This window comes from Glycine soja, chromosome 2 (genome assembly GCF_004193775.1).
Source record: "Glycine soja cultivar W05 chromosome 2, ASM419377v2, whole genome shotgun sequence".
NCBI classification, from domain to species: domain Eukaryota; kingdom Viridiplantae; phylum Streptophyta; class Magnoliopsida; order Fabales; family Fabaceae; genus Glycine; species Glycine soja.
Genome location: NC_041003.1, coordinates 5,441,847 through 5,563,742, shown reverse-complemented (window position 1 = coordinate 5,563,742; position 121,896 = coordinate 5,441,847). Strand labels below are relative to the sequence as shown.

The window sequence follows — 121,896 nt, the reverse complement described above, 5'->3', positions numbered from 1 at the left end:
AGAATCCCATGTTTTATTTAAGGGACTTGGATTCAAGGAATTGAACTTTACCTCAATTTGATAATATATTGACATTTCAATATTTATGGTGCGCTTGTGCCGAATGGCGTTTAATTACTTTTCGAGCCCTAGTCACTTCCATGATTTGATCACTATTCAATTCAAAAAATCAAGTTGATATTAGTTAGACTCAGTTGATGCTTTTATTTCCAAGTTCTATTAAACAGTGGTTAAACTAAAACATTAATTAACAAATTGTGTGAGCGAGCAATTGAATATCACTCCTGATTAAGAATGGCATCTTATTTCTCTATTTTATTACCAGTATACACTTTATAATAAATTTAATATAATAAAATGTGCAATGAAACTCCTTTGAAGAGAAAGAATTATGTTATACTTATTATTTTTTTTAAATGTACACCCATTTTACAAAGAAAATTTACAGTTTAGATATTCTCTAAATATTTTCTATCATATTTTTCCTTATTCCATATTTCTCCCTCCTTTGTATCTATTTTTTACTAATTGTAAAATAATTATAGAAAACAATTGTACGGAAAATTTCCAAACAAAATCTGAACTTGAACATATTTTTCAGTTTTATAATTACAGTTTCATTTTAAGTTTAATATCTAATTTTTTTTTCCATTGCTTTCCTTTCTTACAAAATTTAATATTTTAAAAAGTTCTAATATTTATCACCCCTTAACAGCAGCGTATCATATATTCAGTGTTGCCAATCTAAACATGTAAACATGACATACTCACAAAAGGAAATAAAAAAATAAATGAAACGATATTGACGAAGATTAAAAAAATATTTTATACAGCAAACAGAGTTCGGTGGGTTATTTTTTTCCTTCCCCATGCTACTATCTAGCCGTTCTTCCAGGCACCGAGACAAAATTAGAATTGAAGGAACAAGTTTCTCAAAAATAGAACAGAATCAACTTTAGCAGAGTCCTATCGTAGAAATAAAACAAAACAATGAGTACCAGACAATCCGAAAACCAAGAGATCTTTCAACCAAACTGCACTGGCCCAAAAATCAAATACCCCCCGCAAAGTTACATTCTCACTACCCTTCCCTTCAGAGGCTTCGTCCTCCTTTCAACACCCCCAAATAACACAAGAACGAATTCAATTAATTAAGCTTTTATTATTATATTATTTTCCTCTAAAGTCTACAAACAGCATAGAACAAACACTAGGCTAGAAATTCCTACTTTTCTTTCTCTATTTTACACAATAAAGTATTATTTAACAGTATAATTTGTTCTCTTATATTATAAGTGTAGCCATGGCCACACTGTCTTTGCTGGAATCCTAATCCAATTTTATGCATGGTTAAAAAATTCAGAGAAAAACAACACATTCATAACCTCATCAGTCACGAATATATGAATCACACAGCTTAATCACAAAATAACAGTAAGCCAGTAAACATCCCCAGAACTAGTAAAATTAAACAAAAAAGAAAAAGAAAAAGTCCTAGTTGTGCTTCAAATTTCACAGATGATTATACCCTGCAAATAGTAAAACCCTAAACTTAAACCATAAACACACCTTCCATTGCACCCAGAGTCCCAAACCAGAAAAAGTAAAAAAGAAAAAAAAAAAAAAAAGATGCGTTTCATTTGAGACCATTTCCCGGTGTTGAAATCGCAAGCCCAGGCCAAGCGAAGCAATCTCCGCTAACGAACCCTCCTTCGCCACTCTCTAACTACCACGTGTTTAGGCCAGAAGACGCGACGGCGCCGCCAATGTTGCCACCGTCGACCATTCCTGGGAAGGCCCAGCCCGATCTCCCAATGCCAAAACCCATGTCGTCATACCCGTGTCCAAGCCCAAAGCCACCCAGGGCGAGAAACCCGGAGCCATGGGTGTTGTTCAGCAACGAAGTGAAGCTCCCGCACACGTTACCGTTGCCGTTGCTAGTCTGTTTAACATCGCCGTCAAGTACTCCGTAGTGCGTGGAGGCGACGGGGGCCAATAAAGTGTGTGCGTGGTGTTCCTGTGCTGACGTCATGGTGGACGAGGTGGAGGAGGATGATGTGGCGGCGACGTGGTGGGTGCGGGAGCGCTTGGCGTTCTTGCGGCTGCCGCCGCCGACGGGAATGTCGCGGAGAGTGCCGCCGTGGGTCCAGTAGCGGCGGCAGGACTTGCAGAAGTGGCGGGGCTGGGAGTAGTTGTAGTTGTTGTAGTAGCAGAACTTGGTGTTGGTGGAGTCGCATCGCGGGCACGGCAGGTTTTCCTGCTCCGGCGGCGGCGGCGCCGCTCCGCCCGAGCTCTGCGGCTTGCTCGCTCGGCGACTCTCGCCGGAATTCGACGACGGCATGTGTGAAACAAAAAAAAAAACCGAAAAGAGTAAAATGTTTAGGTTTTGTTTTGGAGTGAGGGGCTTGAGTGTGAATGTTGGGTGGGTGAGGGGGGGGTTTTATGGGAGAACAGAGTGAGAGAGAGAGAGAGAGAGAGAAAGCAAAGAGAGTCAGAGAGAATATAAACAGAGACATCTTCTGAGGCTTATATCAGTTATATGAGACAGAGTGGGATCAGCTTTACAGTGTTCTGTTAAGCACGACATTTCAGTCGGCTCCAGACACATCCCCTCTCTCTATTTGGGTCGGCTAATAGGGCTGCGCCTTCTGCACTCACACACCCCCACCAACCACTCTCTTCCCCAATCCAATCAATTTCAAATTATAAATAAATAAATACAGCCTACTACACTTCATAAAATAGTGGAAGCAACCATTCATGCAGGAGATCATTTGACTTCACTTTATTAATCTCAAGTTTTGAATTTGAATTTGTAAAAAAAGTTTTAAGACTATAATAATTTTATTTGGTTCAGATATTATTTGTCGATGGATCGTGTCCGGTATTTTAGTGCTTGCACGGCCACTTAGATGCATGCATAATATAATGCATTCTTCCATTTAGATAATAATAACTATAGTTATGGGATGCAAATGCAAAACTACCCAACTGTTTATATTAAAAATAAATAATTAACATAGATTGTGTTAACGATAACTAACATGGTCCATGTTGTAATTTTATATGCATATATTCGTTTCTCCTGTCTTTTCCCCATTCAATCCGCTTAGACGTAGAGCTCCTAGGCCGTAGGGTGATTAGCTACCCCATCTATGCCATCTACATGCATCGAAGTTCGGTTTTTTTGTTGTTATTAAGAACTACTACTATGGATAATGTCACAATCCAGCATACAAAATATTCCCTCTAATTAGGCAAATCACAAACACAATCATACTCATTTCTAGAAATATGATGATTAGGCACATGCGAAAATGCATCAACAATAATTTTATTTTCCAAGGGTTGTTATTAGTTGATGTTTCCAAACCTAACTTTGATTATGCCATGGTGTCTGTAGGTCGTAGATTGAGTGGGGGCCACGAAAACTTGAGAGTAGAATAGTACAAAAAATGAAGGTGGGTAAATTGTAATTGTACACTACACGTGATAGCATAGCAAGATAGCATAGTATAGCATGAGATTGAGACAGTAAGAGAGAGGAGTTGGTAGGGACAGAAGCGACAGAATAATGAGTGTCGGGCAGCGTGGGGAGCAATAATTGGGTTTCCCCTCTGATTTCGGACGCGTCATGTCCGCATCAGATTTCTCCTCCGTACTCCCATTCTTTCTATCTTCCACCGGATTTTCCGCTTCAATGTAGCCATTACCAAACACCCCCACCCCATCTGCACAGGCACCACTCTGCTCACCGCTTGATAGTGATCACACGGTCCTGTTTCATGTCCGGTCCACCGACACCTGTCAGCGACACACCGGTTGTTGTCGGTGACAAGCATCGGCACGCGCCATTCAAATTGGTCTTCGAGAATGAATCATGGGTCGCTTTCAACAGCGGAAACAAAACTTGGAAACTTGGAAAGTGGAGAGACCCCTTGTTTCTTTCTCTTTCTCGGACCCCAAAACACAATCGCTATCTCCTCGCTTCGCTTCTCTTCTATACAGTGCTTCTATTTGTATTTATCCGTAAAATATATAATAATCAATCACTCAATGAACAAGGTCTAACACAAATTGATTTTCTTAAACATGCTGCTATTTTCAATTCCTTAGCTCTTTGGAAAAAAATTTGTTGAAAAAAAGTAAATCTCATTTCGATTATTTTTAAGCTTTGAGAGTTTGTCTCATAATTTTTCAGGATAGGAGAAAAAAAAAATCAATCACTGACAATTTTTTGATTATTTATTTTTCATCCTGATCTTGCGTTGCGTCTCGCTAGCTGGTCATGGGTTCAGACCTGTAAAATGTAATCAGTAATGACCTCTTTTTGGCCTTTTCTGCACGCACATGATTCCCTTTCCCTTGTTTTTTCCACTCTATCATCGAAATGAATTGCAACTTCGCACGCCTTATTCTCCTCTTCGACTGGGCTATTATTGCCACTACACCCAGAATTATTATCAATCATTCCTTTTACAATTTAATGCCAACATGCCTGAACACAGGTGTTTGTAAACTTTGGACTTTCAAGCCTCTACATTTGTTATTTTCTTTTCAAGGTTTTTAACTAAAAAGAAATATATTGTTCCCCAAGAAATTTCACTTGCGTAAAAATGGTTAAGAAACACCCACGCAGACAAAATAAGTAGTAGTATATGGTATGATATGCATAGCTTTTATTTTGGTTTTTTTTTTAAATACACTCTCTCTCCCTTACTTTTTTTTAATCTACACTATTTTACAAATTTAATTTTCAATATATAATATTTGAGACTTTCTCTCTCCTTTTTATTTTTTTAATTAAAAATATTATAAAATATAAATATTATATTATATAATTTTTTAATTGGTTTTAAAATTATTTAATTATTATATTAAATTTTATAATTTTTTAAAAAATATATATATATATATATATACAGATAAAGAAAAATAAAAAAATTGAATAAAATTATAGTATAATTTTTTAGTTATTTTGTATGTACTTTTATAGTTAAATTTACATGTTGTTGATAATTTTTTTTGTTATGTTCATTAATTAAAAAAATAAGAAAATTAGTAAATAGTATTAAAATAAACTAAAAAATACAATAAAAAAATAATTGATACATCTATTTTATATAACAGACATAAAATTTCAAAAAGTAGTAACTGCTATGTTGAAAATATCTTTAAAAATATTTATTGAAAATATATTTAAAAATATTTATTTAGTAGTTATTTTTTGCTTAAGTGATAAGAATTGATATTTTTATTATTTATAGCGTCCAAATATGAAAAGAAAAGATTAAAATATCCAAAAGATACTAATAATTGTTAAATATGAGCTATTTTTTATAATAAAAATATATTAAAAATATCTTTAAAGATATTTAATTAGGAATTTTTTTTCTGCCACCTGAGACCTAATGAGAAAGAGATTCCTACTGAGATGGACGAAGAAGAAAATGAACAAAAAAGTAGAAAAAATGTTACATTTGCCGACAACATGATCATAACAAAAACAATTGTACTACCATATCTCCATCTTAAGTTTTTCCTTAGTCAAGTGTAATTTTTTTAAGTATTTTATTGATAATACAATATAATGTTCTTGTATAAATAAATTGTTAAATTTATATGTATTTTTATAGTTAAATTTAGTAGTATAATTTTTTAGTTACTTTGTATGTATTTTTATAGTTAAATTTATATGTTGTTGATAATTTTTTTTGTTATGTTCATTAATTAAAAAAATAAGAAAATTAATAAATAGTATTAAAATAAACTAAAAAACACAATAAAAAATAATTAATACATCTATTTTATACAATAAAAAATTAAAAAATAGTAACTGTTATGTTAAAAATATCTATAAAAATAGGTTGTAACTTATAAGTAATAACAGTTTTATGGTATTTAGTATTCTGCCCTAAGGAATTGTTATTTTTAATTTGGGTAACATTTCTTTTACATGACAGCTCTTTAGCACCTCCACCTACCTCCACGCCTACCTCTTACTTCATAGGTTAAACTAATTATAAACATAGGTCTAACTGCAATTTTTTTCATAACGTGTACAATGTAACTTGTTTAATAGGTTAGCATCACAAATCTCAACCACATTAATTTTATAATTAAATCAATGACAATTATTGGTCGGACCATGCATGGATCAACTGAACTTGTGACCACTATATCAAATTCCAAAAAAGGAAATAGATTCATAATCATGCGAGACATGAGGTTGGTTTGGATAGACTTTTTTAAACTACCAAGGCGCGGAAGTTGTGAAAAATATAAGCTATATAAGTTTCGGATATTATTTAGACTCTTTGCTAACCTTATTTTGACATTTTGTTTAGATGAATACTTTTAATAGAGGAATTTATTTTAAATGAGATATTAAATATTTATCCTTTTAAATATAGTATTTGAATAATAATTTAAAGAAAACTAAATATCTATTATTTTAACAGAGAATTTTAATCTTTGTTAAAATTGAAAATTTGAAATTCCACTCAAAGAGGTAGAATTTCTAAAATTATTCATTTGCGAATAGAAGAGTATCTCGAACTCGATGATATTTTTCTCTTGTATGTGTATTTTCTTTCCTATCCCTCCTAATTGTTCATCCGTTATTGTCTGACGAACCTTTGTCACTGGAATCCCAATCCGCCAATGGTCATCTCTACTAGATTCCAACTTGTCGATGATCATTTTCGCACTCTCCACCATGGAATCCAAATCAACGGCAAAAAGAGTTGAACCAAACCACCAATAAAGAGAAAAGATTACCAACGAACCTCCCTTTATCATCTTCTTGAGCTTAAAGACCACCACCAACCAAAAATCACTATGGTGAAATTTTTTGTAATACAATGGTGCTGGTGTAACATTGGAACTGCAGCACTGCTGAATGTTTGAGCATGTTGTGTTGCAGAGAAAAAAACTTATTTAAAATCAGTAATTAATAATAATTTTGAATTTATGTGAAAATAGGTTCAAAACTAAAATAATCAAAACAAGTTATTTTGTAATTGAATGAAATTTAATTGCTTTCAATTGAATTAATTACTTGCATTTCAAACTTTTTGACATTTTAAAAATTCTCTATCCAAACACATGGATAGGGTATATTGGTTAAGAAATTTAAAAAAAAAATTTATGAAAATTATAGAAAAACATCGGTTAATTTTTCAAAAAAAATTATTTATTATAAAAATTATAGGAAAATATAAGAAATTATAAATAATATAATTTTGTGTACTCTAATAAAAAATTATTTTAATTTTTTAACCAATAATCCAAGAACACCCGTATTTGCCTATTATCAATTACAAAATGGTCACCATCGAGAGGGACAAGAAAATGAAATTCTCCCCACGTCTAAGTGAGACTAGCTAGCAAGGTACAACAACGCCATGGTCAATTGTTATTCACTTATTTGTTAACATGCATATCAACATAATTAAAAACTCAGAATCATAATATAATAATAAAATATAACTCATTAAGCAAATCACGCTCGTAAATTACGTTTATGTTAATTGCAGTAAATGAAGGAGGCAGCCACAGCAAAAGGTGTTCGTCGTTGAAAGCTACAGTTTGATAATTTGAGAGACAATAACTGAATTGAGGAGAAAAAAGAAAAACTTAAATGGGTGTGTGATGTGTGTAATACAAATTGAAGTACGGAAAGAACAATAGTAATAAAAGAAGAAATTAAAATTAAGATCATAGATCCCTGAGTTGCCTAAGATTAACAGGAGATATGTATCTCTTGTCTCCGTCAAGTAGCTGCTTGGCGAGGATTAGGTTTGCAGCCTCACTTGGGTGATAAGGATCCCAGAACACATGCTTGTACCTATCTCTGCACATACTTGATGTTGGCCCACACGGAATTATCCCTGCGAATTGCCCTCCATTTCCGCAGCAAGCTCTACTTGCCGTTGTGAATCCTGCATAAGAAACATACTCCAATATCAACAAATTCACAACAACTCACCTATATATATTATTTTAGACTCTCTTGGTAATCAAAATTTTATGGTATGTATATACTTTTCAAGAGTCTTGAACTGAACCCATTATTTAACATGTGTTTAATTTATCAAAAAATAAGTTATGTAATCATAGTTTTACATTTTCATATAATCATAACTCATATACCTCCAAGCACACTCTTAATTTACTTGAAGAGTTAAGTTAGACAATGATTATTAATATCAAGATTATAAGGGACCATATAAAATAATTAAAATGAAAGGGATTGCTTACCGTATTTATCAAAATTTTTTATGAGTTCCAACACTAGATCATAAACATTGGCAAGGACGAAGGTGGCTCCAGGGAGGTTGTCGTTAAGCTCAGCAACCAAATCCTTCAATCGAGCATTGTATTGAAGCGCAAGCTTGTTAGCCAAATCCACACACTCGTCTTCGTTCAGCTGATTAATAGTCTTCTGGTAAGGTATGCAGCCTATTGGCCCAACATTGCCTATAACAAACTTTCGAGCATCCATTTGGTAAAGTCTCTGACATTCAAATCAAACATGCCAAGTTACACATGACAAAAATTAAAAATAAAATAGAGTACAATGCAGTAGAATTTTGTTTCCATAATTTTCTTTAATAAACATTTATAGGAGAAAACAAAAAAGTAAAATGAAATAAACTTGTCTTATCAGTTAAAATTAGTTTTATGTATAAGTTAATTTATAGAAATTGTTTCATTTAGTTTCTCCAAAAGATTAATTTTACCTTTTTTTAAGCAAGATTAATTTTAACTTGTAGGAGAAATTTAACCCATTTACCTTTCTGACTTTGAGATAAGAAAACATGAAGGCAAAATAAAATTATTTTATTTTATAAATTAAAATTAATTTCTGCATAAATTCATAATTTTTTTCGTTTAATTTCTCCAAAAGTTAATTTTAACTTTGTTTAAGTTAATTTTAACTTAGGAAACAAACGTAACTATTTTACTTTTTTTCATGAGAACTACATTAAGTGAAACCGATTTTGATGAAAATAATTTTTTAATTGATTTCAGTCGCAGATTTTAGAATGCTAGTAATGGTACGGGTACTGGATATTGATTATGATTTATGAAGTTTTGGCAAATAGCACTACAAATCTACAATGACTAAGGGTATTTCATTTAGTGGTCTAGTTTGTTTTGGTGTTAAATTTAGATCAAGGTGTATACCGTAAGTTGGGCCCTGAAATGAGTAATCATGTCATCAATGAAAGAATCTGGACTTTGAGAAATTCTTGCTCCAATAGAGAGAACTGGGAGAAGGTAATTGTTGAGAAAGTCATTGGCCCCAACCGTGATGGAGAAAATTGATTTCTTCATTATATACTCTTTGGCTTTTGATTCACCCAGCAGTTTGTCAATTTGTTTTCTTGTTATGCTGAAGTAATCTATTTGAACATCCATTCCTACCCTATTCACCTGAAAACAAATTTATGTACGTGACATGCAACTGTTATGTTCCTTATTACATAGATTGAATAAGATTAAGTAAGAAATAGATAAGGGAGATAAAATACTGACAAATATTCTTCCAGTAGCATTCAGTATCCCTCCCCCTCCTGAAGCATAATTCACTCCACTGAGTATGATTTTCCCTGTTGCATTTGGAGCTAAAAATGGTACAGCATAGTTTGGTTGTCCCAATTCCTCTCCTGAAAAATTAAAATACAAAAACTAAAACATCATATTAAGTAAAGAAAAAAGTGTTTTTTCACACTGATTTCATTTATGGACAGCATTCCTCCCACTTTATTGTGGGGGAAATAGATATCGTGAATTTTATTATTAATTTATAAAGAAAGTGGCATAAAATTGATAAAACAAAGTTAAGAAATTACATTCGTATTCCTGATATTTAATATAATTATTTTCAATCTCTCTCTTTTTTAACAATAGACTGACTTTCCTAAAAATATTTATAATATCATAAGAAATCAAAGAGGTATATGCTAAAATAAATAGTGTATATATTTACAATGCAAAAAAAAGTTTTATACTGCCCCGTCTAATAACAAATTATTATGTAAAATAAATTTGTTTATTTTTATAGTAATTACTTCAAAAAATCATATGAACAAATCATTTTAAATTGATTAATATAATGTAAAAAAAATTAAACTGACAATATATAAAAATTAAACTCTATATGTTTACTCTAGTTTTATTAAATTTCATATAAATACACTATGCATGTAACATTGATGTTTGGAAAAAGATAATGTGAGATAATTGATAGATAACATTATCTCATAAACATGTGATCAATAATCTAACTTTTAATCTGTGTATATGAAAACATATTTATTAGAAAACCTCAAAAGATTAATTGTTGGTTCTCACTTGAGGAATGTTTGATGTTCATTCAGAAAAAAGGAAAAAAACTTTGTTTAAAAAATCAAAATGTTAATTGTTTGCTAACAAAAAAAATAAAAATAGGCTCACCCAAACACCTTGGATGTGTGAGAAAGAAGACAAAATTACCTACTAAATCACCAATGGTTCTTCCATTGGTATAGCGGCCTGTGGGGTTTCCTCCAGAGGCCTTGAAATCAATTCCATTGGGAGGGATGTTTGCCTTAGAAAGAGTTGACAAGTAGTTATTGTTCCCTGCATCCACCAAGGAATCTCCAAAGATGAAAGAGGCTCCTAAGCCATTTTTCTGAGCATCAACATTTCCGTAAAAGCTCACATTCAAGAGCAAAATCAGAAGGACCAACATGTCATTAGAATTCAACAAGGCCATGGCTTTTGTTCTTCACAAGACTTCACCAAAAGAAGCACTAAAGCACCACCACTCATTGCAAGTAGAAAATCCAGCTAAGAGGTTTATAAGGGGCATTTTTTTTCCTTCACGTGAGAAAACTTGTGATCATGTTTTAATGAAGTTGAATTTGGTTTGACCTTTTTTTTATTATTAAAAATAAGATTCCAAAGGAGTGCACAAGTTGAAAACAGATTTTCATGTGGTTGGTCATCAACATATGTGCAGATTTCTCAACCTGCTGTGGAATTAATCTATTGGAGATTTTGCTTTTGCAATTCAAAGTCACAGCGTGTCTAGTTTCATCCACGATGACCAACTCAACATGGCACAATTAATTAAAGAAGAAAGTTTTGAGGGACTTTGGTGTTGCTTGATGGTCTTAATTAAAAGACATTAAAAGCAGCGCTTAACTCCTAATTTCACATTGTTATTGGACACATAGGTATATCACTTCTTTTGAATAATTAATAGGACAGTCCATCTGCACTCAACAACTCAGGAAAACCAAGTTTTGCCCTTTTCTGTTTCCTTCCAATTGGTCAAAAAGTCCAAACGTAATCTTTTATTGTTTATTTTATTCTTTGAAGTTTGTGAACAATTTTTTTTTCGTGCACACCATTCAAATATTGGCAATTACTTCTTGCACCAAAGAAATTATACATAATTCTAGAAAAGCTTTTTCGGAACTATGTTAACATAATTTTAGAAAGGCTTTTTTAGAATGTCAGCTTGAGTTTTTTGAGGTGCAAAAAGCAAAAGGAAGGTACAGAAAGTAATAGCCTCAAATCTGTAATGGGTAATTTCATGAGCCCAACCAAAAAAAGCATGAGAGTTGATGGAGTTAAACAGGGTTAATTAAGGCTTAAGATCACAAATAGACCAAGCAAAATAATAAAAAAACGAAAAAAGAAACTAAATTTTAAAGTTTTACCAAATTTAAATGTATTAATAATTCATAATTGATCAGATGCAAAAACTTGGTCCCTCATTCTATTTGTTTGGCATTGCTTCCATTAAACATGTAAGATTGTAAGTGAAAATATGAAATAAAAATAATTTATAATGCTGCCGAAAAAGAAAGTTATTCTAATCATATTATTAATATTTTCTCCCAGTCTCATGTTACTGTGACCGAATCAATTAGTATGAAATTATTTCAATTTAACCAATTATATATTTTGAATTTGAATGTTGAATATGTAGATGCATTAAATATTTTGAGAAAAGGTTTGTTACCAACAATAGTTCTACAATGCTTAAATAGGATTATCACATGTTGTATAGAAAGAAAGAAAAAAAAAGTATTTTTTTCTTCTATTAAAACATACCGTAAGGTTGAGTGTTTGGGAATATTATGAACCAACCCTATAGCCGAAAGTGATGAAGATGAAAAATCAACGAAGAGATCATTGCTTTTTCAGACGTTCAACATCAACTTTTACCATGAAGCTACTTTCTTCTTCCTCCAATACTTGCTCAGACATTTAAGCTTATGCCCAAAAGGCATATGAGAATACTTTTTTTATCTCATGATTTTTTGCCGTGGAATGTGATAAAATATCTGCTTATCACTTGGATATTTGATATGATATGAAAATCTCTTGTGTAAATGTACAACTCTAGTTTTTTGAATCAAGAGGGAGAGCATTATTCGTGTGTTTCTCTTTCAATCCTTGTCATGTTTGTTGAATCACATGAGGATAAATAGACAAAATGTGGCAATTCACTTTCAATAGAATTAAACTACATGGTATGTTTGCAGTCTAAATATCCCTTCAACATATTATTATATCTGTCTTCTTTTACCGATATTAAGTACAAGTGAACAATATTTTAAAAATTAAGAAACTAAATGTCTCTTCTAATATCAAAAATTAAATAACTAATGCTTACAATCTTAAAAATTAAAATTAAAATTTATTTTTGGGGTTGGTTTCATCACAACAAAGTGATTGATCGGATAAAGACACTATATCCTATTTATAATTCAAAAATTACCTTATACTATTTTTGTCCATTGCAATTGCATGCATTCTTAAATTTCAATATTTTCCTGTCCCACCTACTTTTATTATCCAACAAGTGATAAAAAAAACCTAATAATGTCAGATTGCCATTTGTAGTGATCTCTCTTTTTACAATTTTTTTGTTTGTTCAACTTAAAGGGTAAGATAATAAAAAATAGTAGATAGGAGAAACGACAGGTGAATATAGAAATGTGAAAAATATCTTGTTAAAATGATACTTTTGAAATCACAAATGATTAAGAGCCTTATTAGATATTACCTGTAAAGCAACAACAACAAAATTGTGGATACTAAAAAAATTAGATTTAAATTCCTTAAATAAACTATTGATTCTTTTAAATAAAAATTGATTAAATAAATTTTACTAAGATAATGAGTCGAATTTTATAATAAAATGATGATCGTGAAACAAATAAATATTACATATCAATAATATGATAATCCAAAAAATTATATCACCTACATAGTAGTTTTAATCATAAAATCCATTTTTTGTAACAAAATCAGAAATATACTCTAAATAATCCATTGGAATCTAATGATGGAGTTTGAATAATTTGTACTAAGTCTTTAATTCAAATTTCATTGCGAACATGGTAAAAAAAAGAAAAAGAAAAGACGAAACTCTAAATCAGAAGTGATTTGTGTGTAATTTACTGCGTTTCCCACTTCTTTAAAACAAACGAAATGTTATTTATGGAAAAGCTGTGTAATTATTCATGCATGCGTGTTTTAAAATGAATGTAAATTTATATTAAGAAAAATATTCAATTATATGACACCACCAAAAACAGAAAAAATCAAGCATATGATAGAAATTGATTAAACAAAAAAGTGTTTGGCATGGATAAGAAATGAATAGATTAATAACAATAAACTTATATTATATTATCGTAAAAAACAGTATTATTTTAAAAGAAATATTCATTTTCTATTTTATTGCCCTTCAAATTCCTGCAAGACATACTACCCGCTAAAGAAACTATCTCTTCATCATTGAAGAATCATTGCAAACAAAACGAGTTTTTCTCTTTGGATCCATTCAAAACACATACGTTAGAAACAGGAAATATATCAATGTTATTGATGTTATATTATATGATCCAAATGAGAAGGGCCCAATAATGTAAATAATCTATAAGGTATGAGGACTAGTTATTAGCTTCCAAAACATAGAATGGAGACACACGTGTGACCAAAAAGAAAGTATACAGGCCCGTTTCCGACTTTAACAAATAACCTAATCTTGGACCTGGGTCCATTATCCCATCAATAAATAGAACCAAGCTTCCACTTTAAATGTGGAAAACCCCAACAACAAATTATTATTATTTTACTAATTTATCATAAATTTTCTTGACGCTAAAGGACTTTTAGATTAAAAAGTGATTATCATAAATTACAATACTTAATTATTATTTTAAAAAGTAGAAATTAATTTGTCTGTTTATTATAATCTAAAAAAACCTTTTTTTTTAATAAAAAGTTGTTTTCTTTAAAGCTATTCAAAATAAATTTTGATTTTAATCATATTTTAATTTTTTAAAACTTTTATTTATTTTAAAAAATTGAAAATGCATAAAAAAATAATTTTTTTTAATAAAAAAACTGTAACAAACAACCCAACTAGTATAGTATTCAAGCATCCATTAACAAGAAATACTATTTTTTTTATAATTATGGCATGGTACAAAATATTTACTAGTTTTACTGTGACTAATTTTTAGGGAATAGACGGATTATCTTTAGTAATATCTTTCTTCTTAAGTAATTTTTTTATTTATCTCAAATTTTGTTTAATAAAATTAAGTTTAATACCACTTGAATCAACAATTTGATGGTTATTATGGTTTGTTTGTAACAATGAACTTTAAGATGATTGAACATTATACAAAAGTCAAAATGAAAAAGAGAGGGGATAAGAAACACAGCCACACCATGAAAATTGAAAAAGTCATGTCACAGCAAGATAAGCAACATCCTCTCTACTGATTATTTTCAATTGTCAATGAAGTTCCCCTAATCCCTCCTTTGGGAAAAAGTTAGGATCCTGGTCTAAAGCACTTGATTATACCTTGGTGTACATGGAGGCCACACTAATACAAGTTTAGCTAAGTGAGGCCCCATCACCCCCACTCAACCAAGTCCTTTTCTATCCCTTCTTTCATTTGAAGCCTCGGAGACATGCAAAGGTTTCTCTTTCTTTTCTTTTTTTCATTTTTCAGAAGTGGGGTTGGCTATGTCGGATGGAGTGGTTGTGTTGTTGAGTGCATGTGTTGTTGTATATATGCTACATGCCGAGGGCAATTTGGTAAGTCACAAACCACAAACCACAATCGGTTTGTCTTTGCTTTGATTGGTTCTATCTGTTCTAACCATTTGATGAAGAAAAGATTCTCGTTTCCATCAAAGATTGAATGATGCATCATGCACACCAACCTCTTTTGATCTCTGATAATTGATACAGTCCACTTTCTCCCTCGAGGTTTTGACCAAGGGCAATTTTGTGCACTTGGTTGACTAGTAACGAGATTATGATGATCATACTCTCCCATTCCAAACTGGCCACCAAATAATACCAATTATTGTCTGTAGTAATGCACGTGATGTCCATATCCATTAAAGGTGATTACACCACTGTAATTTCATCATGGTTTTGTATTCCTTTTTTGGTACAGGGTTTCATATTAATTACCTCTTTTCGGCTCCTATGAAGTTAAGAAAAAAATTATTTATTATCATTTTATAAATCTCATATTAATTGCATTGTTGGGTTAATTTTATTTTGAAGTATTTTTAATGTTTTTTTTTTATCATAAAACAGACACACGATATGATTTTATAAAATAATCAATATATACTACAAAATATAGAGTTCAAACAAAATTTAGACATCGAAATGAATTTGCAATGAAAAATTTAATACTATACCATAAAGCTTTCCAAATTTATACGAAATATCTAACAAGGGCATCAACTTGACGAAGATGCACTCAAAACATGAAATCAAACAAAAAAACTGTTATGATATATATCATTACAAGCATATCATTGGAAAATAATTAAGTAATGAAATATTGTTATTATTTATTTATCATTAGGGGGTTTTATACAAGAATTAAAAGAGTTAATAAATAAATTCAATTATACGAAAGAAACGAATTATAAGTTTATTTGATTGAATTATTTTTATTGAAATATTCAAATTATTTTGTATCACTACATTAATATTTTCACATAACTAGAAGATTCATTAAATATTGCCTCATAAAATAATGAATAGCGGCACCAAATATATTACATTGTCTAGAGGACCACATTAGGGGTACCTTGGCTCAAGAATAGTTAAGAAGGATAATTATTATAAAATTGACCTACCCTGAAACTTGCCCTTTTTTCATCACTCGTTTGACAAGGAAAATAACAACGCTTTATTCTTGAACGATACAGCTGCTAACTCATTGGTCAATTTGTTCTTCAAATCCAATAAAAATAGAAAGTAAATATGATGTCGTCAAGAGTCCCCCCTTTTTCTTTATCAGTTTAACTTCTAGGGTTTTGTGCATTATTATCATTGATAATGGAATCCAAGAGAGGAAGAGAAGTGGTTTGTTTACACCTTTTCAAGTAAATTGAGGTTATTTTATATTTGGTTTAGAGAGTATAGAATTCAAAATAAAAAGGCTTAATAGTAAAATGTTTTTTATTTTGTTTATTTCATTAAATTAGTTTTCTTATTTTTAAATTTATTATTTGAGTCTTCTTATTTTTAATTTATTATTTGAATCTTTCTATATTTTAATTTTTTAAAAAAATTTATTATATTTTTATAATCTTATATATTATCTTTTAAAATATAATATATAAAATTAAATTCTATTTTCACATAAATTAGAATATATATATTTATATAAATTTATTTTATTTTATATATTATATTTATCTTTTAAAATAATGCTTGTAATTTAATGATAATATTTTTTATCTATATTAAAATATTCATGTTATTTATAGGTAAAATAAAAGGATAAATTTTATAATTACGCCAAATAAAAAAAATGTTTCGTGAGATTTTTTTATTCCTTAAACGAATAAACACAGTGAAACACAAGTACATGCAAAATATAATTTGATAGGATAACATTTTTTATCTCTATAAATCAAAAACAGATAAAAAAAAATGTTTATAACAATTTATATATCAGTCTCAATTAATTCAACTAGATTTTCTTGATGATAGAATAACATTTGACTTAGATATCATGCTCAAATATAATTTACAAGATTCAAATGCCAAAAAAATTAAGTTGTTGCGTTAAAAAAAATAAGTTTAAACCACTAATAATTATTTTTATCTTTTGAAACATTTAAACAATTTATAGCTGTTTAAAACTATCAGAAATTTCTATAAATATGTAAAAAAAAACCCATTTTAAACTTTCTCTTTTCCTTCTCTCCTGTCTTCATTCATTCTCTTTTTGTTGTGTCTTTGGCACATGTTATTGTAAGTCTTCAAAAGATAATAAAATAGCAAATTTACCATTTATTTTGCCACAAATTCAAACAAGAAGCGAATGATGTTGTTTATAGTTGAGACCACAAAAAATCTAATCGAATTTCAATCCTCCACAAATCATCACGTCCCTTGAATCGCCAAGACACAAAATAAACCACCAACGAACTCCGTCAAAAGCCAAACCCCAGTGTCGAGGCCAAAACATGAAACTTCTTCATGTAACACCCCACTATTTATTTTCTTATATGTATATGTGAATAATTATTGTGAAAATATTTTTAATTAATTAATTAATTAATTAATAATTTAGAAATATGAGTATGGATATTAAAATTGGATTCTCATAATTAAAAATGTTAAAAGCATATAATTACATTTTATGAAACATTGTAGTTGAGTTCCTTTCAAATTGTCTCTTGCCATTAATTTCTTTTACAAATATCTTTAAATACAGATAGAGAAAAAAATATATGATAATTTTAAGGATAAATTATAAAAATAATATAAATATTAATATTTTTTATGATATTATATTATGAGTATAAAATATTCATCTACTTTATTAATGATTAATTTTATCAAAAAAATTATTTGATTAATTTTAATAAATTTTGTTTTTAAATAATATTTTTCATTTATAAAACTCAAACTCAACGCATTTATTAAGATATTCTAATTTAATTCTACTCAAATCATCATGATTAATAAATTGAATGTCAATAGATAAATTAACTTAAATCTTTAATTATTGTAAAATGATTAAAAAATTCTATATATAACCTATATATAAGTGAAATAAAATATTTTGCATTATATACATCCACTCAAGCACGTTCAAGTACGTATCCTAGCAACATGCCAACATCCCATTAGCATTACAGATATTTCACCCAATCCCATAATACAAATGATATCTCATCTTACATGCATGCCGTGTGGTTGTGCTGCCTTTACAATGCTACAGGCAAAAGGTAATCACAAACGCAATGTAAAGTGCCCCAACTTTTACATTCTGTTGTTAAAATATTTATATTTTATTTAAATAATATTTTGGTTCTTATAAAATAAAATATTTTTTATTTCAGTCTTTTATTTTTTATTTTATGCTAGTTCTTGTAAAATTTTAAAAAAATTGGTTTAGTTTATATATCATCTTTTTTTATACAATTTTTTTTAAAAAATTCATCAACTAATGTAATATTATCAACAATTTTAAACATATAAGAATTTAAAAATATAGTTTATAAAAAAATTATAAATGATTAAGATATCAAACTTTTTTATTATATAGTTTGTCAATGAATTATCAACGTTATTATTACATTATCTATTAATGTTGTTACTTGACACTAAAAAAATAAAACAAAAAATAGAAAGAATAAAATTAAAACAAAAATATTTTAAGGATAAAAAAATATCTTATTTGATATAACAAAAACAAATGTTTTAGGCTTCTTTTCTTATAGAAATAGTTGCATTTATAGTAAAAACATTCGGTCTCTCTAGCCTGTCTCCATGGGTTACATGAGGAAAAAACACTTAATTCTTTGGTGGTTGCATTTTTTTTTTTTTCTGTCGTAAACCTTCACCAAAACAATTGCATTGCAAATACTTTTTGAGGGAAAGGACCTCCACCTAACCTCTTAAATATGGTTGTCCTAACTCAAGATTGTATGGATAATTAATTGGTTGTGCACCTGTGCTTCAATGTAAAAGCTTCTCTTTTTTTTCCTTCCATTTTCTGAATAAATAATGTCGTACTTAAAAGTTAAACAATAATGGGTGTGATATAGAATAAATTGATTGTAGGTTGTAACGTGTAATCGTATACACAAGACATGAAATTTTTTAAGGCAAATATTAATGTCTTGAAATATTAGTTAAGGAATTAAAATAATAATTTTTTATTCAAATACATAAAATTATATTATTTTTGACTTTTTTATGTACTCCTATGATTTTTACAATAAATATTTTTAAACATTTTACTTTTGATCTTTGAAGTAGTTATAATTAATATTTAATGTGTAACAAAAAAATTAACATTTAATAACGGCTATAAACTAGAACAAATTACACTCTGAGAACTAAATGTAGAGTATTTTCAAATTAGAGGGATGAAAATAAGTAAAAAAAAATATTGGAGAAAAAAAACTGAATTTGAAAAACTTTTGAGGGACACAAATATGTTTTATCATTTTTTTATGGATAAAAGTATTTTTTTTTGGAAATTATAATTTTTAATATGAATTCTTATTATTTTTTGTTTAAAACTTAAATACTGTTAAAAAAATAAGTAGTATAATAATTAAAATAAATAAGGTAATATTAAAGAAATGATTTTATTAAAATAAATAGTACTGCATTAATTACTTTAAATAATATCTGAAAATATTATAAATTAATGAAACAAACTTATTTATTAATCACATCTATTTTAATCTAATTAACTTATAAGTTGAAATGATTATCGAAGACATGCACTCTTAAGAAACTTGAGAAAAAAATATTCATTATCAAATATATTCATCCCATGATTCAAAAACCTAATCACTATCAATTCATTCAATTGCTTTCAATTTTGCCGTTTGCATTGGTTTTGAGTTTTGATTAATTACTCAATTACGCTAGCTTCCATCTAATAATTAATACAAATATTGTGCAAATAATCTTGCAACTAAATTTGGTATTCATAGCATCGCAGACAATGACATTCGCATATATAGATCAATTTTAAAGAGTTTTGAAATTGTACTTGGTGATGTTAGATTTTACTTCAAAATACATTTAATCTATTCTTTAAACATAAGATATGAATTCGACTTTGGAGAAAAAAAAAAGAATAAACTTGACAAATTTATTTGATATATGCCTTTATTTAAGACTTAAGTATTTTTTTAAAAACTATTATAAAAAATTATTCAAAAGTAAATTTTGTAGTATGATATTTTAAACAGGCCTAGAAATATAGTATAATATATAAATATTTATTGTTACCAAATATCATATATATATATATATATATATATATATATATATATATATATATATGTGTGTGTGTGTGTGTGTGTGTTTTTCCGTCAAAAAACATATTTATGATTTTAATTTTTTTTAATTAATTAATGTATATCACTTATACAATTAATATATCATGAATTCAAATATATAGAGACAAATATATAACAAAAGTATTCATTTGAAAATCTATATTAGATTTAAAAGCCTTTTTGAAGATGACATAAAACCTAACATTATAGAAAAAAAATATTTTTGTATTCTTAACTTTTTTTTTTGGTGAGAATCTTAACTTATTTAATTAATAAATAAGTTTAGACTAGGCTTAATGAGAGTTAGACAATAATTAAGTATTTGACGGATCATGTATTTTATTTTCCCTCGTAATTGTGAACAAGTTTGAATTTAGCAAGAATTAAATGATCACTAAATAAGTTGTTGTAGGGTCTATTTTTGTTCAAATTAACTTGTTGTTTAAAAAATTATAATGGGAAATTCTATCAAAATTAATACCTAATTGCTCTATTTGATTTCTTGAAGATTGCATCAAGGTTGTACATTAAGATTTGTATTATTTTTATTTATTTTTAGTTTGAGCAAGATTAAAAGTCTTACGCGAATTCTAACACCAAGCACCTATTTTAGTGGTACACCTGTGAAGTACCATTTTTAACCGTTAGATAAATTATTAAAATGTCTAAAGGCTGAAATCATTTATCAACTACTTGAAGTTGAAACTAAACCGAGTTTACGTGTTTAGGGTGGCAAAGTGTTTGCAAAGTATTGGATGGAGGGTTTGGAAACCTTGTTGTTGACATGCTTAAGGCGCTTCAGAATATCTGAACCTGAATCTAGTTTTGGACTTTGACAATGAAGAATAAGGGATTCAAAATTGATGATGATTCATCAACACTTATTAATAAGTAAAAAGTAAGTCTTGTTTGAATAAAGAAATTAAGATGACTATTATGGTTTCCTTTTTTGGGGTGGTATTCCTTGTCAATGTTGGTCATAATTTTTACATTAGCATCCCATTTATTAATAAAGAGTTTGTCTTTCATTCGACAGATTGTTTTTCAAATTCACTCCAAAAATATCAAACAAGTCATCATCACCCGATGGAGGTTTAGCATGATCTAGTTTATATTTAGGATTCATTATATCATCATAGTTTGACTACTATAATCTTTTCGAAGGTAATCCGGGCCAAAATTAATAATTTGACCACTAATGAGCACTTAACATATTATAGCTCAGTTTGAAGTGGTTGCAAGTTTTTAGTTTTTTAGATTTTAAATGTAATTTTTAAAATAAAATGCATTTGATAAAAGTAAAGTTGAAATGATTTTAAAATTGTTTCGAAATCAATACTTTTTTTAAAAAAACATGTATTTTTTACATTTGACAATGATACTTTTTGTTGTTAATATCGTTACCATCATTACCACGACCATTATCACTGTTGTCATTGTCATCACCACCACCAATATCACATTTGTCATTGCTATCACCATATCATGACCACTATCACCATTCATCGTTATCATAGTCATAACTGGTTGTAATCATCACAATTAATGTAACTATTATGGTCATCACAACATAAAAATACTCTTAAACTAATTTTAATACGATATAAAACTTTTAAAATGAATTTATTTGAAACTAATCATATTTTTAAAAGTGATTTAATTTTTTTAAACTAAAACTCTAATGGTTATTTTTAAAAATTTAGAAACTAAAAACTGAAAACCACCACAAACAAGTTCTTAATTAGGCATTTCCATTATAAAGATAACATCCTTGAGTTAATATTTTAGTGATTATAATAGTGACACTGACATCAATGTGATGATAATAACAACGATAAAATAATAATAGTTGTGAAAGTGTATTTTTTAAAACTAAAAAATGAATTTATAAATTATTATTTTTTATTTTAAAAATTGCATTTAAAAAATAAAATAAAATAACTCCTCACTACCTTAAACCGGACCTTAATTTTGTTAGTTCAAAAAAACTAAAAGCAGTAGTAGATGACAATTTCAACGATTAAACCGGGGGCTTACTCTAAAAAAATCTTACTTGGGAAGCAAAATTATTAATTTCAATATGTCAGGAATCTTCTCCTTTCTATCAACTCTTACCCTTATGCAATTTCACTCTTTGTTAGTATATAATTTGGTGGAAAATGAATTATATAAAATAATGATAAAATATTTTTAAAACAATTTTCTAATACTATATTACAATTTAGATTAAACAGTGGTATAAATTATTTTTTTGTTGTTAAAATAAACTGTAAGGGATAATAAATCATAACTTGATATATTTTAATTGGTTTACTATATATTGAAATTTGAGATATGATATTTAAAAATTCCAAAAAGAAATTTTTTTAGATGAAAACAATTAATCATATTAAATATGCCTAGACATTTAAGATATCATATTAAATTTGAAAATCTTATATGTTCAGACATCTTGTATATCATATTAATTTTTACATATCACATTTAAGTATCGCAGACGTACTGTATATACCAAACGCGATGTACTACTTGAATATCAAATTCAAAAAAAAAAAAAAAACTTGATTATCTTTTGCGTTAAGTAGTTGGCTCATCATCACGGCCCATACTAAGGAATCTCACGAGTCATGAGTTATTTGGTATTAATTACCGGGAAATTTTTATAAATTAAAAAGAACTTGATTTAAATACATTGATAATATATATTATTGTTATTTAATTTATGTAAAAAATTGTTATTTAATCATAAATTATCTTATATATAATAGGTAGAAGTTATTATATATTGTTTCGAGCAATGTTTTTAAAATTGGACCCGAAAAGTTATTAGTTCAAGATTCAATAATTTAATCATAATTGAACCCTGGTTGAACTAATTTTATATTTTTTAATATTATATACTTTTTAAGAAATAAAATAATATATAATTAAAAATTAGGATTTAAAAAAATTATAAATTAATATAAATGATTAAATTATATGTTGATAAGATAAAAACTAATAATGATTGAAAAAATAATTGATACTTATGTGAAATATTTAAGAATGTATGTTTATTTATCTTAAAATTATTTTAGATTAAATAATAAAATTTAAAAATTGGTTCAACCCTTATTTTTTATACTGGTTCAACATTATTTTTGGCCAATTTTATACCAGTTTAATCGATTCCTATTGATTTTGAGATGCTTTGGTTTTTTAATGTTCCCATACGGGTCACTTGACTGGTTTCGGCTCATCTGATCCGTTTTTTAAAATGTTGCCTTCAAGGCAAAGGTGATTTTTCACCTCCACATTCCCAAGAGACGGTTAATTGTAACTTAACTAATTGAAACTCTCATGATTATAAAGTATGTTAATTAGGATCTGCACTGCATGTTAGAAAAATCTCCTGTAAATTCCGCTGTAATTCTTTTAAATCTCTGATCTTCGGTAAATATAGAAAATGGGGTAAAAAAATGCATCATTCTTAATTTATGCTGAACAAACAATATTTATTTTAAAAAATCCATACATTCAACATGCATTAACGTGAGTTTGCCGTTTACCTACCTTGATAAAAGTACAATGGTTATGACCAAAACGTGGGTTATGGACGAGAAACTCAGATGTTATACCTTCATCACTTAGCAACAATAACAATAATAATTGTACTAAAATTTATTTTTATCTATAAGAATTTAACGTGATATGATATGTAGATTTACGATAGTGTGTGAGCAAGACTCTTTGGTACTAATTATAATAATGTGTGGTTAACATCTCATAAACGTCATAAACAAGGTACCCGTCACTGGGTTGATTGTAAACTGTATAGGCACAGGCAAACGTGTCTTTGAAATTTTGTAATTTTAGTGTTTTGATTGATCCTCCGCTTGCAAGGGTTGACCAAATTAAAATGTCAGTTATTAAAACAATACATACACTGAAATTTTTTCTAGAGTTGATAGTGAAAATTAAAATAAAGCAAGACTCAATCAACTTGACAATATTTTTTTTTATAGTTTTTTGGGGTTCCATTTCTGATTTCTCTTTTGTCTCTTCCAAAAAATTGAATAAAGAAAGAAAGAAATCGATGTTGTTGATCTGGCCAGCTAGCTAAATAAAAAAAAAAACATCCTCAAGCACAAGACACTGACACAATAAAGTCTATTAATTTTAAAATCAAACAAAAATTGATCAATGATGTTCCTTCCAAACTAAAAAAATATGTGACATACTGGAGATTAAGTTAATTGGTTGATCATTGTTCATTTGTTTGAATGTACTGTTCCTCTATCTATGAGTTCATTACAAATGTAGTATCATTTAAGAGTCTGGAATGTTGAATCTAACAAAAACCTTCTTCTAACAATCTGGATCAAAGATTCGTTTTTTAAATTTTTCTCTCTTTTAGCTTTAAGGCTGAGGGAATAGATTCTTTATCATTTCAATACTAAATTGAATTTGAAACTTAAAGCAACACCTTTGGCTTTGAGCCAAAACAAAAGCAAAAAACGGGGCCTTCTTTATAAATCTCCAAATGCCATAAAAGAATCTACATTCAAAAATGGTCTCTGAAACAAGTGATATCAAATTATTACTACATTATACCTCCACCTTAAATGAGGGAACTTTACCTCATTAAATAACTTCACCTAACATGATTCAAATTAGCCCGACTTTGCAAGTAACAAGGGCTTGGGGAAAAAAGTTCGTTACTGCTTTTTCCGCCCAGATATATAAGAGAACAGTGAAATTAACTTTTTCTTAAAATGAAATACTATATCATACTTACTATTTTAAACAATTGTAATTTTAATAATTTTGTATTTATTTATCAGTCAAAAAAATTATTTTGTATTTATTTTCAATGGATTTAAATTTTTGGTTAGATCATAATATTCTATAATAGTATATTTTAAATAGTTGTCCTTTTTTATATTTTTTTATTTATGAATTTATTTTTTTGGTTAATTCATAAAATTCAATACTATATTTTTAATAAATAATACATATATTGATAATATAAATTTCATACTATTAACAAATACATTTATTAATTTTTATAATAATTATTTTAAAAATTATATCAAGAACAATTTTTAATTAGTTATTGAGGTAAAAAAATTATATTAAATTTTTTTTATCTATATATGTAAATGATATAAAACCTTAAATTAAAAGAAAATGGAATATAATGAAAAGAGGTTGTGTGGTGGTGGGTATGATATTGATAGCATTTTTGGATTCACAAATGGAAGAATTGAACTTTGTGGTTTGCCCAGTTGGACAGATAACAGCTTTTACAAGCCAGCTTATTATTTGACTTTTAACCATGACTTCAGCCTGTGGGCCCCACCACAACATAGACAAAAGGAACCTCATTTCTTAATAAATAATAATAATAATGAAAATGTATGCAAAATCGAAAAAATCATTTTAATATCACTGACTAGTTTGGTTTTTGCGAGAGTCAATGTCCCTTCTCCCTGGATTCTAGCAAGTGTTGTTTTTCTAGATTGTTGACAAAGAGAAAGGAGAATGGGGGTTACTCTGAATTGAAATTTTTATCTTTTTCTTTTCTTTTCTGCTTTCCCTTTTCTTTTCTTTTTGGTTTTCAATTCAAGAAGAAAATAGTACAGTGAACATATCAAACCGGTTTGTTTTGGTTTTACTTTCTCTCTTAGTAAAAGAGAATTTGATGTGGGGGCTCTTTGCTTTAATTATGCTGCAGTGAATTGAAGAGAGAGAGGTTCTTCCTTCACCTCTGATGGCTATTCAGGTGTTTTGTGGAGTGTATGGATACTGATTGAGCTTCAGGGATTCTATTACTTGTAGTTTGATTCCCCTTGAAACCCATTTCTCAAAAAAAAAATCTATTTTTTTTGTTGGGTTCTTGTTCCTGTGAATAGCCTTGCCAATTTTGGGATCTGGGTTTTCTAGGGTTTGAAGGGTTTCAGCTTTTGACTTTCTCTCTCCTTGGGTTTGTCTCTCCTTTTCTGAGAAATTGGGTTTGAAACTTATTCTGGGTTCTAGACAAAATAAAGCTTTTTATTTAGTCTTTGTTGTGTTGGTTTTCGTGGGTGAGATGGTGAACTGAGTTGTTTGTTTCTCTGTCTCTCAAACAAAAATCTCATGGTTTTATACAAATTGGATTGTTGGGGAGGTGTGGTGTTTAAGATTCCAGATTCCTTGAGTTGTTAGAGTTTTGGTGGTGAAAGAGTTGAAGCTCAAATTGTTATATAGATTGATGTGAGGGGATAAACTAAAGCCCTTTAGTGTGTGTTGTTAGAAGTGTGTGTGAGAAGAGGAGGAAGGTACGAATACCATGCATCTCTCACTATGGAAACCCATTTCTCAATGTGCTGCACTGATCATGGACAAGAAGAGCAGGAGGAAAGAAGAATCCAATGTTGAAATGAGGAGAAACCCATCAATGCTTCGGAAGCTGCAAGAGAACAAGCTCAGGGAAGCACTTGAGGAAGCTTCTGAAGATGGCTCACTCTCCAAATCTCAAGACATAGACCAGCCTGACTCTGCTGCCAACCAGGATGATGGCCTTGGGAGATCCCGATCGCTCGCCCGGCTCCACGCCCAGCGCGAATTCCTTCGCGCCACTGCGCTTGCGGCCGAGCGAATCTTCGAGTCCGAGGAGGAAATTCCCAGCCTCCAGGAAGCATTTGCCAAGTTCCTTACTATGTACCCAAAGTACCAGTCCTCCGAGAAGGTTGATCAGTTGAGGTCTGATGAATACTCACATTTGTCACCAAAGGTATGCCTTGATTACTGTGGTTTTGGACTCTTCTCTTTTGTTCAGACTATTCACTATTGGGAGTCTTCTACGTTTAGTTTGTCTGAGATAACTGCTAATCTGTGTAACCATGCACTTTATGGCTGTGCCGAGAGAGGGACCGTTGAGTATGATATAAAGGCTAGGATTATGGACTATTTGAATATTCCTGAGAACGAATATGGCCTTGTGTTTACTGTTAGTAGGGGATCAGCTTTCAAGTTGCTGGCTGATTCATACCCTTTCCACACAAACAAAAAGTTGTTGACCATGTTCGATCACGAGAGCCAGTCCATTGCTTGGATGGCTCAGAGTGCCAGGGAGAAAGGTGCTAAAGTGCATAGTGCATGGTTTAAATGGCCAACCCTCAAACTCTGCTCCACTGATTTGAGGAAACAGATTTCCAATAAGAAGAAGAGGAAGAAGGATTCAGCCACTGGTCTTTTTGTCTTCCCGGTTCAGTCTAGAGTGACTGGGGCTAAGTATTCATACCAGTGGATGGCCTTGGCCCAACAGAACAACTGGCATGTCTTGCTGGATGCTGGATCATTGGGCCCCAAGGACATGGATTCCCTTGGCTTGTCCCTATTTCGTCCAGATTTTATAGTCACATCATTTTACAGGGTTTTTGGGTATGATCCCACAGGTTTTGGTTGTCTTCTTATCAAGAAATCTGTGATGCAAAGCCTTCAAAATCAGTCTGGTTGTACTGGATCTGGAATGGTGAAGATTACCCCCGAGTTTCCTATGTATTTGAGTGATTCTGTAGATGGTTTGGATAAATTTGTTGGGATTGAAGACGACGATGAAATCACTGGAATTGGTGATAAGACGACTGAAACTCGTCAGGGAACACAGTTGCCTGCCTTTTCTGGTGCATTCACATCTGCACAGGTCAGAGATGTGTTTGAGACCGAAATGGATCAAGACAGTTCTGAAAGAGATGGAACGAGCACCATATTTGAGGAGACTGAGAGCATATCTGTTGGAGAGGTGATAAAGAGTCCCGTCTTCAGCGAGGACGAGTCATCGGACAACTCCTTTTGGATTGATTTGGGTCAAAGTCCGTTGGGATCCGACAGTGCTGGTCAATCAAATAAACACAAGACAGCTTCTCCCCTTCCACCTTTCTGGTTTAACGGGAGGAGGAACCAGAAGCAACATTCTCCAAAACCAACTTCCAAGATGTATGGCAGCCCGATGTATGATGACAGAGAGGTAAACCTAGGTGCTCATGAGGACCGCCGCGTGCTGTCATTTGATGCTGCGGTCCTGATGTCACAGGAACTAGACCGGGTCAAAGAGGTACCTGAAGAAGAGCATGTCGAGGAAGTTGATCATTATTCAAGAAATGGTAATGGGTCAGATCATCTGCATGTCGATGAGATCGTGGAAGAACCTGGAACCAGTGAAGCTGTCAATAATGGATCTTGGCTCAATTCAACTTCTCTTGCCCGGCATCAAAGCTTGGAGAATGGCTCTACCTCTGAAATATGTCCTGATGTCAAAGAGAGTGCCATAAGAAGGGAAACTGAAGGTGAATTCAGGTTGTTGGGTAGGAGAGAAGGCAATCGTTACGGTGGTGGTAGGTTTTTTGGTTTGGAAGAGAATGAAGCCAACAGCAGGGGAAGAAGAGTGTCATTTAGCATGGAAGATAATCGTAAAGAGTACCTAAGCCAGGCCCTAGAACCAGGGGACATATCTGCAACTAGCTTTGATGATGAAGAGGTCACAAGCGATGGAGAATATGGTGATGGACAGGACTGGGGCAGGAGGGAACCAGAGATAATATGTCGGCATATCGATCATGTCAACATGCTTGGTCTCAATAAAACTACACTACGACTTCGGTTTTTGATAAATTGGCTTGTTACCTCGTTACTGCAACTGAAGTTGCCTGCTTCTGATGGGGGTGAAAAAGCAAGTCTTGTCCAAATCTATGGTCCAAAAATAAAATATGAAAGAGGTGCAGCTGTGGCTTTCAATGTGAGGGACAGAAGTAGGGGGCTAATCAATCCAGAGATTGTTCAAAAGCTGGCTGAAAAAGAAGGAATCTCTCTTGGTCTTGGTTTTCTTAGTCATATACAGATTCTTGATAACTCGAGACAGCATCGTGGAGCTCCGAATTTTGAAGACATAACTCTTTGCAGGCCAATGGAGAATGGTCGGCGCGATGGAAAAGGTAGCTTTGTAAGGCTTGAAGTTGTCACAGCTTCACTGGGCTTCCTAACTAATTTTGAGGATGTGTATAAATTGTGGGCTTTTGTGGCCAAGTTTCTCAACCCGACATTTATCAGAGAAGGGGGTCTTCCTACTGTTCAAGAAGGCTCCGAGACATGAGATGGCAGAGTTGCCCGTGACTTTATTCAATTTTGGAAACTGAACATGAAATGAAAGATTATGTGACAGGTTGCCAAAAGGGGCCGCAGCCGAAGCTGCAGGAAGAATGGATTGGTTCATGATGATCTGTAAGACCCCTAGATAGACACAAACTTATTTTCTGCATCAAAGGAAGATAAGGCAAGCGGGGTGGATTTGTTAATTCATGTTTCTTGTTGCTTACATTTTTATTATTTTTCCCCTTTTGTTTTTTGAGCTGCTTGTAGAGTTGGCTTTAGAAAGATTTGTTACATATTGGGAAGTCATGGTGTAATTTGAAGCAAATATTGTATGGGTAGAACTTCTACTGATATATATACTAAGCTTCCATTGCATACGAAAGGATTTCCAACTTCTGTAAAAATGTAGCTTTCATTGTCATGCTATAGTTTATTTCCATACCATCCGATTGGTGATTTTTTTTTTTTAAATTTTTTTTTATTTTGTTCCTAAATGTTAGTGAAACTGGGGTATTTGATTGACTATGGTGAAAATGGAATCCGGCAAAGTTGAAGGAATGTGGCGATTGATGGATATGCCTTGGAACATTGTTTTCTCGGGATTTTTACAGACACCAATCTGATAAGGATTGGTCCTATTTTTAAGAAAAAGGTGAAAGAACAAGAATCGACAATTTGATCAATACTTAGTGCTATTTCCGAAAGTGGGTTTTACATTTTATTTATATATTAATATTAATTAATTAACTTTTGCAGTTATACTTGTGTGTCTGTGTTGTAGACGTGACTCGTGCACCAAACATTATGTAGCTTCGCCGCAGATTGCAAAAAGAGGAGATTGCCAAATTAAGTTGTATTGGAAATCTGTGATGGAAGGAAATGCTAGTTCCATATTCTGGTGGATTCTTTTTCGGTATAAATCAAAATCACAGTGTTCACAACGGTAGGGAATGATTATGTAAACTTTATCCAAATACTCAATGGGTGACTTAGGAGAATTTTATGTTATCCTTTGAAGTTTTAATACTTTTGACTGGTGTGATTTAATTAGATAAATACTTAATTTTATTATTTTCAAGTGGTTAATTAATCAATTAGTTCATGATTAATAAATAATAAATTAATGATTAATTGATTGTGCATTTTTTTTCTATTGATGCACCCCCGCCTGAACCCTGGTTGTTTTTTTTTTCTCAACTTTTTTGTTCTAAATATCTTTTGACTTAGATATAGTTTTAGTTTCTGTACTTTAGCGTTTTTTTTATTTTCTTTTTTGTAAATATATATATTTTCATTTTAGTCCTTACAAAATATAATTATTTTATTTTTTATCCTTAAAGTACTTTAGATAACATTTTTCCAATGTTTAAAACACTTTTTTTTTGCTGTACAAAGCATTATCTAAAACACTTTAAAAATAAAAAATAAAATACATTTTGTAAGGACTAAAATAAAAAAAAATATATTTATAAGGACGAAAAAAAAACATTAAATTATAAGAAATATATATATTTAAGCCATCTCTTTTAACAGGGGGCATGAAGAGTAGCCGAGCCTCACCCACTAAGTTTTGTTTTTGCAAAGGAACTATTATAGTGATTTTATGAAACTGTTTTCTCCATCCAGCAGTTGACAAATCAGTGAGCTATTGATTAGTTCTTTTCTTTTATTTTTTTCAATCATTGATGTATTGAATGCCAACCTGTGAGATGTAATGAAGGAGAAGGAAAATAATGAGGTGAGTTAGGTGATAAAAGTAGATGAAGGAAAAATAATTTTCTAAGAGAGAAAAATGAGATAAAGTCCGTGCACGTATGATTTCTTTCATAAAATTAAATCGTAACTTCAAAAAGTTTAAGTGTTTTTTTAATGATTTTATTTTTCAGTTATCGAAATTACAACTTCTGACGTTAAAATAGATTGTTTTTGCTATGTGCGGGTAGCCATAGGATGATTTGTGGGATATTTCGAGTGTACATAATAATTTAGATGCAAATACACGTTGGGTTGTAATATTTTATAGACCTAAAACTTAATTGATGATTGATTTGGAGATCTTTGATGCAATCATAATATTGTCGAACGTGGGAAAAGATCATGGTGCTGTACTATTACAATTTCTAATATGAAAATTCCATGTAAGCTAAATGCATGCGTGCACGCGTGGATGGCATTACCATTAACATCAAAATTGCATTATGCTCTTTGTTAAACAACGAGGCACGGTAACATTTACAACAAGTAATGAACTTCAAATTACATGATAAACCAGCAAACGTTCTAGTGTCAATTCTGTTGGTTGTTTTAGCCCAGTCCCATTTGGTGTAGATCCCAACTAGTTTTGAAGGCTACAAGCTCAACCAGCTGGAAAAGAATGTTGGAAGGCAAGTACAATTCAATTCTATATCAGGTTGCCATAAGGTGTCTCCCAAGTGCCAACTGTATTTAAGAGATAGAGCAGATGTTAGTTGGATATCTAATATTCCATCATCTTAATGAGAAATGTGGCCTCTAATGCTGATTCCTTGGACTGCAAATAACGGTTTTCCTCCACTAAATCTGTGGTCAAGTTCAGCAATATTGGCCGCTTTGGGTCGTAAACTGAGAGATCACGAACTCGTGCAACCCATTTTGCTGCTTCCCATACCCCAAATCTGAGTCATGAAAAATAAAAACAAAAATGTACCTTAGTACGGTATAACTCGTTATGATTTAAAATATAGTTTACTATATAAAAAAAACAGATTATAAGGATATAAATGTAAATCCCAACAAAGTATCTAACATTACATGGATACGCATCCAACACCAACTCAGCAGCCATTTTGAAGTGTCTATATTTTGGTTGTCACTTTTATCATAAGTGCCCTCGTTCTTACTAAAATAATACTCAAATCAATCCCATAAAAATCTTGGATACCATGTTAGGAAGATATGCAAACGCATCAGTGGCTTACCGTGTATTGAAAGATGAGGTTACTAATACAGCTGGATAAAGAACATCCTTTCGTATATTGTCATATGGAGAATATTCTCGAATTGCAAGAAAATCATCAAGGTCACCAGGGTAGCCAAACTCTTCATAGTCAGCAGCTATAAGTGGCAAGATGGGATACAGAAGAGTGTTGGTTGCATCTAAAAAGGGAACCTACAAAAGAAACCATACAAAAATGTAATTGAGTATTTGAGATAAGATAACACATTTAAAGTGGAGCTTAAGTAAACCAAAACCAGAAAGCAAGCAAACATTCTTCAACACCTTCAAGACTGCAGCACGAAATAAATCTGGAGAACGATTAATAGCAGAAGCAACCAAAAGTCCTCCAGCACTATATCCCCAACCAGCCAATTTGTTTTCATGCACAATATCTTTTTCAATGAGGAATTTGGCACAAGAGATGTAATCATTGATTGAATTATGTTTCTTTGTACGTCTTCCGTCATTATGCCATTTCTTACCAAAACCACCTCCACCTCTGAAACAGGCCACCAAAACTATCATATAAGAGATAAGACTATGGAGAAAATAAATTTAACACTAAAAGAATATCCATAAGAATAAGCATTGAGTACATGGCCATTAAATAATGTGAATACTACCTAACATCGGCATAGGCAACAACCCAACCTCGATCCAGGAGGCTTTTTAGTTCACTGCGCCACCGTTTGTCAAGTAATTCACCATAAGCTCCATGTCCATGCAATATCCCAGGTTTTTTAGCTTCTATCTTATTGTTACGTGCAAAAACAATAGTCAAAGGAATCAAAACTCCATCAAATGAAGGGACCTCATATTGTTCACAGGCATAAAACTCAGACAGGTCATTCCATAAGTGGTCATCTTCAGAGTTAACATTCACAGGATTGGAGTGTTTTGAATTTGAGGACTCCATACTAATACTTGCAGAATTTTTACCATACAGTATTCTTGTCCTGTCATGAAGCACATTTTGCTGTTGAATGATGTTCCACTTACCTGTGGCCAGGTCATAATCAACCACAGCATCTGGCATCTGCAAGAAACTTATGGTGAACATATCAGGATTTTATGATCAGGTCTTTCTTCTAGGTTGAAATGCAATGTACTTTGTATTGAATTGTACTGCACTCTTAGTCTAGTAGTATATATATATATGGAAGCTGTGCTATAAGATTGAACAAAACGTAACCTCCAGAGACCATATACATATATAGAGATAAAGATATAGATATATAAAAAGAAGCACTCATTGTAAGGGAACAATATGTTTTGGAAAGAAAGGCAGAAAAACCTAACAAGGAGGAAAGTAAGAGGAAGAGAAAACTTGGGATCATTGAATACCGAAATCAATTCTACGAGGATTACTGGCAAAATACATCATGAAGTATTTTTTGAAAGCACAAATTGTTTTTCAACTTCTCAATTTCCTTGGATGAATATTTAACAGGGCCAGTGAATGCCATTCAGAGTTGATATGATATGAAGGTAAACAGATATTAACAGAATCATGAAAAGAAACCATCTTCAGAAATTATAAATAAATAATAAAAAAAATCATTCACATACCACAGGTGATGATATTATAAAGCGCATGACAGATGAGAAAAAGTCATAGTTTGGTCCAGGCGTAATTTGGCAAACATGTCTTGGAATGGGCAAGTACTGTAGGTCCAGCTTCCTCAGTTTAACTGCTCCCTATCACAAAAATAAGATGATTGATATAATTCAATAAGATTATAAAATCAAGTGTTTATCTGTAAGAGATATAGCAAATTCTCTTTTCATTACCTTCCCAAAGGGCAATGGCAGTCCAACTGAACAAAGCTGAACTTTTCGACCTTCCCTTACAATGAGTGCTAAGTATTTATCACTAAAATCAATATCCTCAATAATCAAACCTGGGTCATCGACTAATACCTCCTGCAGTTCATGAGGCCGAATACAACAAGGTAAAGCAGATTGCCAAAGGTAAGTTAACTAAGAAAACATGAAAATAAGCGAGTGTAATAACAAAATATCTCACTGTTTCAAGTAAACACGTGTTTTGCTTATGATATAAAAGAGGAACAAAAATGAAACAAGTAAACCATAGAGAAAAAGGAAAAAGTGATGCTCCAATCTACCTCCCATTTTCTTGTACTTGAAGGATCATCCACTGGACTAAAAAGAAGATAATGACAATCAACTGATCGACCACCTTTGGGAGCATCTGTAAATAAATAAAGGTAACCTCGGTGATGTTCAATTGTGCAGTGAGCTAGAGCGTCACACTCCCAAACTAGTTTCAAGCCAGACAACAGGTCAGCTGCATTTATTAGAAAGACCTAAGAAATGGTTACAATTATTATCCAATACCAAGGATCTTAATTTTTCAGAGTTCCCTAGGAAAGATCTTTTACCTTTGATGATGTGGTAGAGAATGTATTTACAGTCACAAATAGAAAGTCTTTTGTGTGCCTAATATTAACGTGAACACTTTCATCTGACTCTTCCAAAAGCAAAACATCTTCATCAGTTGATCCAATCAGACTGTAGTAGATACTGTGGCAACAAGCAGAAACTTGAGATTGAGGAAGATCGCATGAACTTCAATTCTAGCAATCATAAGCAAAACACAAACTAAGGGATTCTTTAAAAGACGCAACTCATATGCAATTCCTATGTGCTTTTGGTAATATTCTTCAATCAAAACTAATTTAACATAGGTTACGAAGATGAAACTTCAATTCTGATTGAAGAACATCACTAAAAGCAACCAAGGAACTGTATATAAATTTTGCACTTCTTTCAATTCTATCACAGCACCAAGCCACCGATAGATCAACAACAATCCACCCACCGGTAAGGCCTCATTTTCTTATCTGTCACAACGTAAAGCAGAGCCTGTCCATCCTTGGCCCATGCCAAGTTGGAAACTCGATCTGCCTGAGGCTTACTGCACAACGAACCCGAATTCAAATTTCTCACGGATAATTTGAAGTAGTCATTTTCTTTATCATACATAGTATATGCAAGAAACTGATGATTCGGCGAAACCTCAGACAGTTCCTCATAAGCATAACCTACAAAAAGCCGGTCAAAACAATTGTTAGCAAACTAATACCAATCCAACCAATATTAGTTCGCAAATAACCATGTCTCTTAAACATGTAGCCAAGGGTTTGATTCTCAAGTACATGTGTATGGAACAACATCTGTGGGAAGACATCAGCCCTTAAATGGGTCTTAGTAACTCTGTTACTCACATAATTAGGTCTTGTCTACATAAGTTTCTCTGTAAGCACTAATAGCAAAAAGCAAAAAAGAAGAAATAAGCTTCGCCTATAATTATAAGCTAAAATTATCTTGTACACAAGTTAAAACCAGTTTTTTTGGAGAAGTTAAAATCATTTAACTTCTCCAAAAATCCGACTTTAACTTATGCATAAGCTGATTTTAGCTTAACTAGATAAGCTTATTTCATTCTGTCTTCTTATTGTTAGGACTTAAGCACGTGAAGAGAGGTCAACCCAAAAGACTAGTCCTTTAGATAAGAGAGTCTCAAGACTTAATACCACGTGAAGTAATTTATTCTACTCAACGTGAGATTCCGAACAAGTTCACTAAAAGAATCTAGTAGCATTCCGGTGGAAACATACGATGTGACTGCAAAATTTACCTCCAAATCTCTGGGCTTCTTGATTGTAATCAAGGAGCTTCTGCTCAATGGTCTTTCCCGTAGTGAAATCGAAACCCGCGGGGGGGTACTTATGTGAAATGAAGTCTTCGTACAAGCTAGCCAACCGGCGGCAGAGGACGGGGTAGGGTTTGGCTTCTTCGGCGCGGCGGTAGTAGAGCCAGGGGCCCCAGCGGAGGGGAGGGGTGGAGAGGTCGAAGGGCATGCGAGAGGCCATCTCAAAGTGGAGCTTGTTCAGGAGGTTATCGGAGTCCGACATGACGGCCTCGGCGTACTTCTCCTCTTGCTCCACGCACACGTCCATGTGCCGCATCGCCACCTTGTCGTTCAGCTGCGACATCCAGCTGTATGGGTCCTCCCACGTTGCGCCGTCGAAGCTGAACTTCTGCGGCTTCTTTGGGGCCTTCGGTGGGCTCGGTGGTGGTGGCGACGACGCCTTGTAGTGGCGCCGGGCTACTTGAGCCAAACGGAACAGAGGGCGCATCGTTGGGGGATTGGGCCGGTGGGAAAGGGTTTTAGCTCCTCACAAAACATAAACCCCCCATATAAGCACTTTTTCTTTTTTCTTTCTTTTCTACCAAATTAATATAAAATTTAAAATAATTTAATATTAAAATTATGTAACACCCTGAATCACACTAGAATGAGAGGAATCCAAAGATTATGCAGTTGAAAATGACTTAAAAGAATTAATTAGTATTATTTATATTAACAAAATACATATACTTTTTGGTAACCTACCACAAAAAAACTTCACAATTAAGGGTGTTTGGTTTGGAGTAATTATGAGATGAGTGATCTTCTCAAAAGTTTTCCAAAAAGCGTGAGTGAGGATGAAAAGTCTCATGTTGGTTTGTGGAGAGGTTGAGTCGCCGAGAAGTTGACAACCAGAAATGTTACAAATGATATCAAAGTAGATCTCTCTACCAGTACGGTGTGATTCAAGGACAAATCAGACGAAAGTTGATGGGCATGTAACATCTCGATCGAATCACAGCAAAATGAGAAGAATTCAAAGGCGGTATATGTATGAGATTGTGCAGTTGAGGATGACCTAAATGAATTAATTGATACTACCTATACCAACAAGATGCATCTACTTTTTAGTAGTATATCATATAAAAACTCTACAATTAAGCGTGTTTGGATTGGAATAGTTATGACATAGGTGACCTTATGAGAAGTTATCTAAAAAGTGTGTGAGTGAACACAAATACTTTGAAAAGTCTCATGTATGGTTGAAGTCTCAGGAATGACTACCTACGAAGGGTTCTGACAACAAAGATATTAAATGAAGTGTTATCGTGTGAAAATACTATAGAGTGTGGATCGCTGAAAAGTCAACAATCATAAATGTTTGATTACTCCTTACTAACAACATAGTAATAGAAAAAAAAACATTTAAAATAATTTAGAGTTTACTATGAATGCACTAATACATGTAAAACGTAAAATAATTTTACATTATCATTTAAATATAAATTATTATTTAAATTATTTAAAAATAATTATTTTAAAAGTCAATAAACTTAATTACCATACATTGTAGGTTATGATTGAACAACTGGATTAATGTCAATGCATAACCTTTTTTCATGATAATTTATCAGCCAAAGATAATTTTTTGAAGTGTTGTATAAGTAGTTTTTCCTTTCTTTTCTAAAAGGCAATGTGTTGTATAAGTGAGTGGTTACACAAAAATAAGGAATGTATTTGATTTTTCACACACATTTAGCATGTGTTTGATTTTATGTTAGAAAAAAAATTTCAAATTCAAAATTGATTTTAAATAAATTTTACATATTTGATTTTAAAGAGAATAATTTAAAATTAATTGTAAGTTTAAAACCGATGATTATGAGTTAAAACATTGATAATTGAACAAATTATGCTCATCTCATGAATTTTGGACTTATTACACTCAACCTCATTTTCGTTGGATTCTTACACAAACTTTCTTGCACGAGCATCCCCTACAGTGTAACAGCATTACTTCCGTTAAGCCCAAATCGTCATGTGCAATGCACATGTCTGTTTAATGAAAAAATTGGACACAATTGTCCTCGTCTTCCTCACAATCGCAAATATGGAGAAAACCTAATAATAGATCTGAACTGTAAATGCATAAAAGAGTTATCGCGACAGCCTCCTTATGCTCGATGTCGAGCTTGAACTCGAGGAGGTACCTGTTGTAATCGCCCTTCATCTTGAGGTAGAAGACCATGGAATCGCAAGCTTGAGATCCCAGATGTTGGAGAGTTGGAACTCGATCTTGGATTGGTAGTCATGATGACAGTGATGTGGCCCTCTTAATAGCGACTTTCCTCCTTCTAATTGATCGACGAGATGATGTGCCACAAGGTGTGGCGCGCATGGATCTCGTTATTGTATGCAACGGAGACGACGTTCCTCTGCTCCACGATGAGTTCTTCGTTGTCGACAGCGGCAAGGGAACACATCAACATTAATAAAGCTTCGATTTGGACCATTAATGAAATTTTACTTCCCCTCCAACAGGGTCACAAGGTTTGATTAGGAACACATAAAGTTGAACCTCAATCTGAAGGAACCCAGGAAAAAGGTGACCAAGACGCAATCAACAATATTTAGTTTTTTACACACTACATCATTTTTTTTTAATAATGCTGGATGAAGTTGTGTCATTTGTGTATGTGTTTATTCCTGAAGTTGAAGAATTGTGATGATGATTTCATGCTTTGAAGATGTGTCAACCATTGAATGTGGAATCTGTGGGGTGGGTGCGGAGGAAAGATGAGAGAACTATTTCATAATTTTTTTAATTTATAATTGTTTTAATTTTTTTTTTGGGTTGGGGGTAAGGATATTTTTGACATTTCCTGAATATTAACACCGTTAGTTGACACGTTGGCTTGAGGGGTGTAAAAAAATGCATTTCAAGATAGGGGAGGCAAATATTGGAAAGGAAAGACAAAAGTTAACGCTTTTAGAGCCCGAGGATAAACGGTCCCAACTGAGTCAAACCAAAGAAGAATTTTACATTCTTAAGGAGGACTATCATAAAACACCAACCCTTGCAAAGAATGGTGTGACTTCAGCAACACTGTTAGCCTCACACAAAACATGGCTAATCTTCACATTCCAAGAACACCGCATTAATAAAGCTTGACCATAGTCAAGAAGGCCTGAATAGGGATAAGAAAAATGAAACCCATGAAGCACAAAGTTAGCCGCAAACATAGAGTCAATCTCAATCCAAACCTCCTTTAGATTAATCACTATTCAGCCCCCAAATCTCTGCTGCCATAATAGAACAACGACCCAATTGCCTGGTGAACCCATTTATTCAATTGCCAGTAGCATCACCAAGAACCCCACCACAGCCAACCTTTTAATACAAAAGTACGTACCAATGTGTGTACTTACACCGATAATTGATTAACATACTAATTTTAGTCTGAAGTTAGATCCTGACTAGAGGTGAGTAAACGAGCTCCGATCCATGGATCGGCCCACGAGACTTGTGGTTCATGCGAGTCACAGATCAAATTTTTTAAAGAATTTATGGTCATGTCGGATTTTGGATCATAATCCGCAGGCCGTGTTCCTAAACGCACAAGGCATACCAACACAATTTCTTCTCCTCAGTCCTCACGGCCGCAACTCAGCGTTTCTTCTCCTAACGGCACGTGCCCCTCTGTCAATCCCTCCGCGCCACCATGCAAGGTCCTTCTCTCTCTCTAGAATTTGGTTTTGTTTCTTTTGTGTTGGTATTTTTTTGTCCTATTGTTTATCTGACACTTGCTTAAAGAAGTTTTATACCTCATTTCTCTAAAACATACGGGAAGAATATAAGCTAGATACAGTTTTTGATATGTCTATATATTTTTTTCATTTTATATCTCATTTATCATATCTTTCTTTTATGATTTTAGTAGGGATAAGGGAGCCGATAGTGATATCATAACTTCTGATCCTATATCTTCTACACATCCTACAATCTCATCTGTTTAACATTGAACTTATTTTTCATCGATTAACTTTTTACGGTAAAAGATATATAACATTACAAGTCTTTATATTTAGAAAATAAAGTTTCTTCTTAAACTTAATGATATATAATAAATAACGTGATTAATAACAGAAAAATATAAAGTATGTATATATAAAATAAATAAAAGGATGTGAAAAAATCAGCATTGCACCATAAATACAAACATCGATATATTACTTTTCCATATGAAAAAGAATTTGAACATTAAAACTTCATCCGTGTGGCACGTGCTAACACACAACATACCCCAACAGCGTGAAGCATATAGCATTACAACTGCAGTGCATATTACAACTCGATAGCCCGTGGAAGGAATGTGCTTCCGTGTACAGCTCCTAGCTAGCAATATATGTACAAAGAACAGCATCCAAGTCATAGATGATATGACTTAAACTAGCATTCTTTATCTGAACCATCTGTCAATGAGAGAATGAACTGGCCTCAATGCTATACATCGAGTTATTATCACTTAAGCTAAAGTTTGGTCTCTCTTCGTTCCACTTCAAAATCTCCTTTGCATATTGAAGTGCTTCAACAACACTATCAGGTTCCAGCCCCTTCACCAGGGACACGTACAAGTTTCGCCCTGTAAGAGACGAATAAAGCCTCTTAAACTTCACTCCTATGTAATAGGAAGCCAGCTGAGAAAGGGAGGGGCTGTTGTTAATGCTGTTGCTGTTGATGCCACAGCGGTGTCGACTAATAACTGGACAAAAATCAGATAGCCAGTCACACTTGGTCAGCGGAATTCGTTTGATTTTCTCCTCAAACTCGTCTAATTTGTTTAATATCAACAGGAAGTCCATTTGCTCGAAAGTAGGATGAATAACAATGGCTTCGAAAAGCTTTCTGCTCGATATCATCTTGTTTGTGCGACAACCATTTCCATCAACAGAAAACTGATCGTAGTTGCTCAAGGAAACACAGAAAATGGCCAATTCAACATCCTCAAACATTTCTAGCCACTTGCAATTTTCTGCTAGCCCTCTAGCATGTATTGTAATTAGTTGATACCTGCAATCAAGGAGAACAAAGCATATGACACAGATCAGCAACTTTTTATAGCAGCTCTGGCAATTGGATCAATCAGGACTACCTAGAAAATTTCTCACATGAAACAATAGGCGCAAATATTTTCACCCACCTAACTAAAGAATCATGTAGATCGGCAGTGTCGACAGTTTCCTCAGGAGCTGGCCGAGGAAATGAAAACTCTACCAGAAGCCATCCCATTGGATGAAGTAACTCCTTCAGCATAGAGGATATCTAAATCCGAGGGTTCATAATCAGTCCTCAATATCTCAACAGCCTAAACAAAGAATTGGAATGTTAGTTTCTCAAAGCCACTAACCCAACAACAATCTTTAACATATAAAGGAAACATTAAGAAAATGAGGGGCAACATGGTGCAAATATTAAGTCTTAGCATTTTCTGTTATAAGCAAGTGAATAGCAAATACATGTCAATGTTCAGTTCAAAACTCATGCACTTAAGTTAACAAGAGTTCATGCACAGATTAAACTTTTGATGAAAATCCCATACCCGCTCTAAGAAATAACTGGCAACACTAGGTAGCAATTCTATTTCATTTCTTCTTTCATAGGCGGCCTTAATGGCTGCATCGTCCCATAACTCCTCAATCAAAGGAGCATATTCACGAGTAGCGGCTGGAAAGATAGCATCAAGCTTGCCCGAAACCATAGTTTTCAGAAGCCAATCAGAGAATGCTTTCAGTCTTGTGCCAATGGAATAAATTGTCTTGTCGCCAAGTTTTGGACTGGTTCCTGAACCATAATGATACTGGTCAATCTTTAGTTCAAATGGACAAGCTAAATGTGAAATCTAATTGTCACCTATACAGGAATTTGGAGGGAAGAGTGGAAAGGCGGCAGAAAACAGAACTCATACCTGTAGTGTCAAGCACAGAAGAATGACTTTTCTTTAAATTCCCCAGACTTTCTTCTTCAAAACGTTCACGACCCTCAAAGAGTATGCCAAGATAAGCATACACATTGGTCTGAATGGTCAACTTTATATTTTCACGTTCATCTTCTGAAAAGGGGGTGCTTTTGTAAAGAATCTTGGCCTGACATAAGCATTTACAATTCTATAAATACATTGATTTCTTGGCTTTCTTCAGCAACAACATGCATGTTGACAAAAAGAAGACAATGTAGCTAACTATTGAAAGTGAATTTTCAATTTTGATCAAAATATGCTTATGACCCTAACCATGCACATGTATTTTTTTCTCACTAGAGAAAGTTCTAAGCATGAACCAAAACGCATAAGAATTAGTTAACTCAAGTATAAAATGAAAAAATCACCTGCTTAAAAATAGTGCTTGTTCCAGACCCGGTGTAACCAAGTAAGAGGAGTTTATGAACTATTCCATGAACTGGTCTGGTAACCACATTGCAGGATAGAAATCCACACGAACTTGAACATTTTGAATTAGAAGGAACTGGCAGGGACCCTAAAGCACATACAAGAATCGTTCCAGCCTAACAAGTGAAATAAAAGAGTGAATTGTGAATTTCTGGATGGGGATTTTTCCTTTGCCGCAATTTGTTCTGGACCGAATCAACGCTTCGTGCCGTAATTTTCTGTGGGACAAAGCGGATATTGGCAAAAACAAGCCCTTGGTTGCTTGGTCAGTAGTTTGTTCTTCGAAAAAAGAAGGGGGTTTAGGCCTTTTTAATCTCAAGGATTGGAACCTTGCGCTTCTTTCCCGTATCCTGTGGGACTTTCATTGTAAGAAAGATTCTCTATGGGTTCGGTGGGTTCACCATTACTATTTCAAAGGGAGCGATGTGTGGAATTACAATACTTCTTCATCAGATTCAGTTTTGATAAAGAAAATCATTCAAATAAGGGACTTTATTATCTCCAAAGAGCTAAGTACAGAAGAGGCCAAAAAGAGCATTCAATCTTGGAGCACCAATGAACAATTGCTTGTTGGCAAAGTCTATGAATACATTAGAGGTGTCAAGCCTACTGTTAGTTGGTGTTCTGTTATATGGAACCCAGCGATCCCCCCTAAGATGTCTTTCATTCTGTAGCTTGATAAAATTGTTTTTTTGAACAAGGGTTCCCTCTGCCCTTTATGTTCAAATGAGGCTGAGTCAAATGCTCATTTGTTCTTTTCTTGTAGGAAATCTCTCCAAGTTTAGGCTTACATTCGTGATTTGGCTCCTTTCCGCAGACGTTTCACTTCTTTACAGCGCATTACTGATTCTTTAATTAAGGACAGATCCACATCAGGTGTTCAAGAAAAATTACGTTGTCTGCTATAGCAATTACAGTCTACTGCATCTGGCTGTCTAGGAACAAACTGATTTTTCAATATTATCAATTTTCTGTAATAGAGGTTATTAGCAAGATTAAGTTTCTTATGTATAGACAAACGCACCTATTTCATTTGTTTTAGCATCTTGATATAGGTCTTCTTGTATTAGGGAGACTTTTGATTTTCTCTAACTGCGGGGTATGTCCCGTTTATTGTTGTATCATTTTGGGTTTAATATAATTTACATTTTTTCAAAAAAAAAAAGTGAAATAAAAGAGTGTCTAATAATGCAAATGAACATCGGCACATAACAAAATAAGAGACAAACAAGAAGAATTTTTTTTACCTTTCCCCAAATACACCATTTTGTATTTTTCTGTCCTTCTTCTTGGTATGAACCATCCTCATTGACCCAAAAATGTGGGTTACCAGCACACTGAACTCCCGCTAACTGCCCAACCAAAACAAGACCCTTTTATTTATTTTTAACAACAAACAGCAACAACAAAAAGAAAAATTAAGATGGATCATAGAGCCTTTTAAACTTTTCCTATTCTTTTTTAATTGATATCTAGAATTGAGTTTCCAACCTGCAACATCCGAAGTTCAACTTTTGTGATTTCCCTTCCATTAATGAAAACCTGTGTGTTTCCATTGCTTGAATCCGCTTTGATGGGACCCCCAACATTCAAATGAGGACTAATAATTCTACAAGGCTTCGGTCCTTCCTGCAAAATTCACAATACTAATGGTGAAAGGGGAAAAGAATGAGGAAGAGGTGGTGAGTTCGAATCTCCCCCTAACAAAAACTAACAATAACTAACAATACTAAGTTACTAACAAATAAAACAAATAAACATACCTTCCCCCAAAACCCAGAGACTTTATCATACCAATAGTTCCCGGGCTTCAAATTCTTGGGAGGATTAGCACAGCTCTGCAACGTGACAAGTTCCTCAAAAGTAAGTTCGTTCCCATTGACGCAAACATACTCCGGCGGAAGCTGGTTCACTTCACAGAACCTCTCCGCCTTCATCACTTGTCTAACCTCCAAATAATTGAGCAATCTCTTCAAAAGCCGCGAGCATTTCCCTAAACTGCCCCTCTTCGCCTCGTCAATCGGAAGCCCTATGCAGCCAACGCATTTGCGGCCTTCCGGCATCGAACCCATCGCTCTCAACACGCAATTCGCGCAGTACTTAGCGTCACAAACCAGACATGTTTCTTTCTCCGTTAACCTATTCCCCTTTAAGCAACAATAACATGAACCTTTCTTTGTCTTCTTTATTACATTTTCTCGCTTAACCCTCTCTTTCGCTTCGTGTTGTTGCTCCTCCTTCTCCAAACCCAACACAGGTGTGCGTTTAGCTTCGCGTTCATGTTCAGTTTCGTTTGTTTTTAGAGGAGAAATGTTGTGAGACGATGGATAATCGGAACTCAACGTGGACGCGTAGTCGCGTTGGCTCGAATCGTTGAAATCGAAACTCGCTTGCTCGCAATTCGAGTGGCTTAGTAATAACGCGCTCGAGCTTCGTGCTGTAAAATTGTCCGAAAACGAGTTTTCGCTGCTCGCGTCGTTGGCTTCCATGGCGGCGTCTTCGAACGCAATCACCGGAGGTCGGCGACACCGTGGTCCGGTCGAAGGCGATCACCGACGTAGGAGATACCGCGGGTTCGGAGCTCGGCACTTTCAGCTCCTTCGAGAGCGGTTGCACCACCGGCAAAGACAGCGCATCGGATAACGCAACCGCCGCCGCCACCGGAATCTTGCCGGCGGCGATCGGCACCGCCTGGGGGATATCGTACGCCGGCTGAGGTCCGTTGTAAGCCACGGCGAACGAGTACTCCGCTTCCTCGTCGGCGGCCACCGTCATTGTCCTCACCGGCGACATGGTTACCCTAGTTCCCACGCCGATGCAACATTGAAGAATTGAAGAATAAAATGTGAGTATCAAAATTCAAAAGGTAAATGAAATTATGAGTTCAATTCAATGAAGTTCGTCCCAAAACAGTAGAAAAATTGAACTTTGAAAATAAAGTCAGGGAATGTGGAATGATATAATATAATATTCTTATTTTGATTTTTGTCTAAAAAGAATAAAGATGACCAATATGCTACTAATAGAAAGGAAAAGGGAACCTAATTTTAACACGGAAGAAGAAGAAGAAGAAGAAAGGCGAGAGAGGGTGATAAAAAGAAATCTCGAGAATGCAGCATACACACTACAAAGTGTTGATTTTAAGATATGTTGAAATTTGAAAGTAGGAAGAACAAAAGAGAGAGAAAAGAAAAACGGCAACTGCGGTGGGCGATAATTGAAAGGGAATGACGGTGTTGTTGGTGATGGTAGGAATGGTTGGTGCTGGTGGCTCATGGTGGTGGTGCACACAAAGCCTAGTGGGCAGGGAATGGTGGCAAAATAGCGGGAAAGAACAAGAGATCGAGGTGGTGGTAAGATGCGGAAAGTGCACCACAATACTGCCAACTGAGATCAATCCAAAAGTTTTTGTTTTTTTTTTCACCATACACAACTTAGATAACTTGTGCATGGTAGCTTTGGTCATATTTTGGGGTTTAGTTTAATATTTTAAGTCTAAAAATTTCCATTTTGGTCTTTTAAAATTTCTCTATTAGATAAAATTGATCATTAAGGTAGTTTATCATATTGTAATTTTTCTCTAAAACCAGCTAGCTAATGAAGTTTGAAAAAAGAAATAGAAGCAATAACTCAATTTATAAGGAATGCCAATATAATTTTTTTCAAACAATAACTCAATTTATTGGTGATTGTTATCTTGGGCTACCAAAATAGAAGCATATTCGTTCACTAACCGAGAGTTCGTGCTTACCTTAGTCAAATACTAAAGTTTAGGAACCAATTTATGTCAACGAAGAAAGCACTAATTGAATGGCATGGTATAGTATAGCATAGCACGAAAAATGAACACTACATTTTTATACAAGTAGGAAATCCTTTCGTATGCAAAGGAAGCGAATTATATATCAGTAGAAGTTCTACCCATACATACAATCTTGCTTCAAAGTACACCATAGCTTCCCGATATGTAACAAATCTCTAAAGCCAACTCTACAAGCAGCTCAAAAAACAAAAGAGGAAAATTAAAAATGTAAGCAACAAGAAACATGAATTAACAAATCCACCCCGCTTGTCTAAGTTTGCGTCTATATAGGAGCTTACAAATCATCAGCAATCAATGCATTCTTCATGAAGCTACTATGGCTGCTGCTGCCCCTTTTGTTGGCAATTTGTCACAAATAATCTTTCATGTTGGGTTTCCAAAATTGAATAAAGTGCGGGTGACTTTGCCATCTCATGTTTCGGAGCCTTCTTGAACAGTAGGAAGACCCCCTTCTCTGATAAATGTTGGGTTGAGAAACTTGGCCACAAAAGCCCACAATTTATATACATCCTCAAAATTTGTCAGAAAGCCCAGTGAGGCTGTGACAACTTCAAGCCTTACAAAGCTACCTTTTCCATCGCGCCGACCATTCTCCATTGGCCTGCAAAGAGTTGTGTCTTCAAGATTCGGAGCTCCACGGTGCTGTCTCGAGTTATCAAGAATCTGTATATGACTAAGAAAACCAAGACCAAGAGAGATTCCTTCTTTTTCAGCCAGCTTTTGAACAATCTCTGGATTGATTAGCCCCCTACTTCTGTCCCTCACATTGAAAGCCACAGCCGCACCTCTTTCATATTTTATTTTTGGGCCATAGATTTGGACAAGATTTGCTTTCTCACCCCCATCAGAACCGGCCAACTTCAGTTGCAGCAACGAGGTAACAAGCCAATTTATCAAAAACCGAAGTCGTAGTGTAGTTTTATTGAGACCAAGCATGTTGACATGATCGATATGCCGACATATTATCTCTGGTTCCCTCCTGCCCCAGTCCTGTCCATCACCATATTCTCCATCGCTTGTGACCTCTTCATCATCAAAACTAGTAGCAGATATATCCCCTGGCTCTAGGGTCTGGCTTAGGTACTCTTTACGATTATCTTCCATGTTAAATGACACTCTTCTTCCCCTGCTAGTGGCTTCATTTTCTTCCAAACCAAAAAACCTATCACCACCGTAACGATTACCTTCTCTCCTACCCAACAACCTGAATTCACCTTCAGTTTCCCTTCTTATGGCACTCTCTTTGACATCAGGACATATTTCAGAGGTAGAGCCATTCTCCAAGCTTTGATGCCGGGCAAGAGAAGTTGAATTGAGCCAAGATCCATTATTGACAGCTTCACTGGTTCCAGGTTCTTCCACGATCTCATCGACATGCAGATGATCTGACCCATTACCATTTCTTGAATAATGATCAACTTCCTCGACATGCTCTTCTTCAGGTACCTCTTTGACCCGGTCTAGTTCCTGTGACATCAGGACCGCAGCATCAAATGACAGCACGCGGCGGTCCTCATGAGCACCTAGGTTTACCTCTCTGTCATCATACATCGGGCTGCCATACATCTTGGAAGTTGGTTTTGGAGAATGTTGCTTCTGGTTCCTCCTCCCGTTAAACCAGAAAGGTGGAAGGGGAGAAGCTGTCTTGTGTTTATTTGATTGACCAGCACTGTCGGATCCCAACGGACTTTGACCCAAATCAATCCAAAAGGAGTTGTCCGATGACTCGTCCTCGCTGAAGACGGGACTCTTTATCACCTCTCCAACAGATATGCTCTCAGTCTCCTCAAATATGGTGCTCGTTCCATCTCTTTCAGAACTGTCTTGATCCATTTCGGTCTCAAACACATCTCTGACCTGTGCAGATGTGAATGCACCAGAAAAGGCAGGCAACTGTGTTCCCTGACGAGTTTCAGTCGTCTTATCACCAATTCCAGTGATTTCATCGTCGTCTTCAATCCCAACAAATTTATCCAAACCATCTACAGAATCACTCAAATACATAGGAAACTCGGGGGTAATCTTCACCATTCCAGATCCAGTACAACCAGACTGATTTTGAAGGCTTTGCATCACAGATTTCTTGATAAGAAGACAACCAAAACCTGTGGGATCATACCCAAAAACCCTGTAAAATGATGTGACTATAAAATCTGGACGAAATAGGGACAAGCCAAGGGAATCCATGTCCTTGGGGCCCAATGATCCAGCATCCAGCAAGACATGCCAGTTGTTCTGTTGGGCCAAGGCCATCCACTGGTATGAATACTTAGCCCCAGTCACTCTAGACTGAACCGGGAAGACAAAAAGACCAGTGGCTGAATCCTTCTTCCTCTTCTTCTTATTGGAAATCTGTTTCCTCAAATCAGTGGAGCAGAGTTTGAGGGTTGGCCATTTAAACCATGCACTATGCACTTTAGCACCTTTCTCCCTGGCACTCTGAGCCATCCAAGCAATGGACTGGCTCTCGTGATCGAACATGGTCAACAACTTTTTGTTTGTGTGGAAAGGGTATGAATCAGCCAGCAACTTGAAAGCTGATCCCCTACTAACAGTAAACACAAGGCCATATTCGTTCTCAGGAATATTCAAATAGTCCATAATCCTAGCCTTTATATCATACTCAACGGTCCCTCTCTCGGCACAGCCATAAAGTGCATGGTTACACAGATTAGCAGTTATCTCAGACAAACTAAACGTAGAAGACTCCCAATAGTGAATAGTCTGAACAAAAGAGAAGAGTCCAAAACCACAGTAATCAAGGCATACCTTTGGTGACAAATGTGAGTATTCATCAGACCTCAACTGATCAACCTTCTCGGAGGACTGGTACTTTGGGTACATAGTAAGGAACTTGGCAAATGCTTCCTGGAGGCTGGGAATTTCCTCCTCGGACTCGAAGATTCGCTCGGCCGCAAGCGCTGTGGCGCGAAGGAATTCGCGCTGGGCATGGAGCCGGGTGAGCGATCGGGATCTCCCAAGGCCATCATCCTGGTTGGCAGCAGAGTCAGGCTGGTCTATGTCTTGAGATTTGGAGAGTGAGCCATCTTCAGAAGCTTCCTCAAGTGCTTCCCTGAGCTTGTTCTCTTGCAGCTTCCGAAGCATTGATGGGTTTCTCCTCATTTCAACATTGGATTCTTCTTTCCTCCTGCTCTTCTTGTCCATGATCAGTGCAGCACATTGAGAAATGGGTTTCCATAGTGAGAGATGCATGGTATTCGTACCTTCCTCCTCTTCTCACACACACTTCTAACAACACACACTAAAGGGCTTTAGTTTATCCCCTCACATCAATCTATATAACAATTTGAGCTTCAACTCTTTCACCACCAAAACTCTAACAACACAAGGAATCTGGAATCTTAAACACCACACCTCCCCAACAATCCAATTTGTATAAAACCATGAGATTTTTGTTTGAGAGACAGAGAAACAAACAACTCAGCTCACCATCTCACCCACGAAAACCAACACAACAAAGACTAAATAAAAAGCTTTATTTTGTCTAGAACCCAGAATAAGTTTCAAACCCAATTTCTCAGAAAAGGAGAGACAAACCCAAGGAGAGAGAAAGTCAAAAGCTGAAACCCTTCAAACCCTAGAAAACCCAGATCCCAAAATTGGCAAGGCTATTCACAGGAACAAGAAAAATTCAAAACGGAACAACAAAAAATAATTTTGGAGAAATGGGTTTCAAGAGGAATCAAACGACAAATAATAGAATCCCCGAAGCTGAATCAGTAGTAGCCAGAGACACTCCACAAAACACCTGAATAAGCCATCAAAGGTGAAGAAAAGACCCTCTTCTCTTTCTCTCTTCTCTCTCTCTCTCTCTCTCTCTGAGTTCAATTCACTGCAGCATAATTAAAGCACAGCGCCTCACAGCAAATTCTCCTTTTACTATGAGAGAAGTAAAACCAAAACGAAACCGGTTTGTTTGATATCTTCACTCACTGTACTATTTTCTTCTTAAAATTGAAAACCAAAAAGAAAAAGGTATAGAAAAGAAAAAAAGAAGGGAAATTTCAATTCAGAGTAACCTATCCCGTTGTCCTCTCTGACCCAAAAACCTCTTTTCAACTCTTCGAAAACAACCTTGCTTAGCTTCCGCTGTAGCTGTAATTCCGTTTTCAAATTATCAGAAATTGGTAGAACTTTTAGTTGCTATTATTGACGTGTCTTTGGTAATTTGATTAATGACAAATTTCTTTAATTGGAAAAAAAAAAACTTCACAAAAAGTATAAATACAGACAAAACTTGCATTTAGTGTATACAAAACATATTTGCTTGTATGCAGTCCAAAAAACACGTATTCACGGAATCAGATGATGATAAATCATTTCAATACATTCAACTTAAAAATACTATTTAAATATCTGTTATTTATATTCCCGACTGCGTGATTGTGCAACAACAGAAAATTCAAATCCACATAATACTACTTTCACATTGTTAATTTTTTTTAAAGATGAACACTAGTAATATACTCTTTTTTTTTTAATGAACAGTATTTTTTTAATACATTATTTGATTAAAATTTGTTTAAAAATGTAAAATACAAAAATTTAAAGAGAGACTTATTAAACGAGAAATAAGACTCAGTAAAAATGTAATTTTTAATGAATTACAATAAATATTAAAAAATATTTAAAAGAATATGTTAGAGAATATTATATTGTTTGATTATTTTTTTAATTTTGACATGAGTTGTTTACCCAATCATGACCTCGTTAATGTTTTTTTTTCTTAATTTTTAAACGTATTTAAAGGTATACTGAATATAGAATGTAATATAGTAACAAAATATAGAACCTGAAAATTTTTAAACGTGAATTAAAAAATACTATAAAGATCAAAATGCCGAAATTTAAATGCAAATTAAAAAGTTACATAAAACAAAACCAAAAAAAAGAATGACAAATTATGAAATCTCTTTTTGGTGCATTACTTTTTGTTTTAACATGTTATTCTACCTGTGTTCATTCATCTTTGTTAAAAAAAAAGTCAAAATTATTATTAGTATTATTATTGTTGTCGTGATTGGCATCACAATTTTTTTCTCTTATATGATGAGGTATTACAAGATGATCATTTTCAAACAATAGTTGTTAATATATATGCTAATGGCAATGTGAAAAAAAGTAATGGTAATCATGAATGAAATTGATTAAAAAATATTAAAACTGGTGTTAAAAGAAATATAGAATATAATTAAACATTACATAAATGCAAGTAGTGTTTTATATACACGAAGTATAGATTTTCATTCTCTAAAAAAAAGGTAGGTTGTATCTCAGAGATATGACTTGTACATTTTTTTACTCTTAATTAAACAAATATTTTATTTCTGTAAGACACGATATATCCTGCTATTTCATTAATAATTTCAACGACATAAACTAATATAATAATAATTTGTTTATAAAGTTAATGTTTATGTACTGATTAGATAATGTAAAATAATTTCATATTAAATTATTTTAAAAAATGATAAATTTATAATAAGATGTGATTAAATAACTGTAAAACCAGAAGAAATTATCCTAATCCAGTATTTTCCAAAAGAAATTACAACAACTAAGCGCCTGTGGGAGAGGGTACGTTGACTATGGCAAAAACAAAATTTGTTGGTAATAGTATTAAATTCAATTTTCGATTTTTGTCTATGTTGTGGTGGGACCCACACGCTGAAAAAATGATTCAAAGTCAAATAATCAGCTGGCTTGTAAAAGTTGTTATCTGTCCAACTTGGCAAACCACAAACTACTATTTTAATTTGTGCGTGTTTCTTTTCTAATCCATAAATTAATTCCGACTGAAGAATTTATTTTCAATACAATTTTTTTTAATATGTTGGTTGTATATTAAAGAATAACTTAAAATTGATTTTAGATATATAATTGATTCTATATTTAAATAATTTTGAGTAACTTGTAAAATTTTAAATTGAATTTTATCTTTAATTTAATTTTATAATAAAAATATTCAAATATAAATCACATTATTTTAAAATTAATTTCATTTAAAATCAATTTTTGTTAATATTTATACAAACACACATTAAATATATATATATATATATATATATATATATATATCATATAATATAAAATTTATTTTAATGTGATTAAATTTATAATAGATAAATATTTTAAATATATAAATTATAATTTAAAATTATAATAGATAATTTAAATTATTATATAAAATTATTTTTATTTATTTACAATTTTTTCAACAAAATACTATTAAACTTTTATTTAGTGATAAATAAGAGGATAAATTAAAAGGGGTCAGGGGTTAGCAAGATCAAATATTCGCATAAAAATAAATTGGAAATGGTTTGAGATGATAGAAAGGAAAAACAAAATTGGCCAATTGATGAAGTAACATGAAATGCACATTTTTATGAAATAAGATGAAAAATGATAATTATGTCCAAGTGAAAGAGTGAAAATATTCTAACTCTTCAATTAATATATTCAAATTTTTAATATAGGAGTAGATTAATCACCCACAATCACATAACTTGCTTCCATTATATTCGAACCATTGTATTTATTTTTTAAAATAAATATTCAACATTGTTAATTAGTTAACAATTTTTTTTAAATAAGTATATTTTTTAAAATTAAAATTATTTAAAATAGCATTCTTTATAAAATTAATTTCAGATTTTTCTTTTATATCTCACCAAAAAAGAAGTAATGTTTTTTTTTCCTTCTTAAACCTTGTTATTTGAAAAAAGTTGGACAGATTTGAATCATGTGAGGTGAAATTATTCAATGGGGTAAAATTCTCTCACTTATGGTAGAGCTATAATGTTTTATTTGATATCAATTGCTTCATAGATCATTTTTGAATTTTCATACATTTCGGGCAAATTACTACTTTGAAAATTTAAAAGAGTGTGAAGAAGACCGTTTTTTGTGTGTGTGCTTTCCCTTTGTTCTGGCCTAAAGCGAAGGTGTAGCTTTAAGTTTCAAATTCAATTTAGTATTGAAATTAGAAAGAATCTATTCTCACAGCCACCTAAAGCTATAAAAGAGAGTTTTTTTTTTTTTTTTTTAAACGAATCTTTGATCCAGATGGTTAATTAGAAAAAGGTTATTGCTAGATTCAACATGCCAAACAGTAAATGATGTAACAATTTGTAATGAGCTTTTACATAGGGGAACAATACATTCAAATAAATGAATAATGATCAACCAATGCAATTTAGTAATAATCTATAATAATAGATAAATGACATATCACTTCTGATATTTTTTTATTTCTCTTTTTATAAAAAGTTTATGTATATGTATAATTATTTTCATAAATAAACCCATATTTTTAGTTAAAGAAGAAAAAAATAAAATAATATAACACAATAAAAATAGGGACACATGCACGCTTGTGTTTCTGCTAATAATAATAATATGAATTATCTATTTTTTCTAATTTATAAAGAATTATGCCATTCATTTGATTTTTTCCTTCTAATTTTATAAATAATTTATTTGAATTATTTTATTTAAATTTGTCTTTACGAACATATATATATATATATATATATATATATATATATATATATATATATATGTATATGTCTTATGGTATTAAGAAAAAAATCATTTGATTAAATTTGTTCTAGTTTTAGTTATAAAAACACTCATTTTAATAATTTTTTTATAACATGTATTTTAGTTTGGAGAAACCACACTTTCAATTTTTTGATAGATTGTAAAATTAATAAACTTCATTGATTCCTGTTTAGCGCTTGAGTATTGAGTCAAATCAACAAAATCCATTTCTTTCTTTATTAATTTTCCGGAAGAGACAAACGAGAAATCAGAAATGCAATCCAAAAAAGAATATTATCAAGTTGAGGGAGTATTGCTCTATTTTAATTTTCATTATCCTAAACCCCAGAAACAATTTCAGTTTATGGCTTTAATAACCCACATTTTGGTCAACCCTTGCAAGTGGAGGATTAATCAAAACAATAAAATTAAAAATTTTCATAGACATGCCTGATTGTGATTAGTTTATAATCAATCCGTGACAAGGGCATTGTTTATGAGATGTTAACCACTTATTATTATAATTAGTATTAAGTGATCAAGGCGTAACTTCTGAGTTTCTTGTCCTTCAGTCATCACCCACGTTTTTGTCATATCCACCGAACTTCATCAAGGTAGGTAAACGGCAAACTCACGTTAATGCATGTCGAAGGTATGGGCTTCTTAATAATTAAATTTGTTCGATCAACACAAGTGAAGAGCGAGGTTAATTTTTACCCCCATTTTATAAATTACCAATATCAGATATTTACAAGAATTACAGCAGGATGGTACCACTTCAAAAATAATTTTCAAAAGCCCGACTTATGTTGTGACAATTTTTTTAGATTCTTCAATGTGTCCAAGTTAGGAATAGAAATTCTCTCTAGTCTGATTTTTTTCAGTTTGGATATAGAGTCTAGTACTTTGAAATTGCCCAGTTCACAAAAATAACTTTTTGTTTACTCATTTTCTCCATGTACTCTGGAAAGGAGTACTGGCTGTACTGCACATCAGCTTGAGATGGTTGCATGTGTGACAAACATGAAGTGCAAGTTTCATCTGCAAAAACAACCCATATGTTGTTAGTTTGGGAACATTAATCAATGGCGGGTACTGCAACTTTCTTATTAGCATTTTTACTATGCAAGAGAATGTATTTTAGAAACGGTATAATAAGCAGTTGATATAGATAATGTGCAGCTGGGACCTATTGGTCTTCTATATAACTCTGCCAACAAACCAGCGAGTGCAGTATGAGGAATTCTTTAGAGTTTGGTCTTCTATGACATAGTAATTTACCAATCACTTTAATGGCATGTGGTAAACCCTTGCAATATCTCAGAATCTGCATTTCAGCGCAGGCAAATAAAGTAAAGGGTCAAAACCTGTTTTTCAACTCTCTAACTCTACAATAAGTTTAGACTAACATACCTAATGACAGGAGGCTCATCACTATGCGAAGGTACGAGAGAGAGTTATTGTATGCAGCCTCACCCTTGCATATGTAAAGAGGTAGTTTCAGAATTCAAACTCATAACCAACTGGTCACCAAGGCACAACTTTATCGTTGTGTCATGACCAACTCAACAATGAGTTTAATGGGATAAAAGAAGAAGTTACAAGTGGTTATGTCCTATCTCATGATGTCTGCTTCAAGTGAATGACTTCAGGCAAAAAGGGCAGCACAGATTACTTCCATATATCACAAGGTAAGAACAAACACCTTTTAGACAAGTTCTTCATCAGGAATACTTAAACTGCTTTTTTCCAATAGAGCATGGTGTCGGAATAGGTTGATTTCATCTTCATTACACACAAAGTATATGACGTGCTTATGATATGTTCTAATTGATGTAAAGATACATATTAATCTCTCAAAGGACCTCAGTATATTGAACTCTGCTTTAAACTGCTGTACACTTCAGGAATAGGAATCCAAAGCATTTCGCATGCAGCCATTTTCATCAATTACAGACAAAACTTCCAAATATACTTGAATATATACCATCTGATGTTCGCAAATTTCCAATAACCTATTTCACATCCATCTCTAGTAAGAGTTTATGAAAGAGTATTGTATGAGACAGAGGACATATAAATGAAGTTATGAAAATAACTTCATGAAGAGTTAGAAAATAACTTCCCAAATTGTCATCGGAATATAATTTTCCTACTCTTCATTGTAGGAATAAAAATGACTTAACAAATCATGCTAGCACTACTTTCCTGGAATAAACAAAAGCCAAAAATACTTTTTTTAAAACTCATAACAAATATGAAAATACTACGTTTCCAAGTTCACATTTCTAGAAATGAGTTTCTAATCCGTGAAACAAACACACTCAAAAGAGGAATTACCACTTACCCTTGACTCATTCATCCCAGCAGAGCTTTGTAGCCAAAGTTACCACTTATTCGATCCACCCAAACCCGTCAACGAAAGGATGGACATATACGGTCCTGAGAACCTTCATCTTCCACAACGGTACACCGAACAATCATTGAGCAAGTTTACCGTTGAGCAAGTTTACCACTTATATGATTGTGAGGATTATCTCAGAAAGAATCTCTCGGCGCTTGATCCTGAGGTAATGAGCGCACTTATGGCTTACTCGAGTATGAATTTATGATTCACACTAAGGTAGATGACGAGTGCTGCTACTTGGTGAGATCTTTTAACACGGATTTTCTCTCAGTTGAATGAGATTAAAGATAATTGATGTAATTGTTTTCAGTTACTTTATTTTGGTAGGATGGTACATTGACCTGTTGATTCTGTTGTTAAGTTATTTTGGTAGAATTATTACTTAAAATCACTTGTTTGATGATTGTTGTTTTGAGATTGTTTTTAAAGATGCAAGATGCTCCGGTGAAGGCAGGGATAGTAGTTGTTTGAAGTAGAGTAGAGAGAACTCATGAACACAAGTTAAAGAAAACAAAAACTAATAAAATATGCTGTCCTTTTTCTACTCTGACAACAGACTGTGGAGTATAAGCTTTCATAACAAACAACAGACTCATGGCCAAACATATTTTTTGAGTTTTAAATTTTGAAAACAAAAACTGTTTTCAAAAAGATTGACCAAAGAGGTCCCTACTGATTTGCATACTAGTGAACCTTTTCTTGTATAGGAAGGTATTGTACAAAAATATGTAAAATAATGGAAAAAATACTAAAACCACCTAGGTTTCTTGAATGTGGAAGATAGTGGTTGTCTCAAAGTCATGTTTTAAATTTTAACCATTTATACCTCTTTATAATGAGATAATAGTACTAGAATAGGGAGAACCACTTGGTGCTCAGTCGGTAGATTTGTTGAAAATGGGAAAAAAGGTCCATTTTGATTGATATCTGTTCTGAGACCTAAGAGAGAGAGGCATACCTAAAGCTGCTGATTTATTTTTTTAGCTTTCCCATGCAAACTGAATTTGTTAAATATAATGTCATTATGAAGATTACTGTTACCACTTACCTTTTGTATGAATTGTAGGGCTGTTCATTGCATGACATTTTGGAGAGGATCTTATTTTCTGAACCTCAGAAAAAAGATTTTGCAACATCTTTTTGGAATCTTGTTCTGAAAAAATGTCATCTAGTGGCACGTCGCATTCATGTGGAGATTCAACTGCCGGTCTTAAATGATGAGTTTATGTGTTTTGGGGAAATAAAGGAGTTAAGTGTAAGATCTAAATATGTGGATAAAAAATGTCTTCTCACAGGTTTTCTTAGTACAATTTTTATTCCAATGAAAGATATCACTCTTATATTAAAAGGCGTTGGATTCAGGGCCACATTAGTTGGAAAAAATCCCACAGGCAATGTTTTGCTTTCTTTTGATATGCAAATTGACATTAAATTCAGAGAGCTTAAGTTGGCAAGTTGCACTCTCTGTTTTCCAGAACTAGCTTTTTCATTCTCTCCAGATGGCATTTCTGTATGTTTACTTTTTCACAAATTGATATCTAATATGTACCATCAATCTAGAGGTGCTAGAGAATTATGGAGAATAGCTGCTAGCCGAATTGACCATGTGATTGTAACTCCTAGATTGCCATTTCATAGATTAGTTGGAGTTATGGGTCAATGGATACACTATGCCAATGCTTATGAGAATATCTTGCTGTTAATTGGATATTCTACTAGCCGCACATGGAAAAAGTCCATTTCTAAAATGTCTCTTAACAAACTGATTTTAAGTTCTGTTAGTCGCCATTGGAAGTTGATTTTTGACATTGAGAAAAAGTTGCCTGTTGAAGGCATATATCACTGGCAAGGAGAATAGCTCGTCATAGAGCAGCATTGAAAAATTCAATTAATTGTCATGAGGATTTTGTGACTACAAATAAAATTATCTGCCCTTTTATTTTTTTACTGTCATTTATGCGGAAATTGATCTCTTCAATTATCCATTGTCTAGTGAATATCTTCTCTGGGGAAAAAATACTGCAAGATCCAGATATTGATGGATGTTGTTTGGAAAGCCTTATCGAAGACCCTTGTCAATGTTATTGTTTTGGGCTGAACTTTGGGAAAATCATGATAACAGTTTCCCAAATCAATGAAATTCATCCATCTGTATATGAAAAGTTACAGTCACTTACTGGGATTGCATGCTCATATTTCCTTTCGATATGTTTTTGTATTGATGCTTTTTTATTAATATCTGTGAAAGATATTTTTGAACAGAGAATTTTTCTCTCATGTGGGCAAATGAAGGTTGAATCTGCACCTTTGACAATGTCAGCAGAAGCATGTTCAATGGATCCACTTAGTTCAGCTAAAGGAAATGGAAAAGAAGGTATTAATAATATGGAATCAATTATGTGGGATGAACCTTCGAAAAAATTTCTCATTTCAGAAATTGATCATATTGAAAGCTTTGTGGAACAGTTGTCTGTGAGTTGGAAACGAATTTGCAAAAAATTGAATGAAAATGAGATTGAGTATTCTGAAAATCCATGTATCCCCTCTAAGATTGAGATATCTTCCACGAACCCAGACCAGAAGAATCCAGATTTTGGGTTTTGTGAATGTGGTTTAATGCTAGGGAAATTAAATTTTGTTTTGACTCATTCTCCAGTATCATTGCTGTCTCTAATTCTTAGTCAGATTCAGCATGCTCTTTACTGGGAGGACAGGAGGGAAGCATCCATTGTGTCAAATTTTGTGGACAAAGAGAAATTGCTTGGGTTAACAAATATGACTGTTATTGCAAAGAATTGATTATGACCTTGCTTCAAAAGCTTCCAGAGAAACACATTCATTTTGGGGCATTTGTTGATGGTCCTTCTGTTAGATTATCCCACAGAAGGGGGGCCAATCTTGGTGGTCAAGAAATTGATGACATTATCAGTCAGGAATTGATATTGAAGTGGTTGTTGGTTCACCTTCATTTGGTATAGTACCATTGACAGGTCAGTTGGGACATGGTAATGGCAAAGCAGAGTGTGTTAAATTGGACCCTCGGGCGATTGAAATTCCAAAACCAAATAATGATAAATATGCCTCCTCAGGAAAGATTTCAATTGGTTCCTACCTTCATCTAAATGACATAAATGCTTGTTTGGAGAAGTCAGAAGAAAACCATCAGATACAACTTTTTATATCGAAGCCAGTCACTGTCCAAGTTTTGTCCTTTAGGTATGATCAAAGGTAAAGGATTTTCAGGGACAAAACGGTACTTTGGCGATTTAGGGACAACTGTAAGTTCTTAGTTTTTGTTGTTTATTATTTTTTCGTTCAATTACAATGTCATTATGGGGTATCAGCATATTAATCAATTCTTGACTGGTCAGCAGTTGAGATCAGCTGGCTCCAATATAGCTTTTGCAGCTGTAGCTGAAATATCAGATTCTGTTCTGAAAGGTGCAGTAAAAGAATTACCACCTTTTGTTTGTTAATTCGGTTACTATAATTTTAGCTGGACTTATTCTCTATTGAATTATGATGTGTCTCATATTTGCATTTTTGACAAATTTAATTTCAAGGTGAGTGGCTTTCAACAAGGAATTCTAAAATTGGCTATGGAGCCATCGGTTCTGAGAACTGCATTGATGGAAGGTGGTCCAGATAGAAAAATATTGCTTGATCGAAGTCCAGGGGTTGATGAGGTGTTAAATAATATCTTGTTGCGCCTATATAATCTCTGTATTTCATTCTCTTGGGTTGTATGTTTATACCCAGGGTAATCTCTTTCTTAGTTCTTTTGTTTTAAAACAAAATTGTTTCAGATTTCTTGGGTTGAAGGAATGTATGCATGCATCAAACATATGATATGGCGGGGGGAGGACTAAGAACTAGAAATTGAATGCAAAAGAACTGAATATTATTTTTGAATAAATGTAACTGTACATTACATTAGACTAGACTAATTGTTAGGGATCTTGTCTTTAGGAAGTTGTGCATCTCATTGCAGTAAAGCAACACATCATATAAAGTGATCTGGCCCTAATTTTTGTCCTAGAGAACTGATCACAATGCCAGATGCAATCTTTATAGCATATATCTGTCAAATTCTGTTAGAATGATAGCTAACAGTCACTAAGAAAGAATAATGACTGACAGATACAAACCAATTTTGGGCTTAGCTAAGGAATATTACGAAATACGGAAACCACTCCTAAGAGATCATTTAAGATGTTATTTATTCTAAGAAAGATGTTACAATATCTTTTAGCATTGGGCCCACAGACCCATCTGTCTTGTACCATCAACTTTTGGATTAAGAAAATTTTTACTTTTCAGAGACTGTTACAAGATATTTTCTAGATATTCTAACAAAATCTACGAAGAGGTCTATAATGCTAAGGATAACGATTAATTATTCTAATGACTTCAATTTCTAACTTATGTGTTTATGTTTATACATTAATGTTTAACAAAAGAAATATTTATACTTTCAGTTCTTCCATCTTGATTTTTTAAAATCTTGATTTGGTTGTCTGTTAATAATTAGATTTGTGGCCTGGTGCAGTTGTACATTGAAGGATACATCCAAGCCATGCTGGATTCACTTTATAGACAAGAATACCTTAGAGTCAGAGTTATTGACAATCAGGTAATAGTTGAGCTAAGTGCACATAAGTTGGTCAGGTATGCATAAAAGATTATCTTTCAAGTTTGACTATATCTGGAAAAAATGCATTGCATGCCTTAGAAGAACACTAGCACGTTCTTTTGAATTAAATTAAGCACGGAACCTTGTTTTGAGAATGTTCGCAACTTTTTGTGTACGTTATGCAATGAAGTGATAGGTTTGATTTTAATACTGGAGAGCATACAAATTGGAAAATCATTAAACAAAATATCTTAAAGTATGCATGAAGGGCAACTTATTAAGGAGTGTGGAATTTGATCTGCACAGTGATTGAGCAATCTTTGTGCATTCCTACTGTTGATTTTTGTTTTGATTCTTCTTTGTAATTTTCTTTAGTTAGTTTTCTAGAGGATGACATGTTATCCTCCTATCTTTATTAATCATTTGGTTTCTTAATGATTTTATTTTCTATATAAAAAAAATTTAAACTTTGCCCTTTACTGTGCGGTTGTGATGGACTCTTGTACATGTTTAGGTTATCCTGAAAAACCTACCTCCAAATCATTCTCTTATCAATGAGATAACGGGTCGTGTTAAGGAGTTCCTTGTGAGCAAGGCATTGCTAAAAGGAGATCCCTCAACCACATCGCCGTCTTCCTGAAGAAAGTGTATGTTCTATTCTAGTGAGCGTGTCTCGTTTATCCTGCTATTTCATCTTTTTCTTCTCAATTGGTATTTTCATCTTCCTACTTACCATATTTTATCACAGCAATAATTTTCCATGATTATAATGATGACTCAACTATGTTCTCTATTTATGATCTGGTGCTAAATAGCTTCCCAAACTAATACTTCTCTGCATGCCTGGAATGCACTAGTTTAGTTTGGAAGCACCTCAAATGTAATATATGATGATCTTATATACCATTTTAAGTTTGCTTAACATTGAGTGCTTGACTTGCTTGGAAATCTGCATACTTCTTGATATAGAATCACCAATGGCATAAATCCGTAAGTAGTAGTTTTGCCAATTATATGTGTAAAGTTATTGATTCGGGGATATATATTTGTGTCAGGAATGGAGAATAGGGTCAACAGTGTTGACATTGTGCGAACATCTTGTTGTTAGGTTTGCAATACGCATACTGCGAAAGCAGACTAACAAGTTTATATTCAACATAAAGTGGGGAAAGAAGTCAGAGGTTGTTGGCAATGATGCAGATGTGCCAGAAAACTCTAGTCAAAAAGTGCAGAAGATGAGTTTCATTCGAAAATAGGGCATCGGCAAATTTGTCTTGTCTGGCTTGTTGGCATATATTGATGGAAGTCTTTGCCGGGGCATTCCCAATCCTGTAGCACGAAGAGTAGTTAGTGGTTTTCTATTGAGTTATATCGACCAAAATGATGATGAATAGCAAATTTTACTTATGTTCGCAAAATAAATAGGATGTGAAGTCCCCTTTGTGCCTTTACATGTCGAAAACAAGCCCATCGTGTACATGAGAATAACGATGACATGCTTGCATAACTTAACGTTCAAAATGTAAATATTAAGGGTCCTACCTCTGGTATTTACTTCGCTGGTTTCTGATCCACCAATACTGTTTAATCCTTTTGGTACTAACAATTTAATCATTTTTTTTACGTAACTGTAGTTAATATCTCACTTGTCCCCAGAACACAATTGAAACTGTTCCCGGTAATTGGTTCTCTAACATCATCAATACGAGTAAGTATCACAATTGGAGTAGTGGTAATTGATGCACAGGAGCATCTTGATTATCTAAATAGTAACCTCGATGGCCTGAGGTTGATACCCAGTATATTACCTGTCAGTATTCTTTTTATTTTTTATTCTAGTCAAGTGACATTTGAAATCTAATAAAGTTCATCATCATATAGTGTATTGTTCTAGTGTAAACTGTAAAGTGAAAAAAGCAGAAAGAGACGGTGATAGCCCTTGGTTTACATGAAAACAGCTTGCCTGCCTGTTGTTTTTCCCATACGTTGTCATGCATTTTCGATGAGTTATCCATGTAACCAAATTTTAGATCGTATCTGCACCGGTACTCCCATCGTTGTATCTGATAGTATCTTAATTATTTTTCATTTCTTTGGCAGTAATGTGTTAACCATTTATTGTTTGTGTTTGCTTTTCTGGATAAGTGTTCATTTGGGATGAATTTTTAAGTATACTGTATACTCTTTTCTTTGCCACAAATCTTCTCATATCTTGTTTTTTACATATATACCTAGGGAAGTAATATAAATCACTTATTTACGCGCCTTCCTCTGCTATAAGAAATCGATTCATTGCATACCGCCTCTAGTTGTCTTGATTACTAAATTATAGCATATAATAAAAAATAAATCTATACATTTTTTATGCTCCAGACCCAATGCATGCTATCGGTTTTGCAGCAAATGATGAAACGAAATATCTCTTCACCATAACTGGCCACGTAGGAAAAGCAAAAAATGTGGCATCATGTAAGTTTGACAGCACACTAGTTAATAGAGGCAAGTGAATGTTGATGGTGTCAATCCTTTTGCCACTCGCTCTTTGTCTCTACCGACATATGTTTGAGTAAAACAACTGGCCAAAAGAAACTGAAACCATTTCCCAGCAATAAAACATAAACGAAGAAGTTAGTAATATGTTTCCCTCTGAGTCACTAGAGAAAGAGAGAGGGAAATGGCTTTCACGATATCCAGATCTGAATCTGCTTTGAAAGATAGAGAGAAGAAGGAGTGTGTAACAACAGAGGGTATGATATCGAGCCAGCTTTGTCATCGTCGAAAGCATCTTCTCATCAAAGCATGGACAAACATGCAATCCTCCGACGCATCAGGCAACGCAGGTTTAATAACAGAGCCAAAACCGCTCTGGAAGCTCTCATAGGCACCTCAGAAGCCAACAACAACACCACCACTGGGCAAGAACACTTGTGGCTTCAACTGGGTGACTCTTTCTCTTCTCCTTAACTCATGAATCACCCCTCAGCTACCCATCTATAAATACCATCCCTAGATCACTACTTATGCAGCTATGACCTTGTGAATACCACGTTCAATTGTTATATAAAAAATGTGTGTATTATATTACTATGATATCATCTAATATGGAAAGTACTAAGCTTTGCTTTGCAACTATATCATCACCTATCACTATCAGGTTGCCAATCCTTGGTTTGCTACTTCAATCCTTGGCGTCAGCTATGACCTTTGCAACAATTAGTTTTTATTTTGTGTCACAGATAAATAAAAAATGGCTTAAGATTCTTAAGCAGCATGCATGTCGCTTGTTAAATCGGAGAGTCACTTGTTAAACCGAGGTATATATTACAAATTTAAAATAAAGGAAAATTGAACAAATTATAATTTATATAATTATTTATTATTAAGATTTTTTTTGACATTTTTTTATAGATAAGTATAAAAGTTGTTAGAGGACCATGAATAAATTGATGAAAATATATAAAATACGTAAATATTTTAGAATTAAAAGGGAGTGTAGGGTGAGATACATGGGGTGCAAGGAGAATCACCCACCGATAATTTGTTTAAGCCATGGTCGGCTTTCTGTCTAGCTTTTGGGTTAGGCTATGAAATAGATAAACATTATTGGTCAAAGACCCAAATTATTTCTTTTTGCATCCACTTTTCTTTCTTCCCACTCCTTTTTTTAGAATTTTTTTTGCTAAAAGAAACCTTCACATAAATTGATTTTTGAAACCTTGTTCTAGGAATAAGCAAACGTGTTAGATTTTAGTCTATAAACATTCTCAAAACTAATTTCTAAATCATATATTAGATTTCAGAATATTTTCTTATTAGAAAAATACATTTAAAAAGATAAATTTTACCAAAAAATATAAAAATAAGGAGTGTGAATAGATAAAAGAGAAGGGAATCATACGAGAATAGGCCAATATTTAAAATGGACGCAGCAGGAAACAACAATAGTGAGAGTGAGAGTGAGAGTGCATGTAGCAACATCCTGACAGTTCAAATGACAATTAGACGAGTGAAGATAGGCCCAAAAAAGAATGTAAAGAAAAAGAAATTTAAACAGTAAAAGTTTAAGTACTAATCTGAAAAAAAATTATTGTTGAATTTATACTCAATAAAACTAGTTAAAACATGATACTACTATAAATAATTTATTAGAAATAATAAATTTGTGTAGGTCTCACTTCTTAATTATTGAGTTTCTCTTTTGATTTTTTATTTTTTAATAAATTTTATTAATAATAGTGTGTGTTAAATAAAGTGTGTTAAAGGGAATGTTGTTAACATTCTCAGTAGATAATATTTTCATGAAGTTATTGATTATCATAATTAGTTAATTATATAAATATGATTTATTTTATTTCACAAGTGACTAAGAACAAATAAACATGATTGTATATATTTTTCGATATGTAATTGACAGTGTCATGAGGAATTGAAATGTCTAATAATTATTAACTAGGTTAAATTACTCATTTCATGGTTTTTATCTTTTTAATTCCTATAATTTGAAATAGTTTCATGGTTCTTATCTTTTTAGTTTTTATAATTTGAAAGTGATTTTTTTAATCTTATAGTTTACATTTTAATTCTTTTTTAGTCACTGTAGTTTGGAAAGTGGTCTTTTTTTAATCCTTATGGTTTTATGATTTTTATTTTTTAGTTCCTATAATTTTTAAATTACAGGAACTAAAAGAGATTAAAATATAAACTATAGGGACTAAAAAAACATTTTTCAACTGTAGGGATTAAAAGAGAATTAAAATGTAAAGTATAGGAATTAAAAAAACCACTTTCAAACTATAAGAACTAAAAAAATAACAACTATAAAATTATAGGAACCAAATAACTAATTTAACCTATTAACTATCTTACAAATTAATAAAATTAGTTAATATTAACAACATTAATAATTTTCAATCAATTCTAAAGTCTCTTAGAAAGAGAATGCTGTTAATACTCCTCTTATATATGCAATTGCATTCATTTACTTTTAACCTTTATGACATAAATTAATCATATCTATACACATTATCAAGTACATCTGTTGGCTTACGGCTGGATAAAAAAAACCCAGCAGTACGTTAATGGGTATTGTTTTATTATTTTGGGAAAACGAATAAATTTTTCAAATAGCTGCGTATTTATATATACCTTGTGGAGGCATAATCTTTTTGTATTTCAATAAAGAAGAATCAAGACCATAATATGAAAAGATGCCAATTAAAGTGTGAAAAAAGAATAAAAAGAAAAAAAAGGGTGCAAACTCCTTTGATCTTTTGTACAAGGGTGGGTGGAGTGGACTATACAAGTCGTTATGTTATGGCCATTGAAAATATCTTCTGCTTACGAGATCGACATGGTCCCTAACGCTCACTTTCTATGTTGTGTCCTTGTTACTTTCTCTAAGTCTTATTAAATGTGTGATGATGTTATTCCACTACACTGTGCCAATCATAGTGATAGTGGTTTCAACCAAACCATTTTGAGGGCAATTGTACAATGTGTATGTAATTATGTGTGCATGCAAATAAATAAGTACATACACACACGTCATAAAGAAGATTCAATTGGACTAATCCAAATCCAAAGAAAAGGATAAGAAACAAGAGCCTAATAGTAATTGACCCGTCACAATTAGAAGGATTGATGTGGCTGGCCATGATGATATGATAAATTTGCAATGTATGAATATGCAGTGATTGTGGAATGGAGAGACACGCATCTTTATATTCTATCAATGCCAAGAAGAAAAGGCAGAGAGAAAATTAAGAAAAAGTGCACACAAAGCCCAACGCAAGTAAGTCAACAGGGGCACATGGACGTGGCTAACAATTTTTGTGAAGAGTACATTGGTTTTCTTCGTAAGACTGAGTAAAATTTTGGTTGGTGGGCCAATCAATGAAAAATAAGAAAATGACGCACAAATTGGATGTGAAGAGTGACGGCTGAAGGTGGATTCATGATTAACTTCCATTAAAAATCTCCTTCAGTCTTTGACTCAATTGCTTTTGTTAGTTAGTAAGATTTTAGAAAGCTATCTGAACAAGTTATACTGGCCATGGTTACAACTTGATCAAGCAGCTGATCATTGTTAATTTCAAATATCTTAATTCTTAGTTAGCCTCCCTTGTTCCAACCCTTATAAGTATTTGAGTTTCTAGCTTTGAGTTTGAAACCACAATCGAAAATACTACTTTATCTTAAAATAAGTCTTAAGTAAGATGTCTCTCATATTTCTTAGTTAAAAAAAAAATTAAAATTAATATATTTATGAATTTTATTTTTATGTAAAATTTTAAGATATTTTTATAAGTTTGTTTGCTCTTGTGTTTACTTTTTGTTGATCTCTCCAAAAATGTGTATTATATAAATATTCAACTTAGGTTTTTCCTATAAAGTTAACATGTGTTGTTAACTAATAATTTATATCACATATATTGTTGGATAAAATAAACAAACTTTTTAATAACAAAATAAACAAAGTTTAATTGTGATTTTTATGTTTATAATTATATTGAAATACAATTACATAGTCAAATTAATAAAGTCTCAGAACTGAAAACCAAATTAAAATAATAAAAATATTTAAGTATTAATAATAAAAAAACAAGCAAATATCAATTTATATAACACGTATAATATAAGGGGGGGGGGGGGGGGGGGGGGGGGAATCAAAGCCAGGCCAAACTCTTGCATTCCTTCTGTTGTTGTCTGATAAATATATAATTAGTATTGCTGCCATTTTTCTCAACCTTTTAGAAAGGTTTTCCCTCCCCAATTGTGGTAACAATCGTTGATATAAATGCCTTGAGAACACAGCCAAGTTTGGTTAAGTGCCATATTATATTTATGTTAGGTTAACTAAACATTGTTTGTTTCCTGTAATTATCCAAATCCAAACCAATACATATGTAGTACTAAATTGAATTGATTTGGGAACATAACATAGCATTTAGGTTCAATCCGAATGTGTTGGAATTAGTAGGGATATATACACTTCCATTGTCACAATCCAAATTGCACCCAACAACTAAATTTGGCAATGCTAAAATACTGTGTGCCTTTAACTTGTCCACTTGAAGATGCATATGTATATGCTGTCCTACGCCTACCTTTCATAAATCAAAGTATTATTTATATCATTTATATACTAAGTTTGTGACCAAGGCAAAGTCAATTTTTATATGGGTTCGCACACAGCACATATCCCACTCCTTCCATCGTGTTTTCTGGTCATACCATTTTATAATTTATTGTTTGACCATCACCAACATTGTTCCTACTTTTTTTTTCGAATAAACAATCATTATTATCATGTAATTTGGCGTCTGCTACGGGGCGTTTTCCTCATATATATACAGTACCTATTCTTCGTGTTAATCTTAAAAGAAGATCTTAGTCACTAATTTGGTGTATCAAATTATTGAAATAGTAGTTGAGTAGCTCGTCATGTTTTTTTTATTTATTTATTTTCAACTTAAAAAACAAGGAAAGACACACGGAAAGATTTAGTGCATATTGCGATTTCAATTTAAAATATAGTGCACAAATCGAAATAAATTTAATGATTCACAAATTTAATTTTACAAAAGAAATAATCAGAATGCTTTAAATTTCATTTTGCTCCAAACGTCCCTTTATAACTGAAAAATAAATATGCACTTAGTATTTAACAAAAGTTTATTATAAGAGAGTTTATGTTGTAAGTATTTAATTTAGAAAGTTTATTTCCATAATTATACTTGTGATATGAAAGTTATTGAAATAGATTAAAAATAATTTATAAAAAATATTTATCATTTTCATATGCTTAAAAGTATTCTTTTTAACTTTCAACTTAAGTGTTTATGATATAATAAGCTCAACTATATAACTTTCATTGGAAAAAAATGTTACTACCGAAAGTTAAGTGCCGGGTTTACCTTGATTAAAAGAAAAGTGCCAGGTTTACCTGCAATACTATAGACATTATTTAATGGAAAATAAATTGTCTGTCAGTCTGTAGTAAATTAATACATCTTAAATATAAATTAAAGCATCTTAAATAAGTGTTCTTAAATTTATATTACTTCATTCATTCACTTAATTTTACTTTCAATATTTTTTATAGGATGTTAAATTAATGAATCCCATAAAATAATTATAATGGAATAATTTGAGTTGTTTTAGTGACAATTATTTTTTTATTTGAGTTTTGTTATGTAGTTTAATTTTTTTATTTAAACTTCTTGACTTCAAGAAAACAACATTATCAAATTTAAATTTATTGTTGTATTGAAAAATATGCATATTTTAATTATTTTATATTAATGAATAAATTTCATATTACAGAAATTTGAATTAATATTGAATATTTTTTAATAATATAGTAATATAAAAATAATAAAAGTGTCAATATAATTTTTATACAAACAATAAATCTCTCTTTACAAATTTACCCGTACATTGCATTGCATGTGTCACAATTAGTATATAATTATATTACAGTAAATCTTAAACTAATAATATATATATATGTGTGTGTGTGAACCAATCCCTCCTTAAAGTATTACAGTAAATCTTTCTGTGTTTGTTTAATTTTCATGTACATAAAAAATAAAAATAAAAAAAATCCCTCCTTATTACGTGTATACAAATAAATACATGTTGCATTTTCCTTCAAGAACCTTTTAAAGCTCCTTGTTGGCCACTGCAGTCTGCAACTAATAGTGGAATTTAAATGAGTATACGACAATTCCAAATTTTCATCCATTGCCCACAAGCTTTCAGAATCTAAAACGTGTCCGTGTCCCAAGTCCCAACTTTTGTTTCTCTTAACTTTTTTTTCTTCCTTGAACCTAAAAGAAATTTCCAGTCTCCTATACACGGTTTATTCGTTGCACTTAATTTGACAGAGACATGTTAGATCCACATTCAAAGATATTTTACTTTCTAATGTAATAAAATTATACTGCTATTGTAGACTGATAAAAATAAATAAATATATATAGTAGTATGATTTTATTCGTCAACCATCGCCAATTCGCCATCACGCCGGTTTTTTTTCGCTATTATTATTATTATTATTATTATTATTATTATTATTATTATTATTATTATTATTATTATTATTATTATTATTATTATTATTATTCTTCATGTTGTTAACCAATCACTACCGAATTATTATTAACGTCGCCATTGAACAATATTTGTTAAAGTGTGACCACCTTTAGTCACTAACGTGGTTATTGATTACGGAAATTTGGTCTTTATGTCGTTCCACTGATGATGACAACTTTGACTGTCTATATATATATATATATTTATTTATTTTGCTTTGTGACATTATATATTTCATTTATTTATTTTGTCTTTCTTATAAATTAATAGTAATATTTATTATACTTATTTTATACAAAAGTATCACTATCCCTTGCTAAAGGTTAATCATGATCAATGACTTTTAATTTAACTACTGAAATTTGACCCCTCCTACAAACTTACTACCGGATTATTGGTGTTATTCAAAAACTAGCTAGTATTTTGTTCAAACAAACATAGACAGACATCTTTTTTCATTGGTATCATCCTTAAAAGTTAAAAAACATAATTTTTTATGCATCTAAGATATAATTTAGTAAAAAATTAGAGATTACTCCAAACATTAAATTTTTATTTTGGTATGTCAAATGTTATTTTAAGTTATTTAAAACTAAAGAAAATCATTTATATAAGTCAATATTCCTTATGAGTTATTTAACATTTGTTTTAATTGCTATAAAGGTAATTAACACAATTAACAATTGAATTTAATTATTTAAAAAAATCAAAACATAAATCATTATTTTATTATTTATATACAAATCCAAAAAAAATCACTTAAATTTTTTAGTTTCTTATTTTATCTCTCATTTTCTCCTCATTTTAATTATTTTGAAGATTCGAAGTGAATTTTCAAAGATTAAAAAAATAATTGATATCCAATTATTATAGACTTGCAATAGATAATATCGACATGTAATTCTTTTCATTTTTTCAGGTTCTATCATTTTATTATTTTTTATTTACTATGAAAAATTATTTAATATTTATTGATTGGTGTTTCTTATTTTTTTTTCTTGTACTTTTAGTAATAGGAAATGTCAAATAGAAAGTATGGTTTTGGTTTATTTTTTTAAAAAAATGTTAAAAAATTAATTTAATCTTAATGTGGTACTTTTAAAAAATCTGTTACCATTCATAAAAGACATTAATTAATGTCCTAAGGCTTTTTAAAAATTCGCCTATGGCCCCAAAATTCATATACACAATCCTAAGTATAAGAGAGAGAATTTGATATATTAAAGAGATATGGAGGATATTTGTAAATTAAACAAGTTGTTAATAGAAACTCTCTTTAGAAGAAGTTAGTTGAGTTATTTAAAATTGAATTGACATAAAGTAAATTGCTTATACAATTAGCATTGAAAAGACTCTTAGTGAATTTAGAAGGAGCTCAATACAAGTTTTAAGTGCAAATAATGTTGGATTACCTCTTGTCTCTTGATATCACTTTTTTTTTAATAATATTGTTGGTGTGAAGGATTTAGTGACTTTGTCAATGATTAATCTTTATTAAAAATATGACTAATCATCTTAAAAGTTTATCCATATAATGTTAAATGTTATTGCTTTGTTTGACAAACAAGTTGAGAGGAGAGAAAATAAATAAAGGAAAAGTTTAAAATTGATCTCATTTAATGATTGAGTAACATCTCAAAAGAAGCTTAAAGTTGGTAGGTCTTACAACAAAACTTTTTGATGCCGATAAGGGGAGAATTTTGAGACCTGAGAAGAGAGAATAGGTTATCAAGTGAATGCATTTGAGAGGAGAGAAAATAAATGAAGAAAAATTTAAAATTGAACTCATTTAATGAGTAGGAAACATCTCGAAAAAAAACTTAAAGTTGATAGGCCCCACATCAAAACTTCTTCATGCCGAGAAGGGGGAAACAGGTGCAAATTCCTAAGAATGAGAAAAAAAGAGTTATTTAGTGAATGTTAAACAAGTTGAGAAAAAAAGAGTTATTTAGTGAATGTTAAACAAGTTGAGACGAAAGAAAAGAAAAGAAGAAAGTTTTAAATTGAGATATTTAATGCGTAAGAAACACCTCAAAAGAAACTTAAAGTTGTTAAATCCCACATCAAAACTTTTTCATGCCGACAAGGGAGAAACGAGTGAAGACTAGACAAGTTGAGAGGAAAGAAAAAAATAAAGAAAAAGTTTGAAATTGAACTCATGTAATGAGTAGAAAACGTCTCAAAAGAAACTTAAAGTTGATAAGTTTCAGATCAAAAAATTTCATGCCAAGAAGGGGAAAATGAGTGAAAAATTATGAGAACTGAGAAGAGAAAAAAAAAGTTTAAAAAGAAATTTAAAGTTAATAGATTTCACACCAAAACTTTTCATGTTGAGAAGAGAGAAATAAGGATGAAATTCCAATATCTAAAGAGAGAGAATAGTTTATAAAGGAAATGCTCAAATTGACTCTTTCATTATTTTTTTTTAGATGCGGGACGAATCTTTGTCACTCAACCACTATAGAACTATAGATTTTTCCCCATCTTCGTTGGATCTGCGTTGATCAAAGGTGCATGTAAGTATGTACGAAATTGATTTTTAGATGCTATAGAGGTTGCATGTTACCTTTTTATGCTTGATTATCAATTATCTTTGATGTGAAACTAATTGTTTGAAGCTTCAATTAGTTTTTGTGTAAAAAATTAATTTTTTTTCAGGTCGTAGAGAGTCTTGGTACAAAATTATCACAAGGAAATACTTCTTTGAATAAAAATTCCTATTAGTTGAACGTACATTCGAACAAGACATTCCTTTGTTACTTTTGTATCAAACGTAGTTTTAGATGCCTTGAAATCCTCACTTAAACATTCTAATAATCAACTGTGAGCATATTCCAGCCAATTAATTTTCCTGTTCGTAATGATTTCTCTCTTGCATTTAACATAATCGATTGTGATTCAACTGAAATCAATTATTCCATGTTTACATAATTTTCTTTCATAATTTACAATCAATTTAATTGTTAGGATAATTTTGTCTTATTATCTATAATCTTATTTATTTTCATTAGAAATTAAACGAGGTGGAAACAAATTCTATTTATTCCTCCCAATTTACTCCAATTTCTTTCAAATCCAATAATCCAAAAAACCATTCTATTTCCGTCATTTCTATTTTTATCCATTCTATCTCATCCCGTTGTCCCAAACACAGCGGCACAGGGGCAATTTGTCGTGAAGAATAGGGGCTTTTCTGTGCAGAAGAAAATTCAACCAAGGTCATATTCGTCATTCAGCAAAAAAATAAAAAATGCCGTAAAATGAAGACAAGTATTTTACTTTACGTTCCGGTTCCGGTTACAGAACAATTATAACCGCGTCTGTGTGAACCATAAGAACCTTCTCAGAAACCCCCCCAATGATTCATAACCAAACGCTCTTTTTCATTCCATAGTTTTTTTTTTTATCCACAAATATTCGTTGTTAGTATTATTAATTTTTGTTTATATCTCTCTTTTCATTCCATAGTTGTTTTCTTCTTCGCAAACAACAACGTTAACAACATACTAATAGACTACAACTCTGTTTTATTTCTTATAGTATATGACATTTCATTAATGTTGAAGCTCGATCTTCGAGTTGTTTGGTTTGGTGAGTAACTCCTGCCACTGCCACACCCATTAATCCCCCAACGTTTCCCAGCCCTGAAGCTAAAGCTATCATCAGGTAGTAGTATATTTATATGCATGCATATCAACATCACTCTTTCAAATTTCATTTTCTTCACTCTTATTTTCCAATGAAACCTTTATTTCTTTCCTGCTAGCATTTATTGAGATAGATGGCTCCCCAACCGCATCGTTCACAAGACTTAATTTCCATTTAGTCCACAAAGTCAACCATATATTTATACACTTTTTTCCAATTTCACCAGAAATAGATAGATAGTTAGATAGTAATTATAATTAACTGTATCTCTTTATTTCTTTCTGCAGAAGGGTGATGATTACAACACTGTTCCCTCAAATCTCCAGAAAATGTTTCACTACAACACAAAGTTCGCTATGGTTCTCACTATCTTTATCTTCATGTTCTGTTTGCGCTGTTCAACGAGTGCCAAAAGTAACAAGAACAACTGCGAGCGCAGCTGCGGAGAACATTCCCTGCAATACCCTTTTGGCTTCTCTTCTGACTGCGAAGTCAAACTAAATTGCAGCAAAGAGAACAAAGTCAAGATCGGTGATTTAGAGGTTCAGAGTGTGACCTCTGATGGCATATTCGTTAGTCTTCCGGTGCAGTGCAACCGCAACGTGAGTTTCTTAGACCCTCTCTTTCGACACAACTTTGCTCCCTCGTGGAGCAACACCTTTCTGGTGCAGAGCTGCGAGTCCAACCTCAGTGGCTGCGTTATTCCCACATCGAGTTTCGCTGGCGGCCGCAACAAGGTGGAGGGCTGTGACCGCGAAAGTGAAGATCTTCATTGCTTCACGCAGATGCGGAAGAGTAAGAGTAATGGCTCCAGAGAAGATGATGATGTTCTCATGCGCCTAGATTGGGAGCGAGTTGGTTGTAAATTCTTGTTCTCTGCTCTTGCTTTTGATAGGAGTAAAGTGAAGGAGCTCTCGCTCCAATTTCAGATGGTTGAGTTGGGGTGGTGGCTTGAAGGAAACTGTAGTTGCTCCAACAATGCATCCTGCACGGAGGTGAATCATGGTGGAGGAAAACTGGGCTTCCGGTGCCGCTGCGATGAAGGTTTCGTCGGAGACGGATTCAAGGACGGCGATGGTTGCCGGAGAGGTTAGTCTTTTCACGTTATCATTCAATCACAAGTTAAGTTTGTAAATTTTTATAATAATTATCTTAAAAGTTTTATTAAGATTAATGTCTGATTACTTAACAGTATAAAACTGATGATACATGTATTTAACTTTATCCTGGTTATGGGAATAATAGTATTAAGGTAAATGGTAAGAAATGTCTAAATTATTGTTTAAGAAAGGAAGTATATGTATTGTTTACTTTTTTTAAAGTAATTATTGTAAAGATGATGATTATGATGATGATAATGGATGGTGATTATGATTGTTGAATGATGATCAAGTGGTGTTTGACATCTGGTTGCAGCTTTATGCTTTGGTTGAGTATATAATACTAGTGTGGGATTGTGCATCGGGAATTTTGGGGTTGAGTTTTTTAAGTGGGGGAATCTTTTAAAGATCATGGTGTGATTTTACCAAGTCCATAATGGCCAGATTTGATTTGCTAGGGGTATGAATGGTATGTCGATTTAAGCATAAGGTTCATTATTTTGATTCTTGTGGACCAAATCCAATAGATCATGATGTTCTTGATTCTCTGGAGAGGGGGTAATTGGTTATTGAGAAAGTTTTGAAGTTAATGGGTGATTGGTCATCCATAATTTCGCAGAGAATATGGAAAAATGGGAACTGTTCAATGCTTGGCTTGATATGTTCTTGTTTTGAAGGGTAAATTTGGCAAAGAAAGAATCCTTCAAAACTCAACATGTTCTGGTGATACCTTTGGATTGTTTATGGATCAATATTAGGTAAGGCATGTCTGGTAGGATGGATTTGAATTTTTTATATGCTATATTATAAGTGGTCAAAGGGGATAGATTAGTGAAAATACTTTTATCATGTGGGGAATTAGGAAATGAACCTAATATTAAGTGGTAACTTCTAAGTTAAGGACACCACCGACCGACACATGTTGCTTATCAATTTGTGTTTTGCTGACACTAGAAATTGAGTGTGATACGAGTCCTTGGAAAACTAAAATTATGTAAACATCTCTTTTGACTCGATCCATAAGGAACATTATTGAACTCACGGACTTTGTTGGACCTGAGTAATACCACAATGTTTAGTTTAGTTGTTAATTGTTTTGGTGTCTGGAATAAAATTATAGGTGTAAAAAAAAAAATCAGCTGCATCATGTAATAACTGTACTAGTAACTATTTGATTTCCTTGGAGAAGTAAAGTAAGCTTTTATGTACATTTAATATTGTTATTTTTCTAATCCCTTTTTTCGTTTTTGCCTTCTCATCAGTTTCTGAATGCAAAGCTTCAACACTATGGTCTGGCGGATGTAGGAAAGCAGTCAAAATTGGTGTCTTTGTTGGAGGTAAAGCCCTACCAACTTCTGCCAATATATGATCCTGTATTGTATATAGCATAGTTCATAAATTTCTTATTCAATGATTACCTGATAAATGGATTTCATACACAAATCATTATCCCCTCAAAGTTTCTTGTTAATTAGTGTACTGGTATATTTATTAAAAGATAGAACTAAAATAAACAACAGTTGAAGAAAACTGAATCACTAATTTCAATTGATAAGACTAAGTACTAGCTGGTTTTTGTGTTTTCTCTTGATTCAATTATTTCTGTATTCCCATTATCCGGATACATAATTGATTTAGTTATACTCTTCTTCTTCTTCTTTGTTCATGAAAAAATGTCAAGTAAAATTTGAGCAAATGCTACATGACTGTTTGCAGGGATCATAGTTGGAGCTATCCTTGTGGCTGCTCTGTCTCTTGTATGTTACTTTAATAGGCGTCGTTCCTCTTGGCTGAGAAAACAAGTAACAGTAAAGCGCCTATTACGCGAAGCTGCAGGAGACTCAACTGTCCCTCTATATCCCTACAAAGAAATAGAAAGAGCCACAAGTTTTTTCTCTGAAAAACATAGGCTGGGAACTGGAGCTTTCGGCACAGTTTATGCTGGACACCTTCACAATGATGAGTGTGTTGCTATAAAAAAGATCAAGTATAGAGACACCAACAGTGTTGACCAAGTCATGAATGAGATCAAGCTCCTTTCTTCGGTGAGTCACCCGAATTTGGTGCGCCTCTTAGGTTGCTGCATAGAAGGGGGAGAGCAGATACTTGTTTATGAGTACATGCCTAATGGAACACTATCTCAACATTTGCAAAGAGAGAGGGGTGGAGTACTTCCTTGGACAATAAGACTCACCATTGCTACTGAAACTGCTAATGCTATAGCATACCTCCATTCAGAAATTAATCCTCCAATTTATCACAGAGACATAAAATCCAGTAATATACTCTTGGACTATAGTTTTCAATCAAAAGTGGCAGATTTTGGGCTTTCTAGGCTTGGCATGTCAGAAACATCACATATCTCGACCGCCCCACAAGGGACCCCGGGCTATGTTGATCCTCAATACCACCAGAACTTCCACCTTTCTGATAAAAGTGATGTCTACAGTTTTGGAGTGGTTTTGGTAGAGATAATAACAGCCATGAAAGTGGTTGATTTTGCACGGCCTCAGAGTGAAATCAACTTGGCTGCACTTGCTGTTGATAGGATCAGGAAGGGTTGCATAGATGACATCATTGATCCCTTCCTTGAGCCACATAGGGATGCTTGGACACTCTATTCCATTCACAAGGTGGCTGAGCTTGCATTTAGATGCCTTGCTTTTCATAGTGACATGAGGCCTACCATGATTGAAGTGGCTGAGGAGCTAGAACTTATCAGGCGCAGCGGGTGGGCAACTATGGAGGAAACCATATGCACAGCTTCATCGGTTGGATCTGTGTGTTCGTCACCCCGAAATGGAAGTGTGAATTCACTTAGAGGTGTTAGTTTTGAGAGAGCTGCAGGACTTGGGAGTGAGACATTGATTGTTCCCCACAAGACTGATATGTTTTTGCAATCAATTGAGGAGGTGAAGGACAGCTCTCCTGTGTCTGTGCAAGATACTTGGTTAAGTGGAACTAGTTCACCCTCAACAAATAGCTTGTTAGGACATGTTGTTCAGTGACATATATACATATTTTTGGGTGAAACACCTATTATTTGAATGACGAAGGTCATTAATATTTTCCTTTTTCTCTTTTCTAGTTGTAGGATATAACCATTTTGTTGTATGATTGGCATCAGTCTTCTGCTTTCATTCTCCTCTCTGAATCGTACTAACAACGTCCAAGGCAGTTAATTATGTTTGACCAATCCTAAGTAATTAATAAACAGAATTCACTATTATTTGTTCATACAGAAAGTGATATATGAAGAGTTATCATGTACAATTTGAGCTGGAAATAACCAACATCTGAGCCTATAAGTATCTTGTTTGTATTTGTTAAGTTAGGGTATGTTTGGAAACACGTTGAAATCCGGTTGAACGGAGAAATCACATGTTCCAATGCAAAAAACCAAAGCTACGTGAGAGTGGTTTTTTTTTTTTTTTACGCCAGCTGTGTTCTCCTCAACTCTTAGGCAAACAGACACTTAGTGATGGAAGGTTGCTAGGTGAATATACTACCACGGCACACATATTAGTTGAAACGCGCAACATCACAATGCTATTTGCTAACGGTGCTTCAATAGTATAGAAGTTAACTTAGCCAAAGCTAATAAGTAATAAGTGATATTAAAACAATCATGGTTCCGATTCCTACCATGCCCCTTATAGGCTTTTACTCCTCTAACCCCGTTTCTGTGTAAGCCAGTCAAGGGAAAGGCTCAAAATTAGGAACTCAAACTAATAAAAAAAGTATTTTGATCATTAATGTGGTCACTCGAAACTTGGTCTCTCATAAATCAATTTTAGCAATCTATCCCATCACTGATCAAAATATGCATCAATAAATACACACCAATTTAGTTCTTTCGCAATCAAAATTTACTGCTAAATTGTTGCAAATTGAATAAATTAGAAGCTAATTTAGGATTTTTGCCTATAAGAAATGATGCGTTCCAACAACTATGCCTCCCTCTAGTCTTTTTGGTGATATATGTAGGCCTAACATTGCATTTTAATGACAATTTGACAGGTGCTTGTGTAATGCGGTTTATTCATTCAACTTCAGGCACCATTAGAACATAAAGGCAACCTTCTAGGTTTTTCTTATACTTTGTTGTAGTCCATTATTGAAAGCATTCATAATTTTGGTGGCAACTATAGAAAGAAAGATAAAAGGTTGAAATTTTGTGTAAGAGGGGGCAGGGAATGATGGTTAACTTGGCGAAATTTGCTATGAAATGAGGCGTGTAGAATATGTAGCATTCAGTTGTGCGAACAAAAAAATGATAGCAATACAATTCCATCAAGAGTTTAACTAGTCCAATAAAAACTATTGCTCAGGTGCCGTTATTCAAGAAATAGTATCAAAAACTGATATATATTTCGATTTTGATTTAGTTCCCAGAGGTCCTAGTTGTAGCACACTACTTTTACTTTACCCTTTTTCAACAAAAAAAACTGCACGATCTTTTGCTGACAAGAGTGTTACTTTGCTACCAAAGAAGTTCGCTGAAATTAAAGTCACCTGCCAGGTATTTGAAAAGTAACAAATAAAATTGGAAGTAGGAAAATGAAGTACCAGACATCCTCCATTCTATCCACTTGTAATTCAAAATTCTCTATTTTCAACCGATCTTAATAACCATATGAATAACGCGGCTTCCTCTATCTGAGTTTTCCGTAACATTATTAATGTTAAAATTGACAAATAGCATGAACGACAGGTAGCTGTTAGATTAATGCCAAAATGTATAAAATTGTGTTGCTGCAAGGAACATTACAACTAGGCTTGAACGGTTGAACCTAAAGAGTGTCCTAAGTAAATAGAAGATAGAACATAATAAGTTCTACTCATCAAGCATATTCATTAAGATTGTTTGGATAGGCGTTCTATCCACATTGAACGGGAAAATTACACATTTCAATGCATAAACAAAAAAGTTATGTGAGTAGTAAATTGAGTCTAATATGGGTTCTGTTGGATGCAACTGTAATCTAAACACGTCCTTAGTTGTGGCTTGTGTGTGAATTGAGGTGGAAAAATTCACATTGTTTCCATCTACCAAAGACGTGCTTTCTGATTGGGCAAGAGGGGAAGAGGATAAAAAGTGTTCATGTTCACACATGGTGTTATCCACATTGAACATAACAAAGTTCTCCCGTTCCCTGTTGTCAGATGTCAGTGGAATCAAGATAGATAGTAAATTATTGCACATGAAAAGTTACAAAAAGTTCAATAATTTGAGAAATTATGCAAAAGGTTGTCTACAGCAATAGTAGCCATTATTATACTGTTACTCTTTTTTCTAAATCACATGTAATCCTTCAGTCGAAACAATCTTGTTTAAGTCGGATTGAATTATTATAGAAGGTTAAACTTTTCTTTCAAATATTTAATACAACTGCATACTTAGGAGTTCAACTCGAGACCACTTGTTAAGTCAGGTCAGTTGATTCACACACACTCGGTGGTGTTATACTGCTACTCTACTTCGTACACATCAGGAGCTAATTCCCCACGTACTTCACACCAATCTGCATTAAACTCCACCACAGTGAACTTCCCATTGGGCCGAGCCTGGAACATCCAACAACAAACTAAATTACAATTACAAATCCTATAAGCAAAAATGAAGTGATGAAACAAAGTTTTCCCCAATCTATCATTCTTCAAAGAAACAATTTTTCCTTACTGAGTTATTGGCATGTAAAAAATGAAATAAAACAAAACGAAATTCCTTATTCTCAACTATGTGCTGATGGAATTAGAGTTGGATATAAACGAATTGTCAATTATCTTGTGCATGTGACATGCAAGACTGATAAATTCTGAAATGGGGAGCCTTTGAGGAACAAACCTCTTTGGATGGTAATGCATGAGCACAGTGATCCTTCATAGGAACACCAAAGAAGTGAAGCCTTGAAGATAATAAAAGTCCCAGAGCTCCTAAAAAGGAAACAATGGCAATTTTCTTCTTGAAATCCTTGCTTGGGAATTTAGGGGGAACACCATTTGGGGAACTTGTTCCTTTGCTATTGCCAAGCTCAGCAACAGATTTTTCCTGGCACCATAGGTTTAAGTGTTATTACAACTAACAGAAAGATAATCATATGGATAAATGATTTCTTTAATATGTATAGATAGCTTAATTTTAATATACTGTTGGTGTAAAGATTATATAATATTTTTTAAAAAGATAATATGTAATTTTTATTAGAGACAATTTTAAAATGATTTTTTTTTTAAATAAACATTAAAAAAATCAATGATAGTGTTAGTTAAAAGTATAGAAATATTTATATTTTAAGTCTATTTTAATTAATCTAATATGGATTAATGATTTTATGGTATTAATTTTTCACAATAAAACACTATAATATTGTTTGATCCATACAACATGATTTAATTCTACGGTTCAGCTATCGTGTATATATCTATATATTTATATCTATATATATATATATATATATATATATATATATATATATATATATTTTTGTTTTTTTTAGGAAGTAATCATAACGACTTTAATAGATTAACATGACTTGTCGAAATTAATCGTAGAGGTACCTAATTAATAAAAGTGAAAATTAAAATAAAGTAATCTTACTTATATAATCATTAATTCATATATGAATGGTAAGTGTATAAATTAGAAAAATTACCGTTGTGGACGATTGGTCAAGATTTTGATTAGCTTGGCAAGCTAAGATCTTGATTTTACGATTCTGATGCTGCAATGGATTTGCAACGATTTGAGGAATATATACGCATGGTCTGAACATGTGAAGAGCTGAGAGGTTTAAAGAGAAGCAAGCCATTGAGAGAGATAATTAAGGCAAGAACGAAAGAAAGAATAGATCCTATGGTTACGTTTTTGTAGCAATAACCGAGTAAGTAGTAGCAACAACTTGCACGTAACTGATGGCGGTAACTTGTACGGTGAATTGAATTTGATTGCAACTGCTAATTAGACTTTTCTCTTTTCTTCTTTGCCTTCCTTTCCTACTATCCCCATTATTTAGGACAAAAATATAATAATGAAGCTTCCATGAGAGAATATCTGAGATTTCGATGCTGTTAAATAATAAGTGAAGACTGAAGACTTTATTAACTTGAATTTCCTGAATTAACATTTAACAAGTATCAACTCGAGCAGAAAAGTTCATTTGTTATGTTCTGTTAGTGACATATGAAGGTGGTATTAAAACCATATTTAATTAAGAATTGGAGACTAATTTCGGTCCTCTCATCCAAGCTGGTAATTGTTGTTCTAGTTTATAGTGTATTGTAAAACTTCAATAATGTAGCTTGTCATTTCTAAATTCTGGACTTTTTCTTGGCATGCTCTAAACAGAGGATTTTGAAACTTACCCCAGCAATTACTAGAAAGCTGTAACTCTTAGACCAGCTGCTGGTTGAAACCAAACGATAATCAAATTGCTTGCTCGTAATTCCATTGTATCTTAAGATTTAATCTAATTGAAGTGGTACTAGGTGTTGATGCTTTCGTTCTGCAATGAAATTTTGTTTAGGTCTGTAAGGGCATGATAGTTGATGATTAATACCTTTATACAATTATACTACAAAAAATCATAAAGTCAAAGCTCCTTAGCATTTCCACTTCTCATAGTTTTAATTGGTTTTCCAAATTTTGTTTGAACTTTGAACAAACTGAAAAAACAATTTAATTAGTCTAGGTTCTTCTGACTTGTGCCTCATTAGGTGCAGCCAAGTGAACCTTGTGCAATCATCCACCAATGTTAGAAAATAATGATTACATCATGTGTAGCTTGGGAAAAACGATCGGATATATCATAGTTAAGCCTTAATTAATTCTAGTTAGATGTTAATAATAGACTAATAGTGGTTATATATAAACAAAATATTGAGAGAGTAGGTGCACTTTAGCATAGGTTGCTATCCTAGGAGCGGAGACTTATTTTTGAAATAATTCTTGAGTTCAATAGTGGATAATTCTAGGCCAGACGGGCAAAAGGATATGAGCAGTTCTATTTAGCATGTAGTAAAATTTAAGTATAAATTAATGTACACAAAATTCTTGTCTAGTTGAAAATTTTCGTGGTGTCCATCAATTTCAAAAAGATATCGCCTAATTATAAGAAAATAAAAACCAAACGCGTGAGAGAGCTAGTTGTTTGGAGCGATTTTGTCCTAGTATTGCGATTTCACGACACAATATATGACTCCAATCTTTGTTCCTTGATGCGTTCAAAACCCACCCAAGAGAGGTTGTGGCGAAAACTCCAAACTCAAAAATGGACTTGTTAAGTGACTCACTATGCTAGGGCGTTACTACCTTAAGCAACACAAGAAATTGTATCGATGTTCTCTAGGTGCCAATACTAATATATATATATATATATATATATATATATATATATATATATATATATATATATATATATATATATATATTCTAAGTTCAGCAAGTGTTGTATCACATTTAATTAATTTGTATGTGAGGCAGAGCTAGCATTAGAAAATATAATATAATAACTCGATTTTCATCAGGGGTCCAAAAGCTTCATGTGTTTCAAGGTGTTGTGCAGGAGGTGTGAGAAATACACCTGGGGTGGATGTGGCAATCACTTGACCAATGTTTATAATAGCATACAGGAGGGAAATCATTGTATGTGTCGTTCATGGCCTGGCGTTGTCATACCAAGACCTACTCAGCAACCAACACAATCAAGAACTCCACCTCAAGGTATAACTATCTTGTTTGATTGTTGGAGATATGCTGGAAAAGTAATTAAGAGCATGTTTGGTCATGCGTTGGGAGGAAGAGGGAAGAGCACATAATCTTGAAGTAGCTTTTGCATCATTTTTTTAAGAGATTTGACGTGGATTTTATATATAATCAAATATGTGTAATCGAAGTGGATCCAAACAAGTGCTAAATCAAAAAATTATGTTTGTATCAACTTACTTTGAAATTAATGCATAAATAAAGTGTAATAGAGAACATTAGTCTTCTTTTCCTTTGGTTATTGAATAAAGCAAAGTGGTTGTACGAAAGGAATAATAAACTGAGATGAGTTTAATAAGCTTAGACTTGGCTAGCAAATTATATTGTATTGTACTATCTTGAGACATAAGTGAGGATGTATATCATTGTAGTATTATGAATAGGACACCTGAACCCAACAAATAGTTTTTGTGAATCAGAATCCAACAAATAGTTGATCAAGATTAATTGAAATATATATAAAATTACATAGTTCAGACTTTAGAACAAGGAGAACCTTGACTAAGAAACTCGCTAAATGTGCTTAAGTGGCTTACAAAGATGAAATTTACTTTTTTCTAAATGTTGTGTTCTGCAGGTAATGGGAATCCTCAAATTCTTGAAGCAGTCTCAGTGAATGGTCTGCGATAAATATTTTAAATTGATGAGAAAGAGAGAAACAGAGAAAAGAAAAACCAGGATTGGAATACCCTCTTATAATATTGCTCGTAGGTGTTGCAGGCAGAATACTATTAAAAGAATAATTTTCTATGTTCATGGTTAAATTAATAAAGAATAATTTCCTCTGTTCTTGTGCTGCTTGTTATATATAATGCTTCTTCAACTTGGCACATAACTTTTGGATTTAATTATTACTATCATTTATTATTTTATCTTTTATCATGGTTCTGTGCTCCCTTTTTTAACCTACTCTTTGTAAATTTGTGTATGTCCTCGAGCGAGAGAAAGAGGAGGGCGGGAATTGGTGAACGAGGGAGAGGGGGGACATTTGGAATTTTAAATATAAGAAAAAAAATAGTTTGATTTTAACTCATTGTATATCAATATAAAAATCATTAATAAAAATAGTAATTACTAGTAAATCTTACAATATACATACTAATTAGAAATTTTTATATAAATGTTAATGAAACTAAACAACTAGCTAGCAAATAGTTTAAGACTTGGAAGAAAAGAAAACTCAAATTAAGAAAGGAAACTCACATTGCCTAATCAAAGAGCTATTACTTTGAAGTTTGAACTGAGTCTTGTAATTATCCCTTTGTTATTTTGGTTTTGGTGGCTTGTCTTTATATTGTCCTTCAAGAACGCCCAAATCCATGGCCAGACTAATAGGGTACATTATTGACACTGTGACACGACTTCTTTTGTACAAATCCTCTCATGGTGAGCCACCAAACACGTGAAAAGAAGCATCAAAGACATGCCCTATTACCTATTTGTGTAAACCATATTTCTCAAATAATTGGTCTATCCTCCCAGTAACTTTGTTCATTCAAAGACATTTGAAACCCATGTAGGGTATAAGTGGGGTTTATTTGACCTTTTCCACATATCCTTGTTGAGGATATTGTGCCCTTAGATGTTCTTCTTGGACGGTCCTACCTTCCAGCATAATTTGATATTTTGTCCACATTTTCGACTCTCCTCAATTTGAATATTTGAAAAATAATTCATTCCGTTCACTTTGAACTTGTGATTCGAATAATAATACTTTATCTTACAGTAACTGTCTACTTATTAAATGCAGCCATAAATTCTAAGGAGGGATGAAAGGGCAGATATGCCAACATAAATGAGGGGTAGCTCATTTCCAATTAAATAATAAAAAACAAAAATCTCTTTTATTTTGGTACATAAAAAATAACCTCTTTTGTTCTAAGAGTAGGGGGAGGGGCATTTCCAGAAGATAGAGCAAGGGGACCTGAGCTGAAAACTTCGAAAGTTTGAAAACTAAAAAATATCTCAGCAATAATGATTTTGAGATTCATATGAAGCAAACTTTCTTTTTATATACCATTTGCTACTTATGACTGCTTATATGTATGTCCACTTGATAAAGTAGGAAAATCTAGAACCAATTAAATCCGATCGAGTGAGTTTATGAGCTGGAGCCTGGTGGTGGTCACAAAAGTTTCAAATTCAATATTTTTAACCACTAAAATTGACCTGTACTTAGTTGCACACTCACTAGTCCCTAATTTGAACGATGTTACTGTGATTTATTCTCTGCAAATGACATTGACAGATAAAAAAAGTAACCTACATTACTAATCCCAGTGATTAAAATTGATTTTATTTTCTGGTAGTAGTATAATATATAGAAAGAGGCTGCTTGTAAATTTCTTGCTATCACGAAGTCTGTGATCATTAATAACTGCAGTGAAACAAAAGATCATGTTTTATTTTAAGAGAGAAAACATAAGAGACACAGGAAATTAAATTTAGATTGTATAATTATATATAAAGACTTAATATTTAATATTAAAAATTTATATAACTTTTTAAGTGATTTTATAATATTAAATTTTAAATATGTATATTTAATTATACAATTCAGATTTAATCTTTCATTCTCATATTATTTTTTTATTATACCAGGGGTCAAAAGAAGAGACAGTAGATATCATCCGTTCGGTGCAACATAAATGCATAATGCTAATTATCATTGATTTATTAAACTAAGCTAACCAAGTCAACAAGTCACAATGAGAAATTCATTTATAAAATACTACAAAATATAACATCATTTGCGCAAAGTGCAAGAAACGGGTTGGCAAGCAATGAGATACTATAAGGACTAATAGGTGATTATTGTCTTTTCAAGGATTTTAAGGAGAAAAACTCATGCAAGACACTTCCTTTTAGTTGAGTCTATTTGCCCTCTTGAGTAGTCGTGAGAGAGAGGGACATTAGGTGAGAATGAAGTTCTGATCTGATTCATAGAAAAGAAAAAGAAAGAAGGTTTGGTAAAGGAGGGAAAAACGACCCAATATGATCCCCTTTTTAGGAATTTGCTCAAGATCAATTTGTCCGCTTTGAGTTTGTGGATTCCATTCTGCTTCACTTATTTTATTTTCTTTTGTTGAAGTTTCATCTGTTGTTGTTTTCTTTACAAATAAAAAACTCAACAAAAAGCACAAACAAACAATTTCTTTCATTCTCGTCTTCCCTTTCTTTTTTTTCCAATTGGTAGTGCTAGTCAAGTCCATTTCACCCCCCTTCAACACTACCACAACAATTCTGGGTATTATCCCCCCACATTCTGCATCCGTCCAATCTTTCACAGTCGCAAAATTTTCAGTGTCTCCACTCTCCCTAAAAATCATTCCCACCCTTCTCACTCTCATGGATCTGTCTCTCCAGTAACCTACACAGAAACCCCTGAAGAACCAAAAAAAAACATCATATCATACATTTCATTTGCAGAGAAAAAAAAATGTCATCGGCAGAAAAACCCAGCTCCAAAGGACAAGCATGGTTGGATACTATATTACTATCTTCCTTCAAGCTTTTCATTTTTAAAATTTTTTTCCTCACAATTTCACTCTGCAGGTTCTGCACAACGGGATTGCCAAGCGACATTGTGGTGGAAGTTGATGACATGACATTCCATCTCCACAAGGTAAGCCTCAAAACACAGAGAATCAATTTTCAAATTTTCTCAATTCTCACTTACATGGGTGGGTCCATTTCCACTTCCAGTAGCGACAACATTCCGTACTTCATTCTCTGAAATTTGTCTCTGATACCCGTTTCTTTCAGTTTCCTCTCATGTCAAAAAGCCGAAAGCTCCACCTTCTAATTACGCAGCAAGAGGCGGCGACTCATTCCTCTGCAGCACAGCAGCAGCAAGAAAACGAAGATGAAGACGAAATCGTGGAAGAGCAGTGTCACGTGACCTTCACGGGCTTCCCGGGAGGCTCTGAGGCGTTCGAGATGGCTGCGAAATTCTGTTACGGCGTCAAGATCGACCTGACGCCGTCCAATGTGGCGGCGCTCCGGTGCGCCGGGGAGTTTCTCGAAATGACCGAGGATTACTCCGAGGACAACCTCGTTTCAAAGACGGAGAGGTTTCTATCGCAGCACGTGCTCAAGAGCCTCAAGGACTCTGTCAAGACGCTAAAATCGTGTGACTCCTTGATGCCTATGGCGGAAAATCTCGGAATCACGCAGAGGTGCGTTGATTCCGTGGTTTCCAGAACTTCGTCTTCGGATCCTGCATTGTTCGGTTGGCCGGTCAGCGACGCTTCTTCTGCGTCCAAACAGGTCATCTGGAATGGACTCGATGGTGCCGGAAGAAGAAAGGCAAGCGCCGGTGCCGGAGAGTCTTGGTTTGAAGATCTGGCGCTTCTACGGTTGCCTCTGTTTAAACGATTGATTCTGGCGATGAGAACTGCGGAGCTGAGTCCTGAGATTATTGAGACGTGTGTGATGTATTATGCTAAGAAGTACATTCCTGGAGTTTCGAGATCGAATCGGAAACCGTTACCGTCGTCATCTTCTTCTTCATCCGTTGCGACGGAGGCGGAGCAGAAGGAGATTCTGGAGACGTTGGTTTCGAATCTTCCGCTGGAGAAGAGTTCGAAGGCAGCGACGGCGACGAGGTTTCTTTTCGGATTGTTGCGAACGACGAACATACTGAACGCTTCCGAAGCCTGCAGAGACGCGCTGGAGAAGAAGATAGGGCTGCAGCTCGAAGAAGCCACGCTTGACGACCTTCTCGTGCCGAGCTACTCGTACCTGAACGAAACGCTTTACGACGTCGATTGCGTGGAGAGGATTTTGAGTCAGTTCTTGGAAGGTTTAGAAGCGAGAACCGCCGCGGAAACGACGGAAGACGCGGCGGCGACGAGGTCGCCGGCGCTTATGCTCGTCGGAAAACTCATCGACGGTTACCTCTCCGAGATAGCTTCCGACGCGAATCTCAAGCCGGAGAAGTTCTACAATTTCGCCATCTCGCTTCCCGACGAGGCCAGACTCTTCGACGACGGTCTCTACCGCGCCGTCGATGTGTATCTCAAGGTATTACCGAATCCGTTGCGAATTTTCGTTTTTCTAATTTGACGTTGATTTTCCCTTTTGTAGGCACATCCGTGGGTTTCGGAAGAGGAGAGAGAGAAAATTTGCGGATTGTTAGACTGTCAGAAGCTGACGCTGGAGGCGTGCACGCACGCGGCGCAAAACGAGAGGCTTCCGCTGCGCGCGGTGGTTCAGGTGCTGTTCTTCGAGCAGCTTCAGCTACGACACGCCATCGCCGGAACGCTGATGGCGGCGGAGGCAGCCGCGGAGCCTGGGCGGCAGTCGGCGGCGCTGGAACGGGAAGCGGAGGGCGGCGGACGAGAAGGATTAGGGTTAGACTTAGAGCACGTGCAGGAACGGAACGGCACGTGGCGCGTGCCGGTGAGGGAGAATCAGGTGCTGCGCTTGGACATGGATAGCATGAGGACGCGAGTGCATCAACTGGAACGCGAGTGTTCCTCTATGAAGAGAGTCATCGCCAAGTTTGACAAGTCCGACGGCGGCGCCGCCGGTGGTTGGAGGGCGTCGCTGGGCCGGAAATTCGGTTGCAAGTTTAAGACTCAGGTTTGTGATTCGCACGAGTCAACGGCTGTTGATACCCGCAAAGGACGCCATCACCAGCAGCAGCAGCCGCAGCAGCAGCAGCATCCCCATCATGTATAGTCACCATGCTAAACTTCCTCCCCTCACGTGAGAATCATTGTTGGAGTAAATTTCATACGGGTCCCACTTGTAATTGTTCATTTTTTTTTTCTTTAATTTTCCATAATTTTAATTTCAATTGATTAATAGTATAATAACTTTACTTTCTCGAATTATTCGGTATATGAAAATATGAGATGAGCTTGAAATTAAATTACTAATACTAAAGTTTTAATTAATTAAAACTTACTAAAATATATTTTAACATTGTTAGTGTTAAGATAATCTTACTTTGTGGATTAATTTGATTTTTATAAGATGTTTGTTTCTTTCTTATTGCTATCGTGCTCCAGTGCACCAATTATTGGGATTAAATTTTTTTGAAGTCACCGACTTTTGAGGTGATGGCGATGTGTGGAGAAGCACAAGACATGAAATTATAAGGTCTTAAATGGTAGTGGGTGGCATGGTGGAGACAGCAAATAGGTAATGGAAAAATCTTCGAAGTTTGTGTGATTATTATTGTTGGTTACAGTACTCAATCACACTCATAATTGCTTCTAATAAAAGATGGGGTTATATTATGGTTATGCTAAAGTGCTTTTCCGAAGCTTTAAGTACTCGTGACCATTATCCGCAGAAACAGCTACAAAGGCTTCTTCACTTTCCGGGTATGACGCTGGATTCATTATTGCTTTTGCTTCCATTTCTCCTTCAGCAATGGTAAAGTAGCCTTTCTTTGATTGGGTTTTGGTAGAAGGGGGTAGAAATAGTCAAACTTATTATTTCATGTGTGTTCCTTAATTCTATAACCATCATCATTATGTGGGGATGTTCATAGTTGGAAACTTTGAGTTTTCACTTCTAGGTGTGTTCTTTTATTATTGTTGTTGACTTGAGAACATGGAATTGGAAACTAAAAACAATAGGGCAAGTTGACATGCATGAAAGGGACCTTTCTCTCTATATTATTTATTCAAGGTAAATAAGAATACTGATTAATTGAAAATAAATATATTTTATTGTATAAAAATAATTACTAATTTTGTTAGTAAAACTATTTAAAAACATATATTTAATTATTGTTAACTAATGCTTTTATCACCTTGTTAGTATTAAACACTACGTTTTTTAAAAGTTCAATAGATGGAAATTACATATACCTTTGTAGTTTGTGGGAGATATGTTGGTTTTTTAATTTTTTATTTATTTGCGGAATTGGTCTTTTATTGTGATTGCAGTAAATGTTTTTTAGACTGGTTATACAAAAAATTATATACAAATTGTGTTTAGATTGATTTTTTTATCCATCAATGTGGATTTATTTTTCAATTTTTAATAAATTAGTTGTTGAAATAATATAATTCAACTGTTAATATTATACATTTATAAATAAGACTTTCAATAGTCATTGTTCTTTGAATTAAATTACTATTACTCAAATATTCTCATCCAGCATTCAGGGTGCACACACATAATTATTATAGGTTCAGGGATCGTAGTGTATATATGTATTTTTTTTCATTTTTAATGAATTTTTTTCATTTAATTTACTTTTATGCACTTTCTCTCAATCTTTTAATTTTTTTAATTTTAAACTTTACTTTTCCGATTTCAGTTTCTTATAACAATCTACGAAATACTATAAATCAATGGATGTTATTATCGAAATTACTATTATTATTTTCATCAATATATAAACTATTATTATTTTCATCAATATATAAACTATTATTTTAAGTTGAAAACCATAGTTTTTTATTTGATAAAAGAAAACTTACAATCAAAATATGGATTATTGTCTAATAATGATAAAAAAAAATTATTTGTTAATAGAATCTAACGTAAAAATAGAATTGTTTAGATTAAAATTTATTGAAAATACGTTTATGGTTTTTCACGATTAACTCCTCTATTATGTAATGTGCGATTAATTATTATTACATCACAAAAAATTAAGATTCTATAATAAATAATTTGCTAAATCACTAATTCAATGGAAAAAATATGACTTTTTTATTTTTCCAATCATAAACTTATTAAAAAAGGTTGAAAATTAATATTATTAATCTTAATAATACACACACAAATACCAAAAATAATACACACACATTAGTATTGTTAATATATCTTTTATATATTATTTTAATTTTTCATTTTCAAATCAATTCGTGGATAATATATCTGGCATAATGTATAATATGTTGTGAATCCCTTTATCTAACTTCACCTCCAAGCATGTAGAAGTATATGTAGGCCAATTTTAAAAAATAGAAAATTCGTATGTAATAAAAGTTATACAATCATGTGTCTTTTCAGTATCATTGTTCCCTCTCTGTGAAGTGTGAACCCTTTACAGCACAAGCTCGAATGCTTGATGTCATCCAAGTTATTATTTTAGCCTTACCTTGCAAGATCAGCATGCCGGCTTGATTTGCTCTGCAATCTTATGAACATTCCGCATGGCAAGTAATTATCTTTTAAAAGGCTATTTTCTTTCTTTCGTTATTTTTTTATTTATAAAAAGGGTAGTTTCATAGTGATGTACTCGTGGATGATTATATCAATTTTGAACGAATTATATTCGCAAAAACAACGAGATCGATATACTAAGCACATGATATGATCTGTCATAACAACCAAATTATATATTAAGTTTCTAACACACTATATATATATGATTTGTAAGACATCCTCGTTTCTTTATCCCTACTCTTATGGTTTTCATCTGTTTTTCATGACTCCTTAAAATGTTAAATTTTCTTTATTATAATTAATTACTACAAACAATGATTTAATCTTTGTGACACGGACACCCTGCGGAAGAAATTAAAAACAAAATAAAAGTATGTCTAAAGATCTGGCCCCTCGTCTCCTCGTGTTTTAAAAAAGTTAGTAGTAGTTACGTTTGCCTACAAACTACAGTCTGTTGGGAGAAAAAAAAAGTGGTATATGTAATTTAAAAATGCACGTCGAGATGAATTTTAGCATAAATTGGTATTCTTTCAAAAACTTGCAAGGTATGTGCATGTGCATGTGCTATTTATTAACGAAGATCATAAACGTCAATTCAATTTTAAAAAATAAAACAAATTTTCTTACTTGAAAAAAAAATGAAACACTCCTTATATCAGGTGAAAAAATATGCTTCATGTGCACCAAGGGGTGCAACTATGTTATGACAGGGGAGAGCCAATCCTCCCTTCCCCAATTTTTTTTTAAAAATTTTTTGTATGTTATATGTGTGTAATTTAAATATACATGTTTCTTATATATATGCACTGATTTATTTATTTTTTGATAAAAGAACATACAAGCTCAACTACATTTAAAGATTTTATATATTTTAATTTATGATAATTATGTAAATATATTTTTTTCTCTTTTCTATGGGCATTTGATAAATTTATATAAAATAGATTTAAGAGTAAACAAAATTATTCTTTTTTCAAGAGAAAAACTTGTAAAAAAAATGAACAAAATAAACTTCTACACCATTTGAATCCAAAAATTATCTCAAGCACAGAAGCATATATCAAAGGAAATGACAAATTTAAGAATTTTTTAGAATGTTATTATGGAAATTGCTCTCACATTTAGTAATATTCACCAATATTAAAATAGTTTTTGTTGTCCTTCATGTATATTTTAGGTTTCAATATGATTATTTAAGTTTTAAATTTTTCGTTAGTTTCTTGTATTATTTTTGTTAGGTCAAGTTGATTCTTTTGTTAATTTTGGGCACTAGCAATGTTAAATTTGGCTGACGTAACATTTCTCACAATTTGTCATATATCAAAAAGTTAGCCAAATTTGTGCAAAAAAATTGACAAAAAGATCAATTTAGTGAAACAAAGAATTCTTTTGTTATATACAACGATGAAACTTTTTAAACATAAGGATCAATTTAAAACTTAAGTAACAAGTTCCATTTTAACTTATTTTATTTTAGCTCTCCCTAAATTTTGGTGAAGCTTCACTACTATGTGCACCACATGAATACCTGGTTGATAATGTTGTTTAACCCACAAGTAATATACTAGTTGGTAATGTTAGTTTTTATATATATTCTCAAACTATTTTTAAGTCATGACCTAGAGACTAATTTTTTAAATACGAACATTTAAGAGATTAATTTCTTTCAACATATGTTCTTTCATATACTCAAAACTAAGATGTTAATTACTTTAATATTATCTTCTAATAGAACTTTATCATTATTATATTATTCACAAATTATCTTTCAATCAATAGACTAATTTTTCAAATACTAATATCCATTTAAGGGATTAATCTTCTTGGGCATATATGTTCTTTTATATACACAAAACTAATTGAACATTTGTTTTTAGTCATCTTTTTTATTTCTGGAAATATAAGGGTGTAAATAAATATTCTCATGCTCATCAAAAAGTTATAAAAATATATTCTTGAGTATGTTTTATTCTCAGGAAGGTTACATTATCACATTTTAAGCCATTTTTATTTATATGGAAAAGGAATAGATATTTCCCTATTCCCATAAAAATAAAAATTATTTTCTATAATAATTTCGTATTCCTATTACATTCTTCTACAATATTTCTTTTCATTTTACTTTTTTCAATTTCTTAATTAAATAAGTTTTTTAATTACTTACTGTCAATCAAATATGTATATGAGAATAACATTTTTAAAAATGAAATTTTTTGAGCATAAAAAATGATACCATAAAACAAATACCTCCTTAAAAATCAAATATTTGACTACAAACGAAACATTATTAACTATCCACTGTATCACACCATATTAATATAATATACTACTGTTATTGTAATTGTTACGACATTTTGCAACATGAGAAACAAAGTGCCATTGTGGTGCATGCATGACAGCACAGTCACCCCACCCCCAAGGAATGAAATGCAATGTGCATCACAAACCCGTAATATGACATGGTAAACCTATGAAAAAAGTCAAAGCCAAGAAACAAGCGGGAAAAAAGTCAAAGCCAAGAAACAAGTGGAAAAAAAGTGAAGAAGATCCGAAAGTTCGCATCGTTTTACATTCCCTGACCATTGGTTGAAACTTTGAATTATGACCTCTCATAACAACATAAGATTAATTCCAGAGTTACTTACTTTAAAGTACACCCCAAACTACGGTTATATATAAATATTTCTCACTTGTTATTATTATAGTACACTATTAAAAGAGAACCTCAATAACGTAGTGAATTGTGAGTGAAGCACGATGGGCAGAATATTACAAGAATATGTGGCTATGAAAACGGATGCTGTTGTTGCTAGTTTAATCGATTCCGATATACAAGAGCTCAAGGTTGCAGCCAAGAAGCTCCTCCACGATGCCACCATGCTAGGAGGCAAAGGCTTTGGCACTTCTTTTTTTAAATGGATTGCTTCCTTTGCTGCCATGTAAGTTCCATTTTCATTCTATTTACCAACCTATACGTTGTTTGTCTATGAAGGAAAAAACTACGAAAAATGCTAACTATATTTTCAATATACTCCTTCTAAAACATTCTCTATTTTTCGATTATTCAATAAATTTTAAGTAATAAAAAAATGTGTTATGTCAGAGAATATGTTATTAAGACTCTTCAAAATCATTAGCTTTAGGAGAAATGAAAATTAGTCCCTTCATAAGGTTTCACAGACGGTTGGCTTAGAAAATGACATATGGAAGAAGAAAAAAATACCCCCTCCACTTCTTATTATAGGAACCAAATTAAAAGTATTTTTTTTTTTTTTTATAAGATTCAATCTAAAATATCTTTTATATTAATTTTTTTTACATAAATCAGTTGAGACCAAGTTGCTAGAATTTAAATTTTAAAGTTCAAATTCATCACATGAAATAGAAAAATTTAAATTAATTAAGGATTAAAAATACATTTTTCTGAAGAAAAAAAAAAAGGAATGCATCTTATATCATATCTTAATTCTTTAATCAAGGATCGATATACAAATCATTGACAAGTTGTTGATCAGTGACCAACTTAAGGAGGATTTTTTTATTAATTAAGGAAAATAATTGTTTCAGTTATTTACTGATACTGGATAGCACAAACTGGAGGACAAATATGCTGACAGCGTTATTAGTGCCTTACATATTCTTCAGTTTTCCCGAGTCATTGTTCCACTTCTTAAGGTAATTAACAACGACGTTTGGCATATTAATTAGTCTTCCTTTCTTTTGTTTTCGCTTTACCAAATTATTTTCCCTTCTTTCATACAATATTTAGTTATACATTGATTGACTTAAAATTCATCATTAATTTCTATCTTTCAGAGGAGAAGTTGGAAAATGGATTGCATTCATCGCAGTCGTGCTGAGGCTTTTCTTCCCTAGACATTTTCCTGGTATGCTTAACTTGCAATGCCTAACACATTTATGCATTTTAATTACCTAAATATCATACTTCAGTGGTATGAACATTTCAGTTGGGTCAATCTAATTCAACAACATTGACAATTCATAAATTGTTCAAACTCAACTTATCAAATATTGGATTAAATTCATTTTGTTTCAGTAAATGAAATTTGTTTTTCAGAAGATAAATGAAAAAAAATTAAACTTTAATTTTAAATTTTATTGTATAACACATAAGCTCGTTGTGTGTGAGAGAGAGGGGGTGGGTGGGTGAAATGTTAATTTTATATGAAATAAATAAATTCAATAAATTGTAATTTTATCTTCAAAATTTATCATCACATAGTTTTTATATTCCAATATTTATTTATTTATTTATTTTCTCTTCTAACTCTTATCTCATTTTCTAATATGAAAATGTTCATTATAAAGATACTAAATTAAACGATAGTACTTGAAGAATATATATTTAATAAATTAAGAAGTATCAAGTATAAAGAAACTAAACAAGTGAAACTTAGGTTTAACATTTTTCTAATAGGTCAATTATTTCTTTTAAATAATCGACTCAATATTGAACTTAATTTATTTAATTCACTTCACTTATTTTTGCCTTTACTCGCAATAAATTATAATCATAAATAACTATTTATCTATGATCTCGATTAATTTTTATGTGTCTATGATCTCAACCAATTTTTATATCAGATGCATTTTTTATTTAAAAAATTTAATAACACTTAATTATGGATCATACCAAAATTAGTGAAAACATAGGTGAGGTAATATTACCTAATAATATCTTCTTACTAGCTCACATATACATGCGTATTGACTTTTGCCTTCTAGTAAAGTACTTAATTAATTAACTGCTGTTTTGAATGGGTTTGGAATCGATCCATGCAGATTGGTTGGAAATACCTGGATCAATGATTCTTATTTTGACAGTGGCCCCAGACATCTTTGCTCACAGATTAAGGAATAACTGGATTGGATTAGCGATTGATCTTTTCATTGGTTCTTACCTACTACAACAACATATCAGGGCTACCGGTGGATTCAAAAATTCTTTCACACAGAAACATGGAATATCAAATACTCTTGGCATCCTCTTCCTCATAGTCTATCCTATTTGTGCATTCATTATTCATTAAGTATATAGCATGATTGACATCAAAGGAAAAAATTACAAATCATTATAGTATAGTTGGCGATTATGTGTAATCTGTCAGGAAATAAATTTGTAGATGGTAGAGTTTGATACCACCCTAGACAAAAGAACTCCATTACTTAGCTTCTTACCCACACCAATGCAGAGTTTATAGTAAATTATCCCCCCAAAAAAAAACTGTGTTAACATTGCACTTAGAAATCCTGGAAAGTTCTCCTCACTACAATTTTATAGAATATTCAGGCAAAATAGTAAATAATCAATTCGATTAATTTGTTTGAACTTTCATTGATGGAAAAAAGTCATCAATTTTTATTGATGGAAAAGAGTAATCAAGATCTATTCCTTTGAGAGATGATATGAACTACTACATCATAATTAAATTACTAACTTCTAGATTAAATTTAACGTGAAATAAAGGTAATGTATATTTGAAAATACTTTTTTCTTTATAATTTATAACTATTAATAAAGATAATTATCTCTTTTGGTATATATGTATTTTATCCCTAAATTAACCTTTAATGTATATAGTTATTTTCATTTTCTTTTTAAACTTTCAAAAATCTAAATGCTGTTTAAGTATTTTTTTTTCTTTTTATTTTATAGTTTATTGCAATAATCATAATTTCTCTCTCTTGAGTCAAAGCCGAAAATTGTCTAACTTTCTTAGGCCTAATAAGTTTTGAATACCACCAGCCCATTCAATCCTCACGGCCCAATAAGTGGACCCATTGGCATTAAACCCTTATAACCGTGCCAAACCCTAAATCTCTACTCACAATCACAGACCCCTTCGCCTATAAAACTGAAACGGGGGATTTTGGGTTTTCAATTCACGGCGCAGGGAGCGTTGCAACTGTTTCATCTCTATAATTCCTTTTAGTCTTTTCATCTTTTTCTACTTTCTTTTTTCTTATGTGTATTTGATTTGATTGATAGTGCTTTTTATGGATCGATTTTGTTGAACATACGAAGGTGTGGTTTTCTCGGTGATGATCAAATAATGATGACGAGTCCGATCCATTCTTAACAATTCTGACGACAAATCGAGGCATTTGTCTGAGAGGATTCCACTCTTCCATTTCGTATTTTTTCAATTTGTTTATTTTTTTTTAATTTTTAATTTTCTTATTTATTACTTGGCATTGTGATGATAGTTTTGAATGTTTTCATATGATTATTCATATGATGAATACAATCCTCCTACTCATTCTGAATGCCATCTTTATTAATTCTTCTTCAATTTTATTTTTTTTATTGTTTCCTAGAGAATGGAGAATTGTGTGGCGGTGATGATATTTATTATATTACATGTGTTAAGTTTTTTATGATTTTGTTTCAAGCACTTTCGATCCACTCTTTTCTCTTACTCAGAACGTTACTTTAAATTTTGAGGCAGAAAATTTTAATCGGTTTTTATTTCTTAAAATCTTTTTGATTGTTCACTTTTTCGCAAATTTGCAGCGCAAGTTCAAACTGAAAAGTATAAGGGCGTCCATTCGTTGTTGTCATGTTCTTTGTTTATTGTGGTTCTTGTATATATATATTTAAAAAAAAATAGACTTTGAAAAATTTATTCTTTGGATATGAAAAACATGTAATCTTATTGAATCCCAACTGAATGTTCGGTAGAGTGAAAATAAAAAAGATAAGGGTGAAAAAAGATAAGAATTTTGAATTAAAGGAAACACTAGTAGAATGAGTGTCACGGAATTTTAATTGTATTTCATTAAAGCATTTGTATCAATTATACTTTTATTTTAATACTTTCGAGGACTTAAGTGTGATGTCCAAACACATTTACTTAAACCCAATATACAAACAAAAATTTTAATTGTTGTTCATTTTAAAAGATCTTCATTTCTGAAACCCGAGAAAAAAATTGTGTTGCATTAAGCATTATATATTGATACGCAGAAATAATAAATAAACAACAATAATGCATTTAACATAGAGACATAAATCAAATGTATCAAGTACAACTATAATAAAATACCATTTGATGGACATGATCATGGCATGTGGCCATCAACATCAATACATAAGCAATCCATCCCATACACCAAAACCATAACAGAGCAATCCTAGATAACACTATTGGTTAACTCTTGGTCCTCTCTCTTGAATGATCCTCCATTTCGTCAAAGTGATCCTATAAAAGGTATGACTGCATTGCTTGACCCCCAAGAAAGAGTAGTAGGGTGTAGTACTGCAATGAATTAGCAACACCCTATTGAGATTGATGATGAGGGACCTACTTCGTTTTCGTCTGATTCTACAACAGACAGAGTTTACTCCATAGGAACTCTACCCTTCATCCACAGAAGAGCTTAATAGTTTACTGCAAAACTCCCTGCTACTCCTTTCGCCGATGTGGAAGGCTATTCAGGAGACGACCAGTGGGGGGACTAAAAGTTAGCTAGTTGTATGAGATCAGTGAGTTGATTGGATCTTTTGGTTGGTGTTGATGACTACAATGATTGTGTCATGAATAATGATGATATGTTATTTTTAGTTGTATTTTCTACTATATGGATAAAGGCTATCCCATATGTTATTTCCTCTTTCTGTTTTAGATTATATAATGTTTAAGGTTTTGACACATGCATTTAGGAAGGTAATTAATTTGTTTCAAGAAGAATTGAAAATTAAGAAATGGTAAAGATTAAAATTTGGAGAATAAATTATAGAGAGAGAATATGATTTAGAAAATGATAGATTGACAAGAAAATAGATGACTTTTATTGAAAAGTAGGTGAGATCATATGCATTACTATCTTGTAGACTTTTGACCTAATGGTCAAATTCCATGATTTTTACATGTGTATGTGAAATTTTAAATGTTTATCTACCATTTTTGCACTTGTCTTTAGAATATAGTCTGATAATTGTAAAAAATTGCATCTAGATAACTTTTCGATGGTGCTTATGAGAAACAACTGTTACTCCTCGTTCATATTGCACATTCAAGGTCTTCATTGTCTCATCCACTACTTAGGAAAGTGTATTCAATTGACATTTTAAAAGACTTTTTTTTTGATAAAAAAGTCTTAAGATATTCAATCAAGATTTTTAAATAATAAAAATAATTTTTATGGTATTCAATCAAGATTATTAAGATTTTTTTAAAAATTTAATAAAATTTGTTAGTATTTAATTAAGATTTTTTACAACTTAAAAAAAATCTTCTGATATTCAAAAATATACAATTTTTTATGAATTCTTTCATGAATTTTATTAGATTTTTTTAGTAGCAAATACATATTAAACAATTTCACAATTTCATCCAAATTCTTCCGATTTCATGAAATTTTCTTTCTTTCTTTTCTCGCTAATTGACTTTTCTTTTCAAATTACACAATCTCTTGTTTTTTGTTGGAAGCAATAAACATTTATAATTTGTTTTATTTTTTTGATCAATGGTCAACATGTATATAATATGTGATATGAGAAATCTTTCCCATTCTTTGAAGTTGAGATATCTTGATTATGTACTTATGCATATAAATGAACACAAATATATATGAACTAACATGAAAAATATATAATTTTAATGAATGTGAGAAGTTGACTTAAGTGGATAAATATATAAATGAGATTTGAAATAATTTTTGAATATGTTTTTTGTTTGGTGAGTTCATTAGTGTGGGAATGACTATAAGCATTCATGTTACATTATAGTACATAATTTTTAACAATTAACATGATTGATAATTGAAAAAGAATGAATCTAATGTGCTTGTAAATACTCTAAGAGAAATTGGTTTGTTATGTAGCAGGTTTAATGTTTTTTTGTATAAAATGATTTTTATTTAAAATGTTATGTGAACAAAATCCATGGATCTTTATTAATAATTTTGAATGTTTTTTTTAAAATTTATAAAATCTTTTAAAATTTTAAAAATTCATAATGTCCTTTCAAATCTTATGAACTTATATTTTGTAAATTCATTAAAATTTGAACTATAAAATTCTAATCATAAAAGTTTTCTAAAAATATTAAAAACCATTACATTCTTATAAATTTTTAAAAAATCCACATGATTTTTTAAGCTAAAATAATATTTTAAAATCTTAATCCAACACATTTTTAATCATTTTTTTTACTTTAAACTTCATCATATTCTCGAAGGACAAATTTTTGAGGAATATACTTTTCGAGAAAGATAATTTTTGATGAATTATAATATTATGTTTTCACACCTTGAAAACACTTCCCGTTGCCTTCAAAGAACTTAGAAAATTTCACACCAACTCACTTTTCGAGGAAGACAAATTGGAAAAATTTTGATATTATGTTTTAATACTCAAAAAATATTTCCTCTTGTATTCATGGGATGTAAACTTAATGGATTTTTGCAGAAAATCGTTTTCAATGATTCTTAAAAAAATATACAAATTAACTTAATACCCTTAAGAGACGCTCCCAAAAAAATGTTTACTCAAAACATTTCGAGAGTGAACTTTTTTTTAAAATCAATTTTGGTCAAAGTAAAATATCAAAAAATATTTTAACACTTAATCAAAATAATGTCATGAAATACTTAATCGAGATGGTCTACTTACTCGAAAATGGTGGCATCAGCACTTATATAATAATTTTATTGTTGACTTATTTTTTATTATTTTTTTAAAAATACACTTCAAAATTAAAGATTATTCTATGGTTTAAGAAACATTTTTCTAAGGGTAAAGACTTGCATAAATCACTACTAAATGTGTAGATGAATTAATATGATTTCTTTTTTTAACATGTGATTTTAAATTTAAGTATGAAAAATACAATTATATTAAATATTTAGAATTTTTTCAATGTCTTAATAGTCCTATTTGACTAGCAAAATTGTCTCAAAAGATACTTCATTCTCTAAAAGAAAAAAAAAAGCTTGCATAAATTAATATTTTTTGTAATTTGAATTTTTGACTCTGTTAGAATCCTGTAAAATTCTTACAAGTTCCGTTCCTTTAGATTAACTATAAAATTAATTTATATTTAATATTTTATTGGATCTCAAATGTTTCACTAACTAGTATCAAAAAAAAGTTTTTACACATTTAAAAAGTATATGAGATTAAATTTAAAAATCATAAATGAGAACATTTTTACACATTCTAATAAAAGTTCTTTTTTGCCTTTTACCTCCTTAACCGTTGTTTAGCATTTGTCTACCTTATTTTTTACCACGTTGCTTCCCTAACAAACAAAATGCATGGTTTGTGTTTGGGATCCATCATATCATGTTGCTCCTGATTTTGAAAGGTCTGAGTTTGTGGTGGGTGGCATCTTAGTCAGCAAAACTCTGACAGAAAGACGAAAGTATCTTTATCCCAATTGAGAAGAATGCAACGTGGCAACCAAGAGAACCATTTGCATTAGCATGAATCATCCAATAAGAGATCACCTTATCCTATTCGCTATCTTACTCAACCCACCATAGCCACCAAATAATTGTACTCTCTCCACTCTTCATTCTCCACCAACACAAAAACACTTGCAAACTAGTTTTGTTTTTGGAACATATCGCATTACATTACATTAGATTGGTGGCAAAGCAATGGCATCGTCACTACAAGCAGCAGCTACTTTCATGCAACCCACCAAGTTTTTGCAGCTAAAGTCTACTCAGGCCATATCTAAGGCTTTTGGTTTGGAACCTGCTGGAGTTAATAAGGTCACATGCTCCCTTCAGGCTGATCTTAAGGACTTGGCTCACAAGTGTGTTGATGCTACCAAAATTGCAGGCTTTGCCCTTGCCACCTCTGCTCTCGTTGTTTCTGTATGTTGCCTTGCTTTTCTTCCAAATTCCAATTTCATACTATAATCTATTATCATTAACTATCACATGAACTCACAAATATTAAGGTTAGGTTAGGCCTAGGAGCACCCATGTCCCTTCACCTTCGTTGTCAAATTTTGATTTTTTTTTTCTCTTTTTCTTTTTCGTTATTGTAGGATTTGTTCTATGAAGGATCTTCTGGTTTGTAAGTGGTAACCGTCAATTTGATTAAGGATGCCAATGACATATGTTGTATTAGAATTATCAAATGATACTAATATCATTAATTAAATTTTGTCTTATAACATCCCACTAACAAAAACTAGCAACTAATATTTGTGAATAAAAAAAAAATTGTCTTATGACAATATTCAGCATAAGAGCTTTATGATCCCAGGCCTGGGGTTTGTAGTCTAATCCACATATCTTTACCAAAGCCAGTGCAAGGAATTCACTGCCAGTGTCAAGCATAGGACTCAACCTTGTAAATACCAACTTAGATTACTAATTGATTTGTTGTAGTTGATGAGACGAATTTACTAATGGCATGCTGAGTTTATTTACGAAGTAAATAGTCAAATTAGTCCGTATAGGATCTAACCCTAGTCATATTAAACCCTCAATGACTTAAATTACACTTGAAGTCCTTGAATATGCATTCTTTGGTCCAGTCAGTCCTCATGTAACAAGTTTAGGAGACTAATTGAACAGATCTAATACATTCATTGAGGATTAATTTAATGATTAAATGCATATTTAGGAGCCAGATATGTAATTTCCATCATAAGCTAGTTATTGATTGAAATTTATTAAAACTCAGCAAATCATATATATAATGAGTCTAACACATGATTTGGTAAGTCCTGGAAAAATTTTGAAAGCTTTAGAAAAAGGTGTTGTTAACAACATGAGTGAGTGGTATTTCTGTTCATTACTATTGGCAATGTACATGAATGACTAAGAAAATTCAGGGGGCAAGTGCTGAAGGAGTACCAAAGCGGCTAACCTTTGACGAAATCCAGAGCAAGACCTACTTGGAAGTGAAGGGGACAGGAACAGCAAACCAGTGTCCAACAATTGATGGTGGATTGGAGTCATTTGCCTTCAAGCAAGGGAAATACAATGCCAAGAAGTTCTGCCTTGAGCCAACTTCATTCACAGTGAAGGCAGAGGGTGTGGCCAAGAACGCTCCCCCTGAGTTCCAAAACACAAAGCTCATGACACGTTTGACCTACACTCTTGATGAGATTGAGGGACCCTTTGAGGTGTCTTCTGATGGCACTGTGAAGTTTGAGGAGAAAGATGGAATTGACTATGCGGCCGTCACAGTCCAGCTACCGGGAGGCGAACGTGTTCCGTTCCTCTTCACCATCAAGCAGTTGGTGGCATCAGGGAAGCCAGACAGCTTTAGTGGAGAGTTTCTGGTCCCATCATACCGTGGAAGCTCTTTCTTGGACCCCAAGGGAAGAGGTGCCTCTACAGGTTATGACAATGCAGTTGCTTTGCCTGCTGGTGGAAGAGGAGATGAGGAGGAACTTGCCAAGGAAAACAACAAGAGTGCCTCATCATCCAAGGGGAAAATCACCTTCAGTGTCACCAAGACCAAGCCTGAGACCGGCGAGGTTATCGGTGTGTTCCAGAGTCTTCAGCCGTCCGACACTGATTTGGGAGCAAAGGCTCCAAAGGATGTCAAGATCCAGGGTATCTGGTATGCTCAGCTTGAGTCATAGAGTGTTTTTTTTTGTTTTTTTTTTTTTCATGCCTTTGTTTTCTTGTAACTCCATGCTGTTGCTGCATTATCATCCCTTGACCCAACTTTCCTAGCACAATGAGAGTACTGTCATATGGTTGTACATTAACGACCTCCAATTACAATGCTTAAAATTTCAAGGTTTAAATTGATGGTGTGTGTGAGTTTTGGAGCTCAAGTTTTTACTAGTTGGAATTGCATTGTGTTATGTGTTTTATTACACCTAATATGCAAGTAACTAGGGAAACACTGTATTTGAAATGGATTGCAATTGATCCTTGGAGAGAACTCAGCTTTGTCATCCTATGTACTTGAGAATATGAAACTATTCTTTCCTTCTTGTGCTATATTCGGAAGATTGACAATACTAAACATTTTATGTTCATGATAACATGTTTTCAAGTAAATCAGGTAATTAGATTATAGCTTATAGAAAGGAGCATTTGACAGACAAACAATACCCAAATTGCTGAAATATAGCATGAACTAGCATGGTGGTCGATGAAATGTTACACTGATTCATTTAGCATCGCTTAGATCACGATAGTTGTAGAATATGTATATTCGGTTTACCTTGATTAAAAAAGGTTGCTTAATTTTTTGTTGTCAGTTTCTAGAGGCGACTTTTAAAAACTAAGTAGTTATTTCTTAAAAAAAAAAAATCTCAACCAAACCAAACTTGTGCTAACCAACATGGTGTAACACAACTGAACTGACAAATAATAGTTTTTAAGCATGTGGTTAAGACTTTAATCCTTAGGTTTGTGTATACGGAAGAACATCTATTAAGAGAGGTCAATTCTCTTAATACCTCAAAAGATTAATTTTTACTCTAAATTGAGCCGTATGCTGTATTCAACAATAGAAAAACGTGGCAAGTATCAATCATTTCCGTTTATGCCTTTAAAAAACATGACGGTTACCTCCTATGTCTCATATTTTGCTTCCTACACCTTCATTGTATTAAGAAAAGTTCAATCCATAATATAATTCTACATTACGGAAATTTGATTTTAGATTGGACTTTTCATTCTGCAATGGTGCAGGAAGGAAAATATGGAGGTGATGAAGTTTCACTCAAAAACAAAAAGGTAATCTAAACATTTAGCATATCAACATTAAGAAGGACAAGCGGAAAAAATTGAGAAAACTACTTTTTTTTTTCTGTGAAGAGAATATTGAAGTTCAAAATTTTGTTAAATAAATAAATATTTATCTAATTTTTGCAATTATGCTTAGCCAATTAATGTTATTAAATTTTTTATTTACTAAAGAATTTTATGACATAATAATTTTGTTTTGTGTTTCATGTTTTGTTAAGGCATAAATATATACAAGAGTTACGGTAAAATCTCCAAAGATTGAGCTATACAGATTGGCTCTTCAAATAAAACTCCTAAAATTATGTTTAGACTAAAAACAAATTGATTTACATGATCACGGACTAATAATACGAGATAATATAATAATTGTACATAATTTCACAAGATTCTGTTACCTCCTGATATCTCATCATGATATCATTACCCCCCTCAAGTTGGAGCATGTAAATTACATATCCCCAACTTGCACAACAAAGAGGTGAACTGAGTGGGATCAATAGCTTTAGTAAAAATATCAGCTAATTGTACATGTGTAGGAACATAAGTAGGTGTAATATTTCCAGTGAGATACCCGTCACGAATGAAGTGGCAATCCACTTCGATATGCTTGGTGCACTCATGAAAAATTAGGTTCTTGACAATATGAAGCGCTACTTGACTGTCACAATGAAGTCGCATAGGCTGAGAATGAAAGATACCAAGACTATGGAGAAGACCTTTTAACCATTTCAATTCTCCTATTACAACTGTCATGGATCAATATTCAGTCTCAACAGAGGAGCGAAATATTATTTGTTGTTTCTTAGTTTTCCATGAAATTGAAGAAGATCCAAGTAGAACAAACCATCCGATAAGGGGCCTACGAGTTAAAGAACATCCAGCCCAATCAGAGTCACACCAACCAGATAGTTGCAAGTCACAATCATTACGCTACAAAACACCCTGTCCTGGATTCCCTTTCAGATATCGAATAACACGGAGAGCAGCCTCCCAATGGGCCTCTTTAGGTGCCTGCATAAATTGAGACAACACATGCACACAGTATGAAAGCTTGGATTTGGTAAAACAGAGGTAAATGAGACAACCTACTAACCACCTATACTGATCAGGATGAGGAAAAGGCAAGTCAGCTGCAAGTTCCAGATGATGATTTTGTTCAATTGACACATTTGATGGCTTAGCTCCCAGAAGTCTAGCTTCGGCTATAATGTCCAAAGCATATTTGCGTTGACAAAGAAAGATACCCACGAAAGATCGCACCACTTCAACACCCAAGAAATATTTGAGGATCCCCAAGTCTTTCATGTGAAAGCAATTGTGTAAATAAGCTTTAAATTCAATGATAGCTTCATGATTATCTCCCGAAATGATTAGGTCATCAACATACACTAACACTACAAATATGTACCCTCGGTCTTTGCAAGACGAAAAGAGAATAATCAGACAGAGATTGTCGAAATCCGTAGTATTTTAGTGCAGCAAACAACTTGGCAAACCAACAACAAGGCGCCTGTTTGAGTCCATATAAGGACTTGTTGAGTTTACACACCATGCCATATTGCTAAGTAAGAAAGCCAAGAGGCGGTTTCATGTACACAACCTCCTCAAGGTCCCCGTGTAAAAATGCATTGTGCACATCCATCTGATGTAATTCCCAAGCTCGTGTAGCTGCTACGGCTATCACTGTGTGGACCGTTACCATTTTTACAACGGGTGCAAAAGTCTCTAAACTAGACTTCACATGTTTCATTCACTACATTGCTATCTTTGTGTTTTTTAACCTCAGGAATCAACTGGGTGATCTTCAAGGAAGGATGTCCCAACCGTTTGTGCCACAAGTCCATGGAATGCAAATCATCAGTTTCGTAAGCTCTCACATTTCGAACCCCTCTGAGGAAATATTGTCCACCCCTTTGTTCACCTGCTCTAATCAGTATCCTCGAAATACGATCCTGCACAACACATAACTTATCAGTGAATTGAACAACACATTTCAATTCATCCATCATTTGTGAAAAAAATATCAAATTGCAATTCAATTTAGGCACATAGAAAACATTAGTAAGTTTTACTCCTCCATCTAGCACCATGCTTCTTTTTTAATCGCTATTGTATGTTGTCTATTAGGAAGTCTAACTGAACAACTTTGAATATCTCGTAGTTCATGCATATGATTCAGATTTTCAGTCATGTGGTTGGAAGCCCCTATGTCAATTATTCATGTATTGGTATCATGTTCACACGTCATCTTGTCATTAGAGTTTATTTTTTTGAGCATTTAGTAATTCTACCCGTATTTGTCACTGCTCTGTAGTAAGCCTAGTCAAACCTGAACTGTCTCTTTCTGAGATTCTAGTGTTTGCACTTGTTTCATCATTGTGCATAACATTTGTATGCATTATTCCTCCTTTTCCTTGTCTAGTTTCGAGGTCATCGTTGAAATTCAATTCATACGGTGATGAAGTCTTCTTCACCATCTTATGTTCTTCTTGCTTATGAGACTCATTCTTAGGAGCCTCCTCTTCATGATGACTCATTCTCACAAAATTTCAAACATAACCTATTGGCTCTGATAGCACAAAGGATTTTATGATAGAATAATTATGTTCTGTGTTTCATGTTTTGCTAAGGCATAAATATATATAAGAGAGTTACAACAAAATCTTCTAAGACTGAGCTATACAGATTGATTCTCCAAATAAAACTCCTAAGATTAGGTCTAGACTAAAAATAAGTTGATTTACATGATCACAAGCTAATATTACGAGATAATATAATAATTGCACATAATTCCACACAAATTATGTTATATCCTGTTATCTCATCATGATATCATTATTTACTCTTTTCAATAAGAAATTATGATAGATATGACACTTAAAATATAATAATAAAAATTAATAAACTTATCACGTATATGGATGGATGATAATGTAAAAATTCCTTAGGTAGATTATTATTTCTTAAAATAATAAAAACTAAATTGTTATAATAATGTGTTAAATGAATATGAAATGTAAGAAAGAGAATGGTCTTAAATTAATAGGCATGTGAAGACTTTTCCCTGGCGCCAAGTATAGTTCCCATAGACAAAAGGAACCAATATGCTGCTCATACTAAGGCACACTTCTTCCCTCAGCTATCGAGAATGCCCAATCCTGTCGAGGTGCATAGTCCTTTGGTTTGGCCCAAGTCATTACTCATTAGAATGGAAAAAAAAATGTCATAAATGTGACAAGCTATAATGTCAATTGTGAGGTAGAAATCACTACACAGTACACAGCCTGTGTGGTGCAACACACTTCCTTCTTCTTTAATGGAATTTAAGGACCTCCAGGTGCCACTTACATTCCCTTCTTTTCTTCTTTTCTTTTTTTAACCCTCTTCTTGAACAACATTAAAATATTTTCTTATTCATCAAAGATATATCTCTTAACCTAGTCAAACACTCGTTCCTTTTGAGACAAAGAGATCATCAAAGGATGTTTTGTATCTTTCAATAAAATTTTTTTCATATATATGACTAGAAACGAGACTCCTCCAAACAACATGTTTCAAAAATTCAGTTATTTATCCGAAGAATTTGTACAATGCACGGGGTCTCTTAAGCCTCTCAACTCCCAATCAACCTTAGGCCCATTATCTGTATTCAAGGGTTCGTAGGCCCACAAGGCTACAACAGAACTTGTTTTGGTACCATATTTTTATCATGACATTGACACAATGATTTATTAAAGATATTTAATAATTTTTTAATATTAAAGTTAAAAAATGAACAGAAAAAATTAACTTCAGTTTTGTAAACATAATAATAATAATACTCCTAGTCCATGTAGTACTATAGACAGTACGAAAAAGATTTCACATGAGACTATGCACCATTGATGTACAAACAATGTGAGAAAAAAAGAAACATTCCTTTCCTCCCCTGTTCGTGCAACATTAGTACTTGTTTGCTTGTGCTTTTGATAAATCAACAACGATCCAACAAGTCAATAACCTTAAATGATTTAAGATTAGGCTTATTGGTAGTAGGCTCTAAATTCTAGATTGTATAGATTGCTCATATTTCAACTATGAAATTCATTATTGATATTTGATGGTAACTTACAATCAGAAATGCTCCAATATTACGTGATTTGCACTCAACAAGTTAGTTGCTTGCTTTCTTTCAAGTCATCGGCTTCTACACTAGGGTTGCGTTTGTTTTCGGTAATGATTTTTTATTCCTAGCTATAGTTTTTTTTTGGAAATTTTAATCATAGGAATAACATTCATCACTTAGAAATTAAAAAATTTCAATGCAATACTTAGTTTTCATGAATGAATACTTAATTATATATTTTCTTTTAAAAAAATACTAATGTCTAATGGTTTATTTATTTATATTTAAACTGTTAAGATCAAGTTTATCAAATATTCTCTATTCTTTTAATTTTTATTGTCATATATATATATATATATATATATATATATATATATATATATTACATCAAAATTTAACTTTTAAATTAATGAAAAGAAAAAATTATATATCAAAATTATATTTATAAATAGAAAAATACAATCTCAAATCTTTTCACACATTGATGTCCACAATAAATACAACCATGCCACTTCTCTATATGATTAAGCACATTATTGAAAAAAGAAATATTCTTAAACAAATTTTAGTGTTTCATTTATTTTGAAATTAGCAAGATTTCACTTTTAATAAATTAATTTTAAACTTGAAATAAATATATATTTAAATTATTTTAAAAGTTAACAAAGGGGCACCGAATTGGGTAAGAAAAAAAAAGATAGTATTTGGAAATTCCTGTGTAATAACGCTACAAAACTAGGAACTTCAAATGTTTTATTTCGAAATTTGTTTGAACGAGAAATGTTGCACTTTTTAATACAAGAAAAAGGAGAAGTAACTAGAGTGTTGATGAAACTGAAACCGAAATCCAACACACAAAAATGAAAAATCTACCGATGACACTTGAAAGTGAAGGAAATACAAGCAATCTGATCGGACCAGTCACACTGACCAATTCTATCGGGACTCATTGATCGGAGTAGTCCCACTAATTTGTAGGAGTAAAAATACAATCAATTTAATTTCATCCCATTGGATTTGGACAAATCTAATGACCCAGATCCAATTCATCTAGTTTGACTTGAATGATGAGTTTCTTTTTTTCTTGTTAATAAAAAATATTATTTTTTATTCTTTTACATTTCTATAATAGGTTAAATATTAATAATTAATTATTAAATAAAATATAATATGATCCTATAATATTTTTTTTTATTTCAATAATAATATATAATAATTTTTTATTATTATCCTGATCATGATATAATTTAATATTCATGTATTTTATATATTTTTATTAAATTTATTTACAGCCATCCATAAGTTTTATATTTAATCCTAAAAAATAAGAATTTTCTTAATAATTTATGATAATATCCAAAAATTAATTTATAATAATAAATAATTATATAATATGTATAATGTGATTATTAAAATGAATTTATTTTGATATAAAAATATGAATTGGTCATATTTTATCAGTTATATTATATATAATTTATATATATATATTAATTAGAATAGTTTAACCACATTAATACGTGATTCACCAATTCAACCTCAGATTCACGGACCCAATATTTCGATCAGTTGAATGGCTAGATCAATTTTCATAACACTATACCCAATTAGTTAAGCTATACGTATTAATATTCATTGTTGTCTTTATTATTTTGAAGTGCAATAATTATCTAGTACAGTTACTTTAGACCGAATGAAAAGTGTCATGTAGGCGAATCCAGCCAGGTACCGCGCCGACAAAACAAAACCACTGAACCTAATTCTATACGTGAAAAAAAAATTAAAGGCTGAGAAGAGCCCACACCTACTTCATGTTTAATTTTAACTATAACAAAGAAAAAGAACTCATTCCCCTTTTCAATTTCACCACCAATTTTTCAGATTAATCATCAAATTAATTAATTATCATAATTGTTCATTTATGCCTTTCGTAACTCTTACCCAAGCAAACATACACATAACATTCAGCATTCATAATTTCATAGTCCTACCTTTTTTCTTTTTTTTTTCTCTCAACGTTATTATAATACATTTTATTGTTATTATTATTATTACCACAACTCTGAAAAAGGTGGTTGAGTTGATGTTACGGGCATGTTTGGGGTTGAATTACTATGGTAGAATGGAGGAGCTGCCAGGGGCGTTTGGAAGCAGCGCCAGTTTGGCTCTCCGTTTGGGCCAAACAGTCTTTTCCACAGCTTCCCTTCTCTTCATGTGCTTGGATGTTGATTTCTATGGCTACACCGCTTTCTGGTATCTCTCTCTCACTTTGGTGCCCAATTGAGGGTCTTTCTTGTTTTGTCACTGCTCCACCAAATTTCAAGACTTTTCTCAATTTCATCATGCCCCATCAATTTTTATTTTTTAAAAAGGGCAATTTGCAAGTGATTGATTTTTTTTTTTTTTGGGGGGGGGGGTCCTATGTTTTTGTGATTTGTTGAGATTTTGATGGGTAGAAAATTGAGTTTGGGGGATCATGTAATTGTGTTTGTCATGAATTGTTTGTTGTTGCAGAAATCCAAAGTGATGGAGGATTTATGTGAGTTTGTGATGGGTGTCAGAGAGAAACATGAGTGAAGGGAAGCGGGTTGAGGATTAAAGTCAGTCAAATTGAATGGCCATGGCCTATTCAATTAAATTGTTTAGGGCTTGCACACATTCATACCAGTGTGTGTGTGGTTTATTAGCCATTAATCTGCTATAGAAAGAAAAAAAATTACATTTGTAATGGTGAGTCTGTGTTAGTGTGCTACTGATTCATTTTTCCAACTTTCGCATTGGAATTCCTCTATGACACTTCAAGGAGGGTTATTGGAAACATAAAAAACTATAAGGTTCTGATTTTGGGTCTGGGAAAGTTCAGATATTTATCTGTGAAGAGTAACTATATTGAATTGGCCTGTTAGTCCACTGCCATGTTACTGGCCTAAACCATGGAGAAAGTGTAAACATTTTTGGCATTTTAGTAGAAAAAATGAAAATGAATCATTTCAAGTTGTTTTTGTTGAACTGAACTCTTTTGATTCATTGAGTGTATTACAATTTTGCAGGCACTGTTTTTTCCATTTTTCACTTCAGTGTATTAGGATATTTAAGGAAATCAGGAAACAGTATAGAAGTAATAGGAGATTTGTAGAAGATATATTCTAATTATTTAATTAGCTGTAATTTATCCAAATCAGCATAAATTAGGTAGCTATAATCTTGTATAGATTTGTGTCTTTGATAATCAATACACACAAGTATTTTCCATTGTGAATTACTATCTATGAGAGTGTTTCTTATTTTCTAATTGCATTATCCATGTAATGCAATTTCACTGCAATTTGCAACTGTTGGTATGATAACTAAGGCGCTGGCCTAAATGATCTAGATTTTCGCTTCAACATGGTTTGATTGTGATACAAGGACATATTTCTTTGTGAAGAGTTTGTTTATATAGCAAATTTGTGTTCTAATAAAACTTACAGCAGGTAAAAGATTTGGGTATATGCATGTTTTCCCAGTTTTAAAAGTTTCATTGGCAATGTCTTGGGGTTTATCCTGTCTAGCCTGTCTTCTATGCATATGCTTCACTTGAGGTTTTCACCTTTGTCTTTGATTATGCTATTCCACAGCTATTTGGTAACCGTCATGGGTTTGGTAATTCCCTGGAGCATAACACTGTTGGTTGTAGATGCATACTCTGTCTTTATAAAATGTTTACCCCTCCAACGAAGACTCATAATGATCGTCTTTCTGGGAGACATGGTATGCACAATTTGTAACCTAAAGAACTTCAAGTCCTTGTTGTTTCCATACTATACTAATGCACTAATGATATTACAGTTTTTCTACACACCAGATTTTGTCATATCTCTCATTAGCTGCAGCGTGTTCAACAGCCAGTGTCACAGATCTCCTGCTCGATGCCGATCGATCCTATTGCCTGCAAAAGTTGTGTGGTAGATATCAATTATCTGCTGCTATGGCCTTCTTGTCTTGGTTTCTTTCATCAGCATCCTGTCTGTTTAACTTTTGGCTTTTCCCTTCTTTGTAAAATCTATCTTTCTGCTAGCTGTTGATATGTACACCAATGATAAGGGTGCAAATGACGAAGTCATTTGTTCTTGTGCAGATATTTTTTGTTTCCACGTGAATAAAATTATCATGACAACAATGTAATAAGTACTTTTCCAATGCAAGAGAAATACAAAAGTTTCAAATATTGGTTCTCAACTGGTTCCTTCTTTTATATTGTTGAAGTTTTGAACATGATGCTTAGTTGATAACAAAAGAGACTTGTGAGACCGATTGAAATGCAATAAGAGAGTTAACCCTTGATTCAAGGTAAGGCAGCCTTCAGATGACTATAACAATGACAAACTCTTATCCCATTATACGAAGTCAGCTATATGAATCACATGTTGCTATTTGGCTCGGTTAAGGCAGCCTTCAGAACGAAAGAAAATTTGATCAAATACCTTAGCCATGCTTTTTGTTTGTTGCAGAAAGATATATATGGAGGGTAGAGGGTTCTAGTCTATGAACAGGAAATAAATGCTAACAACTATGCACACACTTTCACATTGTCAGTGACATTCTCTTACGCACACTTTCTCACTGTCCTATCTTTTTGAGTTTTGGAGCAGTGGTGATAAAAACAACAGGGTATAGAGTGATTGAATGAACGGGAAATGATTTTTCTGCTCTTTGTATCATATGATTGATGTTAATAAAAATAGGTTGTATAGGAATGGATGGATTATGGAGTTAAATTTCAAGATAATTCTTATACAATAATATGTTTCAGCACATAAGTAGAAAGGAACTCATCTATGACAGACTCTGATATGATGTAAGAAAATAGGTTTGGACTTAATTTCACATTACAAAACTGATTTATAAGGTAAAGATTATTTTTCACTTATATAATTTATCTCGATATTACTTTTAGTCAATGTAAGACTTTAACTTATTTCTTTTTTGCCACAACTATCCTTTATGTTGGACTTTCAACAAGTATACATTCTCCACGGCTTTCTTTCTTTAGTCTCTTTATCTCTTTCTACTTTGTCCTCATTCCTTCATCTTTTATTTTTTTTTATTATTTTGCGCTTTTGCATGTAATTTTCTGGGCTGCTGAGGCAGGAGAGAATCTATTTTCTTCCTAACAGCTTACCTTTACATTTCAACCATTTAATATCTTTACTTTCGATTGTTGGGTTACAAGTGTGAGGTGAAGTCCCACATTGGGTAAAAGTGGAAAGGTTGAACACCATATAAGTGAGGAGAAGACCCATAAACCTGAGCCTTAAGATTTTGGGTTAGAGTGTGGTGTCAGGTCTCCTTATGTGGTGACACCTGGTCCACAGGTGTACCCCTCGAATTTCAGTGACTGCAAAATATCAATAATCTTAGGATTGATCCCTAAGATTTTTTTTTCTTATTTTTTTTTTCAACTTTTCAAGATAAGAAAAGATATCTTATAAGAATAACTTATGGCACTAGTTTTTAATTTTTTATTTGTAAATTCTAATGATGGTTTATAATGTGTCACATGATTTTTTTAAAAAAATTATCATAATTTTTCTAGAAAAAAAAACTAAAAAAAGGCAAATGGTTATTAGTGATTTTATTTTTAATAGTTTAGTGATATATATATATATATATATATATATATATATATATATATATATATATATATATATATATATATATATATACACGGTCCATCAGTCACAGTAATCCATATGGAATGCCACATCACATGCATGGATGTCAGTTTAACGGTCTAAGGTAATCACATGAACTAAAAATAAAAGGAAATTTTTTTGAAGGATCAAAATTAGTCAATTTTTTTAGAGATTAAAAATGATAACCCATATAAAATGACGGACTAAACAGTTAATTAATCCAATAAATCTTTATTAAACTATTTTTCCAAACGGGACAAGGTGTAAATCTGTTAGAAAAGGTGAAGCCGAACCACATTATTAGTTTTTCCATGTAATTCTTTATTAGATAATGTCAGCCAAGTTCCTTGGCAGCATCCAAATCCAATGTGAAGTGCCTCCCTTTCGAAAATATATAAAAAATTCCTGGAAAAGGAATGAAAGCTACAATTTCTTAACGTAATCTTTTTGAACCCATATTTTTATTGCTGGATAAATTGTTACGCAAGTTTCACTAAATAATTTGAGTCTATTATCTATTAGTAGGGCTAGCCAGAGATTTCATTTAATAAATAAACACCTTTGGAAGTACTATCAAAGAACATGTTTATTCTCATCAAGAAAAAAAATATATGTTGATAGCACTTTACTCTGTGGGACGTAGGTTCAATGTAGAAACTAGAAACCCATCATGTCCCAACCTCTTTACCTAGGAGCTAAACATCTCATTTAGCTTCCAAAGTTTCAAACTATTAATTATATCCATCAGGCATTATCAATTTACGCCATCATCGTATAATTGATTCATAATAAATCAATGATTATTCCAATCATGACATGTTCCTCCCTCAACATTCATGCTTTTCTTGTGATAGAGGGACCCTCCGTGATGATAATCATGCTCAATAATGGAGATCATAATCTTGTAGCATTGATGCATCTAGGCTAAATGAATTGGATTTTGAAACAAATTAGTTTGTGGAAGCAAAGAATCTTCCTCACCGACCGGCAATAACACATTCAACATAATAATATATTATGTACTTAAGACATGAACACAAACAACAAACCTTATCAAATGTTATGTCAGTCTATTAGATTTTGAAGCCTCTTTGATGTTTTAAACACAAGCACAATGTATGGTGTTTGGTATATCTTCGACCATATCGGATAACATTACAAAGTTGGGCATTGTCATTGCCGCGAAACTTCATTTCTCCTCAACAGATGCAGAAGATACAGACATATATAATGCTAAACCAATTATTTGATCGAATATATTATATTTCTAATGACCTCCAATTTAGACTCAGAAAAAGTATGTAATCATATAAACAATAATATAATATTGTACTTCTGGTACTTTATGGTTATTTATATATTACGACTAACAAGGGAAGTAATTATGATATGCTGACACCAGGAACACGTAGAGGTAAAAGATGTTTATTGGCGTAGTTATTAAAGTATAGATTAGAAAAACATGGGAAGGGAAAACAGTTAAAGAAAAGTCTTAATTTATCAAGGTTTTAATAAGTTGATCAAGTAAGTTAATTAATATCCTTCTTCAGCAAAACTATTCTTATGGTAGTTAATTATACTATATATATCACTTAGATCGTCGACTGAAAAATTTATTTGTTTGTGTCCAGTTATTGGCAAGATTCTAACTCAGCTCGAAGGTTTCATGCTCCTTACTAAAGTTATATCTTGTACAAAAGACGGAAAAATATACCTGAAGGAATTTACTTTTACTAGGTTTTTGACCAAATATATATATATATAATGACGGTGTTTATTTATTTAGTTTACTTTTTCATGCTCCTCTTTCTGCTGCATTAAGGGATTTGACGTTAGAGTATATTTTCGATTGTACAAGAACAGGTTCCGCATTCATTTTTCTGGCATGACTTTTCAGAAGTTTCGTGGTTAAGAAAAATATGGTTCCAGTCATAACTGATCGAGTTCAAATTAAGGGGTAGTAGAAAAATATATTTTTTTACTCTAAATCTCTGTACCAGGTATTGGTCTTATACTCTTATTGAAAGAGGAGAAGCTCACGTCCTTAACATTTCTTTTTTCATAAAAGCATAGAAAATGCTGCTACAGAAAAGGCACAACAAATAACTGAAAGAAGTTTTTTTTTTTTTTTTCATGACCATGCACAAAAGATTTATTTTGTTAACTACAAGAAGAGTTAAGTTAAACAATTAGTCCTTATAGTTTTCAGTTTACACTAATTAAATTTGATCATAGCCCATACTTAACATTTTTCTTAACAGCCAAAACAAGATATAATATCTAGTTAAACCACACATATCACAGCAGCTGTCATAGTTCTTGTAGTTACTAGAATTCTAACAGTACAATATAAAAACCATTAGCCTAGAGCCTCACAGCAAAGCCATGTACATATTAACAACCATTACACAGACCCCTGCACAAATAAGACCCCTTAGCAGATATATAGTGTGTTTAATTTGGATTAAATTCATGGTGAGAAATAATCAATTATTGTTTTTATGATGAAGGCGAAGTAATAAATAATTGTTTCTACTTTTTCATGGTACCTCCATGATGATTTTGAAGAGTAGAACTGATTCTAGGTGTTACCCAAACACACTAATAATATCAAAAATAGAATTTGCATACCCTTAAAACCCGAGCCCTACACAATGCAAACTACTCTTATCAGAAATAGCCCATACATACATGATATGTATCTAACCATTTTATTTAATGTGACACTTTTTAAAGTTAGGTGCTTAATTGGGAATAAGTTTTTTTTATAGCAAAAAAATCATGATTTTTGAGAAAATTGATTCCTGAAAATAGAATTAAAATGTGTTTGGTTAGTCATAATATATTTTTTGAGAATTATAATTTCTCTTGTTTTGTTTTGTTACCGTAACACTTTTTTGAGTATATAAGAATTATTTACAATTATAACCTTTAATAAAATAACTTAATTGAATATTTTTTACTCAGATTTTAATTACATGATTTAAATAAATTTATATATAAAAAACATTTGCAAAAAAGAAAATTGAACAAAACTAGATTCAAAATATTTTTTATAAATATTAATTATTTTATTTAATTACGACGTTATTTTACTTGGTTGAAATATTATTATAGCTCATTATCATATTAGATGCTAAATTATAATATTATTCAGAATTGTAATAAAATAGTTGGAGATCTACGTTTTTTTTTTAAATAAAGAAGATAAAGGTTGGAGATAAGTTCTAAAAACATTCACTCCGAACATTTTTTTTTTCAGAAATCTTATTTTTATAAAATTAGATATCAAACATCAAAATTAAGATTCTCAAGAACCAAAAACTTCTCTTAACAAACTCCTAAAAGCAAAAATCTTAAAAAATTTATGGATAAAAACAAAAGACATAAAACATGGACAAAATTGAGGATCTGACTTATTGTAAATTTTTTAAAATAAAAGATTAAATATTTCTATTTTAAAATAAAAAACTAAAATTATGAATTTTTTAAAATAAAAAGATCAAATATCTTTATTTTAAAAATAAAGAAACTAAAATCAAAGATTAAAAAAAATAGAAAACTAAAATTATAATTAAACCTAAAAAAATCACTTTATAGTAACGCAACACTGATTAAAATGACGATTGCTAAAGAGAATGAAAAAAGCAATGGAAAAGGCCAAAATGTTTGGTGTCATTCTCAACAAACAAATAGTCCCTAGATTTCAACGTGGTAAATCAAAACTACGCGGGATCGAGTCTTTACCTGTTTCAATACATGCAAAGCAATGAACCAGTCTACTTCTAGTCTTCTACCAGTATACTTGAATTTAAATATACTTTTTTTTTATCAGTAATATTAATTGTTAATTAAAGTATTTTTTATTAATGAAAAATTTAAACTCATTATCTCTCTTTTTGTTTCCTTTCTCGCTAAGTCAACTTATAATTCCTCAAATTTAAATATACTTATTTTTAGAGTTTAACTCTTATTCTTTTAATTCTTAGTTAATTTTTTTAAAAAAAATTACATGTTTTCTCAAATTTAAATATTATTATTTTTAAATTCAAATATAAATTAAATAATATTTTGTTTTAAATTATAACAATTACTATTTTTAAATTTAAATTACAGAGTATTAATTATTATTGATAAGAGTATGGTATTATATTACAATTCAAATGAAGTTTATTTCATTTTGTGTTCTAACCAATTCTATTATTTTTATAATTATACTCACTAGTACAAAAAAAAAAAACTTTTAATATCAATTATTTTTTAACCTTCTAAGTTAGTTCTATAGAAAGTCTATTTTTATTTTTAAAACAGCATTACAAGTACAGCTCATCCTTTATTTACAACCTTCCAATTTGAAAAATAGTTACAAATATAGAACCAAAAACAGATATAGAAATAACACAAAACAATTTCATTTCACTATTATATATATAATACTTCTCGTATATCAAAATGCAAACACAACTTTCTTAGAATAATTAATCACAAATCTCTTTTGGTCAAATTAGATTTTAGTTTATCATTAATATAAAATAATTATATTATTATTCGATTATTTCATATCATTTTGAAAAGTCTTCTTATTATAGGAACTATTTAAAATATCAAATTACAATGATATAATTAATGAAAACCTTTCAAAAAAAATTAATTTAGACTTATAGGGCCCACAATGACAAGTGCATGCTTCCAAATTAGGGATACACGAAATTTACTACATTATTGAAATTGATGCAACATGCTTTTTTTTTTTAATTTACACTTTTTTTAAAATAATAAGAGCTATTTTTTTTGTTTTTCAAAGAGAGTATAAGTATATCCTTCACAAGAAATAATTCTATTTGAGTTTGAATATCATCATTATGAAAAATAAAAAAATTTCTCTAAAAATATTTAATGTAATTCCATAAACAAGACTGAAACTCAATCTTTAATTAAGTTAAAATAATTATGTATTAGTTGATTTATATATTTGATGAGAAAGATTCTTTCCAAAACTTCAACTAAAATTTTGATATTTTTCTGTGAAGTTAATTTTAAATTTAATTCCTATAAAAAAAAGATGTTTTCGGCTTAGTCCCTTATCCACAAAATCGCTTTCAATTTGTTCCCTACTATCAATATTGTGACAACACCTCGTCCATTTGTCCTATTGTGACAACACCTCGTCCAATTCATCATGCACTGTTTGAGATTGATCTACTACTGCAAAAACATAAAATGACCTCCTCATAAATATTAAAAATAAGTAAATAACCATAACCGAGATCTGACTAAAAGTTTTTCATGATCTTTTGATCACCTAAATCTACCTACTTAATTTTCCAAGGGTATTCCATTTCAATAAATATAGACAAAATTGTACTTTTGGTCCTCCGGTTTATTTCCAATTTTAGATTTGATTTTCTTATAATTTAATTCATAAATTTGGTCCCCCAATTTTATAAATTCCTACAAAATTGGTCTTGAAAACCCGATTTAGACGTTGATCATTAACCTTAGACGTTGACTGTCATGTGTCAATGTCACGTGTCAACGTCTGAGTGGTCTCCTGGAAAGGCTTCATTTTTTAGGTAAAATTGCATTTTTGGTCCCTCAGTTTTACTCCAATTTCGATTTTGGTCCCTTTATAATTTAATTCACACATTTGGCCCTCCAGTTTTATAAATCCCTTTATAAATTCAGCCAAATTTCATTACTGGAGAAGCTGTATTTCAAATTTCAAACAAAAATATCATTGTCATACATAAGTCGCTTAAGCAGTTGTATACACATAATACCGCATGGGGGAGCAAAAAAAGAAAAAAAAAGGTTATTACAGAACCTGTTAAAGTAAGATATCTGAAAATTTCAAACCTAGGTTGGGATTCATGCGCCACTTTCCCAAGTTAAACAACCCTGTAAGTGGGAGAGAGACAAATAGTGATTTTTCTTTAGATTCCAAGTGAGTGAAAAACTTGCGATGAAAAAGAAGTGCGAAATTTATCAAGACCTACCATGTCTCTAACACCAGTGGCTAAATCATTCAAAAGACCAATTTTGCAGAACAATTTATAAAGAGATTTATAAAATTGGGGGACCAAATGTGTGAATTAAATTATAAGGGGACCAAAATCAAAATTGGAGTAAAATTGGGAGACCAAAAGTACAGTTTTACCTACAAAAAATGAAATCTTTACAGGGAATCACTAAGTCATTGACGCGTGGCAATCAACGTCTGAGGTTAATGGTCAACGTCCAAATTGGGCTTCCAGGACCAATTTTGCAGGGATTTATAAGACTGAGGGACTAAATTTGTGAATTAAATTATAAGGGGACCAAATTCAAAAATAAAGATAAAGTGGGGGACCAATTTTATAATTTTACCTAAATATAAATGGACCAAATGACGACCATCTAAATAAGCATGCATCCAAGACCTCTCAAAGGATGATAGTTGTATTTTAAATTAAACATTATGTTCTTAATTTTATGTAATACACTCTTTTCTATTTTTATTCCAACATGAAAAAAAGTTTCAAATCAGTATCCGTACTTAATTAAGTCGTTTTAATTTGAATCCACTCCCACTGATTTATCTACAACATTCTCCATGATGATAAACCTAAGAACTAAGCCAGTACTTTTTCTTTATGGGGGAACAAGAAGGAAATAATTAGAGAAGTGTTATGTGA

General features: G+C 32.4%; 12 protein-coding genes, 2 non-coding genes and 2 pseudogenes across 18 annotated transcripts; 9 read left to right on the top strand and 7 right to left on the bottom strand.

Moving 5' to 3' along the window:
- Window positions 1-1,358: 1,358 nt before the first annotated feature.
- On the bottom strand, window positions 1,359-2,686 carry LOC114382665 (dof zinc finger protein DOF3.4-like). The gene has a single exon (XM_028342235.1). It carries the CDS (start codon window positions 2,339-2,341, stop codon window positions 1,727-1,729), a length of 615 nt encoding a protein of 204 aa, XP_028198036.1. The 5' UTR covers window positions 2,342-2,686; the 3' UTR covers window positions 1,359-1,726.
- Window positions 2,687-7,495: 4,809 nt separating this feature from the next.
- LOC114382661 (GDSL esterase/lipase At2g23540-like) lies at window positions 7,496-10,825 on the bottom strand. The gene is made up of 5 exons (XM_028342227.1): window positions 10,504-10,825; window positions 9,544-9,674; window positions 9,193-9,441; window positions 8,263-8,518; window positions 7,496-7,943 (listed from the first exon to the last, which is right to left on the bottom strand). Exons 1-5 carry the CDS (start codon window positions 10,763-10,765, stop codon window positions 7,720-7,722), a joined length of 1,122 nt encoding a protein of 373 aa, XP_028198028.1. The 5' UTR covers window positions 10,766-10,825; the 3' UTR covers window positions 7,496-7,719.
- Window positions 10,826-25,822: 14,997 nt separating this feature from the next.
- LOC114382655 lies at window positions 25,823-29,934 on the top strand. The gene has a single exon (XM_028342219.1). It carries the CDS (start codon window positions 26,687-26,689, stop codon window positions 29,486-29,488), a length of 2,802 nt encoding a protein of 933 aa, XP_028198020.1. The 5' UTR covers window positions 25,823-26,686; the 3' UTR covers window positions 29,489-29,934.
- A 1,721-nt stretch (window positions 29,935-31,655) lies between these two features.
- Window positions 31,656-36,669, bottom strand: LOC114382650 (protease 2-like). Its single transcript, XM_028342210.1, has 10 exons — window positions 36,126-36,669; window positions 35,307-35,529; window positions 34,867-35,008; window positions 34,591-34,791; window positions 34,256-34,387; window positions 34,034-34,162; window positions 33,088-33,500; window positions 32,747-32,963; window positions 32,445-32,635; window positions 31,656-32,141 (listed from the first exon to the last, which is right to left on the bottom strand). Exons 1-10 carry the CDS (start codon window positions 36,625-36,627, stop codon window positions 31,964-31,966), a joined length of 2,328 nt encoding a protein of 775 aa, XP_028198011.1. The 5' UTR covers window positions 36,628-36,669; the 3' UTR covers window positions 31,656-31,963.
- A 3,664-nt stretch (window positions 36,670-40,333) lies between these two features.
- LOC114382643 lies at window positions 40,334-45,086 on the bottom strand (annotated as a pseudogene).
- Window positions 45,056-45,384, bottom strand: LOC114369806 (extra-large guanine nucleotide-binding protein 1-like; the record flags this gene model as incomplete). Its single annotated transcript, XM_028327066.1, has 1 exon — window positions 45,056-45,384. A coding segment is annotated over exon 1 (303 nt), but the record flags the coding sequence as incomplete, so codon positions are not given.
- Window positions 45,385-46,371: 987 nt separating this feature from the next.
- On the bottom strand, window positions 46,372-50,490 carry LOC114382636. The gene has a single exon (XM_028342195.1). The coding sequence runs from the start codon at window positions 49,599-49,601 to the stop codon at window positions 46,800-46,802; it is 2,802 nt and encodes a 933-aa protein (XP_028197996.1). The 5' UTR covers window positions 49,602-50,490; the 3' UTR covers window positions 46,372-46,799.
- A 13,053-nt stretch (window positions 50,491-63,543) lies between these two features.
- Window positions 63,544-64,126, top strand: LOC114382625 (annotated as a pseudogene).
- Window positions 64,127-73,441: 9,315 nt separating this feature from the next.
- Window positions 73,442-78,075, top strand: LOC114382602 (wall-associated receptor kinase-like 14). 3 transcript variants are annotated; one of them, XM_028342151.1, is made up of 4 exons: window positions 73,442-73,756; window positions 74,026-74,827; window positions 76,101-76,175; window positions 76,555-78,075. In XM_028342151.1, the coding sequence occupies exons 2-4, from the start codon at window positions 74,068-74,070 to the stop codon at window positions 77,844-77,846; spliced, it is 2,127 nt and encodes a 708-aa protein (XP_028197952.1). In that variant the 5' UTR covers window positions 73,442-73,756; window positions 74,026-74,067; the 3' UTR covers window positions 77,847-78,075. The 3 variants fall into 3 exon arrangements, with proteins under 3 accessions (XP_028197952.1, XP_028197944.1, XP_028197961.1); XM_028342143.1 differs by having other exon boundaries at window positions 73,442-73,759; XM_028342160.1 differs by lacking the exon at window positions 73,442-73,756 and adding an exon at window positions 73,812-73,924.
- A 1,936-nt stretch (window positions 78,076-80,011) lies between these two features.
- Window positions 80,012-81,690, bottom strand: LOC114382596 (thioredoxin-like protein HCF164, chloroplastic). Its single transcript, XM_028342132.1, has 3 exons — window positions 81,495-81,690; window positions 80,687-80,890; window positions 80,012-80,406 (listed from the first exon to the last, which is right to left on the bottom strand). The coding sequence occupies exons 1-3, from the start codon at window positions 81,648-81,650 to the stop codon at window positions 80,311-80,313; spliced, it is 456 nt and encodes a 151-aa protein (XP_028197933.1). The 5' UTR covers window positions 81,651-81,690; the 3' UTR covers window positions 80,012-80,310.
- Window positions 81,691-86,317: 4,627 nt separating this feature from the next.
- On the top strand, window positions 86,318-89,487 carry LOC114382575 (BTB/POZ domain-containing protein At5g66560-like). Of its 2 annotated transcripts, XM_028342107.1 has the most exons (4): window positions 86,318-87,082; window positions 87,158-87,227; window positions 87,368-88,627; window positions 88,691-89,480. In XM_028342107.1, the coding sequence occupies exons 1-4, from the start codon at window positions 87,042-87,044 to the stop codon at window positions 89,285-89,287; spliced, it is 1,968 nt and encodes a 655-aa protein (XP_028197908.1). In that variant the 5' UTR covers window positions 86,318-87,041; the 3' UTR covers window positions 89,288-89,480. The 2 variants fall into 2 exon arrangements, with proteins under 2 accessions (XP_028197908.1, XP_028197899.1); XM_028342098.1 differs by having other exon boundaries at window positions 86,318-87,227; window positions 88,691-89,487.
- Window positions 89,488-94,073: 4,586 nt separating this feature from the next.
- LOC114382589 (cold-regulated 413 plasma membrane protein 2-like) lies at window positions 94,074-97,098 on the top strand. The gene is made up of 4 exons (XM_028342118.1): window positions 94,074-94,680; window positions 95,309-95,416; window positions 95,558-95,628; window positions 96,545-97,098. Exons 1-4 carry the CDS (start codon window positions 94,499-94,501, stop codon window positions 96,790-96,792), a joined length of 609 nt encoding a protein of 202 aa, XP_028197919.1. The 5' UTR covers window positions 94,074-94,498; the 3' UTR covers window positions 96,793-97,098.
- A 698-nt stretch (window positions 97,099-97,796) lies between these two features.
- On the top strand, window positions 97,797-97,880 carry LOC114404531. Its single transcript, XR_003665026.1, has one exon. It is a non-coding gene; the product is annotated as a small nucleolar RNA SNOR75 (small nucleolar RNA).
- Window positions 97,881-97,951: 71 nt separating this feature from the next.
- On the top strand, window positions 97,952-98,028 carry LOC114404347. Its single transcript, XR_003664936.1, has one exon. It is a non-coding gene; the product is annotated as a small nucleolar RNA Z105 (small nucleolar RNA).
- Window positions 98,029-102,093: 4,065 nt separating this feature from the next.
- On the top strand, window positions 102,094-104,645 carry LOC114382569 (oxygen-evolving enhancer protein 1, chloroplastic-like). Its single transcript, XM_028342084.1, has 2 exons — window positions 102,094-102,589; window positions 103,561-104,645. Exons 1-2 carry the CDS (start codon window positions 102,368-102,370, stop codon window positions 104,317-104,319), a joined length of 981 nt encoding a protein of 326 aa, XP_028197885.1. The 5' UTR covers window positions 102,094-102,367; the 3' UTR covers window positions 104,320-104,645.
- A 6,827-nt stretch (window positions 104,646-111,472) lies between these two features.
- On the top strand, window positions 111,473-113,765 carry LOC114382558 (CASP-like protein ARALYDRAFT_485429). Of its 2 annotated transcripts, none has more exons than XM_028342064.1 (3): window positions 111,473-111,800; window positions 113,165-113,297; window positions 113,392-113,765. In XM_028342064.1, the coding sequence occupies exons 1-3, from the start codon at window positions 111,631-111,633 to the stop codon at window positions 113,584-113,586; spliced, it is 498 nt and encodes a 165-aa protein (XP_028197865.1). In that variant the 5' UTR covers window positions 111,473-111,630; the 3' UTR covers window positions 113,587-113,765. The 2 variants fall into 2 exon arrangements, with proteins under 2 accessions (XP_028197865.1, XP_028197874.1); XM_028342073.1 differs by having other exon boundaries at window positions 111,474-111,800; window positions 113,376-113,765.
- Window positions 113,766-121,896: the final 8,131 nt, after the last annotated feature.

What these genes read in the sequence shown, in the direction of transcription:
- LOC114382665 (XM_028342235.1), bottom strand. Translation starts at nt 2,341, where the DNA reads ATGCCGTCGTCGAATTCCGGCGAGAGTCGCCGAGCGAGCAAGCCGCAG.
- LOC114382661 (XM_028342227.1), bottom strand. Translation starts at nt 10,765, where the DNA reads ATGGCCTTGTTGAATTCTAATGACATGTTGGTCCTTCTGATTTTGCTC. An exon ending in AACCATTGGTGATTTAGTAG is followed by an intron (nt 9,675 to 10,503) that starts GTAATTTTGTCT and finishes TTAATTTTTCAG; the next exon opens with GAGAGGAATTGGGACAACCA. An exon ending in ATGCTACTGGAAGAATATTT is followed by an intron (nt 9,442 to 9,543) that starts GTCAGTATTTTA and finishes ATTTGTTTTCAG; the next exon opens with GTGAATAGGGTAGGAATGGA.
- LOC114382655 (XM_028342219.1), top strand. Translation starts at nt 26,687, where the DNA reads ATGCATCTCTCACTATGGAAACCCATTTCTCAATGTGCTGCACTGATC.
- LOC114382650 (XM_028342210.1), bottom strand. Translation starts at nt 36,627, where the DNA reads ATGCGCCCTCTGTTCCGTTTGGCTCAAGTAGCCCGGCGCCACTACAAG. An exon ending in TCTCTACCACATCATCAAAG is followed by an intron (nt 34,792 to 34,866) that starts GTAAAAGATCTT and finishes ACCATTTCTTAG; the next exon opens with GTCTTTCTAATAAATGCAGC. An exon ending in TTCGTGCTGCAGTCTTGAAG is followed by an intron (nt 32,636 to 32,746) that starts GTGTTGAAGAAT and finishes TTTCTTTTGTAG; the next exon opens with GTTCCCTTTTTAGATGCAAC.
- LOC114382636 (XM_028342195.1), bottom strand. Translation starts at nt 49,601, where the DNA reads ATGCATCTCTCACTATGGAAACCCATTTCTCAATGTGCTGCACTGATC.
- LOC114382602 (XM_028342151.1), top strand. Translation starts at nt 74,068, where the DNA reads ATGTTTCACTACAACACAAAGTTCGCTATGGTTCTCACTATCTTTATC. An exon ending in CGGCGATGGTTGCCGGAGAG is followed by an intron (nt 74,828 to 76,100) that starts GTTAGTCTTTTC and finishes CCTTCTCATCAG; the next exon opens with TTTCTGAATGCAAAGCTTCA. An exon ending in AATTGGTGTCTTTGTTGGAG is followed by an intron (nt 76,176 to 76,554) that starts GTAAAGCCCTAC and finishes GACTGTTTGCAG; the next exon opens with GGATCATAGTTGGAGCTATC.
- LOC114382596 (XM_028342132.1), bottom strand. Translation starts at nt 81,650, where the DNA reads ATGGCTTGCTTCTCTTTAAACCTCTCAGCTCTTCACATGTTCAGACCA. An exon ending in TTGACCAATCGTCCACAACG is followed by an intron (nt 80,891 to 81,494) that starts GTAATTTTTCTA and finishes CTATGGTGCCAG; the next exon opens with GAAAAATCTGTTGCTGAGCT. An exon ending in ATGCATTACCATCCAAAGAG is followed by an intron (nt 80,407 to 80,686) that starts GTTTGTTCCTCA and finishes TGGATGTTCCAG; the next exon opens with GCTCGGCCCAATGGGAAGTT.
- LOC114382575 (XM_028342098.1), top strand. Translation starts at nt 87,042, where the DNA reads ATGTCATCGGCAGAAAAACCCAGCTCCAAAGGACAAGCATGGTTGGAT. An exon ending in TGACATTCCATCTCCACAAG is followed by an intron (nt 87,228 to 87,367) that starts GTAAGCCTCAAA and finishes CGTTTCTTTCAG; the next exon opens with TTTCCTCTCATGTCAAAAAG. An exon ending in CCGTCGATGTGTATCTCAAG is followed by an intron (nt 88,628 to 88,690) that starts GTATTACCGAAT and finishes TCCCTTTTGTAG; the next exon opens with GCACATCCGTGGGTTTCGGA.
- LOC114382589 (XM_028342118.1), top strand. Translation starts at nt 94,499, where the DNA reads ATGGGCAGAATATTACAAGAATATGTGGCTATGAAAACGGATGCTGTT. An exon ending in ATTGCTTCCTTTGCTGCCAT is followed by an intron (nt 94,681 to 95,308) that starts GTAAGTTCCATT and finishes TAATTGTTTCAG; the next exon opens with TTATTTACTGATACTGGATA. An exon ending in CTTCCCTAGACATTTTCCTG is followed by an intron (nt 95,629 to 96,544) that starts GTATGCTTAACT and finishes CGATCCATGCAG; the next exon opens with ATTGGTTGGAAATACCTGGA.
- LOC114382569 (XM_028342084.1), top strand. Translation starts at nt 102,368, where the DNA reads ATGGCATCGTCACTACAAGCAGCAGCTACTTTCATGCAACCCACCAAG. An exon ending in CCTCTGCTCTCGTTGTTTCT is followed by an intron (nt 102,590 to 103,560) that starts GTATGTTGCCTT and finishes AAGAAAATTCAG; the next exon opens with GGGGCAAGTGCTGAAGGAGT.
- LOC114382558 (XM_028342064.1), top strand. Translation starts at nt 111,631, where the DNA reads ATGTTACGGGCATGTTTGGGGTTGAATTACTATGGTAGAATGGAGGAG. An exon ending in TATGGCTACACCGCTTTCTG is followed by an intron (nt 111,801 to 113,164) that starts GTATCTCTCTCT and finishes GCTATTCCACAG; the next exon opens with CTATTTGGTAACCGTCATGG. An exon ending in TCGTCTTTCTGGGAGACATG is followed by an intron (nt 113,298 to 113,391) that starts GTATGCACAATT and finishes TCTACACACCAG; the next exon opens with ATTTTGTCATATCTCTCATT.